The sequence below is a fragment of the Macaca fascicularis genome, chromosome 20 (assembly GCF_037993035.2).
Source record: "Macaca fascicularis isolate 582-1 chromosome 20, T2T-MFA8v1.1".
NCBI classification, from domain to species: domain Eukaryota; kingdom Metazoa; phylum Chordata; class Mammalia; order Primates; family Cercopithecidae; genus Macaca; species Macaca fascicularis.
In genome coordinates, this window is record NC_088394.1 from 26,254,283 (window position 1) to 26,376,178 (window position 121,896).

The following is a 121,896-nucleotide window of genomic DNA, read 5'->3' on the forward strand; positions in this document are numbered from 1 at the left end:
CATACACAGTATCTTCTTTAATCCTCATAAAAAGGTATTGTTATCCCTATTTTGCAGGTGAGGAAACTGAGGCTTAGAGAGATTAATCCAGTTGTTCAAGAGGCGGGGGTAGGGAGGGAGAAGGGGCAGGAAGGCAAGAGAAGGAGGGCAGAAAGGGGGCAGAAAGAAAAGGGGGACACAGGAGAGAAGGAAGGAATAAATAAATGCAGAAGTCAAAACAGAAAGCTAACACCGCCTGTTCTTCCAATCCCAAGAAGGAGTCTCCAATAACAATCTAATCAAATTGCATCTTAAAAATACCAGCATGTTCCAAATCAGGCCAGCCTTAGAGAACTGGAGAACTGCATACACACACACACACACACACACACACACACACACACACACACACACACGCTCCATAAAGGTTAAAACCATTACATCAAAATAAAACATATGGCCACCAAATCTGCATTTATTACATCTAATTGGAAGAGACACAGTCAAGTACATGAATATTTCAGCAGTTTCCAACTTGCAAATCACCATGCCAGGACCCAATTACTGGCTAATCGGCACATGCCCGGCTTTTGGTGCGCTGGACCGGAACGACACTCCATCCTTTCCCCACTGGCTGCAGTGTCTGGGTGGCCTCTGATTCTGAGTCACTTATCATTTGCTTCTGCCTTTAAATAGCACCCTATGAACAGAAAGACTTGAAAACCCTCCTTCTCACCAGGTTATAGCCTGGATTAGTGTTTGGGGGATACTAGCAACAAAGGCAAACTATTTGGTTCTAAATTCAAATACAAAAATCAGATCTTTTAATGTAATCTCTGACCTAATCAACGTTAATGTAAAGATTTTGGGCCGGGCATGGTGGCTCAAGCCTGTAATCCCAGCACTTTGGGAGGCCGAGACGGGCGGACCACGAGGTCAGGAGATCGAGACCATCCTGGCTAACACGGTGAAACCCTGTCTCTACTAAAAAATACAAAAAACTAGCCGGGCGAGGGGGCGGGCGCTTGTAGTCCCAGCTACTCGGGATGCTGAGGCAGGAGAATGGCGTGAACCCGGGAGGCAGAGCTTGCAGAGAGCTGAGATCCAGCCACTGCACTCCAGCCTGGGCGACAGAGCGAGACTCCGTCTCAAAAAAAAAAAAAAAAAGATTTTGGCGATGTTGTTTAAAGCCACAGGACATAGAGTGAATGAATGGGAATTAACAGAGATTGATTTTCTGGCCAATTCCCATGAAGGCCAGTGTTCCCATGCAGAGAACGAGATGAGAATACAAGAGCAGTATTTTCCAAAAACACTGGTCATTTGGCCCTTGGTTGATCATTTGGATTTTTGCCCGCAGGATTCTCACCATGTCTAAGTATCACCGAGCAAATCATGCACCTGATATTTTTCTTGGAACCAACTCCCTTTATGTTTATTTTTGGTAAATTTTGCATTATTATGTAAATATGAATTCAGTATCACTTGCCCTGTTTAGAAAGTATATTAGTGGCCAGGCACGGTGGCTCATGCCTGTAATCCCAGCACTTTGGGAGGCTGAGGAGGGCGGATACTTCAGGTCAGAAGTTCGAAACCAGCCTGGCCAACATGGCGAAACCCCGTCTCTACAAAAAGTACAAAAATTAGCCAGGTGTGGTAGCTCATGCATGTAGTCCCACATACATACGAGGCTGAGGTGGGAGGATCACTTAAGCACAGGAGGTGGAGGTTGCAGTGAGCTGAAATCTCACCACTGCACCCTAGCCTGGGCGACAGAGTGAGATCCTGTCAAAAGTATACATATATATTAGGAAAGTTTAGGCAATGCAACAAAACCACTGATCCCAGCCAGGTGAGGTGGCTCATAAATATAATCCCAACATTTGGGGAGGCTGCGGCGAGAGGGCTGCTTGAGACCAGGAGTTCGAGGATGCAGTGAGCTGTGGATCATACCACTTCACTCCAGCCTGGGCAACAGAGCAAGAGCCTGACTCTACGAAACAGTTTAAAAATTAGCAGAGCAGACCGGGTGCGGTGGCTCACGCCTGTAATCCCAGCACTTTGGGAGGCTGAAGCTGGCGAATCACGAGGTCAGGAGATCCAGACCATACTGGTTAACATGGTGAAACCCCGTCTCTACTAAAAATACAAAAAATTAGCTGGGTGTGGTGGCGGGTGCCTGTATTCCCAGCTACTTGGGAGGCTGAGGCAGGAGAATGGCACGAACCTGGGAGGCAGAAGTTGCAGTGAGCCGAGATCGCGCCACTGCACTCCAGCCTGGGCGACAGAGTGAGACTCCCTCTCAAAAAAAAAAATTAGCAGGGCATGGTGGTGCGTGCCTGTAGTCTCACCTACCTGGGAAGCTGAGGCAGGATTGCTTGAGTCCAGGAGTTCAAGGCTGCAGCAAGCTATAATCAAGCCGTGCACTCCAGCCTGGACAACAGAGTGAGACCCCAACTCTAAAAAATGAAATAAAAAATGATCCTAAAGGTTCAAACGTTTAACATAGCAAATATTGTGCATTCAACATGGGCTGACAGAAGGCTCTGCTTCACTCAGAGACTCGGACAAAGGAAGATGTCCTGAGACTGGGTAATCTATAATGAAAAGAGGTTTGATTGGCTAAGGTTCCACAGGATATACAGGAAGCATGACAACTTCTGGAGAGGCCTCAGGAAACTTTCAATCATGGTGGAAGGTGAAGGGGACACAGGCAGGCCATTTTTTTCTTTTTCTTTTTTTTTTATTTTGAGACAGAGTTTCACTCTGTCCCAGGCTGGAGTGCAATGGCACAATCTCGGCTCACTGCAACCGCTGCCTCCTGAGTTCAAGCTATTGTCTCAGCCTCCTAAGCAGCTGGGATTACAGGCACATGCCACCATGCCTGGCTAATTTTTGTATTTTTTTAGTAGAAACGGGGTTTCACTATGTTGGCCAGGCTGGTCTCAAACTCCTGACATCAAGTGATCCAACCACCTCAGCCTCCCAAAGTGCTGGGATTACAGGCATGAGCCACCATGCCTGGCCTGGAAACAGGCAGGTCTTCCATAGCCAGAGCAGGAGGAAGAGGCAGGGGGAGGTGCAACACCCTTTAAACAACCAGATCTCGTGAGAACTCTATCACGAGAACAGTACAAAGGGGGAAATCCGCCCCCATGAGCCAATCATCTCCCACCAGGCCTTACTTCCAGCATTGGGGATTACGACTTGACATGAGATTTGGGCTGGGACACAGACCCAAGCCATCAGGAGACAATGCCCTCTTGGCCTCCTTGGTCACTGAACATGAGATAACAGAGCTGGAGGGCCACTCACTGGCGTTTAAATCTTCCACCCAGAGGCCGGGCGCGGTGGCTCAAGCCTGTAATCCCAGCACTTTGGGAGGCCGAGACGGGCGGATCACAAGGTCAGGAGATCGAGACCAGCCTGGCTAACACGGTGAAACCCCGTCTCTACTAAAAAATACAAAAAAAAAAACTAGCCGGGCGCCGTGGCGGGCGCCTGTAGTCCCAACTACTTGGGAGGCTGAGGCAGGAGAATGGCGTGAACCCGGGAGGCGGAGCTTGCAGTGAGCTGAGATCCGGCCACTGCACTCCAGCCTGGGCGGCAGAGCTAGACTCCGTCTCAAAAAAAAAAAAAAATCTTCCACCCAGAGTCCATGGGCCAAGAATAGTCGTCACATGGCCCCGCCTAACTCCCAGGGGACTAGGAGATGTGGGGATGCACATGCATCCTGGGAAGTGGCAAGCATCTCTGCTGCAGAGTATAACTGCAAAAGCACATAATGCCATACGATTAAATTCCACCTAAGATGCTGTGCTGTAAGACTGCTCTGAGCCAGAACATTAAAAAAAGAAATTAGCAAGAGTTATAAACATGGTAAAGACATCTGTAGCACCAAGCTGAGACCTTCTCCTTGACTCTAGCAAAGGGATTAGGAGAGAATTGAAAACAAAATTACTTTCACAATGTGACTCAATGTTATTTAATGTACGTCCCTGTATCCACTAAAATTACCTGCAGGAAAAACTAAACCATGGAAACAAAGTCTCTGAGGCAAAACAGAAACCAGACAGGGAGGAAAGATGTGTTATGTAAAGTAAGAATTCTTAGGCGGATACAACATCACTGGTGTGACAGACGGTATTATCCAAAGATGACAACACCAATCTGTCCCATCTCACAAGCTCTTACAATGTGATAATGACAGGCCTCCTTCAAAAGGGAAGGAGCAGTCTGTGTCCTCTCCCCTTGATTCTGAGTGGGCCTGAGATTATGGCAGAAGATAACCCCATGACTTCCAAGGCAATGTTTTAAAAGGTCATATGCCCCAGGAGTAATGAACACACTTAACACCTAGATCTTGGTTTCTAATACCGTTCTCCAATAAAAGAAAAAAAAAAAAAAAGAAAAGAAAAATGGCTGATTCGAGGACTAGGGCAGGAAATATACGTGATGAGCCCGGAGCATATTGTAGCATCAAAATGTAAGGAAGTACACACATATGTGCACACACACACACCACAGGTGCCAATGTGAAGAAGCTTCCAATGGCCAAAGCTACAACAATTCAAACAACAAAATTAAAAGTCTTGGCTGGGCGCAGTGGCTCATGCCTATAATTCCAGCACTTTGGAAGGCCAAGGCAGGCAGATCACTTGAGGTCTGCAGCTCAAGACCAGCCCGGCCAACATGGTGAAACCCCATCTCTACTAAAAATATAAACATTAGCCAGGCATGATGGCACATGCCTGTAATCCCAGCTACTCTGGAGGCTGAGGCACAAGAATCACTTGAACCCAGGAGGCGGACGTTGCAGTGAGCTGAGATCACGCCACTGCACACCAGCCTGGGCAACAGAGCGAGGCTGTGTCTCAAAAAAAAAGAGAGTAGTCTTGGATTATAACCCAGAGTATAAAATAAATAACCATGAGTCAATATTGGCATTAATAAATGATTATATAAATAAATAAATGGGAAAGAGAATGGAGAAATCTTCCATGCTGAATAATGCCAAATAATTTTTTAGATGCCCCGCCCTCCACCCCTGAGGAGACTGAAAATAACATCGGTCAGGTGCAGTGGCTCACACCTGTAACCTCAGCACTTTGGGAGGCTGAGGCAGGAGGAATGCTTGAGCCCAGGAGTTGGGAGACCAGCCTGGGCAATATAGTAAGACTCTGTCTCTACTAAAAAAAAAATAAAAATTATGGCAGCTAAATGATGAGAACAGATGGATACATAGAGGGAAACAGCACACACTGGAGCCTATTGGAGGGAGGAAAGGGGGAGGAGGGAGAAGATCAGAAAAAATAACTAGTGAGTACTAAGCTTAATACCTGGGTGATGAAATAATCTGTACAACAAATCCCCATGACATATGTTTACATAACAAACCTGCATATCCCATACATGTACCCCTGAACTTAAAAGTTAAAAAGAATTTAATTAAAAATAAAATAATGTTTAAAAGATTAACATCCACAGTGGTAAGTCATGTTGATAGTATGGACCCTTTTCTCTTCTTTTTTTTTTTTTTTTGAGAGGGAGTCTCGCTCTGTTGCCTGGGCTGGAGTGCAGTGGGGCGATCTCAGCTCACTGCAACCTCTGCCTCCTGGCTTTGAGTGATTCTCCTGCCTCAGCCTCTTGAGTAGCTGGGATTACAGGTGCACGTCATCACATCTGGCTAATTTTTGTATTTTCAGTAGAGATGGGGTTTCACCGTGTCGGCCAGGCGAGTCTTGAACTCCTGGCCTCAAATGATCCGCCCACCTCGGCCTCCCAAAGTGCTGGGATTACAGGCACAAGCCACTGCAGCCAGCCAGATCGTATGTACCCTTGATATGATGTGATGAGAAGGGTACTTCACCCCAAAACCCATAACCCCAGCCTAAGCATTAGAACATCAGAAAAACCCTGCCAAGGGACATGCTACAAAATACCTGCCTAGTACTCAAGACTGTCAGGGTCGTGAAGACCAAGGAAAGCCTGAGAAACTCTCACTGCCAAGAGAAGTCTCAGGAGACACGGCCACCAAGGTACTGTGGTGTTCTGGATGGGATCCCAGAAGAGAGAAAGGACATGAGATAACAACTCAGGAAATCTGAATACAGTATGAGCTTTAGTTATAAAAATAAAAAGTATCAACATTGGTTCATTAATGGTGGGACATGCACTATACTAGATAAGATAGTAATCATAGGGAAAGCGGGATGCAGGATATATGGGAAATTTCTGTACTAGCTTTGTGATTTTTCTGTCAATCTAAATGTATTCTGAAATGAATTTTTGAATTTAAAAAAGTCATAGAGTCTGAAGCCATCCTGTTGAACAGACCATGCGGAGACAACACAGTGGAAACAGGGATGCCCGGCTGGGCGTGGTGGCTCACACCTGTAATCCCAACACATTGGGAGGCTGGGGATGGGAGGATCGCTTGAGCTCAGGAGTTCGAGACCAGCCTGGGCAACACAGCAAGACCTTGTCTTTACAAAAAAAAAAAAATTAATTAATTAGCTTGGCATGGTGGCTCATGTCTATAATCCCAGCTACTTGGGAGACTGAGGCAGGAGGATAGCTTGAACCCAGGAGTTTGAGACCAGCCTGGGCAACATGGAGAGACATCGTTTCTACAAAATAGAAAAAAAAAAAAAAATTAGTTAGGTGTAGTGGCATGGCCCTGTGGTCCCAGTTACTCAGGAGGCTAAGGTGAGAGGATCACTTGAGCCCAGGAAGTCGAGGCTGCAGTGAGCCTTGTTCACGCCACTGTACTCCAGCCTGGCAACAGAGTAAGACCTTGGAAAGGAGGGGAGGGGAGGGGAGGGGGGAGGGGAGGGGAGGGGGGAGGGGAGGGGAGGGGGGGAGGGGAGGGGAGGGGGGGAGGGGAGGGGAGGGGGGAGGGGAGGGGAGGGGAGGGGAGAGGAGCAAAGGCACAAGGACCTCCAGCTGTTCCAGCCCCCAGATATTTGAGTCTTCCCAGCCCAGGTGCCAGACATGTATGTGAGGGGGGCCTTTCAGATATCTTCAGCTTCTGGGCTTCTAGCTCCCGTGTTAACACCAAGTGGAACACAGACAAGCTGTCTCCACCAATCCCTGCTCACATTATAGATTTTTGCTCAAAATAAATGTTGTTTTAAGCCACAAATGTTGAGGTTGTTACTCAGCATTAGATACATGGGACAACGGGTCTGCAAACCGACTTCAGTGGTTGATGTGTGTTCTGCACTGACTTCTGCTACGTGCTGGGCACTGGCAACGCAAGATTCCTAGGATATGGTCCCTGCCCTTGAAGAACTCACATCCAAGTAAAAGAAATCAAGTGCCATGAGGGTGACGACAAACAATGACAATACTGGATTACAGGGATCAATACAGTACTTCAGAGATAGAGAACGAGTGGATGGCTCTAGGGGATCCTGAGGATACTGATGCCAGTGGTGCCCTGTTTGGAGCAGCCGCTGTGAAGATACTGGCTGCAATGGGGGAGAAGCAGCCAGGGCTGTGCCCTCCACAGAGCTGGTGGGAGCCAGGAACAGGCAGGGCTCCTGCCTGCCCCATTCTGAGATGGTGGGGTGAGAGCCCCGTGCTCTTCCGGCACCGCTGCAGCCGCCCAGCCACAACTCCAGACCAGGGCATCCCTAAGCTCTCAGGGGCCAGGGATGCCCCCACCACGACAGGCTCAGAAGTTCCTGCTCCCACTGTCTGGCCTGTGCCTGCTCCCGACACTCACTCCGATTTCAGAGCAAAGTTGTGGCCGAGCCTGGGGACTGTCACAACCCGGCCAGGTGTTGCACACTCGGGGCAGTGCTAACATACCAGCCTCCTGCCATTTCAGCCCCCTCCAGACTTTGGTCACTGACAAACATGGGAGGGAGGACAAGGGGCAGCTGAGGGCAGCTTGGCATGGGCCTGCAGGAGCCCCTTTGCATAAACAGCCTGGGCACCGTGGATGACATGTATTAAACAGATGGCAGCAGGAGGCAGACAGGCTCCTGGGCGGAAAGAGGTGGATCTCCAGTGAAGCTCCACCTTCAAGCCAGGGACAGGTCAGCCTGAAGCCTGGGGGCTGGGCTGTCAGTTCCAGGTGGAGTCTGCAGCCCAGAGTGAGAACTTACGGTGCTTTTCCTGGGCCCGTCCATGGGAGGAACACACTTCCTCCCTTCTGAAGCCCATTAAAAACCTCGGACTCAGCCAGATTCGTAGAGCTGTCAGGACAACCTGCCTGCGGATAGGCGCTACCCACTTTGGGTCTCCTGAGAGCTGTACTGTCGCTCAATAAAGCACCTCTTCGCCTTGCTCACCCTCCAGTTGTCCTCGTACCTCATTCTTCCTGGACGCAGGACAAGAACTCAGGACCCAGCAAATGGCAGGACTGAAAGAGCTATAAAACAAACAGGGTTGAAACATACCCCTGTGCTTGCCATATTTCGAGAGACAAGAAGGAGAGAAGAGCTGAAGCCCTTCAGGGAGCCCAGACCTAGGGGCTCCCTGAGACGGAGCTGTGACACCCTCTCTGGGGCTCTATGGCATCTCCAACCTCCCCGGCACCCCCTGTGTTCCCCTTGTCTAGATGCGGATGCCCACAGTTGAAGCCACTTGCAGTGTGTCAGACACAGCTGTAGGCTTGCACAGAGCCAAAGCCTGTGCCAGTGCCTGGAGCTGCCCATCCTACTATAGCAGCTGGTGTGCCCAGCTGTGCACAGTGGCCCGACCCCATGCTCGCTCACTCACACACCCCTGGCTGCTCCATGCCTGGCTCACCCTTGGCAGGCGTGGCGTCTGGGCTAGTAGCACAAGCCAAGTGCAGCCTGTCAGGCTGAGTCAGTGAAACAAGCCCAGCGGACCGCAGCAAAACTCGGGCAAAGGTGCTACCAGCCACAAAGGCTTCTGGCTAGAAAAGCAACACCTGAAGAATCTTGCAACAGTATGAGGAGACAGGAGGGACGATGAGCACTTATTGAGCACCTCCTATGTTACACTGTTCTTTATTTTTTCCAGACAGGATCTCACTTTGTCACTTTGTCACCCAAGCTGGAGTGCGGTGGCACCATCATAGCTCACCGCGGTCTCACACTCCTGGGCTCAAGTGATCACTCCCACCTCAGCCTCCTGAGTGGCTGGAACTACAGGTGCAAACCACTGTGCCTGGCCAATTTCTAAAATTTTTGTAGAGATGGAGTCTCACTGTGTTGTCGAGGCTGGTCTCAAATTCCCGAGCTCAGGCGATCCTCCTGCCTTGGCCTCCCAAAGTGCTGGAGCTATGGGTGTAACCCACTATGCCTGGCCTACCCTGTTCTAAATATGTTACAGCATTTGTGTGAATTAATCCCTCCAATTAACCCTATGATGTCGTTATTATAACTGTTTCAGAGATGAGGAAACTGAGGCACAGGGAAGTAAAGAGATTGCTCAGGGCCTCCCAAGTGGCAGAGATGGGATTTGAAAGTTGTGCTCTAAACGAACATGCCTTTCCCATCTATCAAATGAGGGTATCAGACAAGATGAACTCCGTGGCCCTTCCTGCCTTCAAGGCTTGTGTTCGGGACATATGTGGTTTTGCCTGCCTCACATCTGTTCTCCTGCTCCTAGTAACACCACCTCAATTTTTGTGAATGGTACTGCTCAACTTCCACTCTCAGTTAAGGATGGACACGTACTTGGCCTTGGCCAGTCACAGCATTGCAACAATCATGCACAGTGATTGGCTCAGGCATCTGCATGTGACATGCCAAGCAGTGGCAGTCTTCTCAGGGACTTTTGCTAGAACTCTCGGGAAAGAGGCACTCTGTTTCCTCTGGGGTTGCTAAGCAAACATGGGACTGCCAGGGGCCACCATAAGAAAAGATTCTACCTGGGAATAAGGTCGGTTCAGAAGAAAAGAGAGGCCAGGAGATGACGCAAGAGTGGCCAAGATGTGACAACTTCCTTAGCACCTAGATTCTGCCGTGCTCGAAGCCAGACCAGTCCTGAGATTTCCTGTCATATGAGCCAATAAATGTCTACTTTCTTCCTTAGAATAACTTGAGTTGGATTTCTGTAATTTAAAACCCAGTGATGTCTAACACAATTCAGTGATAATGACATGTACTAAGGTTTATGCTTTTGTATGTATTTTCCCTAGTAATGCTAATCTCCCAGAAGGCCTAAAGAGCACCTTTTAATCTTTGTACCTTCACTCCACCCCTAGCAGTGTCTAACAGTGCCTAGCACATGGGAGGGCTGTAAAAATACTTGTGGAATTGCACTGGTAGGCATCATTGATCACTTTAACCCCAGCTTATCTAGTTCCATCGCTAGACATAAGTCCTCTGAAGACCTGAGGGCACTTAGCATTGATCTGATTCCTACAGAACATGAGGCTCTAAGTAATCAACAGTCTAAGAAATCTACAGTTTTTTCAACCAGCCAGGAGTAGTCATAGGGAATGGACATGACATGATGGCAATGCAATGGTTCTTAAGAGCACAGGATTTTTTTTTTTTTTTTTTTTTTTTGAGACAGAGTCTCACTCTGCCACCCAGGCTGGTGTGCAGTAACACAATCTTGGCTCACTGCAACCTCCGTCTCCCGGGCTCAAGTGATTCTCATGCCTCAGCCTCCCAAGTAGCTGGAATTGCAGGTGCACGCCACCACACCCAGCTAATTTTTGTATTTTTAGTAGAGACGGGGTTTCTCCATGTTTGCCAGGCTGGTCTCGAACTCCGGACCTCAGTTGATCCACCCACCTTGGTCTCCCAAAGTGTGAGCACAGGCTTTTAAATCAGACATATTGGCTGGATGTGATGGCTCACATCTGTAATCCCAATAGTTGAGGAGGCCGAGGCAGGAGGATCACTTGAGCCCAGGAATTCAAGACAAGTCTGGGCAATATAGTGAGACCCCCATTTCTACTAACAATAAAAAATTAGCCAGGCATGGTGGTATGTGCATGCGGTCCCAGCTACTCTGGAGGGACCAGAGTAGGAGGCAGAAGGATTACTTGAGCCCAGGAGTTCAAGGCTGCAATGAGCCTTGATCGTGCCACTGCATTCCAGCCCCAAGTGAAAAAGTGAGACCCTGTCTCAAAAAAAAAAAAAAAAAAAAAAAAAAAGGGGCCAGGTACAGTGGTTCATGTCTGTAATTCCAGCATTCTGGGAGGCCAAGGTGGGTGGATCCCTTGAGACCAGGAGTTCAAGACCAGCCTGGCCAACATGGTGAAACCCCATCTCTACTAAAAATACAAACATTAGCAGGGCATGGCAGCAGGCACCTGTAATCCCAGCTACTTGGGAGGCTGAGGCAGGAGAATCGCTTGAACCCACTAGGCGGAGGCTGAAGTGAGCCAAGATCATGCCACTGCACTCCAGCCTGGGCGACAGCACAAGAGTCCATCTCAAAAAAAAAAAAGAGAAAAAGGAAAGAAATCTGACTCATCTGGGGCCATATCTTTTCCCACATCTTATCAGCTGTGTGACCTCAGTCAGGTTACTTATTTCCTGGGCTTCAGTGTCCTCCTCTTTAAAATGGAGCTGTTATTACCAAGATCTCCAGTACCCTGAGGACATAAAATGAGATGTTGTATTAATACATAAAGCACCCAAATCATGGTAAACACTCAAGAAATGGTGACTCTTTCTAGTGTTAAAAACAATCAGAGTCAATCAGAATGATGATGATAATTATCAAGGTCCCTTCAGTCCCCGTGGAAAACCAGCCAAGCTGTTTGTCTCTATGCACCCCTCCCACTATGAGGGCCTCTCCTGGTGGACACAGGATAGGACGGGACATATGCTCCACCCTTACTTCTGCTGCAGCCTCCACAGGATGAACACACCAGGTTGGATGCAGCTCCCAGAAACCTCCTGTAGTGGGGTCAGCAGGACAAAGAGGCAGCTGGGTAGCGCCCAGTGTCTTTCCAATAGTGTCCAACGTGGAGGGGACTAGAATGCTCTAGAATGCTGAGGACCAGGCACGGTGGCTCATACCTATAATCCCAGCACTTTGGCAGGCTGAGGTGGGAGGATCACTTGAACCCAGGAGTTGGAGGCTGCGGTGAGCTATGATTGCGCCACTGCACTCAGCCTGGGTGACAGAGCAAGACTCTATCTCTAAAATAAATAAATAAATACAATATTGAGGAGCAGAGGCCAGGCTGTTCCCTCTTGCTTTATGTTGCTATAAAAGAATACTAAGCAACTCCATCTTGGATGCTAATCTGCCATGTTGACTTCTGATTAATTCTAGTTCCAGGAAGGTCTCTGAGATTTCCAGTGTATCTATCGTTCCTTGTGTAAGAGCAGGTACTTACTATAAATCCTGTCCTTGTGTCATACAACCTTAACGTTAAGCATACTTCAGTTGTCCTGCACATCCCTTCCAAACCACTCCTCCCCTACAGTAATAAGCCCTGGGTCTAGGGGGTAACCGTGTGGGGATCCACCATCTTGACCTGCCGCTGCCCAAGACACAGACATGGCTTCTGTTCGTAAGTCCCTATTAAATGTTCCTTTCTAAGAAACTGGATTTGTCAGCCTCTTTCTTTGGCCTCTCAGCTTCCTGAGACTTTGGAGTAGGTTTTTATAGACCTGTCTACCACCAACACTGGGTAATTTATAAGGAAAAGAGGTTTCATTAGCTCATGGTTCTGCAGGCTGGGAAGTTCAAGGGCATGACCCTGGATTCTGGTGGGGGCTTTCAGGCCGCATCACAACACAGAGGAGAAGGTCAAAGAGGAAGGAGATACAATGGGAAGGGGGGAAACATGAAGAGTATCCTGACTTTAAAACAACCCACTCTTGTGAGAACTAATCCATTCCCAAGAGAACTAATCCAGTCTTGCCAGAGCAAGAACTCACTACCATAAAAACAGTATCAAGCCATTCATGAGGGATCCACCCCCATAACCCAAACACTTCTCACTAGGCCCCTTCCCAACACGGCCACACTGGGCATCAAATTTCAACATGAGCTCTGGGAACAAACCATATCCAAGCCATAGCACCCCTCAAGACAGCCCAGAGCTTTAAGCTTCCTCCCTGTATTCGTCTGTTCTCATGCTGCTATTAAAAACATACAGAGACTGGGTAATTTATAAAAGAAAGAGGTTTAATTGTCTCACAGTTCCACGTGGCTGGGGAGGCCTCACAATCATGGTGGAAGGCGAATGAGGAGCAAAGTCGCATCTTATACGGCGGCAGGCAAAAGAGCTTGTGCAGGGGAACTCCCATTTATAAAACCATCAGATCTCGTGAGACTTATTCACTACCATGAGAACAGTATGGAGAAAACCACTGCCATGACTCAGTTATCTCCACCTGGCCCCATCCTTGACATGTGGCAATTATTACAATTCAAGATGAGATTTGGTGGTGAAGACTCAGCCAAACCATATCACTCCCCCAACCTCACCCTGCCCTGCTCCAGTCCTGTCCAGGTTTTGAAAAGAATCCTGGTGAGCACTGGAGATACAAAAAGCACTGGGACAGGCCTGGAGGCTGCCAGACCTGAGTCTGGTGCTTACTGCCTATGGGGCAGTTTGCAGGGGCGTTGAGCAAGCCTATCTGTGTCCAGCCATCTCCCTGGCCTCCTGCCACGTGCCCGCTCCCAAGCCATCTTCCCCTTTGCAGTACTTGCCATGTTCTGCCAGCCCCTAATATTATTTCTCACTCCTCCTTATCTATTCTCAGGGGCGTTTTTTTCACGTTTTAACATCTGAAATTGGAATGCACCTTGCAGACAATTATGTCATGTCATGGCTATAGACTGGGTGGCCATTGTAACATAGTTGTCATTGCCTGAACATGTGCAAATTTGGTTGAAATTCCTCACGGAATAATGAAAACAGCAAGCCATCAATGCCTCCTTGGCATGGGAGAAAATGCTTCCCAGTCACCCCTTGTACCACCAGCAGGAGCATCCAGACTTTGGGGAGTTCTGTTCTCAGTCACCGCCACAGTCTCTGCTGCCTCCACCCCAGCAGACCAGCTGTTTTCTCTGCCTGGAACAATCTCCTCTCCATGGCGAGGTATCTGAATTACCCCCTTTCCAGTTATTTGTTGCTGTGCTGTCTTAAAATTTAACAGGATACAATAACCATTATCCTATGCTTGCAGACTGTAAGGGTTGGAAAATGGCACAGAGGAGATAGCTGGTCTCTGCTCTATGATGTCTAGGGCTCAGCTGGGAAGATGCATATGGCTCGGGGTTAGAACCTTCCAAAGGTTCATTCATGCAAGTGCCCGTCCCCTGGGCTGGGAAGACTCCTTACGACGTAGCGCCAGGCTCCTGAGTGCTCCAGCAAACAAATAGAAGCTGCACCGCTGTCTATGACCCAGCCTCAGAATACCCAGAGTGTCACCTCTGCCATACCCCACTCAAGCCTGCACTCGAAGGGAGGAGCATCAAAGCATTTGTGGTCATTTTTTAAAACTGCCACACCCTTCTTTACCTTTGATCTGAACCTGTGACATGTGCCTATGGTTCTCCACATGTCACCTAACATGATACACTCCTCACAGTTATTGCTATTTATTATTTCTTTTTTTTAGAGTCAGGGTCTTGCTCTTTTGCCCTGGCTGGAGTGCAGTGGCATGATCATAGCCCACTGCTCACTGCAGCCTCCCTTGAAGTTCTGGGCTCGAGCAATCCTCTCACCTCAGCCACTCAAGTAGCTAGAACTACAGGCATGCGCCACCACGCCCAGCTAATTTTTTGTTATTGTTGTTGAGACGGAGTTTCACTCTTGTTGCCCAGGCTGGAGTGCAGTGGCGCCATCTCCACTCACTGCAAATTCTGCCTCCCGGGTTCAGCGATTCTCGTGCCTCAGCCTCTCGAGTAGCTGTGATCACAGGCCTGCGCCATCATACCTGGCTAATTTTGTATTTTTAGTAGATATGGGGTTTCTCCATGTTGGTCAGGCTGGTCTCGAACTCCCAACCTCAGGTGATCTGCCCATCTCAGCTTCCCCCAAAGTGCTGGGATTACAGGTGTGAGCCACCATGCCTGGCCGAATTTTTGCTAGAGACAGGGTTTCATCATATTGGTCAGGCTGGTCTCAAATTCCTGACCTCAAGTGATCCACCAGCCTCAGCCTCCCAAAGTGCTGGGATTACAGGCATGAGCTACCATTGTCTGGCCTTTTTAAATTTTTTTATAGATACAGGGTCTTGCTATGTTGCCCAGGCTACTCTCGAAATCCTGGCCTCAAGCAATCCTCCTCCCTCGGCCTCCCACAGTGCTGAAATAACAGGTGTGAGTTGCTGCGCCTGATGTATTTATTAATATTACATCTTTAATTGTCTAGGACTGTGAGTTCCTAAAATCTAACTCAGATCATGTCACTCTTCTGTTCAAAACCCTCCAAGGGCTTCCCATTTCACCCATAGCAAAAGCCTAAGTCCTAACGACATCCAGCAAAGCCCTGCAAGAGTTGCCCCCAAGTTATCTCTCTGACGTCATCAGCTTCTACTCCCCAACTTTTGCTCCCCACCACCAACCACAACGACCTCTGTGCTCCTTCTTTAGATGCCCAGTACACCTGCTGTTTCCTGTGCCTGGAACTGTCTTCCCACACATGGCCCATATGACTTGCTCTCTCACCTCCTTCAGGTCGCAGCTCAGGTGTCACCTTATCAGAGAGGGTCTGAGCATTCCATGCAAACCAGTACCAGCAGCCCTCACCACACACACATATAGCACCTTTGTCCCCCCTCCCCTGCTTGAGTCATAATATATATAACAATGCATATAATTTTCTAATTTCCTGTTTCCCACCACTAGAACACGGGCAGGGATTTGTGTGTCTGTCCACTGCAAAAATCGCACCAAAACTTGACATCATCCTTCACCCATACCCAAGCCTTCTGAAATGTGACTTAAAGCCTCTCCCATCAAGTAATAGATTCTCTGTCAGCTGCCGTGACTCATTACTGTAATCCCAGGACTTTGGGAGACTGAGGCAGGTGGACCACTTGAAGCCAGGAGTTTGAGACCAGCCTGGGTAACACAGTGAGACCCCTCGACTTCTATGAAAAAAATTAAGTTAAAAACTGGCCAGGCTGGCCAGGCGCGGTGGCTCACACTTGTAAACCCGGCACTTTGGGAGGCCAAGGCAGGCGAATCGTGAGGTCAGGAGTTCGAGACCAGCCTGGCCAATACAGTGAAACCCCATCTCTACTAAAAATACAAAAATTAGCTGGGCGTGGTGATGTGCGCCTGTAATCCCAGCTACTGGGGAGGTTGAGGCAGGAGAATCACTTAAACAGGTTCTCAGGTACTGCTTCTGGATATTTCAATTCAGTGGTTCTGGAGTCAGGTCCAGCTACCAGCCAGCAGGCTGGCCAGGGTTTTGCATTTTCACTGGCTTTCCAGAAAACTCAGAGGGAGATGGCACCCACATTTTTGGAAATGTGGAGGTTGCACAGGAGCCAAGATTGTGCCACTGCACTCCAGCCTGGATGACAGAGCTAGACTCCATTTCAAAAAAAAAAAAAAAAAAAACTAGCTAGGCATGGTGGTATACATCTGTAGTCTCTGCTACTCGGAAGACTGGGCTGGGAGGATCACTTGAGCCCAGGAGGTTGAAGCTGCAGTGAGCTATGATCACACCACGATACTCCAGCCTGGGCGATAGGGTGAGACCCTGACTCTAAAAAAAGAAAAGAAAAAAGATAGTGGATTATCTTTCCTTAACTTTGGAATCTGACTAGTTTTGTGACTTTGGCCAATAGAATGCTACTGGATTTAGCCCACTGAAGTGATCTGTGCCACTTATGGGTTAAGAGGCTTGCAGTTCCTGCTCCCCCTCTTGGAAGCCACTGTCATGTGTACAAGCCCAATAGCTGACTGCTAGTCTAGTGGTCTCATTGCCCTAGCCAACAACTAGCTGATGCCAGCCATTGGAATGAGGCCACTCTCACATGAGCAAGCTCCACCAAGGTCAGCAGAGCCTGACCCAGACGAGCAAACTTCCCAGTCAGTCCACAGACTTTTGTTCTAAACTGTTGAGTTTTGGAATGGTTTGCTACATAGCATTATTTGTGGTAACAGACAACTGATACAAGCGCTTAGCCCAATGCCTGGCATGAAATATATGCTCAATAAATATTTACAGCACAAATGATTGAATAAATGAGAAAAAGAAAAACATGCACTTTATGGGGTTTTTTGTTTTGTTTTGTTTTGTTTTGAGACAAGGTTTCACCCTTGCCCAGGCTGGAGTGCAGCGGTGTGATCGTGGTTCACTATGGCTGCAACCTCCAAGGCTCAAGCCTCCGAAGTAGCTGGGACTATAGGCGTGCACTGCCACACGTGGCTACCTTCTCTGATTTCTAGTGAGACAAGGTCTTGCTATGTTGCCCAGGCTGGTCTAGAACTCCCGAGCTCAAGTGATCCTCCGCCTCAGCCTCCCAAAATGATGGGATTACAGGTATGAACCACCACTTCCAGCATCTTATTGGTCACTTAATAAATGATCAAGCACATCAAGCACCATGCTTGACAAATATTTGTTGAATTAGTGAGTAGAGAGTGACAGGTTCCTATTTTAGAGGTAGGTGTGGGCAAGCAAGATCTTTTGTCTTTTAAGGGCTTAAAAGAATGTCTCCTGGGGTGCGCTAGGGGAAGGTGGTAGTTTTGTAGTGTTTAGTCTATAAGGAAGCTAATGCTTGAGTCTGTCTTGACTGGGAGCTTTGGGCTGACTGTGGCCTGGATTGTGGCTCCACGTGAAGACACAAGGGAGGTCTGATGGAAAAGGGTCTTACAACAACAGCCAGAGGACCCAGCCCCAGCCATGAAGCTCTGGGCCTGAACTTTAGGTCAGCTTTATGCAGTTTCCAGAACCCTCTTCCATCCTTAGCTCCACTTCTCCAGGCATCAGCTACATTTCCAAAAACGTGGGTGCCATCTCCCTCTGAGTTTTCTGGAAAGTCAGTGAAAATGAGAAATCCTGGCCAGGCTGCTGGCTAGTAGCTGGACCTGACTCCAGAACTACTGAATCAAAATATCCAGGAGCAGTACCCAAGAACCTGTATTTTAAGAATTTCCACACTGCCCACAGGGGTCCTTGGACACAGAACCGGAAGGGCGACCTGTGCCATTACCAGTAGGTGAGCAGAGGGTTGGAATAAACAGATTCTGGGACAGACGGGGGAACAGGGAGTAGCTTGTGACATTTAACTGCCTTATCTAACCATCACTTCCTCCTGGGGAGGTCGGTTATCATACTGTGAAAGGAAAATAAATCTCAGGATCCCAAAATCACTAAGGCAAAGGGAAAAGTCAAGCTGGGAACGGCTTAGGGCAAACCGGCCTCCTGTTCTATTCCTAAAGAAGAAGGCTAGTAAGATAAAAAAGCTACATACCTCCTCACAATTTGTCCACAAGGGATTTTCTTATGGACTAAGGACAGACAGAACTCACAGTCATCCCTGTGCTCACGGAGATATATGCATATCTGATGGATTCTTTTGAAAAGGCTAATCAGAAACTCAAAAGAATGCAACAATTTGTCACTTATCCACCTATGACCTGGAAGACCCCTCCCTGCTTCGAGTTGTCCCGCCTTTCCAGACCAAACCAATGTACATCTCACACATGCTGATTGATGTCTCATGTCTCCCTAGAATGGATAAAACTAAGCTGTGCCCCAACCACCTTGGGCACATGTCATCAGGACCTCCTGACGCTGTGTCACAGGCCCGTCCTTAACTTTGGCAAAATAAACTTCCTAAATTGACTGAGGCTTGTCTCAGATATTTAGGGTTCACAATACTTATTTCATGAGGGTGATACAGAAGTTAAGAAGAAATCACTTAGGCAGATAGCCTTTTACGCTGTGAAAGACTTTTCTTTTTAATGAAAAGCAGCCCCAAATCATTTTCTAACAAAGAGCAGCCTGTAAAGTTGAGCTGCAGATATAGACAAGCAAGCTGGGAGCTTGCATGGGTGAATGAGGGCAGGAACTAACAACTAGACATTTTCAAGATGGTGGCTCCATCTTCCCTTCTCTGCCAGCCACAGGAGCAGACAAGATGGCGCTGATCAACTGGAAAGCCCATTTGCATAATAAGATTAGGGTGAGGTGATTAGCCTTCTGCGTGCACTATGTAAATGTCATACCTGATCGAACCAATCTATGAGCCCTATGTAAATCAGACACCACCTACTCAAACTGGACTATAAAATTTGCACATTTGCTGCCAGTCTTTTCCACTCAGACACCCCTTCCTCAATAGAGGAAGCTGTTTCTCTTTCTCTCCTCTTCTACCTATTAAACCTCCGCTCCCAGCCTCCTCATGTGTGTCCATGTCCTAAATTTTCCTGACTGCAACAATGAACCCCAGGGTATATATCCCAGACAACATAGCCTCTTCAGAGGTGGACACTGAGCCTCAGACAGAAAGTATCCTGGTCTGCCTGACTTTATGTCTGGGGCTTTTTGCTTCTACCCCAGGGGCACCCACTCAACAAAACACCTGGTATTTTGTTCTCAGTCTCCACACAAGGTCATTTTAGGCTTGCTAGCTCCCTGCTGAAGGTCACATGCTGAAATGAAATTGAAAGCACAGAGTAACTAAGTGAGCAGCCCTGCACCTGGAAAATTCAGGTGGCATCAGTGGAAGAGCCAAGACGTGGGAGGTTTTCATGTCTATTTTTAAGCAATTGAAGTAAATTAAATGTCTCTTTCACGGCCAAGATAAAAGTTGTTTGCAAGTTTGGAGCTTTGTTTGTATGTATATATTTTAAATAAATTTGATAATTAAGTCATGAATGTTCCCAGCACACTTGGATGTATTTAAATTACAGGCTTCGGATCAAATGGAGAAAAATCACAAATATGGGCCTAAATGATGCCTTTTTCTGTTCAATGCCTTTTGCAGCATTCAAATGGGTCTGTCAGCTTAATGGCCAATTCTAAGGCTGCTGGGAATGACAGGAGGCGGGGGGACTGGCAAAGAGACTACAGGAAGTGAAACCCTGTGGTGAAAAATTGTGGTTCTTTTAAGAAAATATTTCATCTGCGCCCGTAATTCATTTCAACAAGCCAGTTTTAAAAACACAGACAAGCTGGTAAAAGGGGTGTTTGTCTCTGCCTGACTGGCAGCACTCCATACTCACCATTAACAGCCAGTTCCTGAACACTGTGGCTTCTGGAATCAGGGGGTCCCAGAGTTGATTCTCCTTTGGCCCTTGCTGTGGTGCCTGTCTGGGCAAGTTGGAGATTCTAGTGCCCACCCTACTGTAGTCTCTGTAAAGTAACTGCCCATCTACTGTCAAAACAAATTCAGACCTAGTAAAGAGTGGCTTTTCCCATCCCTGTGTCCTGAATGGTACTGCCTAGGTTTTCTTCTAGGGTTTTTATGGTTTTAGGTCTTACATTTAAGTCTTTAATCCATCTTGAGTTAATTTCTGTATAAGGTGTAAGGAAGGGGTCCAGTTTCAGTTTTCTGCATATGGCTAGCCAGTTTTCCCAGCACCATTTATTAAATAGGGAATCCTTTCCCCATTGCTTGTTTCTGTCAAGTTTGTCAAAGACCAGATAGTTGTAGATGTGTGGTGTTATTGCTGAGGCCTCTGTTCTGTTCCATTGGTCTATATATCTGTTTTGGTACTAGTACCATGCTGTTTTGGTTACTGTAGCCTTGTAGTATAGTTTGAAGTCAGGTAGCATGCTGCCTCCATTTTGTTCTTTTTGCTCAGGATTGTCTTGGCTATGCAGGCTCTTTTTTGGTTCCATATGAAGTTTAAAATAGTTTTTTCCAATCCTGTGAAGAAAGTCAGTGGTAGCTTGATGGGGATAGCATTGAATCTAAAAATTACTTTGGGTAGTATGACCATTTTCATGATATTTATTCTTCCTATCCATGAGCATGGAATGTTCTTCCATTTGTTTGTGTCCTCTTTTATTTCCTTAGGCAGTGGTTTGTAGTTCTCCTTGAAGAGGTCCTTCACATCCCTTTTAAGTTCGATTCCTAGGTATTTTATTGAATGGGAGTTCACTCATGATTTGACTCTCTGTCTGTTATTGGTGTATAGGAATGCTTGTGATTTTTGTACATTCTACTATAAAGACACACACACACATATGTTTTTTGCAGCACTGTTTACAATAGCAAAGTCTTGGAACCAACCCAAATGCCCATCAATGATAGACTAGATAAAGAAAATGTGGCACATATGATGCATCATGGAACACCATGCAGCCATAAAAAAGGATGAGTTCATGTCCTTTATGAGGACATGGATGAAACTGGAAACCATAATTCTCAGCAAAGTAACACAAGAAGATAAAACCAAACACCCATGTTCTCACTCATAAGTGGGAGTTGAACAATGAGAACACATGGACACAGGGAGGGGAACATCACACACCGTGGCCTGTTGGGAAGTGGCGGGCTGGGGGAGGGATAGCATTAGGAGAAATACCTAATGTAAATGATGAGTTGATGGGTGTAACCAACATGGCACACCTATGCCTATGTAACAAACCTGCACGTTGTGCACATGTAACCCAGAACTTAAAGTATAATATATTAAAAAAAAAAAAAAAAGGGAAAGAAAAATCCTATTTGAAGGAAACAGAACAAACAAAAAAAAGAGTGACTTTTATTTGAAAGGATTATTGCAAGGGGCAGGAGGGAATATTATAATAGGGGGAGAGAGACTATTGCAAAAGAGAGTATGCTGTGGCCACAAGGGTTAGACCAAAAAGAGCTTTTCTTTTATAGGAAGGAGAAAACAGGGCTAGAAAGAACCTGGAAGTGGCGTGAAAGGGTGACATGATGGGTTAGTAGATCAGAGAATATATCAACCTGAGGCCAGCCTATTCTGAGGCTGGGCTGTCTGCTGGCTCAGGCCCAGGGTGAGCCAAAGTTCAGGGACCCACAGGAAGGAAAGAATCTTAACCAAAGTGGTTAACAAGCATTTTATAAGGATTAATTAGTGGGACAAGCAGTTCAGGTAATCAATTAGAAGACAATGAGAATCGGAGGGTCTGTGTCTTGTTCACCTGCTCTCACAGGTAAACAACGGGGCAGTGTCCTGCAGTAGAGTCTTATCTAAGTTCTATGGGGGAGGGCGGATTCTTTGCAGTAAACTTTTTTCCAGAACGTAAAAGGGTCAGAGCAATTCCTTTTATCTTTACTTTTTCCCAGGGACACAAGACTCAGGGAAAATTCAACATTGTCACTACTCAAGGGTGGTAACCTAGTGTAGCACATAACCATGAGGATTCTGAACCTGTGGCTGCTGGGTTCAAACACCAGCGTCTCAGTGAGCCTGGTGGGTTGGGAGATCTTTCTGTGCTTTACTTCTCCCTCCCTGATATGGTTTGGCTGTGTCCCCACCCAAATCTCATCTTGAATTGTAGCTCCCATAATTCCCACGTGTTGCGGAAGGACCCAGTGGGAGATAACTGAATGATGGAGGAGGTTCCCCCCATACTGTTCTCCTGGTAGTGAATAAGACTCACGAGATCTGATGGTTTTATAAGGGGTTTCTTTCGCACGCGTCCGTGTGAAGAGACCACCAAACAGGCTTTGTGTGAGCAACAAGGCTGTTTGTTTCACCTGGGTGCAGGTGGACTGAGTCCGAAAAAAGAGTCAGCGAAAGGAGATGGGGTGGGGCTGTTTTATAGAATTTGGGTAGGTAATGGAAAATTACAGTCAAAGGGGGTAGTTCTCTGACTGGCAGGGGCAAGGGTCACAAGTTGCTCAGTTGGGGAGCTTCTGAGCCAGGAGTAGGAATTTCACAAAGTAATGTCATCAGTTAAGGCAGGAACAGGCCATTTTCACTTCTTTTGTGATTCTTCAGTTATTTCAGGCCATCTGGATGTATACGTGCAGGCTTGGGCTCAGAGGCCTGACATTCCTGTCTTCTTATGTTAATAAGAAAAATAAAACAAAATAGTCGTAAAGTGTTGGGGCAGTGAAAATTTTGGGGGATGGTATGGAGAGATAATAGGCGACGTTTCTCGGGGCTGCTTCAAGTGGGATTAGGGGTGGTGTGGGAACCTAGAGTGGGAGAGATTAAGCTGAACGAAGATTTTGTGGTAAGGGGCGACATTGTGGGGTTGTTCAAAGGTGCATTTATCGTGTAGAATGATTAGAGATGGCCTGGATGCAGTTTTGTATGAATTGAGAAACTAAATGGAAGACACAAGGTCCAAATTAAGAAAAGGAGAAAAACAGACATTAAAGTACTAAGAATTGGGAGGACCCAGGACATCCAATTAGAGAGTGTTCAAGGGGGTTCAGCATAATTACTTGCTTGGTTGGTCAGTTTTGGGGCTCTATCCTTGACAGAGTCCATTTTTTATTTTTTAAGTTGGAGGCTGAGCTTGGTGAGGTGTGTTTTTAAAAGACCATTAGTTTGTTCTACCTTTCCTAAAGATTGAGGATGGTAAGGGGTATGAGGGTTTCACTGAAAACCAAGAGCCTGAGAAACTGCTTGGGTGATTTGACTAGTAAAGGCAGGTTCGTTATTGGACTGTATAGAGGTGGGAAGGCCAAACCAAGGAATTACGTCTGACAGAAGGGAAGAAATGATGGTGGTGGCCTTCTCAGACCCTGTGGGAAAGGCCATCCAGTGAAAGTGAGTGTCTACCCAGAGCAAGAGGTTTTTTAGTTTCCTGACTCGGGGCATGTGACTAAAGCCAATTTGCCAGTCCTGGGCAGGGGCAAATCCCTGAGCTCGATGTGTAGGGAAGGGAGGGGGCCTGAACAATCCCTGAAGAGTAGTAGAATAGCAGAGGGAACACTGAGAAGTGATTTCCTTGAGGATAGATTTCCACGATGGAAAGGAGAGATTCTAAGAGGTGGGCTAGCAGCTTGTAACCTACATGGAAGAGGTTATGAAATGACGACAGAATAGAGTGGGCCTGTGAGGATGGAAGTAGATATTTTCCTTGGTCCAAGAACTATTTGCCTTGTGTGGGAAGAGATTGATAGGTGGAAGTTTCATTGGGGGAGTAGGTGGGAATGACCTGCTGAGAAGGAGAAAAACTGCTGTGAGGGATAGAAGTTGGAGTGCTAGCTGCTTTTTTAGCTACCTTATCAACATAAGCGCTGCCCTGAGCGATGGGATCTGATGCCTTTTGATGGCCCTTGCAGTGAATGACTCCAGTTTCCTCTGGAAGTAAAGCAACCTTGAGAAGAGTTTTTATTAAAGAGGCATTAATGATGGAGGACCTTTATGTAGTGAGGAAACCTCTTTCTGCCCATGTAACAGCATGGTGGTGCAGGAGTATAAATATTGACACGTAGTCCTTTTGCAAGAGGGAGGGCTCAAATTAAGGCAATGAGTTTGGCTTGCTGAGAGGTAGTGGAAAGGGGCAGAAAGCATATGTGTCAGGTGTGAGGCATAAAGTAGATTTTGGAAGTTACGAAAGCTGTAGAGAGTGAGTTGAGCATAGTTTGTGATTTTGAGGGCCTCTAAAAGGATTAAGGCAGTGGCAGCCGCCACACACAGACATGAGGGCTAGGCTAAAACAGTAAGGTCAAGTTGTTTGGATAAAAAGGCCACAGGGGCCGGGCACGGTGGCTCAAGCCTGTAATCCCAGCACTTTGGGAGGCTGAGACGGGCGGATCACAAGGTCAGGAGATCAAGACCATCCCGGCTAACACGGTGAAACCCCGTCTTTACTAAAAAATACAAAAAACTAGCCGGGCGAGGTGGCGGGTGCCTGTAGTCCCAGCTACTCGGGAGGCTGAGACAGGAGAATGGTGTAAACCCTGGAGGCAGAGCTTGCAGTGAGCTGAGACCCGGCCACTGCACTCCAGCCTGGGAGACAGAGCGAGACTCCGTCTCAAAAAAAAAAAAAAAGGCCACAGGGCACGGTCCCAGACCTTATGTAAGAATTTCAACCACACAGCCCTGCACTTCAGCTGTGTGTAATGAAAAATGGGATAGGATGAGTCAGGGAGGGCTAGGGTGGGAGCAGTCTCTAAAGCTGTCTTCAAGGAACAGAAAGAGGAGTGGGGAAAGGATTTAGGATCTATGGGGTCAGCTAGGTTTCCTTTGGTGAGTTTACATAATGGTTTTGTTAGGATGGCAAAACCAGGTATCCAAAGGTGGAGTATCTAACCATGCCTAGGAAAGAAAGGAATTGTTGCTTTGTAGAAGGGGTTGGGGTTTGGGAGATTAGCCGGACACAATCAGCAGGGAAAGCACGTGTGTTTTCATGAAGAATTATGTCAAGATAGGTAACGGATGAGGAAGAAATTTAGGCTTGACTGAAGTAGTGGTGACTATCCATGAAGCCTTGCAGCAGTACAGCCCAGGTAATTTCCTGAGCCTGATGGGTGTCAGGGTCAGTCCAAGTGAAAGTGAAGAGAGGCTGGGATGAAGGGTGCAGAGGAATAGTAAAGAAAGCATGTTTGAGATCCGAACAGAATAATGTGTTATGGAGGGGTTGTGGATCTCAAACATGCCTCAGAGAGGTAGTGCAAGGGGGCAGAGCAGTAGCCTCAATGATAGATGTGGAAGATACTATAGCATAGCCTGCCTTTCCTGATGAGTGGCAATTAGGCCTGGTGAAACTGCCATCAATAAACCAAGGGTTATCAGGGTGAGGAACAGGAAATAAGGAAATATAGGGAAACTGGGTGAATGTCAGGTGGATCAGAGAGATACAGTCATGGGGGTCAGGTGTGGTATCACAAATAATGTGGGGGCCAGCCTAAAACAGTAAGGTCAAGTTGTTTGGAGAGAAAGGCTACAGGGCATGGTCCCAGCTCTTGTGTAAGAATTTTGACCACACAGCCTTGTACTTTGGCTGTGTGTAATGAAAAGAGTTGGGATGAGTTAGGGAGAGATAGTGTGGGAGCAGCTTCTAGGGCTGTTTTTAAGGAATGGAAAGAGGAGTGGCGAAAGGATTTAGGATCTATAGGGTCAGCTAGGTTTATCTAGAAGAGAATAATGGGTTGTGGAGGGAGGTATTGAGGATAGCAGAGTATATGGCTTTGGCACCACGGGGTGGATAGGCAAGACAATTTGGTTGATAAGGTGCAGATCCTGAACTAACCTGTAAGACTTGTCTGGTTTTCGGACAGGTAAAATGGGGGAACTGTAAGGAGAGTTTATAGGCTTCAAAAGGCCATGCTGTAACAGGCAAGTGATAACAGTCTTTAATCCTTTTAAAGCCTGCTGTGAGATGGGATACTGGCATTGAGCGGGGTAAGGGTGATTAGGTTTTAATGAGATGGTAAGGGGTGCATGATTGGTCACCAAGGAGGGAGTAGAGGTTTCCTATACTTGTGGATTAAGGTTGGGAGATACAAGGGGAGGACGTGAAGGAGGCTTTGAACTGGAGAATGTGCAGCAATAAGGTGTGGCTGTAGCCTAGGAATAGGCAGGGAAGCAGATAATTTAGTTAAAATGTCTCAACCTAATAAGGGACCTGGGCAGGTGAGGATAACTAAAAAGGAGTGCATAAAATAATATTGTCCAAGTTGGCACCAGAGTTGGGGAGTTTTAAGAGGTTTAGAAGGTTTAGAAGCCTGGACGTCAATACCCACACAGTCATGGAGGCAAGGGAAACAGGCCCTTGAAAAGAAGGTAATGTGGAGTGGGTAGCCTCCATATTGATTAAGCAGGCGACAGACTTACTCTCCACCGTAAAAGTTACCTAAAGTGTCTGTTGAAGGGGTGGCCTGCCCCTCCACACCTGTGGGCGTTTCTCATTAGGGGGAATGAGAGACTTGAGAAAAGAAATGAGACACAGAGACAAAGTACAGAGAAAGAAAAAGTGGGCCCGGGGGACCGGCGCTCAGCATACAGAGGACCCGCACCGGCACTGGTCTCTGAGTTCCCTCAGTATTTATTGATCATTATCTTTACCATCTTAGAAAAAGGGAAGTGACAGGATAATAGGATCATCATAGGGAGAAGGTCAGAAGTAAGACATATGAATAAAGAGCTCTGTGACATAAGTTTAAGGAAAAGTGCTGTGCCTTGATATGCATATGCAAACATCTCCATAAACCTTTTTAGTGCATAAAGAGCAGCATTGCGCTAGCAAGTCCCATCTTCAGCCCTAAGGCAGTTTTCTCCTTTCTCAGTAAACAGAACATACAATCGGGTTTTACACTGAGATGTTCCATTGCCCAGGGATGGGCAGGAGACAGATGCTTTTCTCTATCTCAACTGCCAAGAGGCCTTCTTTCCTCTTATACTAGTCCTCCTCAGCACAGACCCTTCACGGGTGTCAGACTGGGGGATGATCAGGTCTTTCCCTTCCCACAAGGCCATATTTCAGACTATCACATGGGGAGAAACCTTGGACCATACCTAGCTTTCCTAGGCAGAGGTCCCTGCGACCTTTGGCAGTGTATGTGTCCCTGGGTACTTGAGATTAAGAGAATGGTGATGACTTTTCACAAGCATACTGCCTTCAGGCACTTGTTTAACAAAGCACACCCTGCACAGCCCAAAATCCTTTAAACCTTGAGTCACCACACCACATGTCTCTTGCAAGAACAAGGCTGGGGGTAGGGTCCCAGATTAACAGCATCTCAAATACAGAACAAAATGGAGTCTCTTATGTCTCCTTCTTTCTATATAGACACAATAACAGTCTGATCTTTCTTTTCCCCACATCTGTGATGGTCCAGGAGGCTTCCGAGGCGATTGAGCAGCGTCAGTCTTCAGCCGCTAAACCAAGAAGATCTGGGAAGGAGTCAGTCCGAGAGCCTTGGGCTAGAGTTCCAGAGGCTCTGGGAGTGGCTGCTGGACGAGCTGGACAGTCTGATTTCCAGTGAGGTTTCGCACAGATGGGACACGACTTAGGAGGAATCCCGGGCTGTGGGCATTCCTTGGCCCAGTGGCCAGATTTCTGGCACTTGAAGCAAGATCCTGAGGGAGGCAGTGCTGTAGGAATGCCTGACTGCAGTGGCTTAGGCATTTTGAAGTTCTTGTGTACTGGAGGTGTGGCTAGGTTTTGTCTCACAGCAGAGGCAAGTAATTTTAACTCTTCTCTATTATTGTACACCTTGAAGGCAAGGTTAATTAAGTCCTGTTGTGGGGTTTGAGGGCCAGAATCTAATTTTTGGAGCTTTTTCTAATGTCAGGAGTGGGTTGGGTAATAAAATGTGTACTGAGAATATGACGGCCTTCTGGCCCTTCCGGGTCTAGGGCAATAAACCGTCCAAGGGTTGTTGCCAAATGGGCCATGAACTGGGTTGAGTTTTTATATTTGATGAAAAAGAGCCTAAACGCTAGCTGCTTTGGGAAAGGTCGGATAAAGAAAAAGGAGTATTAACCTTGGCTATGGCTTCAGCTCCACCTACCTTTTTAAGAGGAAATTGTTGGGCAGGTCAGGGAGGGCTAGCTGCATAACAAAACTGTAAGCCGGACCAGTTGTGAGGAGGGGATGTGATAAAAGGATTATAGGGTGGGGGAGCGGAGGCTGAGGAAGAACTGGGACCTGACTCGGCCAGGCAAGGAACAGCCTGGGGAGGAGAGGTCAGATGGGTCTGTAGAAAAGGAAGATTCAAAAGACTCAGCGCTTGGGGTGGAGACTGAAGGAACATACAGGAGAGAAAGAAGAAAGATTTGGGATGAGTCACACTGGAAGCAGAGACTAGGGAGGGACCAATGTGTAAAAGAATGCCTGGACATCAGGCACCTCAGACCTATTTGCCCATTTTTTGACAAAAATCATCCAGGTCTTGTAAAATGGAGAAATCAAAAGTGTCATTTTCTGGCTATTTAGAACCATTATAGAGCTTGTATTGGGGCCAAGCAGTGTTGCAGAAGAAAATAAGACGCTTGGTTTTAGGTCAGGTGAGAGTTGAAGAGGTTTTAAGTTTTTAAGAACATAGGCCAAAGGAGAAGATGGGGGAATGGAGGGCAAAAGGTTGCCCATAGTGAAGGAGATAAGTTTAAAGAGAAAGGTAGAGACACGGAGAAGGGGGTGGGTGAGCAGCCCTGGGCTGCAATGTGGGTGAGCAGCCAAAGCAGGTGTCCCCGCCATTGACTTGCCACCAAGGGAATGTGGGTGAATGACCAAGGCAGGCGTCCCCACGGTGATCAGACACGAATGGAGTGTGGGTGAATAATCAGGCAGGCGTCCCCGCAGTGATTAAACACCAAGGGAAGACTGTCTTCCCGAGTCCGTGATCGGAGCCGGAGTTTTGGGTCCATGGATAGAATGTGTCTCCTTTGCCTTTACTAGAGAGGAAAAAGAACTGGAATCGGAAGGACAGGGAGATTGAAGGGTAGCAAGAGAGGGAGATTGAAGGGTAGCAAGAAAGGCTGGAGAAGAGAGTGAAATTGGTGAGATGTTCCTTGGACTGGTTGGTCTGAGGACCTGAGGTCGTAGGTGGATCTCCTCACAGAGGAGAGGACGGGGGACCAGTCTCCCGAAGGAGTCCTTCTGACCCGGGTCTTCGGCACCAAATTTCACACATGTCCGTGTGAAGAGACCACCAAACAGGCTTTGTGTGAGCAACAAGGCTGTTTATTTCACCTGCGTGCAGGTGGACTGAGTACAAAAAGAGAGTCAGTGAAAGGAGATGGGGTGGGGCCATTTTATAGGATTTGGATAGGTAATGGAAAATTATAGTCAAAGGGGGTAGTTCTCTGGCCGGCAGGGGTGGGGGTCACAAGGTGCTCAGTGGGGGAGCTTCTGAGCCAGCAGAAGGAATTTCACGAGGTAATGTCATCAGTTAAGACAGGAACAGGTCATTTTCACTTCTTTTGTGATTCTTTAGTTACTTCAGACCATCTGGATGTATACACGCAGGCTTGGGCTCAGAGGACTGACAGTTTCCCTTTTCACTTGGTTCTCATCTTCTCTTGTGTTCCGCCATGTCAGACGTGCCTTTCACCTTCCACCATGATTGTGAGGCCTCCCCAGCCATGTGGAACTGTGAATCCATTAAACCCCTTTTTCTTTGTAAATTGCCCAGTTTCAGGTATGTCTTTGTATCAGCAGCGTGAAAGTGGATTAACATACTCCCTCAAATAGGGACGATCATGATCATTACAATAGCTACAATCTTAATATTTTTAAAGCACAGTACCTAGAATCCACTAATCTATGAACTGATCTTGAGCAAGCCTGTTTCCTACTCAGACCCCAAGCTCAGTATGAACATAACTTTCCATGCCTCTGTGCAATGCTGCAAAAGGCGGAGTCCATAGGAGAGTGTGCTCAAAACACAAAGTCCCAGTGACCCCGCACCACTCGACATCAAAGCAAACGTGGCAGGAGTGTGTCCTCTGGCCACTTGCCTTCTCACTCGAACAGACTGTGGATGTAGCACTTGCTCGTGGGTAATTGTGGATCTGACTTTCCAAAAGTACAAGTATGTGGCCACTTTAATCACTGAGCTTCAGTTTCGCTCTCTGTAAAATAGGGAGAACTAATAATCCTAGCTGCAGGGATTAAATGGTGGATGCAAACAGCCTTGTACGAAGTTGTTATCTGTGCAGAGGAAAAAGCGGGTGTCACTGGCATGGAAGGACCCGGAGGATACAGCCCAGCCTTTCTCTGTCTTGTCCATCCCCTGGTCTTTTAAACGCGAGTGGGGCGGGGCCACGGCATCGATCACTCGGCACTCCTCTAGGCACTGCGTCGTGATCAGACGAGCGGTGAGCGATCGATACTCCTATGCTAGCGTCTGACTCCTGGGGGGAGACAGCCGCGTCGTCGGACCAAAAGCAACGAGTAGTCGCCAGCCCAAAGGCGACTCGACACCGTCCCAGCTGAAGAGAGGTTAGTCTGAGCAACTCGAGAGCGGAGTCAGCTCCAGTTCCTCAGAAGTGGAGAGGCCGGGTTCAGAGGCATAGACCGCGCAGGCGTCATGTGAAGCAGCCAAGCCCGGCCTCGCGCGTGCGCCTTGGAAAGCCCGAGGCTTGCTCGAGTCGGCGCATGCGCTCTGAGCCGGCCTGCGCTGCTGGAGCGAGGGAAAGGCTCTGCGCGTGCGTAGTGCTCGTCTTCTGGCAGTGGTTTGGCGCATGCGTGAGGGCAGGCCCTTAAGGCCGGCTGCTGTGCGCTTTCGCGGTTCTAGGCGTCTAGTCGGTGTAGCCCTAGTGCGCCTGCGCGGATTGTATGCTCTGGTGTGTGTGTGTTCGCTGGTTTTGGGCAATCAGCCGCTGCCTCTGGGCTGCAAGGCCGGCTGGGAACGATTCAGCCGTCAGGTCCCAGATAAGAGCCGCGAGAAATGTAGCTCCGGGAAAGGCGCTGAGGAGGAAAGGGGGTCTGAGGCCTCGGGGGGCTCAAGGCTAATGCGGGGTACGTGGGACCCTGTAGGGCCTGGGTGTGTGGCTGCCCTAAGGAAAGGTGCTTGTAGCTCGGTAAGACTTAACGATGGGCATCGGTGCGTTTCCCAGCAACGGTAAGAATCGCCGTGCTCGGGAGGACACGGGAGCAAGCCCGGGGTCAGGAGGTGCGCGGGCGTTGGGGCCACACGGATGACCCAAACACAAGACTGTGTGCCCCTTCGTGAGCCAAAGGGATCCTTGTGCCATGAATAAAGCTCTCTGGAAAATTCCAAACTTCTCTGGGAAGTTTTACAAAGCTCTTGTTTTTGCACAAGTTTTGTGGAATACTGCCATAATAACATTGAAGAGATTAGAGAACTGGATTGCCTGTTCCAAGAAAGCCCGATGTAGGCTGACCTGTCCTGGAAGCCCCCTTTGAGAGGCTTTCTCATGACCAGCATGGTGCTCGCAGAGTGCCCACCCTGAGACCCTCTGCAAATCACAGTGAGGCTCTCGGAGAGGCCGTTCCACCCAGCCACCTTAAAGAATACTCAGGGAGGTGCTTTAGAGGAGTTGATGTTTAAAAATAATTTAAGGCTGGGCGCGGTGGCTCATGCCTGTAATCCCAACCCTTTGGGAGGCCGAGACAGGCCGGTCACTTCAGGTCAGGAGTTCACGAGACCAGCCTAGCCAACATGGCGCAACCCCGTCTCCACTAAAAATACAAAAATTAGCTGAGTGTGGTGGTGCACACCTGTAATCCCAGCTACTCGGGCGGCCGAGGCAGGAGAATTGCTTGAACCTAGGAAGCAGAGGTTGCAGTGAGCCGAGATTGGGGCACTGCATTCCAGCCAGGGTGAGAGGGGACTCCGTCTCAAAAAAAATAAAAATAATTTGAAAGAATCCTGGGATGGCAGGGCAGTGGTTTCCAAGAGGGATATATCCCGTAACCTACCAGGAACCCACTTTGCTAGTGTGCATAGTGAATTCTGTCTGGATGCTGAATTTATAAAGTCCAGGCCCGAGTCTTCAGACTGTTATATACAGGCTATACGTGGCTCCTTTTTGTTTAATACGGCCAACAAGAAGCCTTTTATAAGATTCATCTTAGTCTTGTTTATAAATCCAGGAGAAAAACCACTCTGAGAGGTTAGGACATGACAGCCTATATTCTGACCTTTGCAAGGTCATTTCATACACCAGCAGACAAGACTTTAAGGAGCATTTAGGGGCTGAATCAAGTCCACTCAAAAGCTGTTTTGTGCAACCCACGCTTGATCTTCCCCCGAAAGCTGTTCCAGGTGATGAGGCCAGTTCACAAACCAGGACATAAGACCACTCAAGCTGTTTCTATACCTGATCCCCCAGCCCCCCGCCAAAAAAAAAAAAAAAAGCCCTCCCTGGGCCGGGCATGCTGGCTCACGCCTGTAATCTGAACTTTGGGAGGCTGAGCCAGGCAGATCACCTGAGGTCAGGAGTTCAAGACCAGCCTGGGCAACATGGTGAACTCCCGTCGCCACTAAAAATAGAAAAATTAGCTGGGTGTGGTGGCAGGCGCCTGTAATCCCAGCTACTCAGGAGGCTGAGGCAGGGGAATCACTTGAACTCGGGAGGCAGAGGTTGCAGTGAGCCGAGATGGCACCATTGCACTCCAGCCTAGGTGACAGAGTGAGACTCTGTCTTTAAAAAAAAAAAAAAAAAAAAAAAAAAGCCTTCTCCAATCAACAAGAGGTCTTTGAAGGCCAATACCTGTTGAGCTCTGGGAGACTGACTTGTAAAGTGAAGATACGAGGCCACTCAGGCTTTTTCATATGGCCCACATTTGGGTTATGGTAGGTGTGAGTTTGCCTGGAATAACACCAGTTTTTTACTGATGCAGACATAAATATTAATAGCATCTTGGTCTGGATGACCCACGTACACCTGGCCACTAGAAGGCTATCTGTACAACTCCCAATAAACCCTTTTACGTGGAGCTCTTGAAGGCCAGTGTGTGGCACCACTCTCAAAGACTGCTTCACACATCTTTTTTCTTCTTGCAGATAACTGGCAAGTCACACATCTTATTCTCGACTCCCTTCTTTGGAAGCCTGTTTAGCCTTTTGTGTGTGTATTCTTTTTTTTTTTTTTTTTTTTTTTTTTTGGGAGGGACGGAGTCTTGCTCTGTCACCCAGGCTGGAGTGCAGTGGCTAGATCTCGGCTCACCCCAACCTCTGCCTCCCGGATTGAAGTAATTCTCCTACCTCAGCCTCCTGAGTAGCTGGGATTACAGGCGTGCACCAGCATGCCGGCTAATGTTTGTATTTTTAGTAGAGATGGGGTTTCACCATGTTGGCCAGGCTGGTCTGGAGCTCCTGACCTCAGATGATCCACCCTCCTTGGCCTCCCAAAGTGCTAGGATGACAGGCGTGAGCCACTGCACCTGGCCTTAATATTTAAGACTTTGTAAACAGCAATTCAATAAGGAGTTCTGGGAAGCCAATCAATAAAGCCAGGCCATAAGGCTACTCTGGCTGGTCCTTTCCTCTAGAAAATTGCTTGATACAACAAGAAGCCTTTTTATCAGACCAGTATGTGGGGAATGTCGGAAAGCTGATGAGCCTGGACCTGAGGCCATTCAGAAAGGCAGTGACCTGAGGCCCACACCTGACCTTCCCAGGAGGCGCGTCTCAAGTGGTTGGTGGTGTGAGGGCTGCTTCTCGCAGCCCATGAGGCCAGCGACCCTGGAAGATTGTTTTACACAGCTAACAAGAGAGTGTTTCCCCAGCCGGACCAAGACTCCTTCTGTAACGCCTTTTTGCATGGCTAACAGGAGCCAATGTGTCTGCTCCCTGCAGGGGTAGATGGACACAACAAAGAACACTTTCCTGTCACTATGAAGAAACCAGATCGATTTGTAAAACTAAGACAAAATCTGACTTCACTGGGTCCTCAGACAAGCCCCCATCTATAGAAAGGCCAGTTTTTAAAACAAGTTACAAGGGCCGGGCATGGTGGCTCACACCTGTAATCCCAGCACTTTGGGAGGCTGAGGTGGGCGGGTCACTTGTGGTCAGGAGTTCGAGACCAGCCTGGCCAACATGGCGAAACCCCATCTCTACTAAAAATACGAAAATTAGCCAGGCATGGTGGCAGTCGTGCCTGTGGTCCCAGCTCCTCAGAGGCTGAGGCAGGAGAATCACTTGAACCTGGGAGGCGGAGATTGCAGTGAGCTGAGATCGCATCACCGCACTCCAGACTGGGTGACAGAGCAAGACTCCATCTCAAAAAACCGTTTTGGAAAACTGTTTCCTGTACCAGGAGGTGGCTGTTTGATATGGCAACTCCATAAAAGGCCAAATTATGAGAGGTTTGGGGAAGTCTATGCAACCAGGCAGCAGACTCATACGGCCAGAATGCCACTTCACCATGCTGCCAACATAAGGCCTTGTAGGAAGCTATAGTTTTATTTTATTTTTTGAAACAGGGTCTCACTCGGTCACCCAGACGGGAGTGCAGAGGCACAAACACGGTTCACTTGTAGCCTTAAACTCCTGAGCTCAAGCAATCTTCCTGCTTCAGTCTCCAGAGTAGCTGGGGCTACAGGTGTGTGCCACCACAGCCAGCTAACTAAATTTTTAAATTTTTTTTAGAGACAGGTTCTCGAATTCTTGGGCTCAAGCAGTCCTCCTGTTTCAGACTCCCAAGTAGCTGGGATTATAGGTGCCCCGCTGGAGGGTAGTGTATAATATCAATCTTGAGGCCTTTGGGGAGGCCAGCAATCTGAAAAGTCATTTTGAAAACAAACTCATACAGCCATCCTGAACCTCTGTCTCTGGAACACCATTATGTATTGTCAACATAAGTACCTCTGAAGGCCTTTTGATAAGGCCATTCATGGAAGAACTCTGCATTAAAGAATAATAATCAGGCTATTTCATGTGGCCAAGAGGAGATTGTTTTGTACAGCCAACTCGCAGTATTAGGAAGCCATCTTTCCCAGGACGAGGCTGTGTCCATTGGCCTTCAACATGAGGTCTCCAAGGCCAAGTTGCAAAGTAGCAGATAGGCTGCCTTAGGAGGCAGTTTATGAAGACCAAATGTGAGGCCATCCTGGGAGGCCAGGTGACAAAGCAGCACACGGGGCCACTGGGCAAACCTGGCTACAAAGCCACACACGTGAGGCCACCTTGAGAAGCTGACTTTGTAAGGCTGATAGGCGCCCTGTGAGGGGCCATTTTATAAGGTCACTCTGAAACACCAGTTTATAAAGCCCGTAGTCTGCATTGCAGGGAACAGGTTTATAGCCCATTTGAAACCCTCTGGGAGGCCGTTTTCTAAGGTCGTCAAGAGACACGTTTACAAAGCTGGTGCGTAGAGCCCCAGTGGAAGCCAGTTTTATAGTAAGGCAATAAATGGTCTCCTGGGAGGCCTTTCCACCAGCCTTTATGAGAAGCCAGGATATGAGGCCCCTGAGGTCTTTTGGATGCTCAAGATGAGACTTCTCCATGTTGCTCTATAAGATTTATAGAAGACACACGGGATGAGGCCAGGGATGGGCCCATGTGGTGTCTTGTGCTGGCCTAGTGGATAAGTCCAGGCTGGAAATTGGACTGTGAAACTCTCCAAGAAGGCTGTGAATGAGGCCAGCACAAGCATTTTAGGAGGTTAGAGATAGAACCCACCCTGGCAGGCTGGGGCTCTCTGAGGCCTACCACACCCTGAACTTGCTAGGAAGAATGTTCATTGTGAACCAAGGACGGAAATGAACTCATTGTGAGCTCAGCCCTGTGGATACAAAGTCCAAAGAGCTCACCCTTGAGGGCAATGAGTGTTCTAGGCAGACACTGCCACTTACTCTGTAGATTTGGACAAATTGCTAAACCTCTGAAATCTCAGTTTATTCATCTGTAAAACTCCCATCGTAGGACTGCAAGGGACATGTTAATATATGTCAAGCATGCAGCATTGACATGGCACACAGGAGAGGGTGCTGAGATCGGCCGGAATTTAAGCCCTGCTTCTGCACAAATGATTGACCGTCGGCCTCGGGGCAAGTCACTTCATTTTTGTTTTTTTTAAATTTGAGACAGGATCTTGCTCTATCACCCAGGCTGGTGTCATGATCTCAGCTTACTGCAACCTTTGCCTCCAGGCTTAAGTGATCCTGCCACCTTCAGCCTCCCGAGTACCTGGGACCACAGGCATGTACCGCCATGCCCAGCAAATTTTTGTATTTTCTGTAGAGACGGGGTCTTGCCATGTTGGCCAGGCTGGTCTTGAACTCCTGAGCTCAAGCGATCCAATTGCCTTGGCCTCCCAAAGTGCTGGGATTACAGGCATGAGCCACCATACCAGCGTCCTTGAATACTTTTCAAAGTCTGGCACTCCCGAGTGCCTGCCATGAGGCAGACGCTGCTTTTAGGCTCTGGGGAAATGTAGAGGAATGAGCTACATTCTTGCCCTGGTGGGGCTGGCAGTGCAGTGGTGGATAGACACACATGTAAGCCTGTGTTTTCATACATCCTGACAAGTGCTGTAAGAGAAGCTCAAGGGCTGCAGGAACACAGCACACTGCTGGAGAATCTTGGTAGGCCTCACATAGGGGTATTTAAGATGGGCCTTCAAGGTTGAGTAGGAGTTTGCCAGGCAGCAGAGGGGTATGGGAGGCCTTGCAGACAAGGACAATACACGTTCCTTTCTGAACATTTATCCAGTGCTCACTGAGTACCAGGTGTTGCGACAGGCCCTGAAGATACAGCGGTGACCCCAGACAGATGGGGGCCCTCCCCTCCAGAGCTTCTGCCCAGCAGAGAAAACCACTGTTGAAAAATCCTCGCAGATGAGATGCGGGAAACTGCGGGAATGCGCAGGGGATCAGGTCTGTCCTGGTGTCTGACACTTGCTTCTCTCCACCTCCCCAGGCACGTGTCTGACTGAGCTGGCGGTGGCCTGATGGCTGGAGACCCCCACTGCCCCGCAGAGCCCCTGGCCAGAGAAGGCACTCTTTGGGAGGCCCTCAGGGCACTCCTGCCGCACACTAAAGAAGACCTGAAGTTGGACCTCGGGGAGAAAGTGGAGAGGAGCATGGTGACGTTGTTGCAGCGAGCCACTGAGTTCTTCTACGAGGGCAGGAGGGACGAGTGTCTGCAGACCAGCGAGGTGATCCTGGACTACTCCTGGGAGAAGCTCAACACGGGCACGTGGCGGGACGTAGACAAAGACTGGCGCCGGGTCTACGCCATCGGCTGCCTCCTGAAAGCCCTGTGTCTGTGCCAGGCACCTGAGGATGCCACCACTGTGGCCACGGCCCTGCGGGTCTGTGACATGGGCCTGCTGATGGGGACGGCCATCCTGGGGGACATTCTCCTTAAAGTCGCCGCCATCCTCCAGACACACCTCCCTGGAAAGAGGCCTGCCCACGGCTCCACCCCGGAGCAGCCCTGCACAAAGGTATGTGAGGGCGATTGCCGCAAGCACACTAGCCATCCAGCAATTCTGTTCTTCTAGAAATTCCGAGTCATCTCTCCCCCGGGGTGGGGACTCGTGGCCTGCAACCCCTCTGATGGAAAATAGCATCTCCATTGATTCTGAATTTCTGTTTGTTTTTCGAAGTAGGCTCCCGTTCTGTCGCCCAGGCTGGAGTGCAGTAGTGCGATCTCGGCTCACTGCAGCCTCCACTTCTTGGGCTCAAGCAATCCTTCTGCCTCAGCCTTGTTAGTAGCTGGAACTATGGCAGCATGGCAGCACACCCAGCTAATTGTTTTAGTTTTTTATTTATTTTTCATTTTTTGCAGCGATAGGGTCTCATTATGTTTCTCAGGTTAATCTGGAACTCCTGGCCTAAAGCGATCCCCCTGCCATGGCCCCCCGAAGCACTGAGATTACAGGTGTGAGCCACTGTGCTCAGCCCTCATTGATTTTTGAAATGGAACAGCTCCATTCATTTTCTCAAAAAAAAAAAAAAAGAAAGCTTTTTCCTTTTTTTTTCCTTTTTCTTTTTTTTTTGCAAAGGCAGTGCCCTTTCAGCAAAGAGGCAACAGAGAAGCTTCGTGGCTCCTGAGAACAGCTTACAGCGATTGTCTGGGTGAGAGCTGCAGCCAGCGGCGGCCCGTTTCTTTCAGCTTCTTCTTGGTGGGCTTGCTGAAGTCTCACCCAGCGAGGCGATACCTCCGGCTGCTGCTGTCTCTCTGCTCCTGGGTTTGGATGAGATACTGCAACTAGCTGATGTCTGTTTTGGGGATCAATCTCTCCCACCTCTTGGGTCTATATGCCTGTTCCAAAGAGCACCCCCAGGAACAGAGCACGGTTTACTCTGAAGGCTTCAGGTCCTGGTGCCCACACACAGGCCTCACTTACAACACCCCCAAGCAAGTCACTTAACCTCCTTTGAGCCTCGGTTTCCTTGTCTGTAGAGTGGCCGATAACTGACCCACAGAAAGAAATGACTAAGACTGTACTAGACACACAGTAGTGGAATTATGGGATGTTTCTGACATTTTTCTAAATGCTATGTTTTCAGAATTTCCTACAATACATATTATTATTATTATTGTTGTTATTTTTGAGACGGAGTCTCACTCTGTTGCCCAGGCTGGAGTGCAGTGGCACAATCTCAGCTCACTGCAACCTCCGCCTCCCAGGTTCAAGCGATTCTCCTGTCTCAGTCACCTAAGTAGCTGGGATTATAGGCGCCCACCACCATACCTGACACTTTTTGTATTTTTAATAGAGACAGGGTTTCACCGTGTTGGCTAGGCTTGTCTGGACCTCAGGTGATCCACCCACCTCAGCCTCCTAAAGTGCTGGGATTGCAGGGATGAGCCACAAATTATTTTTGTGTAAGAAAAATGCAAGTGATTGACACTAAACACACATGCATGTAACCAAAATAAAAGAAAATCCAATAAAGGGAGAAGAAACATTTTCAACAAATATGTCAGATAATGAATATCTCTATTATGTAAGGAATGGTACAAATCAATAGGGAAAAATTCTTGAGCCCCAGGAGGTAGAAGTCCAGGAACCTGAACAGACTGTTCACAAGAAGGAAATAGATCTGTTAAACAAATGTGCAGGAAAATGTTCAGCCTCACCTCTGGTTAAAAAAATGAGAGAGAGAGATGCAAATAGCAAAACAGCATGTCATCTTTGGCTCTTAAGTTAGCAAACAAGGCTTCATATGATACCCGGTGTTGCCAAGGGCACCATGTGGCCAAAGGCATGGTGTGTGGGTTACTCTTTATTTTGTTTCTTTTTTTTGCAGACAGGGTCTTGCCCAGTCACCCAAGCTGGAGTGCAGTGGCACAATCATAGCCCTCTGCAGGCCAGGCGTGGTGGCTCACGCCTATAATCTCAGCACTTTGGGAGGCCGAGGCTGGCAGATCACCTGAGGTCAGGAGTTCGAGACCAGCCTGGCCAACATGGTGAAACTTCATCTCTACTAAAAATACAAAAATTTGCCAGGCGTTCTGGCACACGCCTGTAATCCCAGCTACTCTGGAGGCTGAGGCAGGAGAATTGCTTGAACCCCTGAGCGGAGGTCGTAGTGAGCCGAGATCGTGCCACTGCACTCCAGCCTGGGCAACAGAGCAAGACTCGGTCTCAAAAAAAAAAAAAAAAAAAAACATAGCTCACTGCAGCCTTGACCTCCTAGGCTTCGGTGATTTCTCCCACTTCAGCTTCCTGAATGGCTGGGACTACAGGCGTGCACCACCATGCCCGGCTTTTTAAATTTTTTCTAGAGATAGAGGTTTCTGTGTTGCCCAGGCTGGTTTCAAACTCCCGGGCTCAAGCAGTCCTCCCACCTTGGTCTCCCAAAGTGCTGGGATTACAGGTATGAGCCACTGTGGCTGGCCATTTCCAGCAGGTTCACACCTGTGGACACTGAGGCTCTCAAGCAGCAAGTCACTTACTCAGGTCACCCAGTTGGGAGATGGTTAAGTAAATGATAGTGCAGCCACTCCTAAGAAACTGCAAGGACTGGGTGGCCACGTGGAAACTGCCTTTGATAAATGATTGGAGGGGAGAGGCAGGGCTGCTGCTTTATCGTTGCTGTTACCCCCAGTGGGTCAGAGATATTGTGTGTGTGTGTGTGTGTGTGTGTTTAAGATGGGAGAAGAACATGCAGGAATGAGAAGACCTTAAGATGTTGAAGTTGGAGATAGTAAGTTTTCCTTTATTGTAGAATTTCTGTGAAAGCAGTTTATAATGAAACAAACATTTTTAATGTTAAGAAGAAAAGCACCTTGATCTCATGAGGAGCAAATAGTAATAGCATCACTAATAAAAACAAACGTTGTCTATTATTGTTACTGGTACTCTTGACAGCTGAGCTCTCCTACCCCAACACAGGTTCCTGGTGGGATGCCTCCAATGTCGACTTCCTGAGGTGCTTGCTAATTTGTTCTGTTTTGATTTTAAACAGAAAGCAAAGACGGACTATGGTTCGATTCCAGATGTGAACTTAGAAAGAACAGTCCCCCGGCTGCACCGTCCGTCCCTCCAGCATTTCAGGGAGCAGTTTTTGGTTCCAGGGAGGCCCGTGATCCTGAAAGGCGTGGCTGACCACTGGCCGTGCATGCAGAAGTGGAGGTGGGTGGTCACTGAGGGAGGTGAGGTCCCTCTTCCCATTTTAGCGTTCCCCGGGGCTCCCTGAATTCCTCCCCTGACCATCCCCAGAGGAATGCAGCCTTGTAGATGCTTCACTAGCAGCCCTTGACTGATCGCCAAGGGGTTAAAAAAGAATGAAAAGGAAGGTGCTCTGAATTTATGCCGCAGGTGATGGGATTCTTACCTTCTACCTTCCTCGCCCTACGCGGTTTTTTAATGAGTCCCTAAGTGGCAGTCCTAGGATGTGTCTGTTACGCAGTTTTTGCAGGATCCCAGCAATTTCAGCCCATCTCAGGGCCCTGAGGCTAAGCACAGAAATAACCCAAGAGACAGCCCCTCTCTCTCTGAGGGATTCTGTGGTCTCTTGTGTTTGTTTCTAGTCCTTTGTCAGATTCATGATGGAGAGATCAGATCAGGCAGCGGGAGCGTGGCTGTCACGCGGAGGCCCTGCATGAGTTTGGAAATAAGGAGGCATCTCTCCAGGAAGGTAGATGGAGTCGGCCTGTTCTGTGGTTTAGCGGAGCGAATGGTACCCGCTGAGACATGTAGAGGACTTCCATTGCAGGAGCTCTCCTCACAGCAAGCCTTCAATGAAGCATTTTACTGTGTACCTGGCACTAGGACAGGTGTTGTCATCACCCCCATTCTGTAAATGGGAATCAAGGACTCAGAGAGGTTCAGTAACCTCCACAGATCCCCTGGCCTGTACCTGATGAGGCCTGGAATCAGTCCCAGGCTAGAGGGCAGAGCCCAGGGGACTTCCCTTCAGCACCCGCCGCACTGCCCACTATTTGTTCAAAGGCTTCTCAGCTTAGTGACAAAATGAGCAAAGAAAGAAGTGAGGAGACTGCTGGCAAGCAGGGAACCAGAGCAGCCCAGCCACCCAGACTTACTGGCCCTATCTGCAGAGCTCTGCAGCACTGCGTAGGAGCTGCACAGCCTTGAGCAGGCCCCGCCTCTCCGTGCCCGTTTCCTCATCAGTGAAGCTGGGGATGACAGTCCTCGTCTCTGCACATGAGATTTTCTGAGGATGAAAGGGGACCACATGCAAAGCACACTTAGTACTATGCCCAAAAAATATTAGCAGTGATGACGCCAATGTGTGTCTTTCTGCTAGTCTGGAGTATATCCAAGGGATCGCTGGCTGCCGAACCGTCCCGGTGGAAGTTGGTTCGAGGTACACAGACGAAGAATGGTCCCAGACACTCATGACGGTCAATGAGTTCATCAGCAAATACATTGTGAATGAGGTACATCATGGGGACTGCTTTCCCCTAATACTTGGAAGGGAGAGAGCATAGAACATTTAGGCAAATAACCCTCCGTGTGTTGCCGTGGGAGGTTTTGGAGGAGCCAGTCCCTAAGTCTGTGGTCAGAGGGATGACCACAGCGAGGAAGGCAGGCTGCTCGGCCAGCAGACATGAGGGATTCATGTCAGGTCCTTGTTAATGGGCAGGGGAGTATAATTCAGTGGGTTCCAAAAGTTGGACAGCTAAGTCAAGAGTATGTGTATTTAAAATTTTAATAGCGGCCAGGCGTGGTGGCTCACCCCTGTAATCCCAGCACTTTGGGAGGCTGAGGCAGGCGGATCGCTTGAGTACAGGAGTTCAAGACCAGCCTGGGAAACACAGTGAAACTCTGTCTCTATAAAAAATATAAAAATCAGCTGGATGTAGTGGTGCGTGCCTGTAATCCCAGCTACTGAAGAGGCTAAGGTGGGCAAATTGCTTGAGCCTGGGAGGCAGAGGTTACAGTGAGTCAAGATCAGGTCACTGCATTCCAGCTTGGACAACAGAAGCAGGCCCTGTCAAAATTAGGACAGGACAGGACAGGATAGGACAGCTTATTTTTCCCAAAAGTTAATCACTTATACTTTCACCAGCAATTAACACAAGTGTCCGTTTTCTTACATCTTTGCCTGCACTGTTTGTTGCCATTTTATGAAAATGCTTGCCAATCAGATGGGAGATCAGTGCTTTACAAACTGGGTACCCCAGTGCTGGAGAGGTTCTTTGAAGCTGCCCCAGGGCCTCTAAGTGTTGGAGAGGACCACTCAGGATGGAGTGGAAGGGTGGCGGGGCTGGGGCTGGGCCAGCTGGACAGCAGCAGCAGGAGGGCATCTGTCACGACTAACTGGGCTTTCTGTGTCGCCTCTGGTTTTCCCCGGTGGATTAGCCGAGGGACGTCGGCTACCTTGCTCAGCACCAGCTCTTTGACCAGGTAAGTCTGAGGCCACACTCCTCTGTCCGTCACCTTCTCACCTTCCCCTCTCCTCCCCTCCTGGGCTCAGTGCGGCTGGAGTAGTGGGTGTGAGTAGGAGGGAGGCAGCAGGTGAGGCTGGGAAGTCGACAAGACATGGGTGACAAGGAGCCATTTTCCTAAAGTGACAGGAAACACTGGGGGTCGCCAGTGCTCCGAGGATTGCAGGAGCGCTGTTCAGAGATGAAGGGAGCAGCTGTCGGACCGGGTGGCTGGCTGGGCTGTTGCTGTGGTGCAAGGAGAGGTGATGCTGGCAGGTGGAGCAGTTCAAGATAGGTGTGAACCGCCGGACCCAGGACGTGGGCGGATGTGTGGGTGTGGGAGGGAAGATCAGGGAAGACGCCCAGATTCAGGACCCCAAAACACTAAATAGATGGAGCTGGGGTACCCAGGAGGGACCTGGCTGTGGTGTCTGCCCGGAGTGCCCAGGGAGGCAGCACTTGGCAAGATTCAAGAATAGGGCCAGGCGCATGGGGTCAGGGCCACAGCCAGGGGTGGGCTGGGGTCGCACCTCTGCAGCCTTTGCAGTGGGGCCCTGGGATGCTGCTCAGCTGCTGTATCTACTGCTGAGGCCAGGGCTGCCTGACTCTATCTTGATGGGGCACCCAAGGACAGTAGGTTCTGTGCCAGGAGCCTTCATGCCGACATTAAAGGAGGCTGGCAGTTTCTCTTCCCCAAGCCTCCCTATTAGGACTTGTGCATGCTGCCTCCTGTCCATGTCACTTGCTCAGTGAGGGAAAGGGGGATTCTAATTGATCGGGTCCCTACTGTGTGATCCTGAGACCCGCCTTTCCCTGGACCCCAGTCATCCTGGGGGCATGGCCTCAGTGTGGGCCGGGGACCCTGGAAGCCACCCCCGACCCCAGTCATCCTGGGGGCATGGCCTCAGTGTGGGCCGGGGACCCTGGAAGCCACACTTTACCTTGGCTCCCTGTCCTGGAGCAGCTGTTTCATACTTTGTAGAACAGGAGGAGGTATATTTAGGAGTAGAAGGTCAAGTTCACAGTGACTTTCAAGATGAACCAGGACTTGAAAGACGTTTCGGGTAACGGAGGGCCGCCTGGGTGTTTACCTTGGGTCCCAGAGCTGAGTGTCCACCATGCTGTGAGAGGACTCTGGAGAAGTCCCAGCAGCCCATGCCCAGGTGTTGTCATGCCGTGTGGCAAGGACAGTTTTCTAGAACCTTCTCTACCTAAAGGATGCTCAGGGGCTCCTACCAAATTCTTGTCCCAGAACCTCTTACTGACTTTTCTCCCAGGGACCCCGTGTTCTAGAAGATTTTGGCCATCAGTTTAAGCCTGCCTCAATTATCAGTCCCATCTCAGGAGTGCTGATTCCCTTGGGGTCTGTGCGTCCTTGGCCAATGATTCCGATGACATGATCTGGTCAGCCAATCACCTTTCAGATATCCTGATGATGTCATCAGGGACCAATCATAGTTTCTGCTCAGATTCCACAGGGCCAGTTCTGGTCAGAAGCAGCAGTGTGGGGTGTTACCTTTGGGAGGAACCCCCAGCAGCCCTGGGAGGGACCTCAGCTTGCGAACTTGTACTTCAGTCCTAAGCAGCAGGCGCGGCTGCGTTTCTGCACAGCTGATTTGAGACAGGCTCTTAAAGGTCTGAATAGCAGTGTCTGGGACCAAGCTCCCTGCGGGGAGAACATTCCAGCTTTTCCCGGTACACACTGGTTTCTGAGCCAGCAGCCTGAAGTTACCGTCACTGCTCCTGAAGGAATGGTAGTGTCCACCAGCAGGTGCCTTCAGGCTGGGGAGCAGTGACTCTAAAAAGACCTGTGTCCCCTGGTAACCCTGTTTTCATGCCTCTCAAGCTTGAAAAATGTCGCCGGGTCCAACCAGGGTCCTGTGAAGAACCCTTGGGATCTTGGTGGCCTCGGGGGTGTGGGCTGGTGGCCTGCTCTGGTGGGTTCAACCCCAGAGGTAACTGAGGTGCCTGCTAAGGGTCTGGACAGGAAGTGGACTTAAAGTGGTGTGTTTTCACTCTGAGACCCTAGCTTTGTCTAAAGGAGGCCAGGGCCGTGTGCAGTGGCTTACACCTGTAGTCCCAGCACTTTGGGAGGCCAAGCAGGACTAGCCTGGACAACATAGCAAGACCCCATCTCTACAAAAATAAAATTAGCCGGGCACAGTGGCATGCTTCTGTGGTCCCAGCAACTCGGGAGGCTGAGGCAGGAGGATCACTTAAACCCTGCAGGTTGAGGCTACAGTGAGCTGTGATGGCACCACTGCACTCCAGACTGGGTGACAGAACAAGACTGTCTTTGAAAAAAAAAATTACAATAAATAAAGGAGCCCAGGCCACTGCAGCCCTGCCCCACCATGAACATCCGAGATCGCCTGACGTGTGGCATATGACTCTGTTGGAGGCCATGGGGAGCCACCCCACCCTTACTGCATCATATAAAGCTCAGAGCACAGACCCAGGCCCACACCTGTCTTTCTCATCAGGCAGTTTCAATGCCCAGTCTGTTGCTGCCAGGTATGGCAATAGATCCTCTGTGCCCACCCTGGCTTTTAAAACTAGGAAGGCGAGGGCCGGGTGCGGTGGCTCACGCCTGTAATCCCAGCACTTTGGGAGGCCGAGGTGGGTGGATCACTTAAGTCTAGGAGTTTGAGACCAGCCTATGCAACATGGCGAAACCGTCTCTACAAAAGTAAAAATAAAAAAAAAAAAATTAGCCAGGCGTGGTGCATGCTTGTAGTCCCAGCTACTAGGGAGGCTGAGGTGGGAGGATCACTTGAGCCCAGGAGGCAGAGGCTGCAGTGAGCTGAGATCACACCACAGCACTCCAGCCTGAGAAACAGCCAGACCCTGTCTCAAACACACACACACACACACACAATGGATACAGGTGTGTGTCTCTGATTCTTCGTTGGCCTCTGGGCTGTGGTGTCCCCGGCCGGATCCCCACCTCTCGTGTCTGCTCTGCCGCCCACAGATCCCGGAGTTGAAGCAGGACATCAGCATCCCCGACTACTGCAGCCTGGGTGATGGGGAGGAGGAGGAGATCACCATCAATGCCTGGTTTGGTCCCCAGGGAACCATCTCCCCCCTACATCAGGATCCCCAGCAGAACTTCCTAGTCCAGGTTGGAGCTGCAACTGGAATAGTGGCCTCCTATCTCCTCCTGGCCCAGGCACCTGGCCGGCCACATTCTCTGCCTTTGAACACCGGGCTCTTAAAAAGAAACAAGAAGCACTGAAGGGGATGAGGACAAAAATAGAAAACAAACCCACAGACGGCGCCAGGCCCGGCAAGGCCTCTCCAGTCGGCTGCTTCCAGAAGCGGCTGTCCTCCTGCGTGGGCCCCTCCCGAGATCCCTCACAGGGGAACCCTCGGGAGAGGGAGCGAGTGCTGGCGTGGCTGCCTGGTGCCTCTGCCCCTCCCCCGCCTGCCACTCATCTGATCCAGACCAGCTTCTTCCAAACAGGAGGCAGCAGGGGCGGGGGAGGAGTTTTCTCAGTCACTGGGAGGTTTTTTCCTGAGACCCAGGCAGAGGAGCAGATGGGTTTGCTACAAGGGGAGGCACCTCTGTCTACTGCTGTAAGACCACCTTGGTTTTCACAGGCAAAGAGAGGTTAGTAAAGGAGAACATTCTCCTACCCCGGCAGACCAGTCCAGAGAGGCGGCTCAGGAGTGGGCTAAGAGCCGGGCTTCGGGAGCCAGCCTGCCTGGCGTGGACAGCAGCCCTGCCACACCTCAGCTATGTGAGCTTGGGCAGCTCATTTAATCTCTCTGTGCCTCAGTTTCCTCACCTGCAAAATGGGAGTGAAGATAAACCACCTCAGAGAGGATTAAATCAGTTAACACACGTAAAGCACTTAAGTGGTGCCTGGCACAGACAAGTGCCTAATAATGGTGGGCTCCAAAATGTATTTGGAAGAAAAACATACCTTTAGGCCAAGTTTGGTGGTTCACACCTATAATCCCAGCACTTTGGGAGGCTGAGTCAGGAGGATCACTTGAGGCCAGGAGTTCAAGACCAGCCTGGGTAACGTAGTGAAACCCAATCTCTACCAAAAATAAAAATACAAAAATCAGCTGGGTGTGGTGGGGCACACCTGTAGTCCCAACTACTGGGGAGGCTGGGGCAGGAGGATCTCTGGAGGGAGGAGGTCGAGACTGCAGTGAGCCATGATCGCACCATGGCACTCCAGCCTGGATGACTGAGACCCAGTCTCTAAAAATTAAAACAGTAAGAAAAACATACACGTGGAACTGTAAGCATGTGTGGAAGGGAAGGGCAGGCTGGGCCCAGGGAGCAGCAGCATGCGGAAGGGGACAGAGGCCAGGGTGGGCGTGGGGCAGCAGCGGAGTGAGGCCACCAGCTGACGGTCAGGGTCTCTCTTCCCAGGTGATGGGGAGGAAGTACATCCGGCTGTATTCCCCGCAGGAGTCGGGGGCTCTGTACCCTCATGACACGCACCTTCTCCATAACACGAGCCAGGTGGGCACTGGGGGTCCGGGGTGACGTTGCAGGTTCTCCCCACTGCCCCGGAGATGATGACGTCCTTTGCTTTCTTCAGGTCGACGTGGAGAATCCTGACCTCGAGAAGTTCCCCGAGTTTGCCAAGGCCCCATTCCTGTCCTGCATCCTGTCTCCTGGAGAGATCCTGTTCATACCCGTGAAACACTGGCATTACGTGCGGGCTCTGGATTTGAGCTTCTCGGTCAGCTTCTGGTGGTCGTAGCCAGGCTAGGAGCTGAAAGGGCCGGACATGCAGACAGCACTCATCTGTTCACTGTGCCTCACCTGGTGCTGGGTCCTGGAATCAATAGAGATAAGCGGGACTGAACCTGTGTCCTGAAGAGCCTTCACTGCCCAGTGGCAGCCCTGGGGGGGCTGAGCTTCAGCACTGGGCGGGCACAGAGCGGGGGCTGCCCAGGAAGGAGCACACTCCAGGCCGGGGGTGCATGACAGAGGAAGGTGGGGAGAGCCCAGGAGGACCCTGCAGGCAGACAGCCTGCTTGGGGACGCCGGCATCAGAAAGCCTAACGTGTTTGGGAAACGGATGGGTCACACGGGCAGGGGTGAAACGTGGGCTCTGAGGTTGGCTATTCGACCCAGACCCGGCCGCGCTGTGTACCTGCTGCGTGACTTGGCCAGGATCCCCCGCTTCGTTGTGCCCACGTGGAAAAGAGGGCAAGGCCAGTCCTCACTGCAGAGGGCCGAGGAGGCAGTGCCGAGCCCCTGCTGCTGCATGAACCTTAGCCGCTGCCACTGATCCCAATTACTCTGATCCTTCTGCCCTTCCTTCCCTTAACTGGGCCTGCTGGACGCCACAGCCTGAATACTGGAGAGAGCTGGGCATTGCCCAGGTCACAGGAGAGAGTCCATAGGGGCCTGCTCAGGAGCCCAGACCCCTGCTGGGCAGTGGGAGCTTTCTGTCATCCTCGTGGCTAAAGGATAACCTACCTGCTGCAGTGAAGTGCAAAGGTCTTGCTGGATGACTTTGCACCCGCACTCATCCAGGAGCAGGCTCCCAAGTGAAGAAACCACTGAACCATCACCAGCCCCTGGAAGCCTCCCTCTAGCCACCTTCTAGTCACCATCCCCCAGAAGTAATGACTCTCAAACCGGTGGAAGGTTTGAGGCCGGGGGGACACCCAGGCTCCGTGCTTTCTGTAATTGTGTCTTGTTTGTGTGCACGCAGGTTTGTTTTATGTTTTGGCCATTAACACTTTCCCCAGCCCTCTGTTTTTTGTTTTTTAAACTAAATAGAGATGGGATCTTGCTATGTTGCCCAGGCTGGTCTTGAACTCCTGGGCTTAAGCGATCCTCTCACCTTGGCCTACCAAAGTGCTGGGGTTACAGGTATGAGCCACCATGCCAGCCTTGGCTTCTTTCTTCCCCCCTTCCAAGACAGGCCTGGGGAAAAGAGCCCCGGGGGTTCAGCTGCCATCCTGCCAGCACCTTGACCACTGGCTCAGCTGCTTGGCTTTTAGCTAAAAATCAAGCCGCCTCTGGTTGGCCAGGGGGTAGCTACCCTGGGGTAACTAGAAGGGGGATGGGAAGGTGGCCACGGGCAGCTGGGACTCTAGTTCCTGATGCCCTCTGTACCCAGGCCAAGGAATTTGACCTTTATTGGGTAGGTCCTGGGGTTCTCGGCCTTTGAGCAGACACCAGCAGCATCTGCACTCTGGAAAGCTGGCTATTGGCAGGGAGAGGCCGTGGCACTTACTCATCCTGGGAGTGGCTGCTGAGGGGCCGTGGGTCTGCCAGGGACTGACACACACAACAGCTATCTGGAAGTGGAGTCCACTTGGCTCCGTGGGCAGCTGCTTGCAAGGACATTGTTTATTCCCTGCCATTGTTAATAGTCAATTACCTAATCTTTCATAGGAAGAATTTACACCAGATGTCAACACCCCTGAAAGTAGGGAGGCATAAAACAGGGACGCCCCATGACTAGGTTCACCATTAGTGAGGAGCGGTGGCTCCCGGCCCGCATGTGTAACTCACACCCCTTCCCCAGCGGAGGGACAGGCGGGTTGTGGCCTCAGCTCCCAGTGGCCCAGCCGCTCCATCCGCTCCAGCTGGCAGGCCCCATGGCCCATCTGTAGCGTAGTGTGACAGAAAGCTGGGCACGGGAGGCCACGTTCAGTAACGTATGGTATCCTGGCCAGGAGGCTTCCAGCAAATGTCCCTTGTCAGATGAGGAACGGGAAAAGGGGAAATGGCCCTGCCCTGTGGGTGAGGTTCCAGCGTTCCTACGAATCCCAGTCTGAGGGTGACTTCAGCCCTCTGAGGAAGGTGGACTCTGAAGCCAGCTTGGAACCCAAGCGCCGAACAGTTGGTCACAGACCAAGGAGAGGCACGTGCACGAGCCCCTGCCTGAGATGTGGCCACAGCAGTCAGGACACTGATACTGCCATCACAGACACAGGACACAGCTAGCAGGCCTGTCACTGACCAGATGAGGCCCCTGCCCTCATGGTATTTTAACATAATGGCGTCAGGCTGGGGTGCGGGGGGGGAAATAAGGACATGGGAATACAAGAAGACAGTGTCACGCCGTGATTAGTGCCATGAAAGCAACAGAGCAGGGTGACAGGGTGGAAAATGGCAGCCAGGGATGGACTGGTGGGGCCAGAGTTTTTTGATAGTTGACATTTGAAGAGCAAGAGCTTGACTAGGAATCCAGAATCGGCCATGAGACTTGAGGCCCAGCTCGTGACAGCAGGTACAGCAGCCCTGAGACAGGAAAGCCCCAGTCTGGGGACAGGGGAGGTAGGAGTCAGGGCGGCTGGGGCAGAGAGGGGGGATGGTAGGAAGGGGGATATCAAGGCCATGGGGCCTGGGGGACCAGCAGGGGAAGGCACTGGGGGGCTCAGCCTGGGAGGGACAGGTCTGCAGCCGCTGTGCAGACAAGGGCCTACAAGGGGACCCTGGGAAGCAGGCCAGTCCGTAATTCCTGAGTGATAAGGTCGGGGCACCGGCGGGGGAGCATGGCAGTGAAAGAGAAGGCTGGCGGGGTAATAAAGGCTTTGAATGCCAGGCCAGTGTCTGGAACTCACAAGGGTTTTGGGTGAGTGCCAGTGTGTTGTGGGATGTTCACATCAGTGTCATCATGGAGGTGTTGGAGGCAGGAGAGACGAGCAGCAGGGGGGCCGGTGTCCCCAATGGTGAAGTGCCCAGAGGCTTCCGGAGTCCCCAGCCAGGACTGACTCGAGCACAGAGAATGAACGCCCAGAACCACGGGACAACTGGGTCAGTCATGAGCTGCCCTGGCCCCTCCTGAAGGCGGTATTTGCTGGTTGGCTTTTTGCCTCCTGGCGTCCATCTTCCCTTCTTCCAGAACGGCACACTGATTGCACTCTGGAGAATGACCTCTGCCCCAGGGACGCGGTCCTGGAAGGTCTGTACAGTCCTCCCTGGACTGGCACCTTGAGGGCACGTCGGGAGGAGCGTAGACAGGCTGGAGCTGACCCCCTGTGGCAGCAGCACCCACTGTCACAGAATTGTCTTGACATCCATGACCCTTATTCCAAGGTCTGCCATTCTAGACTGGTCTTGCCTTCCTGTCCTTTCTGCAAGCCACCTCATACGTTTCCAAAAAGCCCCTGTTCTGGTGAGGCCAGCTGGGGCTGGCACTGGCTGAACACACTGGGCTTACCAATGGGCGTGTCTGTGCCCACTGACGAAGGGCTGGACTGGGTCCCCGGCTGCCTCACTGAGGGGAAGGTGGGCTTGAGGGCTCAGGAGCCCAGACTTGGTTCTGGGAGGGTGAGCCTCCCACCAGCAGGGGTCATTGGTTCACTGAGCCTCGGATACCTGCTCTACCCTGGGTTGATGGCGGTGAACAAAGGGGGACGTTCCTGCCTGCAGCGGGGGAGGCGAGCCACCAATTCAGTGTCCAGGTTCACTCCCCGCTGCCTCTGAGGCTATTGAAGATGCAATCACACCTTCAATTTGCTTAGGGAAAGGTCCCTGCTCCCTCAGCCATGTGGCCTGAGAGGGACGGCCCCACCCCTGTCTTCGGGGTGGGTGTGATTTTCCAATGCCAGTCGGATCATCGTGTCCCCACCTCGCAGGTGTCCGTGTGGGAGCTATGGGCCATGAGGATGCTTGCAAGGGTGTGGGAGCCGAGTGAGAGCCTCCCTCTTCCTCCCGATCCCGGGCATGATGTGTGAGGCCCAGAGCATGGCAGCTATTTTGCTACCATGAAGAAAGCTGGATTTCTGGGAAACCACCTCGTAGGCCCCAAGCATGCAGCCAGCCCAGTGAATGTGCAGTAGACACAGAAATACGGCTGTGTGGTGACCTCGCTGGAGCCCCTAGACCAGGCCTCTCAAGTCCCCTGTGGCCAAGTCCTTCCTTGTTTCAGCCAGTCTGAGTTGGCTTTTCTCAGACTGAAGCATCCTGACTGATGCTGGGGTTCAAGAGAGGCATGAAGATGGGGACTTAACAAGTATGAGGAGGGAGGAAGCGCAGGGAGCGAGGGGCTGACCAGTGCCAAAGGGCGACCGGGTGCTAGCCAGGAAACAAAGCCGGACACCAGAGGGGAGGGTGCGCAGGCCCAGGGCGCTCTGTGCAGAGGCTCCCGAGCTGACGAAGGAAGCACTGCACCCTGAGCAGTGGGTGGGGGGAGGCGGTGACGGACGAGCAGGGGCCTCACCAGGGGCCACAGCCCTGCTGCAGCAGTGGGGGCGTCCAGGGGTCTTCCACAGGGAGCATGGAGGCAGGGTGTGGGCCGGGGCTGGCGCTCAGCCTGAGGCAGCAGCGGCAGGGCCGGAGGGCTACTGGCAGCTGGGCTGGACAGGATCTGGTGACAGTGGGATGCAGGAGGGTCAGGGAGAGGAAGCATTGAGGCTGACTCCCGGTCCCGGCTGGGGCTGCTGGATGGCGGGGCTGCCGGGCACCCACAGGGAACAGAGGGTCCAGGGAGGGAGAGCACGTGTCCCGCCCAAACGCCCAGCCTCAGCCCATTCAGGCCAGTGGCACCTTGGGCCAGGGGAGAGTCCAGACTGGGGAGTTGGGGAGGCCAAGGTTCACACATCCAGGTGTGGGCCAGCCCAATCCTGCTGGGACAGCTGGTCACAGCTGGGACTGGAGGCAAGGCTGCCCTGAGCAAGGACAGTGAGCTGTCCTGAGCCGTTGCTGGGGGCTCTGCTGGTTTCACCTGCTGGAGCCCAAACCCAGGGGTTCTGAGTGATGACCGAACTCCAGGAAAGAAGGCAAGGCCACGACACAGAGCCTCACACACAGGCTCGAGAACACAGACAGGGGCTGCAGCAACTTCCAGGACAGTTTATTCCAAAGCTGTGGACAGTCCACATTAACAAGAAAGAGGTGACTCGCATGGAACCTGAAACACGGACGCCTCTCTTCCAAGAAGGGCTGCGGCGATCAGGCCACCCAAGGCAGCCAGTCCCTCAGCAGAGCACGACGGCTAATGCTGCCTGGACCGCAGGGACTTTTTGTTCGATTTTGAGATACCAGCCTCCCTCTGCTTCTCAGGGTCGAAGACTTCTGTAGGCAGAAAAGGCAGGAAAGACAGTGAACGGAGGGGCTGGCAGCACAGGAGCACCAGCTCGAGCCAGCAGCTACGTCTCCTGTGCCAAGGACTCTGTCCTAGGTCTACACCATTCTTCACTGCCAACCCTCCCCAGCCCGTGAGGCAGAGTTAGCCCCAATTCAGAGAGGAACACACTGAGGGAGCTGCGGACATGGCTGTCACATCCCCCTCCTGAGAGGGCTGCCAGAGAGGGAGCCTTGTCTAGACAAAATGCTCATAAGCGTTGGAATTTCTGCTGGGTTCTAGAAAGTCCTCTGGAACGGTGCACGCAGCTCAGCCTTTACTTCCTGCGGTGGCTGCTTCTAGGATTCAGGCTGCTAATGCGGACCCCCACGCACCCTGGAGCCTTTCAGGGCCCTGCCTCCAAGGGCTTCCCCAGCACCAGGCCCTGCATCCTGCTGGCCCAGCCCTTCCCATGAGCACCTCAGGGCCCACGCACCTGGGATCTCGTGGGGCCAGTAGTCGTTGCAGTGGGGGCAGCGCGGTTCGGCGTTTGACTGGAAGTACTTGGCCACGCAGGGTAAGTGCATCCTGATCCCACAGGTTTCGCAGCTTTGACCCTGAAACAAGAAAGGCCAATGACGGCAGAGCTGGTGCACACCTCTGTGTTCTGCAAACCTCCGGGGAAGCCACAAGGAAAATGGGCAGCTGGTGGCATCGGGTTATCTTCCAGTCCCCAGATTAATACTGAAAATCCCAAACGCCTTAGTGCAGGGGAGTCTTTTGTTTGCTTGTTTGTTGCAGTGGGTTTTACCAAACAATTCTGAACACATGAACGCAGTGACAGAAGCCGAGGGCTGGCAAGCTCCCGCACTCAGATCCTGCAGGTGGCATGTGGACAGCCACAGCTTTTCAGAAGCTTATTTGCTGATGTGGATCAAAAGCTTTCAAAAAAAAATTGCACTTTGTCCCAGAAACCCCGCCCAAGGAAATAATCACCATGTGCCCAAGGATACAGGTGTACGAGGCCCATGAGAGCAATTGCAATTACAAACAGCTACAGCTGCAAAACGACAGAAACTGAAAGACACATCAGTGTCCACGCTGGTTCAGTGGTTGCAAAGCCCTGCAAACTGGAGTAGACCACTGCGGAAAGCAGCAATTGATAGAGACACTCCGCCAAATACTCTGCCACAAAACTGCCAAAATAATGCAGGTTGCACAGAACACTCAACCTTCCTGAGAAGAATAAAGTAAGCGAGAGCCCTTGGACCCCAGCAGCAGAACCAGGGAGGAGAGAGGCAGTGCGTCCCTGCAGGCCACCGTGGGGAGGCATCCTCTGACACGTCCTGGGAGATGGCCTCCAGGAGCTCTTGTGGGAGGAGGCGCCGGCAGTGCAGGAGGGCTGGGTCCAGAGCCAGGATTCGGGAAGTACCTGTGCAGAGCCCCAGGAGCTGAGGGCCCGGCAATGAGCTCCCATGCCCTGCCCAGCGGGTACCTGGATGAGGAGGCTGTGACAGATATTACAGATCTTCACCGCGTCGGGGTACGTCTCCCGGATGTATTGCTCCATTTCCAGGATGGCCCGGCCATGCAGGGTGAACTCCCCTTCCTTCTGCAGGGACACACGGGAGGTGGCCACCCTCAGCCAGGCCCTCTCCCCATTCACTACCTCTGTTCCCTCTGTGATCCCACAGCCCTGTGCTCAGGAAGACACAAGGGTCTAGGCACCTTTGCACCAACCCCAGACAACGGGCATCAGCCACGTCCCCCTGGCAGAGCCTCAGCAAGGGAAACTGAGGCAAAGGCCCAAAAGGCATGGAGGCACAGCTCCCCGACACCGCCCTTTTCTCAGCACCTGTTGTGCCTTCAGACGTGACTGCTCTGTCTGCACAGCAGCCCCGAGCGAGGAAGTCACAGCCCTCCTGCAGATGAGGACGCTGAGGCCCACAAGGGGTCAGTCTCCCCAGGGCACAAACCCGAGCACCCACTGCTTCCATCCGCCACCCATCCCACTCCCAAAAAGCAGCATCCCCGGTGCCTCCCAGCATTTCTGCCTCCAACTGCAGTAGGGACCCTCAGAGATCATTTCCGGCCACATCACTTTACAGACGGAGCTGGAAGGAGTCTGGAGAGGGCAGACGGGCCCCATCACACCAGGGGCAGTGGAGCCTCCAACGGAAGCCAGGCCTCCTGGTTCCCACGCCAGGGTGCGGTCACCCATCATGCATCCTGAACACCCTGGGAGAACCAGGAAGCACATGAAGAACACAGCTCCCCAGGCGGACCCGCCTGCCAGGTCACAGGAGAGAGGCAGCACTGAGGGAGACCCAAGGGAGGCAAATGACACGGACCCAGGACACGGACCCATGCAGGCTGATTCCAGTTTCTCCACAGTCAGCTCATGCATCGGACGTGAACCGCGCCAGGAGATGGCGTCACTGAAGCCTGCGAGTCACTCGAGTGCTCAGCTGCCTTTCCTGTTATTTTCTAATTTTTACAAGCAAGAGCTGTCACTCCCGTTTTTGTTTTTTGGTTTTTTGGTTTTTTTTTTTTTGAGATGGAGTTTTGCTCTTGTTGCCCAGGGTGGAGTGCAATGGCATGATCTTGGCTCAATGCAACTTCCGTGTTCTGGGTTCAAGCAATTCTTCTGCCTCAGCCTCCAGAGTAGCTGGGATTACAGGTGTGTGCCACCACCGGCTAATTTTGTATTTTTAGTAGAGATGGGGTTTTGCCATGTTGACCAGGCTGGTCTTGAACTCCCGACCTCAGGTGATCCACCCACCTTGGTCTTCCAAAGTGCTGGGACTGCAGGCATGAGCCACCGTACCCGGCCCACTCCTGTTTCTGACAGGTAGAGCCCCCCCACCCCATTCCTGCCTCCATCCCCAGAGTGCAGTGTGGAGGGGGTGTGCTTGCATAACCTGGGCTTGCAGTGCATTCACTCTGGAACACCAGTAGAGGGGCTGGGTGAGCACAGGAAGGGAGGCAGGGTAGAGGCATGGGGTTGGGGCAGGGACAGCCGCTGCGGGAGCAGTGGAGGGAGGCCAGGGTACCAGGTGCTTATGCCCTGCACGGCGGCTGTTGGTGCACAGGGGCTTTGTGTTCTCCAAGTGCTGTGGGCAATGGGAGGATGTGACCAGCCCTCAGGCCGTCCTCAGTCCTCGGTCCTCGGTCCCATGGCTGTTACCTTCCCCAAAACTCCCAAATCCATCATGGTACCCCACCTCCCTGGCTACCACCCACTTCCACCCTCCCCTCCAGATCCATCACGGCACCTCACATCCCCGGTCACTGCTGCCTTCCACCCTCCTCCAGATCCATCACGGCACCCCACCTCCCCAGCCTCCACCCTCTTCCACCCTCCCCTGTTCCTGCAGCTCTCTGAGCCCACTCTCCTCCAGCAATGTGCTTGCTACAAAACAAGCCTGGCCCTGTCACTCCCACCTCACCCCCGCCCGAGGGCTTCCCACCACCCTTAGGTCCAAGAGCCAAGCCCCTAATGCATGTATCTCCCGGGTTGCCCTCGTCTGCTCTCCCCAGCAATCTTTGTGCTCAGATGGCCCTGGCCTTAGCTTCTTGAGCATACTCACTGGCCACAGGGCCATTGCTGGGCTGATGATCCTCCCACCCCAGGATCCAGGCAACTCCCACACAGCCTTCAGCTTGAGTGTCACTTACTCAGCAGCTGAGGGCCAGTTCCTCTGGGACAGCTGTCATAAAGCCATGTTTCCTTTCCATCTGTACCTGGACTGCAGTGGGATGACCGTCTCACTGCTCTTGGGCTCTCCCTCCAGACCACGGCCCCGTGGGAGTGGCCACCAGCTCTGGTTTCGCTCACTCCAGTGTCCGCAGCACCTGCTGTGGGGCCCAGCACTTGGCAGGCCCACAGGAAGATGAAGTAGACCTTGCACTGATCCCAGAGGAGTGCCTCACACTGTGAGCAAGTTCAAGCTTAGACTGAGGCAGGAGGTGCATTTATTTTTATTATTTTTTTTAATTTACTTATTTTTGAGACAGTTTCACTCTTGTTGCCCAGGCTGGAGTGCAATGGCACAATCTCAGCTCACTGCAACCTTTGCCTCCAGGGTTCAAGTGATTCTACTGCCTCAGCCTCCCGAGTAGCTGGGATTACAGGTGCCCGCCACCACACCCAGCTAATTTTTTATATTTTTAGTAGAGACAGGGTTTCACCATGTCGGCCAGGCTGGTCTCAAACTCCTGACTTCAAGTGATCTACCTGCCTCAGCCTCCCAAAGTGCTGGAATTACAGGTGTGAGCCACTGTGCCCAGCCAAGCTGCATTTACTGAACACCTACTATGCACCTGAAACTGCACCCAAGGCTCACCATTCATGACCCACTCAGTCCTCTGCGGGCCCATCAGGGAAGGGGTAGGAGGGGTGCCCTAGCCCTCAGAGAAGACGAGAGCCCAGGCAATCTCCCAGGCACCTCGCCACGACACTTGGAAGTCAGGACCTCTTGTAGGAAGCAGTCCTGGGGTGTATGGAGGTGCGTCCATCAGCAGACGTCCAGCTCCCATGAGCCGCGCTTGCTCTCAGAAGCCTCTCTGCTGACCCCAACCACCCACCACCCCTGGGCCTTCTCCTGGACCGGCAGCTGCCTCAGCACCTCCATGCTGAGCCAGTCTCGCACAGGACTGGCTGTCTAGGAGTGACATGTCCTTGGGGTGATATGCCCACCTGGAAGGGCCTTGGCAGTGGACCCCTGGCTGTTTCTGTGGGAAGCCCTGTGTCTGAGAAGCCAAGGATCAGACGCTGACGTGTGGTCTCTCTGATCGAGGTGCTGCCCTAGGAAGACCTGTCCTGGGTACATGAGCACCCCACCCCTGTTCTCAGCGGTTCCTCCAGAGTGCCGCAGACCTCAGGGCAACCCTTACCAGGCCATGTAGGTCAGAGAGCACTGGACCCTCACAGAAACCTGGAGCTGGCAGTGTCTCCATCCTGCAGATGAGGAAACAGTCTCTGCAACAAGAAGCTGCTTGCCACAGGCGGCAGAGGAACCTGGAGGAGTCTCACTACGCAGCCCTTGCCACTCCTCAGGGCCCCAGCAGGCCAGGCAGTCAACAAGAAGCCTCTCCAGGGCGACTGCCCAGCACCAGTGCTGAGGGCCCCCGGCTACTTCTGCAGCGCTCCTGCAGGTGGCAGCTCCCGGATCCTCTATCCACCCTCCCTCGAGCTCAGAGGCGCCCTGCAGAAGGCGGTGCCAGCACTGCCACCGAACTGAGAAAGGCACAGAGTACAAGCGCCTGCAGCCACAGCTCACCCCCACAGACTCCAAGGGCGGTGCCTCTCCTATCCACCACAGCCCTCTCCAGACACCAAGGGCAGACAAAGGGCAAGTCAAATCATAAAGCTGGGGGCACGCCCTGCAAGCCATGCACAATGGTGGTGGCGTGTGCTAGGCACGCATGCTCTTGGGTGCAAAGCAGGCTGCAAAGTGTCGTGAAATGGAATGTTGGGGCACTTGGCTCTAGGGGCTGGGATAACAGGTGACTTCAGTGGGTTTCTTTATGCATCTTGACATGTTGTAATCCTCCTATAATGAACAGGTATTTCCTGTAACATTTTTTGTAAGTTTTAAACTCTGTTCCTCTGTAACCTCATCCACCCGTTCAGTCATCCAATCAGCAAGCATTTATTGAGCGCCTGAGGTGCCACGCACTAGATTCTGCAATGGGAATCAGCCATGAAGAGGTCATAACCCTTGCCCTTAAGAAACTTGGCCCATGGCTGGGCACAGTGGCTCACACCTGTAATCCCAGCACTTTGGGAGGCCAAGATAGGCAGATCACCTGAGGTCAGGAGTTCGAGACTAGCCTTGTCAATATGGAGAAACCCCGTCTCTATTAAAAATACAAAAATTAGCCAGGCATGGTGGCACATGCTTGTAATCCCAGCTATTTGGGAGGCTGAGGCAGGAAAATCACTTGAAGCAGGAGGTGGAGGTTGCAGTGAGCCGAGATTGTACCATTGCACTCCAGCCTGGGCAACAAGAGCGAAACTCCATCTCAAAAAAAAAAAAAAAAAAAAACTTGGCCCTAAGAGGGGCTGCACCACAAGCGAGAATGGTCAGTTATAACCTCAGCAGACCCTAGAACATTCTCTAGTACCAAATACAGCCCGGAGGGCAAGAAAAACTGTGACAAAGCCATTGATGGGAGCTGCAGTCCCCAAACTGGGGCCTGAACTCGGCCCTGCCACTCTCAGGGTGTCCGATGTCATCCAGACCCCTGAGCTGTTGTCCGATGTCATCCAGACCCCTGAGCTGTCAGCTAAAAACTAAGCTATGGAGCCACTGCAGGACAGCAGGCAGCCTCCGAGACAGGACATATGGGAATGTGCCCAGCAGATCCTGCACTCACCAGGAGCTCCCAGCCCTGACCTCACCCCTGTGACCTCTGCCCTCACCCCGTGACCTCTCCACCCTTTCTTCCCATCAGGTACCCCAGGAACTGAATTTGGGTCAGGTTCCTGGTACAGGCCCACCCTACACAGAAATTAGTAACTCAGAACACAGACTTCCCCAATCCGGAGGCAAGCCTTCCTGAACAGGAAGTGGAGAGTCGCTGCAGCCACAAGCAGCAGCCTCTGGCCACAAGTCCGACCACCAAGTGAGGAAGCGGGAACCCGACGTGAGCGCGTCCTCAACACACACGGGCACGAGCATCTGGGAGGGCACAGCAATGGTCAACTCAGCAAACACTACGCTGTTGAAAACAGGGGTGCCTTTTGTGGAAAAAGAACTGAAACATTTGTTCTGCTCCATTCAGCAGGACTAGACGTGGGGGCGGGGCAGCATCTAGAAACTGGAGCTGCAGTGGGGCCTGTCCCAGACGTCACAGCTCCTTTCCTAAAGCTTGTCTGTGCCTCTTCTAAGTACTGACCCTGAGGAACTCACTGCTGACAAAAACAACAGTGGTAACGTCGCCAATTCCTCTGCTGCCTCCCCCGCGAGCCAGCCAGCGCAGCACGGAGCACGTTACTGTGAGGTCCCATTCCTGCTCCTGACACACCCAGCCCCAAAGGGGAAACGACAACTTCCCTCTTACAGGGAACCTGAGGTCACCTGGCTCAGGGTTCAGACCCGGGTCAGACATCACAGCCACACTCTCAGCCACGGAACTGCCTCTGCCTTGCAGTCTGTGGGCTAGAGGCTTGGTCCCGGGGCCCAAATCCCGGGTGCAGCTCCTGGCTCTGCCATTCTGGCTGTGGCATCCTCAACACATCATGTGGGTGAACAGGGAGTGGGAGGCAGGAGAGGTGAGGCCCAGATCCTCCCCATGGGGTCACTGCTGGAATGCGTGAAAGCAGATAAGGGATCTGAGAAGGCTGGGCTCCACAGACATCAGTTGGCTAGAAATACGATTTTGGAGACAAAACTGCTATTCACTCAAAAGAGTGAGCCGGACTGGAAAACCATGAGACAGTACCTCAATTAGCCACTTGTTTTGGACAAACTTCTGCAGCACCTGCTCCGCTTCCTTCTTCCTCATCTTCTTGCCTTTAAGTTGATCAACCAGGTTCAAAATGTTTGTGGAAGACGCAAAGCCAGTTTCTGAGTCAATAATTAGTTCCAGCTGGAAGAAAGAGCAGGTACCATGCTTCTCTATTAAAATGGCAAAAATAACTTTTAAATGGTAATACTAAGTCTGGCAGGGGTGCAGTAAGGCCACTCGGATCACAGGCAGAACTGCACACTGGCACGGTATTCGGGGAAAACAATGTAATACGCATCAAGAGTCAGGACTGTGCTCAGTTCTTTTGACTCAGAGGTCACTTCGATAACATCCTCCCAAATAAATCATCTTAATGTCCCCAAATCAGTAAGGGTCACCTTGCCTCACAGCTGGCCTCAGAGGCAGCGAGAGACAGACACGGCAGGCAGGAACCTCTGGAGAAGACAGGTTCCTGCACACGCAGATGTGTGCTCAGCTCAGCACCTGCTCCTCAACCCTGGCAGCTAATAAACCCCAGGAGAAGACCTCAAAGGAATGATTCCAACACCTGGTTCTCAGAGATTCAGATTCGACAGATCCCAAGTGGGGCTGAAATGTCTGAATTCTTTCTCACCTCTGCAGTTATGTAGGCCTGAGAACCACTCTTAGCCATATGTTTGACCAGAGGGCCGAGCAAGTAGCTCTGAAGCCTGGTAGAGCAATGCCGCTCAAATGTGCACATGCAAATGATTCAGCGGGCACCTGGCAAAAATGCAGATTCGGACTCAGCAGTGTAGGGTAGGGACTGGGACTGGGCCTTTCTAACAAGCTCCCAGGTGATGCCGCTGCTGCTGCTGCCTTTCCCAGATGGCACTTACAGCAGCCAGGTAGGAACGCCTGTTACTACCAGTGAGGCCCTGCTCTTGCCCATCCAGCTGGGGCTCACACCTGGCCCAGCACTTCCTTCCCAGGCAGCCATGGGGGCCCCTGACAGCTGTGAATTCCAGATGGGTAGACAGTGATATCTCCCTGCAAAGCCTTTCCTCAGACAGCAGTGGTGGCCCACGTCCCCCCAGTGATCCTTGAAGACTGCAGTTGCCACTTCTAACGACTGAGACAGAACTTTCCCATAAGAAGCCCAGCCAATGGGCGACGGGGATTACTCTACTTACAGCCTTTCTAAACAGATCCAGTTCATTCTCTGCAAAATCCGTAGCCATTTTGGAAATTGAAGTTGTAGCAAGATTCACCTAAGAAATAAGTCAGCGCAACAGTCAGGCTGTGCCCTTCGCGTGTTGGTTAACGTGTCACTGGCTCTCCCTCCCTCCCCTCCTCCGTCTCTGGCCAGTCACTGAGCTCCTGTATCCAGGCACTGCGAGCCGCAGGATGGATCTGTAACCAGGCATATACTACAGACTTTATTCTTTAGCTCAGTCAACATGCTAGACCCTCAGAAGTTTCAGAACTCCAGAGGGTGTGCAGTATTTTCCAAACTCAGATAAATTTGGGAGATTTGTCTACATGTTAATGGAGCTTCAAATGCAAAAGGCACTGAGAAGTCCGACAGCAAGGAAATCTGCTTTGCCGTGTCTGGCCAGCATTTCCATAGTTCTTTGCCTGTGTAATGTTTTGGAAACCCTGGACTAGAGTGCTCCTTTCTGAGTGTGAGCCTGGCTGGGAGCAGCCAGATGTCCTCTGACCAGCCCGAGGTGTCTCCTAGCCAGGGATGGGGCATGTCAGCTTCCCACTCCTGTGTTTCACCCTGATCCCTACCTGTGAGAGTAAATCTGAAAACCACTGAAGACCCCACGTGGGTCGCAATCCTTGACACTCCTACACACTGTTTCTTTTCATCGCTTCTATGTCTTATTCTAAGTAAAAAACCGTTTCTCCCTTTATTCCTAATATTCCATACATTTGGAGTGACTTCTTTACAAAGAACTGTCCAAAAGAGAAATCAAACCAAAGCAAACACGGGCTGCCTGGGCCCTGTTCCAGCTCCTCAAAAACGCCACTAGAGGGCTCTGCTGGGCACTCACCAACGCATAAATGGGTCTCCCGTCATCTTCCGTGACTCCTCTCTTTATCTCAATATACAAGGACTCCAAGACACTGTTAATGTTGTTGATGAAGTCCTCCAACTTATCTACAGTGGCATTGCCTGGAAATAAACAGACCAAAAAAGGGGTGTGATGGGGAGCCTCATCAAAAAAACGTAGCTTGCTTGAATAATTCCATCCCATCTCAACACAGGGGACAGCAACCCCAGACACGGGCGGAGGCTGCAGCCTCTTGGGTGAATGCCAGTGCCGTGTGGCTTCTTTCTTCCTGGAGTACTTGGAAGACAAACAGACAACAGATGGAGGGCGTTGTGAGGCAGGAGGGCCGGGGAGATGCTATCTGCAACCACGGAGGCTGCCGCGGGCTTCCTGTCTTTGCTCGCTGCCTCCCGATGAGAGTCTGGATCAGCACCTTCAGTGTATCACTCAATGACGTGCTCAGAACGTGCACTAAGCTCCCGCTGCACGCACATCCCATCCCATCTCAGCCCTTCTACCTCGTCCCCAGTGCCCCGCGAGAGGCCTCTGTCCCTTTGCATCCCCACACGTCTTAGGTGGAGCTTTATTCCTTTCTTTTTTTATTCAGTGTCCACTCATCCTCACTTACATGCCAGGCTTGTGCTAGGTCCTGGGCTGGAACAGTAAGAATAACAACAACCGGGGTGAGAAGGGCGGCTTGCAGCAAGCCCTCAGCATGGAGAGGCCCTGTCCCGGGCACCCTTTGTCATCATGAATCCACCCTCCAGCAGCTCTCTGGGCACAGGGAAAGAGGCTGAGACGCAGAGAGGTGAACTGACTCACCCAGAGTTGTACCACAAGGCCGGGGCTTTGACCTCTCTGTCACCCACCTCCCCTGGCCCTGCCAGCAGGACGTTCACAGCCCAGGGGCCACCATCCAGGTCCATCAGTCTGAGGAGGGGGCACCCACAGTATGGCCGGGGGCTCAGCTGAATGGACACTGATCAGCCAGGGAAGGAAGGAGGGCAGAGAGGCTGCGGTGGGGAAGGGAGCCAGATCACACAGGGCCTGTGGCCGAGGACAGCAGGGCCTTTCTCCTGCGGCACCAGGAAGCCTCTGAGCACTGGAAGCAGTGGAAGGACATGTCCAGCGCTGTGTACCTTTCATGCTGTGAGACAGTCATGTCTTTTGAGACAGTCTCACTCTCGCCCAGGCCGGAGTGCAGTAGCGCAATCTTGGCTCACTGCAACCTCCACCTCTGGGTTCAAGCAATTCACTTGCCTTAGCCTCCCGAGGAGTTGAGATTACAGGCGCCCACCACCACGCTCAGCTAGTTTTTGTATTTTCAGTAGAGATGGGGTTTTACCATGTTGGCTAGGCTGGTATCGAGCTCCTGACCTCAGGTGATCCGCCCACCTCGGCCTCCCAAAATGCTGGGATTACAGGAATGAGCTTGTGCTGCGAAACTTTTTAAAGCAAGAGTATGTATTACTGTTTTCACTGTTTTTATGTATTAAAATAAATAATTTCAAAAGATTCATGCCTTAGAAAATCATTTTGGAAAAAAAAACTGCAAGAAACAACAGACAATCTGATACATTTCGTGTGAAACAAAAACAGAACCAATGAAATGGTCCCATAGGAAAAGGCCCAGCAGGTTGCCCACTGGACTGACGACCAAGGCCATTGCCAGGAAGGGACTAAATGGGGGTCATCACAGCGCCCTCACGCTGTGTGTCTATGTTTGATTTCTTATAGACAGAGGCATTTCTAAGCTACCCATACAACTCAAGATCCATAAAGTTAAAAAAAAAAAAAAAAAACAGCAGATCACGCTGGTGAAAATGGAGGACAGGGCCGTGTGAAAGAGTCAAGGACAACCCAGGCCAGTGAGCTCTATCAGAGGATCAGACTGTGGGGGCCCAGAAAAGCCGAGAACAAAGCCCAGGGCAGTGACACTAACGCGCCATGCTCAGCGAGGAGCTAACCTTCCATTTAAGTAAAGTTTTTAAAAGGCAGTTTAAATTAAAAAGTAGTCATAATAAGTGGGTGGAACATGGACATGGTGCAATCGTAACATGAGACAATGGCATCTGGCCTCGGTGGCTGGAGAGCAGGCATCAGGAGGGAGGCATGGCCTGACTTCCTGCCTCCACGCCTCTGCTCACGGGTCCCTCCTTTCTGAAAAGCTCTCCCTCCACTGCTGCAGCCACCTCGGATGGCCTGTTTTTCCAGGAAATGTTCTCTTCTGCCCCCGGTGCTGTCTTCCTCTTCCACACCACGCAAGGCAGCTCTTCGCTGGCGTGGGAGCCAAGCTGTTCCGTACCTGCCTGTGCCGGTGACTTGGGCAGACACGCTTTTCCACCCCCAAGGGCAGCCAGTGCTGGGGAGCTCAGACGCAAGGGGCCCAGACACCAAAAAGCCTTGCTCAGTGCAGAGTGAGTGACAGGAGCCCTGTCCACCCAGTGTGACACCGGGGCAAGTCCCACCTCCCTCTGAAAGTGACAACTCACATTTTCCACTAACGAGGCCCCTCCTGGGTGTCACTGAGAACAATGTGCCCTGTGGGCAGATGAGAGGCATTCTGATCTACTGGACTTTCCAGACACCCCATTGCGGGGAGGCAGCCAGCAGCCCTCTCTGCCCTTCCCCTCTCCCCACTGCCTCTGGTTTGGCGTCCGGCCTCATTTTTCAGAAACCATGAATGTTTTGCTGTATTTTTATCTGACCAACCACTTCCTCCTACTGTACTCGCTCACTGCAGACACCAGCCACCGCCTGGGCGCTCCCATTCTCTCCGCTATCGCCCTCTCCTTCCTTCCACACGCTTCCTGCATCAGGGTCGTGTCCACGATCTCCATCACTGACCCTGTAACTGTTTCTCATGGAGGCCCCACGCCCTTGCAGCGCCTCTTAATTGTGACCTGAGAAGAAACTTCTCTTACGCTCAGCAAACCCCTCAACTGACTCCTTTTGGCAGCAACAGAGGCGGTGTGGTGCCATGGGACTGGCAGCAGGGTGTGGGCTCCAGCCCGTCCTGCCCTCCCGCTCTGTGGGGCCCTGTGTGAGTCTCTCCCCGACTTCTCATCTCTAACAGCCACACACGGTCTCACCTCCAGCCTCACACATGTCCAGAACCCTCTTCCCTCCCGCCTCTCCACCACTACCCCTGGCTGGACCCCAGCCTCCTGGTCCTCTGGCAGCCTGCTGTACAGGCCTTCCCCAACCAGATGAGCTGCACTTCCCAGCTCTGTCCTCCCACGGCTCCAGCACTTCCTTCCTCATCACACGGTGCTCCAGCTGCTGTGTCCGGCCACCCTGAAACAGGAGTCAGCTGGTGACGCCTGCCAGCCCAGCAGCCATGTCCCTCCCTAATGAGACCTTCGCCTTTTTTCTTTCTTTTTTTTTTTAGAATTGTCTTTCTCTTACATTTGCGGTTTTGGTGAGAGAATAATTCCAGGTACAATATTCAGGGAACCAGAAAGCAGAAAGCTGAAGGGACCAGAGATTAGGGCAGCCAGGAGTAGACAGAGAACCCACACCAGCCAGACACTTTCGCAATCTGAGCAAGGGACAAAAGGAAGCTTGGAGGTGGCTCCAGCCTAGACACTATAGAGGGCCAGCTGCTCTGGCCATGCAGTGGTGCCATGCTTCCTGCCCGTCCCCGACTGTGCACCTGGCCACCAATGAATCCTACGTGTCCCTCCCCCAACAGCATCTCGACACATTCCTTTTTTTTTTTTTTTTTTGAGATGGAGTGTCACTCCATCGCCCAGGCTGGAGTGCAATGGCGCAATCTCAGCTCACTGCAACCTCCACCTCCCAGGTTCAAGTGATCCTCCTGCCTCAGCCTCCCCAGGCACTAGGACTACAGGTGTTTCACCACCACAGCTGGCTAATTTTTTGTATTTTCAGTAGAGATGGGATTTCACTGTGTTGGTCGGGCTGGTCTCAAACTCCTGACCTCAAGTGATCTGCCCACCTCAGCCTCCCAAAGTGCTGGGATTACAGGCGTGAGCCACCACGCCCAGCCCCGACACATTCCTTTCTCAGAACTGGGGTCTCTTGCTTGCTCCCAAGACCCTTACGATGCCCACTAAGTGCTAAGGTGGCACCAGATCGCTGCTTCCCAGCCTCAGGTCTTCAGGACAGCTAATGTCCACAGCTCTGCCCCTGCTCTCTCCTCTGATCCTGGAGCCCTGGTGGAGAAGCTACAGTTTGCTAATCTGTAGGGATACACTGGGCTAAAGGCATGTCTGAGGATCCTTTTGACCTCAATATTCTACAAGCCCATGGTCATGATAAAGAGTGTGGGATAAAGTCCATATCGTGGGATTCTGAGACAGCTACTTTCAGTCTTAGAAATACCACTTTGAGGACTTAGGAGTTAATAATACACTACTTTATTGCGGCACTATTCACAATAGCACAGACTTGGAATCAACCCAAATGTCCCTCAGTGGCAGACTGGATTAAGAAAATGTGGCACATATACACCATGGAATACTATGCAGCCATAAAAAAGGATGAGTTTGTGTCCTTTGTAGGGACATGGATGCAGCTGGAAACCATCATTCTTAGCAAACTATCACAAGAACAGAAAACCAAACACTGCATGTTCTCACTCATAGGTGGGAACTGAACAATGAGATCACTCGGACTCGGGAAGGGGAACATCACACACCGGGGCCTATCATGGGGAGGGGGAGGGGGGAGGGATGGCATTGGGAGTTATACCTGATGTAAATGACGAGTTGATGGGTGCAGCACACCAACACGGCACAAGTATACATATGTAACAAACCTGCACGTTATGCACATGTACCCTAGAACCTAAAGTATAATAATAAAAAATAAATAAAAAAATAAAAATAAAAATAAAAAAATACCACTCCTTTTCAGAATCTGGAACCAACTGAAGAAAAAGGCACACCCTTCAGTAAATATCGAAACATCAGGTTTTCTGTAGGTAGGGCCGGATCAGAGGCTGGTTCTCTGCACACCACCAACCTCCAGTCAGTGATATGGGAGGCCCAGCTACGAGGACAGAGGAACGAGGCCCTGGCCCTACCACAGATGTCTCCTCTACAGGGAAAGAGAAACCGAAGCCAGGACAACCAGCACCATGTTTGGATCAAGCAAGCTGAACCTCTAAACCTCTAAACACAGCACCACCTGTGTTTTGTCTACTCGGAAGAGGCAGGGTGTGTCTGGATTTCTTAAGGGCTGTAGTAAAGTAGTTCGTGTTAGGCTAAAATCAAGGGGCCTGCAAATGTGTGACTGTAATTCACCTTATTATGTGCCAGCACTATGCATTCGCATGGTTCATTTCATCATGACAATAACAGTAACTCCATAAGGTGCATCACTAATATCATCTGTATATATAGGAGGCTTGGAGAGGTTAACAACTTGCTCATAGTTTCTGTAACTTGGAATGAAATGGAGCCCAGGCTTGCCCGACCCCAGATCCTAAGCTGCCAGGCACTAAGCCACATGGGCTCCGCAGAGCAAGCCTGAGGACATCCTGTATATCAGACCCCACCGTCATCTCGTCTACACCCTCCTGCACCTGCCCTGTGCTTCAGAGTCACCGAGAGAGACTGGGCCAACAGGGAAGGATGGAAGGCATCTGGGTACCTGATTAAGACCCCAGAGGTGGTACCCAAAGAGGAGCTGCTCACAGAGGAGAGGCATCGGATCGGCCCGGCCTGGCCCAGCCCAGCATCCATCATCCCCTCAGCCCAGCCCAGGCCAGCCCAGCACCCATCATCCCCTCGACCCAGCCCAACACATCATCCATCATACCCCCGGCCCAGCCCTGAGCACTGGGCCAGGTCCGGGGTTCGGGGACAGCATGCAAGGCAGCAGGAGCAGCTAAGGAAAGGCAAAGACCGTGGAGCGGACAGAGCCACTCTTCCTTTAGCAGGAAATGCCTGTCAGTGGTGGCAATTGAAAATGGGCCTCCAGGCAAGTGACAAGCACTGAACAAAACAGGACACTTCTCCCCTAAGAAGGAGGGTTGGCTCAAGTCATCTTGAGAGATTACTTTTTGAACTAATTCTGTACACATTTTCTCCTTTTCTTTTAAAATTAAATTTTAAGGCCAGGTGTGGTGGCTTACACCTGTAATCCCAGTACTTTGGAAGGCCAAGGCAGGAGGATCACTTGAGGCCAGGAGTTCAAGACAAGCCTGAGCAATGGATCAAGAGCAATGGATCAAGAACTCATCTCTACAAAAAACAATGTAAAACTCAGCCAGGCATGGTGGCATGTGGCTGTAGTCCCAGCTACTTGGGAGGCTGAAGTAGGAGGACAGCTTGAGCCCAGGAGTTGGAGATTGAAATGAGCTATCATCGCATCACTGCATTCTAGCCTGGGTGACAGAGCCAGGCCACCTCTCAAAAAACAAAAGAAATGATGTAAGTTAAATTGGAATGAACGTTACCAATGAGCCTCTTCTTGCTGTATCAGGGTCCCTGCTTCCCAGAGGCTACTAGAACCTAGGATTCACTGTGCGCTTGGGCAGCAGGAAATTGGGAAGTCTACTGCCCTGACCTCTGACCAACAAATAGTTTTGTTCTAAACTAGGCACTAAAAATACAAAATGTTATTTTTAGGCAGAGGAAATAACAGCAAAAAATAAGACTCCAAGGGCCCAAGCCACTGTGAGTCAACTTGCCCTGCGACAGCCCTCCGGACAGAGAGGGCGGACGGGTGGTCCTGCTAGCACGGCACTGAGGACAGGGCAGGGCAGGGCAGGGCAGGGCAGGCCCTGGATGAGACGGGAGTGCTGGAGTGGAGCTGACCCAAGAGAGCAGACCCTGGGCTGGGAGGAAGGAAGGGCTGACCGGCAGGACACGGGGCTGGGGAGGTTTGGGAGGGGCCACGGGATTTCACCTCTCAGCCTGTAGCTCTCATCTTTCCCCCAACAGCCTGGGGGAAAAGATTCTCTGGACCTTCAGGTACGCAGATGCAAAGATGAGAACTGCCACGGGCACTTCTGAGCACAGCCACTGAACAATGCTGGGAAGAGCAGGGTGGAAGGAGAGTGGCTGGTCTGTGGTAGATCACTTAGAGACAAAGTATCCTCTCCATGGGTGCACCAGCGCATTCACTACACGCCGCAGCGCGGCTCCCCACCTCTCAGCAGACCCTCAGTGACCGCCGCAGAGGCAAGCCAGAAAGGATCGCTGCTTCTCTTTCTCAGAGGTCAGAGAGATGAACGACACACTTAAGACGGGACAGGAAGTGACAAAGTCCAGACCAGAAACCCGATGTCTGGCCATTAGCTGGATGCAATCACGGAAGGATGTGGGCATTCATCAGAAAAAAATTCTTACATATATATGCAATGATGTTGAGAATACTTCAAAATAACGTGGGTAAGCAGGTACAAACATAAATAAAACAAGATCCGTCCTGCGTTCATCATCTGAACTGGGTGACGGCACACAGGACTTCACTGTGTCAGTCTCTCCACTTTTCTGTTTCACTTTTTCCATAATAAAATGTTTAAAAAATACTTCAGTGCTCAGCAATCATATAACTTGACTCCTTGACCCTCAGGAATCTCAATTTAAAGAGAAAAATGAGTGTCCTGTGACAAGGGAGATTAGCTCAGGGCTCCGACAGTAGAGAAGGAACAGGATTTTAGTAACGTGTGGTTTTAAAGCCTATTGTTCTGAGACCTGTACACAGAGTTCTTTTCTTCTTAAACTCAAGAAGTTTACTACAATCAGAGAGTCTGCTCTTTAGCCTCACTCAAATGACAGAGCATAAAACTTACTTTATGTTACTGGGCACAGTACTTGCATCCCAGCTGCACGCATTTATGGTCCTAAAACCTATGCTACCACGTGATGGGGACATCCACTTGCTGTCCCTATCTACGCAGCATCTATGGGACATTCCCCAGGCTGGAGGTCTATTGGTCAGGACTCCCAATGGCAATAAAGCAGTGTCCACTGGTTTATCACAGTAAAGTTCTGGATCATAATGGGAATTGTCATGAGAAACACAAACTACTATATATTTTGCTACTGACGCTGTTTATACACATTTCATCTTAATCCCACCCACTGAAAACAGGTGGTCCATCTATCCTTGAGATGAGTGGCGGCTCTGACACCTTCTGTGGCGCCCTGGTCCCCACCCCTACCCATGCAGGAGCCCTCGCAGAGTTGATACAGGGGCTCTGCAGGGGACAGGAGAGGAGGCTTCCTGGTCACCCCAGCCCCTGAAACCAGTGCAGCTCTTCCTGAGCCCTGCTGGGTAAGCTTCCTCCTGCTCAGATTGCACTGAGCAAAGTGAAAATGGACAAATCCGATGCCTACAGAGGCAGGCAGGAAGCACAGCTGCAGACAGCTCTGGGCACAGCAGGGAGCTGGCGGCACACATTCTACCAAAGAAGGCAGCACTGCCCTGCTTCAGCCGAGTGCCCGAGCTTTGGGTGTTTACACAGAATCTCCTGGCGGTTGTCTTCTGTTTAACCTGGTAATTCTTAAAAAGTACAAACACTGTAGTGCAAACAAACAATGCCGATAAGTTATATGCCACTGACAGTTCACCATCTCCCAATTCCGCTGTGGGCGGGAAACCCGCTGCCATGAGACACAGTGACTAATGAGGCCACTCTGTTCCCTGACCCGCCAGATAAGCAGTTACTATTTCTCACACAGGCTGGACTGTGAGCAGCTCAAAGGAATGGACCGTGTTACTCCCATTCTTCTGAGAGACTGAACATACAGACGGCCAATGGGCTGCAGCCAATGGCCAGACCACGTATAAAAGCAGAACTCCAACCCAAAATCTACAGCAACCTGCCCAGAAAGCCAGCCCACCACCTCCAAGTGAGAACTGTAGGAAGCCAGGCCAGTCCCCCAGCAACCAGTCCAGAAGCCAAAACTAACCCACAATCATGGCCCAAAAGGACCAGCGCAGGATCAGTAACTGATACTACCCTAATTGATTTTATTTTGTATTTTAGAGATGGGGTCTTGCTCTGTCATCTAGGCTGGAGAGCAGTGGTGCAATCACACAGCTCACTACAGCCTCGAACTCCTGGGTTCAAGTGATCCCCCCACCTCAGTCTCCCCAGTATCTGGGACTACAAGCATAAGCCGCTATGCTCAGCTAACTTTGTTTTTTCTGGAGACCCTGAAGTCTCGTAATGTTGCCCAGGCTGGTCTCAAACTCCTAGCCTCAAGTGATCCTCCTGCCTCAGCCTCCCAAATAGCTAGGACTACAGGCATGTATCACCACACTTGGCAACTTCCCTAATTTTTATTCCTGTTTCTAAGAGACAACAAACCAGAGAAAGCAGCACACACTTCTAACCAATCACATAGGACGCCCCGCTTCTGGTTAGCTGTCTCCACCTTGCCCTGGCCAGCAGCCTCCACTCCCCACTCCTCTGCCTTCCTGGAGTCTCTGCCAAACCCAAGTGGAGGCTGCCTCCCTTGCTGGAGCAAGCTCTAAATAAGTAGCCGCTGCCTGTTCTGCTGCCTGGTCTCCGCTTATGTTCACACTTTATCTGTGGAGGACTCAATTTGGTGCCCATTCTGGGCTAAGCAGGGACTAAGAAGTGGCCGGTATGAAGGCGGCCAACCGGAGTCACTCTGACAGGCACACGCCCTTCCCTTTCCCCACTCACTACAGCCCAAAGCAGACAACAGCCTCCAGCATTCTCCCGGTGTCCCCTCTAGCCTTCTCCATCTGTCTGTCCTCCACATGCAGCTGAGTGGAGCCAGATCCCGGCACTCAGCCTGGAAGCTGCCTGGGGCTCCATCCCTTGACCTATGTTCCCACCTGCTTTTCTGTCCCCCGTTCCCCCACACCAAGCTCCTCCCCATCTCAGCCCCTTCACTCATGCTGCCTTCCCCTTGGAAAGCGTCTCCCGCAGATCTCTGCAGGGCTGCCCCTCATCACCCGAGCATGGCCACACATGGCAGCTCCAGAGAAAGGTCTGAGCAGACGCCCTAGCCAAAGCCACACCTCAGGCCCGCTATCCCGAGGGACTCAATGCTTCCTTCCAGCAGTTAGCACCCCAAACTACCGCACTGTCTGCCTCCGAGTTGCTGTCTTTCTCTTTCTAAGCAGAATGCCAGCCCACTAAAGGCTGGGATCTGCTCATCCTACTCACCACAGCACCCCAACATGCAGCTGATACTCAAGATGTATCCGTCAACGAACCAAGGAAGATGTGTGGTACCAGTGGTGAGCATGCTTTCTGAATTTTCTAGGAAAACCCCAACAATAGAATTCAGCCCTGTGGTCTATATGGTAATTCCTCTCACACTATCCTACCAGCACCACGGGTCTTCTGATAGTCACCCCCACCACCCACCCACTCCCAGCAACTGGGATTAGATGGCAAGTCAAGGGGCAGAAAAGGAAGGAAGAGGCAGTGGCAAGCATGAAGTGAACGGGTGCCCGCAAGTACTCTGTGCCAGGCACTGAACACACATCCCCTTGCTGAATCCTCACGACTCTTCCGTGAGATGAATGTGATGTCCCTTATAACACAGAAAGCTGAGACTCAGCAAAGTAAAAGAACTTTCCCCGGGTGCTGGAAGAAACAGGACTTGAATTCATGCCTTTGAAAAACGGCTTCCCTGTTCCAGCCAGCGGGGTCTGTGGTAATCCCACTGAATCCATTCCCAGTACTGCCACGCGTCAGCACATAATCTCTCTCATGTCCGGGATCCAGTTCAAAATGCATTCCCAAACACATGACATGTGCGCTTAGGGGAGCGTGGAGCACACAGAAATCCTGGCTCAGCACCTCCATGCCGGCCTGAAAGGGCTGTGGTGGAGCCGTCCAGCCTGGACTCCCATGCTGCAGACATGAGGAACGGGCAGGACTTGGACACATCTAGGCCAGTAAGAGCCAGAGACACAAAAGCAACATCAATTTTCTTGTGGTTACAGAGCTTCTTGAACCCAAAGATTCCTGCCTAAGCACTTAATAACTGCCGGCTGTCAATTCTGTATGTTGAGAAATTCATCGAGGCACACATTTGATGTTACTTTTCACACTCATTTTTTGCCACGTTGCAGTTATGATCCCAGACTTTATCTCCCTTGATTAACCAAAAGGCAGACCGGCTCTGACAGCGGTAAGCTGATTAACTGTTCATCATGGCCAAAGGGGAGAACTAGAAATGAAATCACTAAAAATAGAAGGAAAATGTACTTGGAGCCAGCTTCTAATTATGACCGAGTCTTTCTTGGAAAGAGAAGGTGCTTACAAATAGGACTACAAATGGATGGAATACTGAACCAAAATGTCAACATCGCTGATTCGCCATCAACGCACGTAGCCTGATGATGTACAGGAGGCCAGCATTAGACAACAAAGCAGGCACAGGCGTGTAAATCAGTGCACTGGGAACAAATCCGGGAGGAAGGCAGATAAGAGGGTTGACAAAAACAGAAAATCTTTATCAAACCCCAGCGTGACTATGATACTTGATTCACTCATCTAGTTTTGACACATGTATTTCAGCTACCTGGTTTTTGCCCAAACATCAAATGATTGACTATGCTCACTGAAGTATTTCTAAATCTAAATTTTTAAATCTAAAACTTTAGACATTTTTACCTAACTTGTCCTTAAAACAATAGATAATTTAAACCCTCATAAAAATTAACATAAAACATAATAACAGAGCATAATTAGTTCTAAAATGTTAGTGCTGGAGAGTATAGAACTGTACCTCATAGCAATCTGGCTACCATAAAACAAGAATGAATTTGGGAAGTATTTAAAAACTAATAGTAAAAATGGGATGAAGAATGGGATTATTTTTTGAAATAGGGTCTTGCTCTGTCACCCAGCTGGACAGCACGGGCACGATCTTGGCTCACTGCCACCTCTGCCTCCCGGGCTCAAGCAATCCTCCCACCTCAGCCTCTGAGTAGCTGTCATTACAGGCTCATGCCACCAGACCCAACTAATTTTTTTTATTTTATGTAGATACAGTGTTTCGCCATGTTGCCCAGGTTTGTCTCAAACTCCTTGAGCTTGAGTGATCTGCCTGCTGTGGCCTCCCAAACTGCTGGAATTACAGGCATGAGCTACTGCACGGGGCCAAGAATGAGATATTTACCTTGTCTCCAAGTACCTCCCTGCAATATACTTATTAATCACACAGAAAAAGAGTAATTGTACACTGGAGAAACTGGCTGACCCCATCAGCACCGTAGCCAACCTGGTAGGATGCAGAGAGAACACAACACCACTTCCATACTATATCTGCAAAATTAAAAGGCATAACTTAGATCTAATTAGGAGGAAGCTCCAGACAAACCTAAGCTGAGGAACATTCTACAAACAGCACATGTGACTACTGAGCACTTAAAATCGGGCCAGTCTAAACTAAGTGTAAAATACATATTGGATTGCAAATACATATTTCCGTCACCCCCAATATGGTTTGGCTGTGTCTCCACCCAAATCTCATCTTGAATTGTAGTTCCCATAATCCAAACATGTCGTGGGAGGGGCCTGGTGGGAGGTAATTGAATCATGGGGGCAGTTATCCTCATGCTGTTCTTGTGACAGTAAGTGAGTTCTCAAGAGATCTGACAGTTTTATAAGGGGCTTTTCCCCTTTTGCTCGGCACTTCTCCTTCCTGCCTGCCACCATGTGAAGAAAGATGTGTTTGCTTCCCCTTCCACCATGATTGTAACTTTCCTGAGGCCTCCCAGCCATGCTGAACTGTGAGTCAGTTAAACTTATTTCCTTTATAAATTACTCAGCCTCCGGTATGTCTTTATTAGCAGCACGAGAATGGACTAATACACTCACCAAGGTTCCTTGTGCCTCTTTGTAATCCCTCTCATCTACCCATCCTATCCCTCCTCTATGCCATCCCATGCAACCACTGAACCATCCTGTCATTACAGTCAGGTACGCATTGTCTAGAATTTCACATAAATGACTTCATATGACCGGGCACGGTGACTCACGCCTGTAATCCTAGCACTTTAGGAGGCCGAGGCGGGCAGATCATGAGGTGAAGGGATCAAGACCATCCTGGCTAACACGCTGAAACCCCGTCTCTACTAGAAATACAAAAAAATTAGCCAGACGTGGTGGCACGCACCTGTAGTCCCAGCTACTCGGGAGGCTGAGGCAGGAGAATCGCTTGAACCCAGGAGGCGGAGGTTGCAGTGAGCGGAGATTGCACCACTGCACTCCAGCCTGGGTGACAGAGCGAGACTCTGTCTCAAAAAAAAAAAAAGAATTGCTTCATTCACCTAGCTTCTTCCACTGAGCAAAATCATTCTGAGATTCATCCATATTCTAGCATGTAGCAATAGCTCACTTACTTTTATTGCTAAGTAGTCTGGATTTATCGCAGTCTGTTCATCTGTTCACCTGGACAATTAGGTGTTCACATCTGGGGCCATTACAAATAAAGATACTCTATCTCTGCACAAGCATTTGTGCAGGCAAATAGCCTCATATCTCTTGAGTAAATGCCTAAGAGAGGAATGGCTGAATCATAGGAAATTGCCACACTGTTTTCCTAAATGGCTGTCCCATTTTACATTCCCAACAGTAGTATATGAGAGTTCCAGTTCCTCCACATTCTCACCAATACTTGCCTTGCAGAGTCTTTTTCATTTTAGCCATTTGAATACACATGCAGTGGTAGCTCACTGCGGTTTTAGTTTGCTTTTTTTAATTTTTTTTTTGAGACGCAGTCTCGCTCTGTCCCCAGGCTGGAGTGCAATGGCGTGATCTCAGCTCACTGCAAGCTCCGCGTCCCGGGTTCAAACGATTCTCCTGCCTCAGCCTCCCAAGTAGCTGGGACTACAGGCGCCCGCCACCTCGCCCGGCTAAATGTTGTATTTTTAGTAGAGACGGGGTTTTCACCCTGTTAGCCAGGATGGTCTCAATCTTCTGACCTCATGATCTGCCCGCCTCGGCCTCCCAAAGTGCTGGGATTACAGGTGTGAGCCACCGCGCCCGGCCTGCATTTTTTAAATGTCTAATGATGCTGAGCATCTGTTCATGTGCTCATTTGCCATCTGTACAACTGATCTGCAGTGTTCAAATCTTTTGCACATTTCTTATTGGGTCGTATGTTTTTTCTTTTCTTTTTCTTTTTTTGAGACAGGATCTCCCTGTCACCCAAGCTGAAGTGCAGTGGCACAATCTCAGGTCACTCCAACCAATGCCTCCCAGGCTCAAGCCACCCTCCCACATCAGCCTCCCAAGTAGCTGAAACTACAGGAGCACGCCACCACGCCTGGCTAATTTTGGTATTTTTTTGTAGAGACGGAGTTTTGCCATGTTGCCCAGGCTGGTCTCAAACTCCTGAGCTCAAGCAATCCACCCGCTTCAGCCTCCCAGAGTGCTGGGATTACAGGTGTGAGCCACCACGCCCAGCCGGGTTGAATGTTTTCTTATTGCTGAGCTCTGAGAATTCTCTATATATTCTGAATTCAAGTCACTCATTAAATATATTATTTGCAAATATTTTCTCTTAGTATTTTGCTTGTCTTTTCAGTCTCTAAAGAGTATTTTTTAATGTAAATTTTTAACTGTGAAGTCCAATGTATCGATTCATTCTCTTATGGAGGACGCTTTTGGTGTTGGAACGAAGAAATCTTGAACTAATCACGGTCACAGAGGTTTTCTCTTATGTTTTCTTCTGGAAGTTTTAGAGTTTCAGGTTTTACATGTAGGTCTATGACTCATTTTGAGATAATTTTTGTACTTGGTGCAAAGTATGCCCTGCAGTTCATTTTCTGATTATGGATATCCAATTATTTCAGTACTCATTTTGGCAAAGACTATTTCCACTAAATTACCTTTGCATTTCTGTCAAAAATCAGCTGTCCACCTATGTATGGGTCTGTATCTAGCTCTCTATTTTTTCCCTTCATCTGTTTGTCCATCATTACGTTACTACCACACTGTCTTGATACGACAGTCATACAGTAAGTCTTGATCTCAGGCAGGGTTCCTCTCCAAGTTTGATTGTCTTTTTCAAAGTAGTTTTGGCTCTTCTAGGTCCTTTATATTTCCACGTGAATTTCAGAATCAGCTTGTTAATTTTTATAAAAAGCCTTGCTGGGATCTAACTGGGATTTATTTGAATCTATAGATCAATTTGGGGAGAATTGATACCTTAACAGTACTGAATTTCCCAGCCCATGAACATGCTAAGTCTTTCCATTTATTTAAATCTCCTTTGAATTCTCTCAACAATGTTTTGTAGTTTTCAGTGTACGGGTCTAACACATTTTTGCCAGATCTATTCCTAAGCATTTCTTATTTTTAATGTTATTATAAATGATGCTATTTTTACATTTCAATTTCTGATTATCCATTGCCAGCATATAGAAAAACAATTGGTATTTGGATATTGATCTTGTATCCTACAACTTTACTAAACTCACTTAGTAGTTCTAGAAGATTTTTTTGTAGATTCCATCAGATTTTCTACGCAGATAATCACGTTGTCTGTGAACTGACAGCTTTACTGTATCGTCCTTTCCAATCCAGCTACCTTTTGTTTCTTTTTCTTGCCTGAGTATAGTAGCTAGAACGAAAGTGGTGAGAAGAGACGTTCTTGTGTTGCTCCTGAGATTAGGGGAAAAGTATTCAGTCTTTCGCCATTAAGAGTGATGTTAGCTGTAGGTTTTACAGAGATCCCCCTTATCAGGTTAAGGAAGTTCCCTTCTTTTCTCACTTTGCTGAGGGTATTGTTTTTATTTTTTTTATTATTATTTTTTAAACTCTGTGTAGAGGGCCGGGCGTGGTGGCTCATGCCTGTAATCCCAGCACTTTGAGAAGCCAAGCCAGAGAGATCACTTGAGGCCAGGAGTTCAAGACTAGCCTGGCCAACATGGTGAAACCCCACCTCTACTAAAAACACAAAAATACGTCAGGCGTGGTGGCACATGCCTGTAATCCCAGCTACTTGGGAGGCAGAGGCGGGAGAACTGCTTAAACTTGCCAGGAGGCAGAGGTTGTAGCAAGCTGAGATCGCACCACTGCACTCCAGCCTGGGAGGTTTTTTTGAGACTCTGTCTCAAAAGTAAAACAAAATAATAAAATAAATAAAATTTATTTTATTTTATTTTATTTTATTTTATTTTATTTTTTTGAGACGGAGTTTCGCTCTTGTTGCCCAGGCTGGAGTGCAATGGCGCAATCTCGGCTCACTGCAATCTGTGCCTCCCAGGTTCAAGCGATTCTCCTGCCTCAGCCTCCCGAGCAGCTGGGATTACAGGCATACACCATCACACCTGGCTAATTTTATATTTTTATTAGAGACGTGGTTCCTCCATGTTGGTCAGGCTGGTCTCGAACTCCTGACCTCAGCTGATCCGCCTGCCTCAGGCTCCTAAAGTGCTGGGATTACAGGCATGAGCCACCGTGCCCTGCCTTAATTTTAATTTTTTTAAAAAATAAATATAAATAAAACTCTGTAGAATTCAGACTCCTCACTTGTGCTCTAAGCCTATTTACCCTGTTTATCCCCTGCTACTTAGGATCCCTTAGCTTCCTATAAAAAACTTTCTGCTACATCACACCAGGGCAGACATGAGATTTTGTCAAATGCTTCTTCTGTACCCATTGAGATAAGCACAAGATTTTTCTTTTTTGGCTTAATATGGTGAATTACACTGAGTTTCAAATATTAATACTAAATCAACCCTACAAAATCAGGATAAACCCTACTTGGTTATGTTGTACTATCCTTTGTAAACACTGTTAGATTAGATTTGCCACAATTGGGTTTAGCATGTTAACATCTATGCTCATGAGGAGTCTTGACTGGGGTTTTCCTTCCTCACAATGTCTTTGGTTTTGGTATCAGAATCATGCAGGTCTCATAGAATTAGTTGTAACATATTCTCTTCAATTTTACAGAAAAGTTTGAGTTTTGGTGTGAGTTCTTCCTTAAATGTTTGGGCCGGGCACTATTCCCAGCTCTGTGAATAGCTGGCATTGTTTTCTCTAATCCTTCAACTAGTTCTCTCCCTGGCCTTAAGAAGTTTTCTTGCTCATCAGTTCTCAGCGGGATCCTTGAGTGGAGGGGCATTTTGGACATCTCAAGTTTTCTCTCGTGCACCTCTAATCTACCTTATACTCCCTTGTAAGTACTCTGTCCTGCAACCTCTACCTGCCTCAGTCTCCCTGAACTCTCATCTCCATCTCCTCAACGCAGGGAGGCTGCCTAGCTCTGCCTGGGTTTCCCCTGTGCCATGGCCTAGAAACTTTCTAAAGGCACTGAGCTGGGGCAGCTGTACTGCTCACTCCCACTATCGCTTGTGGCAGAAGAAAGTGAGTTGGTCTTTCCCCCCGGTTCCTGGTACAGAACTTCTAAAACCCTTAGAATTCCCTGAGTCATATGGGTGATAGAAGCATCTTTTGTTCTAATGAGGCAACTCTTGGCAGGCCCCTAGGATGGGGGCTGGTCACCAGAATGACCAAGCCTCAATCAAAAACATGGAACTTTCGGCCCCATTCCCCAATATCTGGGGAGAAGAGAGGGACTAGAGATGGAAGCACTCGTCAACAGCCAGTGACTGACCAATCATGCCTGTGTAAAGAAACCTCCATAGAAACCCCAGAATGGCCAGGCGCGGTGGCTAAATATTTCAAATCATTTCTAATGGTGTACTCACAATTTTGTGGGATGATTTTTCTTAGAGTGTGCCAAATTCAATAACCAACAGGCCCCATTCAACCTGAAACTGGGCTGCGTGCGGTGGCTCACCCCTGTAATCCCAACATTTTGGGAGGCTGAACTATAATCCCAACATTTTGGGAGGCTGAAGCAGGATGATCACTTGAGCCTAGGTGTTCCAGACCAGCCTAGGCAACAGAAGAAGATCCCTGTCTCTACAAATAATTTAAAAATTAGCTCAGTGTGGTGGCTCATGCCTGTAATCCCAGCACTTTGGGAGGTGGAGGCGGGCATATTGCCTGAGGTCAGGAGTTCGAGACCAGCCTGGCCAACATGGTAAAACCCCGTCTCTATTAAAAATACAAAAATTAGCTGGGTGTGGTGGCAGGCGCCTGTAATCCCAGCTACTCGGGAGGCTGAGGCAGGAGAATCGCTTGAACCCGGGAGGCAGAGATTGCAGTGAGCCGAAACCGTGCCACTGCACTCCAGCCTGGACGACAAGAGCGAAACTCCGTCTCAAAAAAAAAAAAAAGAAAAGAAAAAAGAAACCCCGGAACAACAGGATTTGGAGAGTTTCCGGTTATTAAACACACGGAGGCGCTGAGACGGTGGTGCACCTAGAGAGGGCACGGAAACTCCATGCCACCCCCACCTCCCACAGCTAGCCCTATGATCTCTCCTGTGTGGCTGTTCCTGAGTTGCAGCCTTTATAAAAAACCACGTAAGTAAAAATGTAAGTAAAGTGTTTTCCTGAGTTCTATGAATCATTCTAGAAAAATTATCAAACCCGAAGAGGGAGTTATGGGAACCCCTGATGTATAGCCATTGGTCAGAAGTACAGGTAGCCTGGGACTTAAAACTAGTGTCTTAAATTGGGTCAGTCTTGTGACACCGAGCCCTTTAACTTGTGGGATCTGATGCTAACTCCAGGCAGATAGTGTCAGAATTCAACTGAATCGTTGAATGCCCAGTTGTTATCTAGAGAACTGGAGAAGTAGTGTTAGAAAAGATACCACATCAAGTGTCAAGAGAAGAAGAAACCATCATTGCCCATCTCTCAAAAGATCACTGTCCTTCACTGACCAATGTCCGGTGTTTTACATTTTGTCCATTTTTGAATTGTTTCAGGCAAGAAGGTGTATTGAGCCCTGTTGCTCCATACTGGCCAAAAGTGGAAAACCTCAAACCCAAGCCTTCTCCACCACCCACAAGGCCTCCTGTGCCTACTTCTATCAAGGAGGCCTACATTGGAATCATCTGACCCCTTGTCTGTATGACTCATGAGAGCCACGGTAAAATACAAATTTAATCTCTGAGTCACCAGTCCCTAGCACAGAGGCCTGGCTCACTTGAGATTCTAGGGAAGTTTTGCTGGTTGAATGAATGTATGTGTGGATGCAAGCCCTGGCTCAAAAAATCTAAGGTCCTCTATGAACACAGGTCCCCAGTGCCATTCTGAAAGGCTCGACCCAAGGTCTGCACTGAACTTGAGAACAAAATCTAAACTCTTCACTAGCCAAGAGAATTGAGGACTTTGTTTCCCCTTAATGACAGTAAGAAGAGAACCCAAACCAAAGCCCAGAATAAGAAGTGCTTTGATAAACTGGACAAACACCCTGGGAAACGGCAATTAGAATAACTTGCAATTTCAATCACTCCTTTGTTTCATAATTTTCCTAGAAGCTAAATATTTTTCTAGTTGGTACAAGGGGACTTTCCTGGCCATCTCTTCAAAAGATAGGAAATTAATAATATTGGGTCTTGCGAGTATTCACTTAAGTTTAGATAATTTCTGTCATTTCTTGTTTAAAATCTCCCTAATAACAAGAACATGCAGTAACAAGTTTTTTGGCATTTTTCTTAAATGAGGATAAGAGAAAACAGATTGTTCTACCCTGTTCACCCTGGCCATGACCATATCTAGGTGCAAAGAAATGGTATATAGTGTGAAGAATAAATCAATTCCTAGACACATTCTACAGGACTTTCCTAAATTAGATCATAACAATTTTAAAGGTCAAATAAAGGCAAAAACACTTTCAGTCTGAGTACCAAGGCATCATGTGGCTCCTCGCAGTGAGCTGTGAAACTTCCCCACCAACATTAAAGTTTACAGCCAAGACTCACGGGAGAAAAAAAGAGAAAAAGACTAAATTGTCATGTAAATAAGAGATTCAGGATTAACACAAGCATTCTTTTTTTTTTTTTTTTTTTTTTTTGAGATAAGGGCTCACTGTGTTGCCCAGGCTGAAGTGCAGTGGTACAATCTCAGCTCACTGCAACCCCCACCTCCCCTGCTCAAGCGATCCTCCTGCCTCAGCTTCCTGGGTAGCTAGGACCAGAGGTGTGTGCCAGCACACCTGGCTAACTTTTTGTATTTTTGGTAGAGACTGGGTTTCACCATGTTGCTCAGGCTGAAGACAAGTGTTCTTATGGCTATCTCTGGAGGATATTGAGGGGTAGGTTTAAAGTCCGACCATGCTTTTTTTTTTTTTTGGATACACGGTTTCGCTGTGTTGCCCAGGCTAGAGTGCAGTGGCACGATCTCAGCTCACTGCAGCATCTGCCTCCTGGATAAAAGTGATTCTCCTGCCTCAGCCTCCCAAGTAGCTGGGACTACAGGCATGCACCACCACACCCGGCTACTTTTTGTATTTTTAGTAGAGATGGGGTGTCACCATGTTGACCAGGCTGGTCTTGAACTCCTGACCTCAGGTGACCCATCCCCCTCAGCCTCCCAAAGTGCTAGGATTTCAGGTGTGAGCCACCACACCCGGCCGCTACCATGCTTTTTAAAGAGCAAGAGAAACTAGCTTAACAGGTATAACATCCCCTTTCAATAGAAAAGTCTCTCACCAAAGATCCTTCTCTGCCGGTGCAACTGCGGCACATCTACTTTCACCACGGGGATGGTTCTCAAACTTAGCACTGTCTATCTCACTCTCTGCTTTGAATACTTCAAGAGGTCCACACTGTCCGCAGAAGTAAAAAACCATTACTATGGTGTACAGGGTTCTTCACGATCTGCAAACCTACACACGAAAAGAATGTATTCTCTTCCCACACATCATATATTCTTGTCTAGGGATTCCCAGGATAAGTTATCAGTAGGTCAATTAGGTTTGGATACACAGAATTAAACACAGTTCAACAGGCTAACCTGTTCCTGGCATTACTGAGCTCCCAGAATTCCCCATGGAACACCTCCATGGACCAGTGCTCTGGAGAACGTAGATGCTACTCTCCAGGCACTTCAAACTGCTTCTTCTCTGTCTAATACACCACCTTTTTTTCTCCTTCCTTTGCACACCTTGAAAGAATATTTGTTTCTGTTCTGTCTCCCCCTTCTTACTCCCACTCACCACTCACCTCTCTGGGATCAGGCTTTGAACTCTAACAGGCTGCAGAAACTGCAGTGCTCCGAATGTGGCACCTACCTTTTCTCGTGTCTCTTCACATTCTGAAAAGTACAAAATGATGTTCATCACTTATGAAAGCATTTGCACGCAAAGGCAAAAAAGTGGCCGGGAAGAAGATGTAATGCGCTCATGAGGTGCTTGCCTTCGGAGACAGGAGGGACACCTTTTCTGGTGTCCCTTCGCCCTGTCACATCTTACTGCAAGGAGCTACAGGATGCCTGAGGACTAAGAATGAAAGCATCTTTTTGCCTTTTTTGTGTGTCCCTTTGCCTGTGTACTTGGTCCCTGTCTTTCTCACACCTCTTGGCTTGGCTCACTTCTATGTCATTTTTTCTATTTTTCTTTTGAAAATTAAAAATACAGAGAGAAAGGCAGAATAAAAACCAAAGGCCTGCATTCCCATTCATCAGAGGTGACAACCATGAGACCACACTAATTAATGTCATGTTGTTGGGCTAATAATGTCACGTTGGCTTCAAGACTTTTCTTTTTAATAAAAGAACATAACAGGATAAAAGTGAAGGTCCTGTGATCGCTGCTGACAGCCCACTCCCACTCTGCTTCTCCTCACAAGCACCTCACAAGTGTCCTGCGTCTTCTTCCGGTCCACTTTTATGCCTTTACATGCAAATACATTCATAACCAATGAAAAATCATTTTGTACTTCACAAAAAAACAACATAATCACATCATACAATAAGCATAACTCACCACCTTTGTCACTGCATAAAATCTAATCAGTAAGATCTACCCATACTGGCAGGCAACTCAACAGTATCTGCCAATACTAATTCAACTGATCTATCAACACTGATTCTACTGCTTCTTCCGCCGTCTCCAGTTACTAAGAACTTAGCACCAGGCCCTGTCTCCAAGGGCTTATTTGCCCCTCCCAGTGGCCCCGTAAGATGCCCCAAATGCCTTCAGCTGACACAGGGCAGGGACACACTCTCCAGGTCTGGCCCAGTCTAAGGCTGTGCCCTTAAGTGTTATGCTAAGCTGCCCCATTTTTTTGTTTTATAATTTGTTTTCTTTTTTTAAATAAAAAAATAGAAAATAATTTTTTTTATTTAAATAAAAAAATATTTTTTAAACAAAAAAAAAATCTCGCTACATTACCCAGGCTGGTCCCAAACTCCTGGCCTCAAGCAATCCTCCCACCTTGATTCCCAGAGTGCGGGGATAACGATGTGAGCCACTGCACTCGGCCAAGCTGCCCTGTGTCCATCAATAGCCCACCAGGCACTGTCTCTGTGCCAGGTGTCTTGTATATATCATGTCTCTCAATTCCCTGAACCACGCACTTACTTACGTGTTAAGTACAATTACTATCCCCACTTTAGAGACACAGAAACTGAGACTGGGGCAGGTCCTGGAGGCTTGGTGTGAACCACAACTATACAGCTTTAGACTCCAAGTTTTTATCCACAGAGCTAAATGTCAGGTTTACTTCGAAAAAAAAAAAAAAAAAATGGAAGATGGGCCTGTGTAAGACTGTGAAGAGGCTTGAATGCTCAGCTCAGGAGTACCGGTTAACAAGTTACATGGTATTGTACCTATGTCACTGGTCCCTGATCAACACAGCACCAGAGCGCCCTGGGAACAGGGAAACGGTACTCACGGTCATGGACCTTGTAGCAGTGTCTCTGCAAGCGCTTCACGTCCCATTCCTCTAGCACGCCATGGGTCATCAGCAACTGGAGGAAGCGCCGGTGGACATCTGTCATGACGCCCATTCTCCTTGTGCTACCCTGCATGTGGGAACGAACTGAAAAGGAAGTAAATCACACTAGTCATCCCCAAGCACATCAGAAGCAATGTCCTGGGTCTTGTACTAATTTACATTAACGAATATAAATTTGCTATCATTTTAAAGTCATTCTTCATGCTGATTACTACAAAGGTGAGAAGAAGAACACGAGTCACAGCAAATCAGGACTGGGCGGTGATAAGAGGTGTGGATTCTGCAGCTAGAATGCCGGGATTCAGGGCCTGGCTCTCCCACTTACTTACTAGGCATGTGAAATTGAGCAAATTAGTCCCCACGGTGCTTCGGTTTCTGATCTGTAAAGTGGGAATAATGATAGAAATGTTCTCTGCAGAATTGCTATGAAGATTAGATGGGTTAATACATGTAATAGCCTGATAAAATAGTAAGCACTAAATAAGTGTGAGCTATTTTTACTATTAGGCAATTCTGGGTCTAACCCTTGGCTGAGCCTTTTACCAGATCTATGGCCTTGGAGAAATTTAGCAGAGGACCCGTTTTTTCACCATAAAATTATAATCAAATTCACTACTGAGAGAACTGCTAATAAACACTTAATAAATGTTAGTTTCCTCAAATCACTAATAAAACAACTATCATGGTAGGACTTCAGGCTATTTTTTAAATCTCCTGCTTGCTAATAAAATGGGATCTTTCCGCAAGCCACAAAGATCACAGCTAATAAAAGTTTTCCACAAGCCCTGATCAAAACGCTGGCTACCGCCATGGAGCACGCACTGCAGGGGCTAAGAATGTGGATTTGGAACTAAACAGGAAGCACTGAGACCAGAAAGTCCCAGACCTGCCCGATCCTAAGAATTTCCTAATGTGTATATTAACAATACAGATTCCCAAACCCTTTCCTGGATGTTCTGACTGCAGTGGGTCCTGGAATCCTGAGGTGTTTACATTCATTTTAGGTGATACCATGATCTGACAAGAAGTTCACCGGTGCCTTGGGCAAATACAGCACGCAAACATTTTTAGCTAACAATGCTCAGCCTCCCTAAGGCCCGGTCTTTTCATCTCCAAAACAGGGAAACTAGTAGCTATCTTAAAGGCAGAGGAAGCCTAAATGAATCACAACTACCAAAGGCTTGCCAAGCACCTGGCACATAAGAGATACACAAAACTGCTAATTACTGTTCTTTTGTTCTTTTGTTCTTTTTTTAAATCTGAGATGAAGTCTCGCTCTGTTGCCCAGGCTGGAGTGCAGTGGCATGATCTCGGCTCACTACAACCTCTGCCTCCCGGGTTCCAGTGATTCTCCTGCCTCAGCCTCCCAAGTAGCTGGCACTACAGGCGCCCACCACCGTGCCTGGCTAATTTTCGTATTTTTAGTAGAGACAAGTTTCACCATGTTGGCCAGGCTGGTCTCGAACTCCTGACCTCAGGCGATCCACCTGCCTCAGCCTCTCAAAGGGCTGGGATGACAGGTATGAGCCACAGGGCCTGGCCAGTGCTGTTCTTTAACAGTATCCTCAACTGGACCTCAGGGCTGGGAAAATGCACCATCTCATAACCAGTTCCTTCAACTGCCTGCTAGAAAAACATCCTCCATCTCACCAAATCTGCACCTCAACAAAGCCCACATTAGACTCATCCTCTCCTGCCACCTCCTTAGCCCCTTTCCTCTCCTAAGTCCTTTTCTTTGCAAATCATCTGGTGTGGACGGTGCAGTCCACACAATCATACCACACACCTGCGCATCAAACTCTGGTCCTCCTCTCCCTAAACCTCAAATCCAGCCAGTCATCAACTTTATTTCCTATCACTAGGGCCATTCCATGTCGATGTACTTGGCACCCCTGTATTTGCCAGTGGTTGCTCTGGGCACAGGGATAGAATGTGCCAGGCTAAAAAAATGGACTTGTATCCTGCAAACAAAGGATCTCTACAAACTAAGGGTCTCAAAGCAGGAAAACAGCGTTGCCTAGCTGTGTTTTAGGAAGATTATCCCCTTTGGCATCATGGAGGTGTAGAGGAAAGAAATGGGAGGCAAAGAGTCCAGAAAGCAGTCTCCTGAAGGGATCCTATGAAAGGGGATGAGGTATCACTGAGGCTTGGTAGTGGGGACAAATGATTTGAATCACGGCCATCGTGATCCCATCAAATCTCAAGCAGAATAAACTCTAAAATACCCACCTAGGTACATCCTAGTAAAAGAACATAATACCAGAGATTAAACGCAATCAAGGAAAAAGATGACTTCTAAAGAGCAACAAGTAGACGGCCGGCTGCTATCACAATGGCAACAATGGAAGCCGGTCACAGTGGAAACACATCTTCTATGCCGGGAGGGGTGTCTCAACAGAGAATTCTACAACCAGCTAAAGACTGAGGGTAAGACAAAAACATTTCCAAACAACGAAAAACTGAAAGAGCAAGTCACCAGCAGATGCTCCCTAAGGAAATTCCAAAGCATATAGTTCAGGCAGGAAGAAAGAAAGGGATACATGCTGGAAGGTCTAAAATGCAGGGTAGAATCAAGAGCAAAAAAAGTTGGTAAATATGTGGTTAAATCCAAGTTAACTGTATAAAACAGTAAAAATCAGAAGAAATGCTTCTATCTTTTAAAAAAGTTTTTAATACCACAGTAAAAAGAATGAGGTTTTTAAAAAACTACATACACAAAAATAATAACATAAATGGGAGGTGAGCTATCACTGGGATTAGTGTCCTAATAGCCTTGTGATGGTCAGGAGTAGAATCTGGACATTAATAAATTTTACACTTGCATTTTACAATTTCTAGAGTAACAACTTTTAAAAAAACAAATAATGTATATAATTTCCAAATGGTAAAGAGGAATAATGTAATGAGAAAAAATGATCACTTAACCCTAAAGGTGGCAACAAAGGAAAGGAAAAACCAGGATAGGAAAAACAAACACACACAAAAAAAGTAAGTCAGGAGAAATAATCCAACTAGATTAGTAATAACAATGAATAAAAATAGACTAAATGTTCCAGCTTACACCAGATTTAAAACCTTATCAAATTAATAATGAATAAAATCTACCTCTATAAGAGTTCCTTATAGGCTGGGCACAGTGAGCCGAGGAGTTCAAAACCAGCTTGAGCAACATGGCAAAACCCCATCTCTACAAAAAATGCAAAAATCAGCCAGGCATGGTGGCACACCTCCATATTCCCAGCTATTTAGGAGGCTGAGGTGGGAAGATTGCTTGAGCCAGGGAGGTCAAGGCTGCAGTGAACCGTGATCACACCACTGCACTCCAGGCTGGGCAACAGCGTGAGACCTTGTCTCAAAAAAAAAAAAGGTTGAGGGCGCTGGTCATGGTGGCTCACACCTATAATCCTAGCACTCTGAGAGGCCAAGGCAGGTGAATCACTTGAGGTCAGGAGGTGGAGACCAGCCTGGCCAACATGGTGAAACCCCGTCTCTACTAAAAATACAAAAATTAGCCAGGTGTGGTGGCACGTGCCGATAGTCCCAGCTACTCAGGAGGCCCAGGCTTGAGAATCGCTGGAACGCGGCAGGCAGAGGTTGCAGGGAGCTGAGATGGTGCCACTGCACTCCAGCCTGGGCGACAAAGCAAGACTCAGTCTCAAAAAACAAAACAAAACAAAAACAACAACAACAACAAAAAGAAGCTATAAAAAGAACTGCAAATTAAATCCAAAGAAAGGTAAAATAAGAAAATAATAAGGCCGGGAGCGGTGGCTCACGCCTGTAATCCCAGCACTTTGGAAGGCAGAGGCGGGTGGATCACGAGGTCAGGAGATCAAGACCATCCCGGCTAACCCGTTCCTACTAAAAATACAAAAAACTAGCCGGGCGAGGTGGCAGGCGCCTGTAGTCCCAGCTACTCCGGAGGCTGAGGCGTGAGAACGGCGTCAACCCGGGAGGCGGAGCTTGCAGTGAGCTGAGATCGCGCCACTGCACTCCAGCCTGGGCAACAGTCTCAAAAAAAAAAAAAAAAAAAGAAAAAAAGAAAATAATAAAGGGCAGAAATTAATAAAGACTGAAAATAAGCATATATCTAAGGTCAACAAAACCAAAATTATTCTTTGAAAAAACATTAAAAAAGTGAAAAACTACCAACAAGATTTTGCAAGAGCTAAAACTTATAAACAATATTTGAAAAAAAAGGGAAATTAACTGCAGATGAGACAAATATCTGCAATTAAGATACTTAAAAATATCATTAATAATTTATAATAATTAACCTGAAATTTAACTATGTAAAAAGTCATAGGAAATTTATTCAAAACTAATGAATGAATCGTCTGAAAACCTAAACACTCCTATAACCATTAACGACATTTTATAGAAAATCCATCTTCTCACAAAGAAAACTTCAGGTCCCAATGACTTTATCAAGAAGTTCTACCAAACATTCTAAAAATAAATCATTTCAAATGTTACACAATCTCAGAGCCAGAAAAAAAGCAAACCCTCCCCAGCCCATCTGATAAGGCTAACCTAATTTGGCCCTGAAACCTAACAAGGATTTCAAAAGAAAGGAAAATTACAAGCCAGTATCTTTTATGAACACAGCTGCAGTATGTCCTAAGCAAAATGCTAACAAACTTAATCCAGATATGTAAAAGGCACGACATATCATCACTTAGGTTTATTCCAGTAATGGTTTAACATCTAAAAATCAATCAATGTGAGTCACCATATTAATAAAGAAAAAAGCATTTTAAAATTCACACAGGGCGGAGCGCGGTGGCTCACGCCTGTAATCGCAGCACTTTGGGAGGCCGTGCCGGGCAGATCACCTGAGGTTAGCAGCTAAGAGGCTAGCCTGGCCAACATGGTGAAACCCCGTCACTACCAAAAATATAAAAATTAGTTGGGCATGGTGGTGCGCGCCTGTAATCCCAGTTACTCAGGAAGCTGAGGCAGGAGAATCACTGGAACCTGGAAGGCAGAGGTTGCAGTGAGCCAAGATCATGCCATTGGACTCCAGCCTGAGCAACAGAGTGAGACTCCATCTCAAAAATAAATAAATAAATAAATAATCACAATGGAACCAAAACAGAGCCTGAACAGCCGAAGCAATCCTAAGCAAAAAGAACAAAGCTGGAGGCATCACGTTACCTAACTTCAAACTATACTACAGGGCTAAACAGCATGGTGCTGGTAGAAAAACAGGCACATACACCAACAGAACAGAATAGAGAGCCCAAAAATAAGGCCACACACCTACGACCACCTGATCCTTGACAAAGATGACAAAAACAAGCAATGGGGAAAAGTCTCCCTATTCAATAAATGGTGCTGGGATAAGTGGCTAGCCATATGTGAAGACTGAGGCTGGACCCCATCCTTACAGCACATACAGGAATCAACTCAAGATGGATTAAATACTTAAATGTAAGACCTAAAACTACAAAATGCCTGGAAGACAACCTAGGCAATACCATCCTGGACATAGAACCGGCAAAGATCTCAGGACAAAGACACCAAAAGCAATCACAACAAAAGCAGAAATTGACAAGTGGGATCTCATTACACATACGAGCTTCTGCACAGCAAAAGAAGCTATCAACCGAGTAAACAGACAACCTACAAAATGGGAGAAAATATTTGCAAACTATTTACAAGAGAAAATCAACCCCATTAAAAACTGGGCAAAGGACATGAACGGACACTTTTCAAAAGAAGACATACATGCAGCCAACAAGCATATGAAAAAAAAGCTCAGTATCACTGATCGTTAGAGAAATGCAAATCAAAACCACACTGAGATCTCACATCAATCAGAATGGCTATTATCAAAATGTCAAAAAATAACAGATGCTGGCAAGGTTGCAGAGAAAAGGGAAACTTATACACTGTTGGTGGGAGTGTAAATTGTTAAGAAAGCAGTGTGGCGATTCCTCAAAGAGCTAAAAGGAGAACTACCATTTGACCCAACAACCCCATTGCTGGGTATATAGCAGAGGAATAGAAATATTCTACCATAAAGACACATGCACGGGAATGTTCACTGCAGCCCTATTCACAGAAGCAAAGACACGGAATCAACCTAAATGCCCATCAATCACAGACTGGATAAAGAAAATGTGGTCCATATACACCATGGAACACGACATAGCCATAAGGAAGAATGAGATGATGTCTTTTGCGGGAACATGGATGAAACTGGAGACTATTATCCTCTGCAAGCTAACACAGGAAGAGAAAACCAAATACCACATGTTCTCATTTATAAGTGGGAGTTAAATGATGAAAACTTATGAACACAAAGAAGGAAACAACAGACACTGGGGTCTATTTGAGGGTGGAGGGTGAGAGGAGGAGGAAGGGCAGAAAATATAACTATTGGGTATTGAGCTTAATTCCTGGGTGATTAAAAAAGCTGTACAACAAACTCCTATGATGTGAGTTTACCTGTCTAATAAACCTTCATATGTACTGCCAAACCTAAGTTTTTTTTAAAAAGCATATGATCATCTTAATGATGCAGAATATACAATTGATAAAATTCAACATGTATCTACACCAAAAACAAATTTGGAATCGAAGACAACATTTTATCTACTAAGTGACATCTACAAAAAAACCTGCAGCAAACATCATAGGGAAAAATGAAATGTTGACAGCAATCACTTTAAAAACTAAATTGACCCAATGCAATTGAATCAATGCAATTGCAATCAAAATCCCAACAGGCTTTGTGTACCTGTGTGTGTGATTTGACAAGATGATTCTGAAAATTTACATAGAAAACACAAAGGCAAAACAGCAAAGACATTCCTGGGAGAAGATAAAGGCAGGAGGACTTGTCCTACCAGCTATAAAGACTTCTCATAGTGGCTGGGCGCGGTGGCTCATGCCTGTAATCCCAACACATTGGGAGGCTGACGTGGGCAGACTGCATGAGCCCAGAGTTCAACACCAGTCTGGGCAATATGGTGAAACCCTGTCTCTACTAAAAATTAAAATTAAAAAAACATTTGCTGGGCATGATGGTACATGCCTGTAGTCCCAGGTACCTGTGATATTGAGGTGGGAGGACTGCTTCAGCTCGAGATGTCGAGGCTACAGTGAGTCATGATTGTACCACTGCACTCCAGCCAGGGTGACAGAGTGAGACCCTGTCTAAAAACACACCAAAACAAAAAAAAAGCACTTCTTATAAAGCTAGAGTAACGAGTCAAGTGTGGTAATGGTACAGAGACAGACAAATAAGACCAATCAATGGAACAGAACAGAGAATTCAGAAACGGAAAGGTACATGTACATGGATACTTGATGGTGGAGGGAAGCAAACTTTCCAATAAAAGGTGTCAGGAAAACTTGTTATCCATATGTGAAAAAAATGAGTAAAATTTGATTCTTACCTCACACTATACACAAACATCAATTCTGAAGGGATAAGGTCATAATAAGGAAAAATACTATAAGACTTTTAGACAATATACAGAATATATTTATCACCTGAGGGTAGGGAAAGATTTCTTTTTTTTTTTTTTTTTTTTTTTGAGATGGAGTCTCGCTCTGTCACCCAGGCTGGAGTGCAGTGGCCGGATCTCAGCTCACTGCAAGCTCCGCCTCCCGGGTTCCCGCCATTCTCCTGCCTCAGCCTCCCGAGTAGCTGGGACTACAGGCGCCTGCCACCTCGCCCGGCTAAGTTTTTTTTTGTATTTTTAGTAGAGACAGGGTTTCACCGTGTTAGCCAGGATGGTCTCGATCTCCTGACCTCGTGATCCACCCGTCTCGGCCTCCCAAAGTGCTGGGATTACAGGCTTGAGCCACCGCGCCCGGCCGGGAAAGATTTCTTTAAGAGATACAAAAATTACAGGTGATACAGGAATATACTGATAAATTTGACTTTTGTTAAAGTTAAGGGCCTGTCTTCACCAAAAATACCAGAAAGGTGGGGGTTAGGGGATACAACTGGAGGGTATTTAAAACAAACATAAGCTACATAATACAAAAGATTCATATTCAGACTATATAAGGAATTCCTACAAATCAGCATGGGAAAGGCAACTGTGAAAGAGGAATGGGCAACAGAAATTTTACAAAAAGAGGATGCATAAATGATGAATAAATACAGAAAAAAGATGCTCAATCTCAATGTTATCAGATAAATGATTATTAAAACCACAGTGAAGGAATGTCTTAGCCAACACCAGATAGGCAAAAATTTTAAAAGAATGTCTGAGGCTTAGGCTGAAACTTTCATCTGTTTTTCATCAGTTGCAGGAAGAGTATAAATTCTTTTTTTTTTTTCTTTGAGACAGGGTCTCATTCTGTTGCCCAGACTGGAATGAAATGACACAGTCATAGCTCACCGCAGCCTTGACCTTGTGGGCTCAGTCGATCCTCTGATCTCAGACCCCCCTCGAAGCTGTGACTACAGGCACACACCACCATGCCCAGCTAATTTTTGTATTTTTTGTAGAGATGGGGTCTCACCTGTTGCCCCAGCTGGTCTCATACTACTGGACTCAAGTGATCCACCCAACTTGGCCTACCAAAGTGCTGGGATTACAGGTGTGAGCCACCACACCACGCTGAGTATAAATTACTGTAACCATTTCAGATAACAGTTGATATTACTAGCAAATTTGCATATCCCCAGAAATCTATTAGGTATATACCTTACAGAAACTTCCACTTTTGCTCTAGGAAATATGTTTCTACAGAAGCACCGTGTAGTAACAAAAGTCTGGCAACAGTATAAATGACTACCAACTGAAGAACTACATTAAAACAATGTAATTATCTCATAGAATTCAAATCAGCAATGAAGATAAAGTAGAGCTCCTCACATCAACACACATGCTTCTCAAAAAGATAACGTTAAGTGCAAGAAGCAAGTCACACAAAATATATTTTAGGATCCTATCATATAAAATCGAACTCAGCAAAAGCATACATTATATTCATTAGAGATACGAACATACATCGCAAAAACTACAAAGCAAAACAAAGGAACAAGTAACACAATATTCAGAGTGGTAGTTATCTTTGAGGAGGGAAGAAAGGATTCAGTGGGGGGTTTGGGGATCTGAAAATGTCTATTTCTTAACTTGGTGGCAGGTACATGAGCGTTCATTTCATTTTTGTCCTTCAAACTTATACTTCCACACAATTGTATAGGTATGTTACATACAATGTTTTTAAATGTGATGGGCCGGGCATGGTGATTCACACCTGTAATCTCAATACTTTGGGAGGTCAAGGTGGGGGGACTGCTTGAGACCAGGACTTTAGGACCAGCCTAGGCAACATAGCAAGATCCACTCTCCACAAAAAAAAAAAAAAAGTAACATGAATATGTTAAATAACAGCCAAAATAAATGTAAATGAGAATGAGAACAAGATACGATTGAATGCTATGATTTGGTGGAAAAGGGGCGGGAAAGTAGGAGTGGAAGAAAGACAACCATAAGTTTGTTTATGCATATTGTATCCCTTGTCTCTATGAGAAGAGACTGTGGAGAGAATGGTGGGATTAGCCATAGACATACATGTATCACCTACTTAAATAATTCTATTTTATACAAAAATTAGCCAGGCATGGTGGTGCACGCCTGTAATCCCAGCTGCTCAGGAGGCTGAGGCAGGAGAATCGCTTGAACCCAGGAGCTGGAGGTTGCAGTGAGCCAAGATCGCGCCACTGCACTCCAGCCTGGGTGACAGGGTGAGACTCCATCACAAAAAAAAATATATATATATATATATATATTTGTATTAATTAAAAGTTTATTGGCTTTAAATGTACATCAGTAAATTTTTAAATGCTAAGAATTTATGATAAAAGAATACCGAACCAAAACATCAAAGAAAATAGAGGCTCAGCAGCATGATTTCAATATATTTTCCTGGATAAACATTTATTTTTTTTAAGTCTATGCCTTTTTATTTAAGAACAAAAACTCCCTAAATTCAACGTTTAGAATTGAATTTTTTTTTTTAACTAAGCCCAGAAAAATGGGGCTCATAAAATAAAGGCACAATGTGGGCAGCAAAAGAAAAAAGGAGAAAAAATGGGAGAAAAATTGGTTTTAATCCCATGTATAACATATTGTCTTGTTTTGTTTTTGTTTTAGACAATTTAAGGCAGAATTATCTCTCTGCAACCCTGCAGATAAATCCTAGTATTTTAGCTTTAAGTTTCAAGAGTTCAGATATACAGATAAACCAACTAAAGAAAACCTTTTCTAAGGCTTTGAAGCATTATATAAATCTTTAAAATTCCTATCACCCACATTTTAAGAAATACATCTATACTTTTAATTAATTAATGCATTTAATTCATTTAATAATAAATTTATTTAAATTTAATAATTTTGAAATATAAATGTTTGTGGAATAAGTAAATCTCAGTCATACCATTCGTGCAGGTGCTAACACAATTCTTGTGCTTCACATGCACGACATCATTTAACCCCAACCAGCACCTTATGAGCAAAGGATCACTGACCCCATCTTACAGATGAGGAAACTGAGACTAAAAGGGCACAAGGTGACACACAAGAGTTGGTGGCAGAGAGAGACGTGACCATACAACAGCACGGTTCCTGTTCTCAAAGACACTCTCTTATCCAGCGAGAGTGAGAAAAGTGAGTGAACAGAACAGCTACAATCCAGGTCCCTCATCTGCAACCCTCAAATCTAAAAAGGTATGAATACTAGTGGATGATCGGACGCAGGGGAAAAAAAAAGTCTGAATACCAAAACTTGTTTCTTACGTTGGAGAACTTGACCTGACTTAAGGTGGGGCTATCCATGGTTATTTATCCCAACAGTGTAAATATATGCATATCTTTTTTTTTTTTCAGACGGAGTTTCGCTCTTGTTGCCCCAACTGGAGTGAAGTGGCGCGATCCTGACTCACTACAACCTTCGCCTCCCTCGTTCAAGTGATTCTCCTGCCTCAGCCTCCCGCCTCAGCCTCCCGAGTAGCTGGTAGTACAGGCACGCGCCACCACGCCCGGCTAATTTTTTGTATTTTTAGTACAGGCGGGGTTTCACCATGTTAGCCAGGCTGGTCTGGAACTCCGGACCTCAGGTGATTCGCCCGCCTCAGCCTCCCAAAGTGCTGGGATTACAGGCCTGAGCCACCGCGACCCGGTCAATATAATATATGCATATCTTCATATCTTTAGCTGTGGAAAGGGTCGTGTATTTGATTGCAAGCCGCTGCTCCAGCCCCCACTGAGGGTGAAACCTAACATAGAACATACGCACTTTACCTTTCCAAAGTCCGAGAAATCCTCGATTTTAAACGCATCTGGCCTCGGGGCTGTAACACAAGCGGCTGCGGACTTGTACAAAGTGAGAAACTCCGTACACAAAAACAGAGGGGAGCACGGAGGGCGGCGGGACAGACAGGGTGGTCGGCGAAGGCTGTGTTTTCCATAGATGTAATCACAGTTTGAATCGAATTTTATATTTTGCTTTTTCACCTATTACGATGAAAAGTATCCTTACCTGTTAAATCGTAATTACGATTAAAAATATTTTTCACTAAATAGTACGATTTTTAGATGTCTTTGTGTGTGTTGTGGGAGGAGATCCCAGTCCGCTGCCTTCTGCGGCCCCTCTCTGGGCCTCAGTTTCCCCATCAAGAAGGGGGAGCCCCAAGACCCCCGTCCCCGAGTTCCACAGCCCACGAGGATAGACCACGGGGCCAGACCCCACTGCCTGTCTCGCCCACCCCACCTTCCGTCCTCCCCTCGCCTTCCTCGAAGTCCCTCTTCTTTCCCCTCTACCCCCTAGCGCGCCGCGTTACCCACCAGGGTGCCCAAGCGCAACCCGCGCTGCGCTAGCGGATACGGTCGCAAGGCGGACTCTTCTTCCTTTGGGGCGGGGCGAACGCGAACGCGGCGTTCCCGTTGGTGGCCTGCAAACGATTCGCCCGTCCGTTGGGTGACGCACTTCCGGCTTTCCGTTTGCGCCGTTTCCCTAGTGTTTCCGCCTCGTGGGTTAGATCCCAATTACTGCGCCGCTCTCCATCCTTAATAATGGGAAGGGGCTTCCACTTGTCGCCCTCCGCCTCCTGCACCTCAGTGACTTCCCTGACCAAGGAGGAAGAATCGGCGCGCAGCCCGTGCTTCCCCCACTGGCCACGATTCCGCCGGCACAATGTAGTGCCCTGCCCCGGGCCTCAGTTTCCCCATCTGTGGAACTGACAGTGTGGCCTCGTCGTCAAAAATGTGGACTCTGGCCGGGCGCGGTGGCTCATGCCTGTAGGCCCAGCACTTTGGGAGACCAAGGCGGGCCGATCACTTGAGTTCAGGAGTTCGAGACCAACTTTGCCAACATGGTGAAACCCCCGTCACTACTAAAAGTACAAAAATTAGCTGGGCGTGGTGGTGTGTGCCTGTAATCCCAGCTACTCGGGAGGCTGAGGCAGGAGAATTGCTTGAACCCGAGAGGCAGAGGTTGCAGTAAGCCAGATTGCATCACAGCACTCGAGCCTGGGTGACAGAGCAAGACTTAGTCTCATAAAAAACAAAAGAAAAATGTGGACTCTGTGGTCATACAGCCTGAGCTAGAATCCTGGCTCTGCCACTTACTAGTTGGCAGAAGCTTGGGCAAGTCATTGAGCCTCAGTTTCCTCTTCCATTAAATGGGGATATTAGTCCTTGCAAAATAGTGTTGGTGAGATTTAGGTGCTTAGCATAGCCACTGAAAAGTGTCACATGGGAGTGCTGATTAAATGTTAACTATTATCTTACCTAGGGATTGTGAGAAAGCAAGTGAAATTACTCTTGGAAGTGAATAGACTGTTTTGAATCTTCAAGGCATTAATTTTCCAAACGTTTGTATACTATCCCTAGTCTGAGAGCTAGGGATGCAGCCTAGCAAGGGAAACAGGTAACTAATATAGAACAGCGGTACCTGCAAATGTCTGTCTCTGTGAGGATAACTCAAATACAGGCTTGGTCACTCACCACCCCTGTGATCTTGGACAACCTTTTTTTTTTTTTTTTTTTGAGACGGAGTCTCGCTCTGACCCCCAGGCTGTAATGCAGTGGCGCCATCTCGGCTCACTGCAAGCTCCGCCTCCCGGGCACACGCCATTCTCCTGCCTCAGCCTCCCAAGTAGCTGGGACTACGGGCGCCCACCACCACGCCTGGCTAATTTTTGTATTTTTAGTAGAGATGGGGTTTCACCGTGTTAGCCAGAATGGTCTCCATCTCCTGACCTCGTGATCCGCCCGCCTCGGCTTCCCAAAGTGCTGGGATTACAGGCGTGAGCCACCGCGCCCGGCCTGATGTTGGACAACTTCTTAACCTCTCTGGGCTTCAGTTTCATCTGCCAAGTGGGAAAGCAGTAGTGTGTGGTGATTAAAACCTCGAGCTTTGGAGCTGGATGGTCAACATAGAATCCTGGGCCTTAAACTCAGTATCTCCAAGACACAGGACAAAGTATAGTAAGCCATCCCTGTTTATAGGTTCCCCATCTACGGATGGATAATATTTGTGGAGGAAAAACAATAAAAATAACAATACAAAAATAAAAATAATACAAATTCTGAAAGCAATACAGCATAGCAACTACTTATATAGCATTTACATTGTATTAAGTAGTGTAAGTAATTTAAAGATGACTTTCAATATACTGGAGGATTTGCGTAGGTTATATGCAAATATTCTGCCATTTTGTATGCGCCCAGTGGGTTCTCCTTGCCTGCTGCCTAGACAGAAGCAATTTATCAAGACAGGAGAATTGCAATAGAGAAAGTTTAATTCACACAGAGCTGGCTGAACAGGAGATCACAGTTTTATTATTACTCAAATCAGTCTCCCCGGAAATTCAGGGTTTTCGAGGATAATTTGGTGGGTAGGGGACTGGGGATTAGGGAGTGTTGATTGGTCGGATTAGAGAGGAAAGGAGTCAAAGCTGTCCTCTTGCACTGAGTCAGTTCCTGGGTTAGGGCCAAAGTACCAGGTGAGCCAGATTACAGGGCTGGGTGGTGTCAGCTGATGCGTTAGAACACAGGTTCTACAAAATATCTCAAGCACTGATTTTAGGTTTTAGAACAGTGATGTTACTCCCAGAAGCGATTTGGGGTGGGTCAGAATCTTGCAGCCTCCAGCTTGCGTGACCTCCTAAACCATAATTTCTAATCTTTTAGCTAATTTGTTAGTCTACAAAGGCAGACCCGTCCCTAGGCAAGAAGGGGATTTGTTTTGGGAAAGGACTATTATTGCCTTTGTTTCAAAGTTAAACTATGAACTAAGTTCTTTCCAACATTAATTCAACCTATGCCCAGGAATGATCAAGGACAGCTTGGAAGTTAGAAGCAAGATGGAGTCAGGCCAGATCTCTTTCACTATCAGAATTTTCTCAGTTATGCCTTTTACCAAGGTAGTTTTGATTTTATATAAGGGACTTGAGCATCGAAAATTCTGGTATCCATGGGGACTGAGGTACCAATCCCTCACAGATACTAAGGGATGACTGAACTCAAGTTCTCAGCCTCAGTTTGCTCATCTATAAAGCAGGTTTAATAATAGCACTTTGTTGATAGTGTTATTCTGAAGATTAAAGGAAGAGAAGATGTAAACTACTTAGAAGAGTGTCTGTGGCACATTGTAAGCCCTCAATAAGTGTGAACTAACACCACTAATAAGTACTTTATAAACTGCCCAACAGGTAGTCAAATAAGTGGGGAAATAAAGCCCTAAGGAGTAACATTTGTGTTTTGTTTGCCCTACACGGTTTTGTGAAATTTTCTATTGATTATCAATATTTAAACTTGGGGTTTTTGATCTTTGACTGGGCACGGTGGCTCATTCCTGTAATCCCAACACTTTGGGAGGCCAAGCTGGGAGGATGGCTTGAGCTCAGGAGTTTGAGATCAGCCATGGCCAACATGGTGAGGCCCCATCTCTCCAAAAAAAAAAAAAAAAAATTTTATATATATATATATGTGTGTGTGTGTGTGTGTGTGTATATAGGTATGTATATTTGTGTATATGTGTATATATATACATGTGTATATTTGTGTGTGTATATATATATACACACACAAAAAAAAAATTAGCCAGGCATGGTGGCGATTGCCTGTAGTCCCAGCTACTCAGGAGGCTGAGGTGGGAGGACAGCTTGAGCCAAGGAGGAAGAGGTTGCAGTGAGCTGAGATTGCATCACTGCACTCCAGCCTGTGTGACACAGCCAGACTCTGTCTCAAAAATAAATAAACTTGGGATATTTCACATAAAACCCTACTGTAGCTGACTACTCTGGAAAAGTGGGAAAGTCTGACGACAATGGGCCAGCCTTCCCCCTTGGCAACACTCATTCAGAGCTTGAGAGAGACTGTCCCTTTTTGTGAAGCATGTGCTTCCCTGGTGTGTGGAGAGATAAAAGAATAGAAGACTCTGGGAACACGGGTATTTCAAGATCAAAGGATCAAGAATAAAAGGTAGAAAGAAAAGAAAGATTCAAGACTGAGGGGGTTGGTCTTTCACTTGAAGACCATAGAAGTGATGGAAGACCAGGAAGAAATAGGAAGAAATGAGAGGTTTGTGTTTTAGAAAAAGAACTTGGGTGTATCTATTCTTTTCAAACATTACTGGAACATTTACAAAAATTGATTACTGGCCACAAAGGAAGCTTCAAGAAATTCTCAAGAATCTATAGGCGACATTCATGAGCCACATGCTGTGAAAGTGGCATCAGAGGCACAAAGGAAGAGAGACTTGTGAAGGAGGGTGTGGTCAGAATCGTCAGTGCTCTGGAGAGGTCAAGAAAGATGCGCCACTGATTTAGAATTTGATGGCCAACAAAGGCCGTCTTACTAGAGAGGGGAGGAAGCCGGATCCAACTCCGAGAGTGAAGAGCGGAAGTTGCGGAAGTGGAGAGGGAATGCTGACTGCTCTTTTGGGAAGCATGGCTTCGGAAGGGAAGACTTGAAGACTCAGGAGCAGAGATAATAATACATAAAATAGAAACAGGCAGCCGGGTGCAGTGGCTCACGTCTATAATCCCAGAACTTTGGGAGGCCGAGGTGAGTGGATCATGAGGTCAGGAGTTCGAGACCAGCCTGGACAATATGGTGACACCCTGTCTCTACTAAAAATACAAAAATTAGCTGGGCGTGGTGGCGCATGCCTGTAGTCCCAGCTACTTGGGAGGCTGAGGCAGAAGATTCGCTTGAACCCGGAAGGCAAAGGTTGCTGTGAGCTGAGATCGAGCCACTGCACTCCAGCCTGGGCGACAAAGCGAGACTCCATCTCAAAAAAAAAAAAAATAAAGGAGTTTGAGACTAGCCTGGCCAACATAGTGAGACCCCATCTCTACTAAAAATACAAAAAATTAGCCGTGTGTGGTGGCACACACCGGTAGTCCCAGCTATTCCGGACGCTGAGGCAGGAGAATTCCTTGAACCGGGGAGGCAGAGATTGCAGTGAGCTGAGACTGTGCCACTGCACTCCAGCCTGGGCGACAGAGCAAGACTCTGTCTTAAGAAAAAAACAAAAACAGAGAGACAGAAAGGGATGGAGTCAACGGTATATGGAGACAGGATTACTGTTAACCTAGAGGAAAAGAAACACCTCTGAAACAGCGGGAAAAGAGGTGAAAGTGGCTAAATAAAAGCTCACTCCTGATGCTTTCCGTTTTCTCCATAAAGTAGCAAACAGTATCATTCTGTGGCTGAAGAGGGCCTGGTGTGGTGGCTCACACCTATAATCCCAGCACTTTGGGAGGCTGAGGTGGGAGGATTGCTTGAAGTCAGGAGTTCAAGACCAGCCTGGGCAACACAGCAAGACCTCATCTCTACAAAAAAAAAAATTAAAAATTAGCTGAGTGTGGTGGCATGTGTCTGCAGTCCCAGCTACTTGGGAGGCTGAGGTGGGAGGATGGCTTGAGCATGGGAGGTGGAGCCCAGGAAGTTGAGGCTGCAGTTGAGGTCAAGGTTGAGGGTTGGTGCCGCTGCACACCAGCCTATCCCAAAAAAGGTCAGGAGGTGCTGAGAAGATGCTAAGGGATTTAAGGGGAATGGGTCAAAAGGTTTGGAAGAGATGCTGACAACAATGCAGAGATGAGCTCCTAGCTGAGGTTGAAACCAGAAATGTGTAGAGATGACAGTCGGTTATCTGATTCCTCCCTCAACACTCCCATCCATATCCTGGGGGCTTCAGAGCAGAAGCTCAGCTTAGATTCATACTGAAGTCGGCCTTAGCTGGGCGTCTGCAACTGATTCATAGAAGTGGGCGTTAGCTGGGGATAAGCGACTGATTCATAGAAGGCCAAATGGTGGGAGAATGCTACTGTCAAGTGATCCACTGTGGATCTGGCAAAAATAAAAAGAAGGGAAAATGCTGACCAATTAAAATGGAAGCAGTACAGCAAGCAGAGGCCTCTGTGAGATGAATCTCGTTCAGCACGAACAAGTAGTGAATAAGAATTGAAGTTCACCATGCAGAGTGGTCCCCCACGGGGTGACAGTCCTGCCTCAGTATGACTCAGAGGACGGCCCATTCCCTAGTGGGCTCTGTGAGTATTTATTAGAGCCTTTGAAGCCAGACTTTGGACTCTCTGTTCCTGGACAGCTGTGATAGTTCAAACTTCTCAAAACTGACCCTAAAATGCATGACAGCTATGAGTCCGTAAATTTGTTGGACAGAAGGCGGGGTGGCCAAGGCCTTGGCTAGAGAGGAAGCTTCGGGAAATAATATGCTGAGGGCGTTGGTCTTTCACTCGAAGACCACAGAAGCTTATGAAAAGTAAGTGATGAGATCAGGCTTGTATTTTAGAAAAAAAAAACTTTGGTATATCTATTCTTTACAGACATTGACAATGTACTGGGCCACAAAGGAAGCTTCAATGAATTCCAAAGAATCTATAGACCACATTCATGAACCGCAATGCGGTAAAATTAAACATCAACAACAAAAAGAGAGACAAAAAGGTGTAGATACAATACACCTTAAATTAGTAACTGCAGTTGCTTCTGAGGAAGGGGCCAGGAAGTCAGAATGAACTTTTTTTTTTTTTTTAACCAGGTACATCTATTACTTATGAATTTTTAAAAATTAAAAACTGGGTAGACACAGTGGCTCACGCCTGTAACCCCTGCACTTTGGGAGGCCGAGGAAGGCGGATCACCTGAGGTCAGGAGTTTGAGACCAGCCTGGACAACATGATGAAACCCCATCTCTACTAAAAACATTGTTAAAAATCAGCCAGGCGTGGTGGTGGGCGCCTGTAATCCCAGCTACTCAGGAGGCTGAGGCAGGAGAATTCCTTGAACCCGGGAGGTGGAGGTTGCAGTGAGCCAAGATCGCGCCACTGCACTCCAACCTGGGCAACAAGAGCGAAGCTCTGTCTCAAAAAAATAAAAATTAAAAAAAATTAAAAATTATAAGCCTACATTTGAGTTTTATTAAGTGAGGGGTTGAGTACAGGACCACGTACACAGGTATTATATTTTTTATACCTTTTTATATGTTGAAAGATTTTATCATACATTTTTAGGAGAAAAAGAACACATGTTTAGAAACGGAAAACATTCAGATTAAAAAGAAAACCAACATGGAAATTATAAAATATTTGGAAATAAATGACAATGAAAACCTGACATAACAAAACATGTGGGATCCAACTCAATAATTAGCTGGGCACAGGGCTCACGCTTGTAATCCCAGCACTTTGGGAGCCTGAGGTGGGCGGATCACCTGAGGTCAGGAGTTCGAAACCAGCCTCGCTAACATGGCGAAACCCCATCTCTACTAAAAATACAAAACTTAGCCAGGCATGGTGGTGGACGCCTACAGTCCCAGGTACTTGGGAGGCTGAGGCAGGAGAGCGGAGGCTGCAGTGAGCTGAGATCATGCCACTGCACTCCAGCCTGGGGGACAGAGCAAGACTCCATCTCAAAACAATAATAATGATAATTAGAGGAGGACTTATAGCTTTAAGTATACTTCTTACAAAATAAAAAACATAAAGGAGCCAATTGTTAAAAGGTAGAAAAATAACAACTACAGAAGCTCAGAGAAAGCAGAAGGAAGGAAATAAGAATGAAAAAGCAGAAATGAGTAAAACAAAGAACAAAAGAAAATGAAGTTGATTATAGAAGCCAAAAGCTGGTGTTCTCTTAATGACTAATAAAATAGAAAAACTTCATGTAAGATTGATCAAGAAAATGGTACAAACAATATGATAAATGGCAAACTGAACATACCAGCTAGAGTAAAAATTTTAGAAAGCACAAAAGTATACCACAAACTTTATGCCAATACATTTGAAAAATTATAAAAAAGGTAATTTTTAACAAAAATAACAATTACAAAACTTGACCCAAGAAGGAAAGTATTTAGTTGGTGCAAAAGCAATTGAGGTTTTTGTCATTAAAAGTAATAATCACTAATGAAATTGAACTAGAAGTATAGGATATGCTTCACCTTCTAAGATGTCTGGAACAAGAAAGTTTTACTGGAGTGATCAGCACACACAAAAAGACTATATTATGCAAAATTCACTGGAATACAAACAAGATAGAGAAAGCTATTCAACACATTCTATGAGACTAGTTTAATTTTGACACCAAAAAGAGAACAGCAAAATTAAAGAAAATGTCAGGCTCATCTTTATCACAAATATGTATTGAAAAAAATTCAGTCTACCAGTGTATCAAAAGAATATCTCTTCCAAAAGAGAAAATTCACATGGCTAAAAAATATGTGGGGACCAGCTGCAATAGCTCACGCCTGTAATCCCAGGACTTTGGGAGGCCAAGGCGGGAGGATCATTTGAGGTCAGGAGTTTGAGACAAGCCTGGCCAACATGGGGAAACCTCATCTCCACCAAAAATAAAAAAATTAGGTGGGTGTGGTGGCATCCACTTGTAGTCCCAACTACTTGGGAGGCTGAGGCAGGAGAATCGCTTGAACCCAGGAGGCAGAGCTTGCAGTGAGCTGAGATTGAGTCACTGCACTCCAGCATGGACAACAGAGCAAGACTCCAGCTCAAAAAGATGAATAAATAGAAATAAAATTAAAATATTCCAGATAAACCACAAGATCTTTATTCTCTTCTCCCATCCCAATCTTCCTTTCCCCTTCCTAGAGGCCCTCTAGTTTGAGTTTTATAATAATCTTTTCAATCCTTAAATAGAAAATAGTTTTATATGCATCTGCTTATCTATTGGCAAATTAAAATATTGCCATTTTGCAATGCTCCAAATTTGCATAAATGGTAATCTTGCTGTATCATCTTTATATCTTGCTTTTCCCCCACTCTGTCTATGCTTTCAGGATTCATTCATGTAGACACTTGTGAGTTAATTCATTCCTTTTCATGTTATATGACTGTCCATGGTACATGACTCTTTTGCTTTTTGATTTCCTTATTAATGGCTCTTTAGGACGTTTCATTTTCTCCTACCACATTGTTGCGGCGAATCTCAAGCACACAAGGGAGATTTTCTTCAGTTCAATTCCTAGAAGTGGAATTGCTAGATAAGCTTTTTCAACTTCAATAACAGCAAATAGCTCTCCAGAGGGGCTATATACAACATTTATAACCCCACCATATACGTACAAGAGTACTGGTCTCTCTTTACCCTTGACCACATTCTGTCATTCCTTATAGGGGAAAAGATGGTTTGGGGGCAGCTCCCACCTCAGCCTCCAAAAGTGGTGGGATTATAGGTGTGAGCCACCACTACCAGCCTGGAGTATTCTAATTTTAAACTAAAATAATAAAACTATGTATTCATATAGCAATGAATTTAAGGATTGAAAAGATTTGAAAATTGAATTTTTCAAATATTGGCTTTTAAAAGGGGATAAAGTCAAACATGCCAAAATGTTAGCAGAGGTTAATGCTGGACGGTAGAAAAATGGACAACTGTCATTTTTTTCACTTTTACTTTTCTGTATTTAGAAACAAATTTCTGATAGGAAGAGTGAAAATATGAAAAAAGAAGTAAAAGCGTATTTTTGAAAAGTACATGGCAATGAATGGAGACGAGGATGGGGACTAGAGACCAGGTTTTCCACAGCCCAAGTCAAGCCCTTTTCAAAGTCGTTTTCATCAGCATCTGTATACTACATCATTTTTGTTTCTTTTTTTCTAAAGCTCAGCGGTGTGATAAATACATAATTTTTGAATTCATGAAATTTTAAGTTCAAGCCAGGTGCAGTGGCTCATGCCTGTAATCCCAGCACTCTGGGAGGCCAAGGCAGTTGGATCACGTGAGGCCAGGAGTTTGAGAACAGCCTGGGTGAAACCCCATTTCTACTAAAAATACAAAAATACAAAAAAGAAAAAAAAATAGCCAGTCATGGTGGCACGTGCCTATAATCCCAGCTACTCAGGAAGCTGAGGCGGGAGAATTGCTTGAACCCAGAAGGCAGAGGTTGCAGTGAGCTGAGATGGTGCCACTGCACTCCAGCCTGGGCGACAGAGTGAGACTCTGCCTCAAAAGAAAAAGAGAAAAGAAAAGAAAGGAAATTTTAAGTTCGATCTAGTAGAGGCGATGCGCATAAGTTGGTTGGGAAAAAAAGGAAAATGATCACCCTCTACGCATCACTCTTCTTAAAAGGAATGGTGACAGCTCCCAGAGGTCAACTTTAAAAATGATCAATAGGCCAGGCACGGTGGCTCACGCCTGTAATCCCAGCACTTTGGGAGTCCGAGGCGGGCAGATGATGAGGTCAGGAGATTGAGACCATCCTGGCTAACACTGTGAAACCCCATCTCTACTAAAAATACAAAATATTAGCCAGGCGTGGTGGCAGGCGGCGCCTGTAGTCCTAGCTATTCAGGAGGCTGAGGCAGGAGAATCACTTGAACCCAGGAGGCGGAGGTTGCAGTGAGCTGAGATCGCACCACTGCACTCCAGCCTGGGAGACAGAGCGAGACTCCGTCTCAAAAAAACAAAAATAAAAAATAAAAATAAAACCGATTACTAAACTTAAAGGCAGCGGAAAGCTCAGAGGCTAAATTGAGAAATATGCACATTGCCAGAGGCATTGTAGACGGTTCAGTCTCTCCACAGGACAATTTTGCTGTTCTCATTAAGAAGCCAGACATGTCTGTGTTCTTTGACCCAGCAGTTCCACTTCTGGGAATCTATCTGGGGAAATAATCAGAGATGCTCACAAAAGGTAATGTACAAGAAGTGCATGAGATACTTAATTATCTTAGGGGAAGAAAGAAACAACTTAAATGTCTCCCAATGTTATAAAAGAGAATGGTTGGCGTGAGTAACAATTCTGTGGAATCCTATGTACCCTCAAAATCATGTTTTCAAAGAATACTTAATGTCAGAAAAAAATAATTCAGGATATTTTAAGAGAGAAAACTAAAAGAACACACACCAGAATATTAACAGTGCCTATAAACTGTTTTTATTATTTTCTTATATTTTCCAACTATTCTCCAAGAGTATGTCTTATTTTATAATCATAAGAGACACTATTTTTCAGAATAACTCAGTCTGTGTGATCATTAAGATTTTAGATTTAAGGAAATAGAGAATATATATAATAGTCTACATAGATATGATTGGGATATAGTTATAGCCATAATTACCCAGCATCATCTGAGAATTGTTATATGTAAGATTTTTAAATTTTTATTATTATTTTTGATACAGGGTCTTGCTCTGTCACCCAGGCTGGAGCACAGTGGCATGATCAAGGCCCACTGCAGCCTCAACCTCACAGACTCAAACAAACTTCCTGCCTCATCCTCCTGAGTAGCTGGGACCACAGGCATAAGCCACCATGTCTGGCTTTTTTTTTTTTTTTTTTTTTAATTTTTAGTACAGGTGGGATTTTGCTATGTTACCCAGGCTGGTCTCAAACTCCTGGGCTAAAGTGATCCTCCTGCCTTGGCCTCCCAAAGTGCTGGGATTACAGGTGTGAGCCACCACATCTGGCCCAGAATTGTTTCACATAACTAGAATATTCCTTCAATCACCAACATTTTTAAAAGATCTTTTTCTATTTTTCTATATTAATTATTCAAAATTATATCTCTCTGCCATCTGAAGCACATGATGACCTTTCTTGATGAGTACAAGGTATCTCTGATGGCTGGGCACGGTGGCTCACGCCTGTAATCCCAGCACTTTGGGAGGCCTAGGTGAGCGGATCATTTGCTGTCAGGAGTTTGAGACCAGCCTGGCCAACACGGGGAAACCCCATCTCTACTAAAAGTACAAAAATTGGCTGGACGTGGTGGCGCGTGCTTGTAGTACCAGCTATTGGGAAGGCCGAGGCAGGAGAATTACTTGGACCCAGGAGGCAGAGGTTGCAGTGAGCTGAGATTGCGCCACTGCACTCCAGCCTGGGCAACAGAGTGAGACTCCATCTCAAAGATATCTTGAGGACAGTGACTACTCTAGGGCTTTTTGCCTTTGCAAGACATACCCCAAGACAGTGGTGAATTTTTCATTCTAGGGTCAGCTTTTCATGTTATTTCCATCTCTTCCCCTCCGTCGGGCTACCAGAAGTCCTCAGCACTTATAATTCCCTTCTTCTAATGTCCTCTAACCTGAGCAAACACATAGCCAGTCTCGTTAGAAAAAGTGGCCAAAAATTAAAACTAAATCTCAGTAAAGCACAGAAGTTTTAGTGTGTAGAACTTGTTATGCTTGTTCTTGCTTTACAGACTTCTGTTTCCCCTGTGTCTGTGTTCTTGACTCTTTTTCTAAATAGATAGTGAAGCTACCAGAGACGTGATTTCCAGATAAGATACAAGGTAACAGTGATTTCCTAATCGACTTTTAAAGAGAACTGATCAAAGGCTGAACTCAGGGCAAGCTCATCAAAACCCCCAACTCAAGCTTTTGGAGAGTTCTTGAATTGTGTTGGCTGTTCTGATCCCACGGGGAGTTTTATGCACTTGTTCTTTCAGCAGCCTCAGTATCCCCTGGGAACTTGAGACATCTAAGGAGTTGACTGAGGCCCCTCCCTGACATACTGAAGCAGAATGTGCGTTTTAGCAAGATCTGCACGTGAATTTTGAGCATGTGAATGTTTGAGAAGCCCTGATCTGTAACACATTTAGATTCTTTCGTATACCCCACACCATGTGCTCTTAAAGATTTATTCCAACAGTAACATTTCTCTTTCCCTCTCTGCCTCTCTCTTTCTCTCACTGGGAGCAGGTTGTAAGTTGTTTCCACTTTGCATGTGTTTCATTTTCTCTTTTTGTTTTGAGACAGGGTTTCACTGTGCCATCCAAGCTGGTATACACTGCCGAATACTTATAAGGCCCTTGATACTATTTGATGGGATGAATGCAAAAATTGAATTTAAAAAATGAATTTTTTTGGCCAGGTGCGGTGGCTCACGCCTGTAATCCCAGCACTTTGGGAGGCCGAGGCGAGTGGATCACCTGAGGTCAGGAGTTCGAGACCAGCCTGACCAACAAGGTGAAACCCCGTCTCTACTAAAAATACAAAAATTAGCTGGGCATGGTGGCAGGTGCCTGTAATCCCAGCTACTCGGGAGGCTGAGACAGAAGAATTGCTTGAACCCAGGAGGTGGAGTTACAGTGAGCCGAGATCACGCCACTGCACTCCAGCCTGGGCAATAGGGCGAGACCCCATCTCAAAAAAAAAAAAAATGAATTTTTTGAAGAGATAGGGTCTCACTCTGTCATCCATGCTGGAGTACAGTGGTGTGATCTTAGATTACTGTAACCTGAAATTCCCCGGGCACAAGTGATCCTCTTGCCTCAGCCTCCCAAGTATCTGGGAGTACAGGTGCACACCACCACACCCAGCTAATTTTGTATTTCTTGTAGAGATTGGATCTCACTTTGCTACCTAGGCAGGTCTCAAACTCCTGGCCTCAAGTGATCCTCCCTCCTCAGCCTCCCAAAGTGCTGGGATTACAGGTGTGAGCACCCAACCAGTGTGTTTCTTTTTAAATGGACAAAAGTGGAGAATTTCATCCTGTCTATGGTTCTTCTTTATTAGTCTACCAGCTCCTTTGAGTCCCCCTTTTTATGATTTGGAAATTATTTATTCCTTTGGGAGCAATAAACAAATAGTTCCAAATTGCTGCTGCTCCTTTTGTCTTCAATAAGAGGTAGACACTAGGATTAGGGATGGTGGTTGGAGGATGAAAAAGTAAAAACCCTGCATAGAGTGTCTGTTGCAAATAAAGAGCTTGGTGAATATGGTTGCTGTTCTGATGTTTCCAAAGTGTTTTACTCTTTGTCATTTAATAAGATTTTTTGAAGTTATGACTATAATTTGATAGAAACATATAGATACTATATATATGCCACCGTGATCATAAAAATAGAGATGCAATCACATTTTTAAATCTCTTTTAATTAAAACTCACTTGAGGCCAGGCATGGTGGCTCACGCCTGTAATCCCAGCACTTTGGGAGGCCGAGGTGGGCAGATAACCTGAGGTCAGGAGTTAGAGACCAGCCTGGCCAACACAGAGAAACTCCATCTCTGCTAAAAATACAAAAATTAGCCGGTCGTGGTGGCACATGCCTGTAATCCCAGCTACTCGGGAGGCTGAGGCAAGAGAAACACTTGAACCCAGGAGGCAGTAGTTGCAGTGAACCAAGATTGCGCGACTGCACTCCAGCCTGGGCTACAGAGCAAGACTCTGTCTCAACAAAAAAAAAAAAAAAAAAAAAAGGGAAAAGAAAAAAAGAAACCTCACTTGAAAATGGATTAGAAAACCACAGTTGAAAAGGGAGTAACTAGTTGACTCACCACATTTTTCATTTTCAGTCAGGCATAGTGGCTCACGTCTATAATCCCAGCACTTTGGGAGACTGGAGTTTGAGGCCAGGAGTTTGAGACCAGCCTGGGCAACACAGAAAGACCCCATCTCTACAGAAAACTTAAAAATTAGCTAGGTATGGTGGTGGTACACACTGATGAAGACCTACAAAGCCCTTGATACTATTTGATAGGATGAATGCAAACATTTAATTTAAAAAATGAATTCAATTCCTGCAGTCCCAGCTACTGGGAGGCTAAGGTGGGAGGATCACTTGAGTCTAGAAGTTCAAGGTTGAAGTGAGCTATGATCACACCACTGCACTCCAGCCTGGATGACAAAGAGAGACCCTGTCTCTAAAAACAAAACAAAAATTTCATATTTATTCAGTTTTTACATTCATCCTAACAAATCTTATCAAGAAAGTGTTCAGCAGTGTGGTGAGATTCAAAGATGAATCTCCATAGTCCTTAGGTCAGGTTGCTCTCAGCTGGTAAGAAAAAATAAGATGAATGCACATTAGTAAGTGTAATCAACAAAGGAATTGCTGGCCGGTTGGAATGACTCATGCGTGTAATCCCAGCACTTTGAGAGACTGAGGCAGGAGGATCGCTTGAGCCTAGGAGTTCGAGATCAGCCTGGGCAACATGGTGAAACCCTGTGTCTACTAAAAATACCAAAATTAGCCATGTGTGGTGGCACACGCCTGTGGTTCCAGCTACTGGGGAGGCTGAGGTGGGAGTATTGCTTGAGCCACTGTAGAGTTCAAGGCTGCAGTGAGCCATAGATTGTGCCACTACACTCAGCCTGGGTGACAGAGTGAGACCCTGTCTCAAAAATATAAAAAAAAGAAAAAGAAAAAGAAAGAACGAATGAAAGAAAGAGAGAAAAAGAAAGAAAAGAGAGAAAGAAAGAAAAGAAAGAGAGAAAGAAAGAAGGAAAGAAAAGAAAGAAAGAAAAGAAAGAAGAAAGAAAGAAAAAAAGAAAGAAAGAAAGAAAGAAAGAAAGAAAGAAAGAAAGAAAGAAAGAAAGAAAGAAAGAAAGAAAGAAAGAAAGAAAGAAAGAGGAAGGAAGGAAGGAAGGAAGGAAGGAAGGAAGGAAGGAAGGAAGGAAAGAAAGAAAGAAATTGCTAAGTGCTGTTAGTTTATCAATTAAGCTGGTTTAGGTACAAGAAACTGATGTGATAATTTAAGCAAAAAAGTTTATTGGAAGGGTAGGAGGGTATTGGGGTATATTATTCAGGACAGGCTAGGTCATGCTGCTATCACACACATTTCCAAAATTATTATTTCTAGGTCATGCAATCTACCACATTTGGATCAGCAGGAGGCTCTGCCCTCCTCTCACTCAGACTAACGGAGGTTCCACCGTCTATCTGGTGGCTGCAGCCCTGAAACATGGAGCCTTATTGGTGTGACCATGGCAGGGGAAGAAAGAGGCTGGGGGTTTGCACAGGGGGTTTTTACTGCCTCAGCCTGAAAGTGACATGTGTCCTTTCTACTCTAGGATCACTGGTCAGAACTAGTCACGAGATCTTCCCTAACTGCCAGAACGCTGGGAAATGAAAAGGAACAATGGAATCCTTGGCGAGCATTACTGTCTCTGCTCCAGGGTGGCTCGTAGACTCAAATGAAAATGCTGGAGCCTCAGATCTGGGACTGAATGTGGACCAGAGAACTTGGGAGACCTTGCCAGCAGCAGCGGATGGAGGTCTGGTCAGGCTGTCATCCATTTTCAGCTATCTGTCACCCTCTCAGGATTTGCACTGGAGAAAGAGTGAGAGGAGAGAGAGAACAACTGATTGGCCCAGGCAGGTTCTATGTCCCACTCAAAACACGTTAGTGGACAACTTGATTGACATTCGAGTTGCACTAAAAGGTGGTGGGGGGAGTTCATCCAAACAAAATTGGGGGGCTGTTACAACAAGAGAGGGAGGGTGGGTGCATTGTGAGCAAAAGCACACACTTGCTGCAGAGCTGGTCCAAATACCCACTCTTCAGAGTTGACATCATCTGGAAGGTTTGTAGAAGTGGGGGCTTTCCAGATTAGCTTTGAAGGATGGGATAACTGATGCAGAGGAAAGGTAATGCAGGCTGAGAGGCCCGTGTAAGCAAAGTGAAGCTGCAGAAGAGTGCAATAATTTGCAAGAAAGAGAAGGCTGGCTGGGTGCAGCGGCTCACACCTGTAGTCCCAGCACTGTGGGAGGCCAAGGTGGGAGGATCCCTTGAGCCCAGGAGTGTGAGACCAGCCTGAGCAACGCAAGGAGATTCCATATCTACGAAAAATTTAAAAATTAGCCAGGCATGGTGGTGCATGCCTATAGTCCTAGCTACTCGGGAGGCTGATGTGGAAGGATTACCTAAGCCTTGGGAGGCTGAGGCTGCAGTGAGCCATGATTTTGCCACCACACTCCAACCTGGGCAACAGAGTGAGACCCTGTCTCAAAAAAAAAAAAAAAAAAAAAAAGAAAGAGAAGGCTATTGAGATTGAACAGAGGATATGATTCGCAGTTACATTTTCCCAGCTCATCTTTGCTTCCCATGGTGTCAACTCAGGGGATGCAAATGGTTGGAATGGCTCAAACTACATCATGAGATTAGAGCCTGGTCCTCCATGTTGACTGAGAGTCTCAGTTCTCCTCCACGTGGCCTCTCCTTGAGGTCAGCTTACATTTCCTCAAAACGTGGCGGCCTCAGGGCAGTTGGGTTTCTTGTGCGCTGGCTCAGGGCTCCTGAGAGGATAAAATCAGAATATCTTGTTCTTCGTCAGACTTGGGCCCAGACTAGCACAGCATCATTATCTTTTTATTCTGTGAGTTAACGTATTTCAGAGGACCAGTGCCAATTCAGAGTGGAGAGGGCTGCATAAGAACACGAATACTGGGAGGTGGCTTCATTTGGGGCCATCTTTGGAGACCAGCTACAGTGCATGATGTAACTGCCCTGAATTCCCAAGCTCCTATCCCCAGCTCCAGCATAAGGTAGGTAAGAAGTGACTGGCAGCATAAGTGGGTCATGTTGGAGGAAAGATAAGTCTGGAGCTGAGCTTTCCAGGTGTTCGGTGCCACAGATGAAAATGATGGTGCTAGGGAGGAGGTAGAGCAGGAGGTCTTTCTCTTCATGGGCCTCTTCCCAGATTTCCCCTGTGTATCTTGTTGACTGAAACTGAATCACATCAGCACCTCTTACTGCAAGGAAGCCTGGGCAAGTCAGAATCTGTGAAAGGGAAGTGGGATTGTTATTTCTGGCCTAAGTCAACCCTGATTCATTCTCCAGGCATGTGTGGGCTATCGCAGCTTGAATTAATCAGGACGGAAGAAGAGACGCGATGATACCGGCCAGTGATCCGTGGTGGGAGGTCAGTACAAACCTACCCCAAAGGCTGGAGAAGCTGAGAGGCTGAAGAAAGAGGCTGATAAACCCAGTTTCTCCAAGGAAAAATTTTGTTGTTGTCGTTGGTGTTGTTTTTAGAGGCAGGGGCTTACTCCATCACCCAGGCTAGAGTGAAGTGATGTGATCGTAACTCACTACAGCTTTAACCTCCTGGACTCAAGCAATCCTCCCACTTCAGCCTCCCGAGTAGCTGGGACTACAAGTCACACACCACCACACCTGGCTAATGTTTTTTAATGTTTTGTAGAAACAGTCTCACTATGTTGTCCATGTTGGCCTCAAAGCCCTGGGTTCAAGTGATCCTCCTACCATGGTCCCCCAAAGTGTTGGGATTACAGGCTTGAGCCATGGTTCCTAGAAAGAAGCATTTAACTGGGACTTGCGAACGAGAAGTCTCGTATCCAGTGGCTTAGAAATAGTGGACCCCATGGGCTGCTACCTCCCAGACCCCAAGACCAGGGCTTATATAGCATAGGGAAGTTGCCTAAGGGCAGGATTTATGATTAGCATGTGTTCATGATAACATCAAGGTTGTTTTGACCTAAGGGCTGGCTTTCCAGTAAGTAGAAATCTTAGAGGCATTCCTGGAACTGGGGTGAATCTTAAGTCAACATGGTGAATCAGCATCCAAAATGGAGTTGCTTTCGCCTCACGGTAGGCGACATACAGAGGATGCCATGAGCAACAAAAAACAGGGAAAGCAGCTGGGAGGATGTAGCTTTACTTCAGGTGAGAGGAGGGTGGGGGCTGGACCAGGGCAGAAGCAGTGAGGAGTGGGAAATAAGCCAGATGTGAAAATAAACACAGAAGTGGAGGGTACAGCATGGAATACTATGCAGCCATAAAAAAGAATGAAATCGCCAGGTGTGGTGGCTCACGCCTGTAATCCCAGCACTTTGGGAGGCTGAGGCGGGCAGATCACAAGGTCAAGAGATCGAGACCATCCTGGCTACCACAGTGAAACCCCGTCACTACTAAAAATACAAAAAAAGAATGAGCCAGGCGTGGTGGCAGGTGCCTGTAGTCCCAGCTACTCGGGAGGCTGAGGCAGGAGAATGGCGCGAACCCAGGAGGCAGAGCTTGCAGTGAGCCAAGATCGCACCACTGCACTCAAGCCTGGGGGACAGAGTGAGACTCTGTCTCAAAAAAAAAAAAAAAAAATGAAATGAAATCATGTCCTTCAAAGCAACGTGGATGCAGCTGGAGACTATTATCCTCAGTGAATTAACACAGGGACAGAAAACCAAATACTACATGTCCTTGCTTATAAGTGGGAGGTAAACACTGAACACACATGGTCATAAATATGGGAACAATAGACACAAGGGACTACTAGAGGAAGGAGAATGGGAGGGGGCGAAGGTTGATACACTTCCTATTGGGTACTATGCTCAGTACCTGGATAATAGGGTCATTTGTACCCCAAACCTCAGTGACACACAATTTACCCATGTGACAAGCCTGAACAGCTACCCTTGAAACCTAAAAGCTGGAAAATAAAAAAAGAGGCAGGGTGCATAGCCCATGGCTGCTTGTGACTGTCTTTCATAAGCAAGAATGGGAAAGAGAGACAGACAGACAGAGAGGGAAGTCAACAATGACAGCATCATTTGCAGCTTGCTTAATTGGATGGTGACACCATCCAAGCACAGAAGGAGAAGTTAGCTCGGCGAGAGACAATGACTTTGTCCTAGGCATTCTGAGGGCAAGGGGTGTGAGAGAACATGCTCAAGGTATGGGTCATGAAACACGAGGGCGTGGGGACAGGTCGGGGGGCTCACGTCTGGAATCCCAGCACTTTGGGAGGCTGAGGCAGACGGATCACATGAGGTCAGGAGTTCAAGACTAGCCTGGCCAACATGGCAAAACCCCGTCTCTACTAAAAATACAAAAATTAGCTGGATGTTGTGGCACACGCCTGTAATCCCGGCTACTTGGGAGGCTGAGGCAGAAGAATCGCTTGAACCCAGGAGGTGGAGGTTGCAGTGAGCCAAGTTCGCATCACTGCACTTCAACCTGGGTGACACAGTGAGACCACCTTGTCTCCTAAGTAAATAAATAAATAAGTGAATAAATAAATAAATAAAATGCTAGGGCATGGGAGACTTTAAACAACCAATGCAGAGCTGTAGTCAACGCCATGCTATGGGCTGGGTGCAGTGGCTCATGCCTGTAACCGCAGCACATTGGGAGGCCAAGGTGGGAGGATTGCTTGAACCCAAGGAGTTCAAGAATAACCTGGGCAACATAGGGAGACCACATCTCTAAAAACAAAATAAAACCAAAACAAAATCACCATGCTATGGAATGATGTGTCTGCTTGTGCCCAGGTCTGGAAGAATGCACACCCAGTGCTCATAGAGGTTCCATCTGGGAAATCAGATTGGACAGGGCCAGAATAGATCCAGGGGAAACATTCACTGAATATATATACTTATGTATTGTGGAAGCTTTGATGGTGGTCATGTACCAAGAAGGGAAAAAGTAAGTTTATAAATGAGCAGAACCAGAAGGAGAACGCTAGAGGAAAAAGGAGATGACGTGAATGATTATATTTAGAGGGTAGGATGAGAAGTGAGAGGAGGTGATGAGAGAGGTGAGGAGGAACCAGGCGGGTGGGTATGGAATCTTGGAAATCAACAGAAGAGGGCATTTCATGAAGAATGAACAGCTGCAGAGAGAAAAAGATTGCATGAGAACTGGGAAAAGAAACGCTTTGTGTTTGGTGACATTGTCATAGTTGACCCTAGAAAGCATGGTTTGAGTAGAGTGGTCCAAAAGAGAAGGATACTGGAAGGAGCAGATCAGTACCAGAGATGAACTATGGTCATATATAAAGAAATGTGATGACATAAGGAAAGAGAGCACTCACTGGGGTCGAGAAATGATATTTCTTGGCTCTGAGAGAGTGATCATATCCTTAAATTTTTTTTTTTTTCGAGACAGAGTCTCACTCTGGCACCCAGGCTGGAGTGCAATGGTGCCATCTCGGCTCGCTGCAACCTCTGCCTCCTGGGTTCAAGCGATTTTCGTGCTCAGCCTCCTGAGTAGTTGGGACTAGGCACCTGCCACCATGCCTGGATAATTTTTGTACTTTTAGTGGAGACGGGGTTTCACCATGTTGGCCAGGCTGGTCTTGAACTCCTGACCTCAAATGATCTGCCCACTTCAGCCTCCCAAAGTGTTGGGATTACAGGCGTGAGTCGTTGCACTCAGCCTTAAAATGTATATTGACACCACTCCTCACTTCTAGCTTGTTTTTGACCTGCAAACCAAGAAGTAAGCATTACATCAACCTGTACAAGGTGCACATCAGTGATTCCTGCAACATCCTGCATCATGATGGGACCGGTAGTTGATGTGGTAAAAATATGTTGTGCATTTGTCTTTCCCACGAAATTTTTTCTAGCCACAAAATTAACCAGAAATAAGAGAAGCATAGCCCCATCCCCCCTTTTCTCAGCAACACAGAGAAGCAATGTCTCCAACACAAGAGAATGAATAACCTGCCAAAAACTAAGTTAGAAATACTGATGAAACCAGGTTAGATGATATGCCGTGGTTTCTCTGCTATCCCACAGCAGATTGAAATCATGTTACAATTTGATGACGGGGTGTCCTAGAGCAAATGAACAAGGCTGTGCCAGCAGAAGTGAAGCCTGAGGATTTGGGGTCATTCACTTGTGAATGATTCCTCTCTCCCTGTCTTCTTTCTCTTCCTTTTGTGCTGTATTTTTTTCACGTACTCACTCTCTTTTCCACAGATAGACTGCGGAACTGCCCATGAGGCCAAGCACCTATTAGTAGACCAAGAAGCATCATCCATCCGTGACCTAAGCTGGCAGCCAGCTATTGTTCTCATCTGAGTCTGGGAGTTCAGGATTTCTATCCGGACCCGGCTACTTTCTTTCGACAGTTACCCACTGTAAATTTCCGAATACTTTCAGCTGCTAATCCTGGTGTACCCAATTAAAAATGCCTTTCCTAATAAAGGCATTTCAGATAGAATTTAGCAAAGTGTTCCAAGGTAGGAGTTTCCAGGGCTGGGGCAGAAACTCAATGATCTTATAAAGGCTCCTGCTCTGACATCTTCAGCATGTTGGCTTTTACCCTTGGCTCTGTCCTCATGGTTGCAAGATGGCTGTCAGAACTCCAAGTATTTCCTCCCTCCAAGACAATGTCCAAAAATCTCTATCTCTCCTTTTTTTTGTTTTTTTTTTTGAGATGGAGTCTCGCTCTGTCGCCCAGGCTGGAGTGCTGTGGCCGGATCTCAGCTCACTGCAAGCTCCGCCTCCCGGGTTCACGCCATTCTCCTGCCTCAGTCTCCCAAGTAGCTGGGACTACAGGCGCCCGCCACCTCGCCCGGCTAGTTTTTTGTATCTTTTAGTAGAGATGGGGTTTCACCGTGTTAGCCAGGATGGTCTCGATCTCCTGACCTCGTGATCCGCCCGTCTCGGCCTCCCAAAGTGCTGGGATTACAGGCTTGAGCCACCGCGCCCAGCCTATCTCTCCCTTTTTATCAGAGAGGAAAATCTTTCCCAGAAGCCTCCTGCGCACTTTTATTCAAGCTCCACTGCCCAAGATTGGGTCACCGACCAGTGCCCAGCTGTAAGGAGACTGGGGAGGTGAGTACCTAGGATTTTCGGTCTCTACAGTGGAAAAAAGGAGCTGGAATGACTACCTGGTAGGCAACCAAACATCCACTATAAGTAACAGTGATGGAAATAAAAAGCGATAATGACAGCTAACATGAATTATACTATTAATACTTGTTAGACGTTGTTCTAAAGGGTTAACAGGAATTGGCTTAGTTCATCTCAAAAATACTACTGACGAGATCCGTATTATTGCAGTCCTCATTTTACAGGCAAGGAAACAGGCTCAGAGAGGCTTTAAAAACTTGCCTCCACCCCTGCCCCGCCCCCTGCCAAAAAAAAAAAAAAAAGAAAAAACTTGTCCGCGGACCCCAGACCTCCGGTTAGAAAGCCCGCACTTGGCCTTTTGGAGACCGAGGGGCAATATATACCTGTAACTCCAATATATAAATCGGAGGTAATAGGGATCCCTTTTTCCCTGACAGCAATTGTCTTGGATGCAGGAAACGGCTCCCGATTTTACTAATACATGAAGTTGAGCCTAGCGCTGTGTCTCCGGAGACAAGGCTGGTGAGAAAGTTAATCTCTGTCATTACGGGGAACCCTCCCTACCCAGAGAGTGGAGTGGAAATCCAGGGTCTGGTCTAGTCCTAACTGTTGAGGGGGGCCCTGAGACTTTCATCCATCCTGGTGACTTCCAGAAGGTTGATTGTCCTCTGCTCTCTCCCCAAGCTGACTTCCTGTTGCAGAACTTGGGATTCTTTTGTGTGTGTGTGTGTGTGTGTGTGATGGAATCTTGCTCTGTTGCCCAGGCTGGAAGGCAGTAGTGTGATCATATTAAATAGCTTCAATGACATCTCCAACTCCTAGACTCAAGGGATCGTCCCGCCTCTGCCTCCCGAGTAGCTGGCCTACGGGCATGGACCACCACACCCAGTGACTTGTTTGTTTTCTTATTATTGAGTTTTGAAAGTTGTTTATAAATTCTGGATACAAGGCTTGTTTTCGATAGGTAATTCGCAAATATTTTCTCGGTCCGCAGTTTCTCTTTTTTATTTTCTTAATGGTGTGATTCGATGATCAGAAGTGTTACGTTTTGATGAAGAGCAACTTGTCAATTTTATTCTTTTATGAGTCATGCTTTTGGTAGCATATCTACATAAACGTTTTTATTCGTCTGTTTATTGTCTGTATTTATTTTGAGACAGGGGCTCACTCTGTCACTCAGGCTGGAGTGCAGCAGTGCTACCACAATTCCCTGCAGCCTCAACTTCCCAGGTTCAATCAATCCTCCTACCTCAGGCTCCCAAGTAACTGAGACCACAGGCACGTGCCACCACGCCCAGCTAATTTTTTTGTGTTTTTCGAAGAGACAGAATTTCACTATGTTGTCCCCAAGCTGGTCTCAAGATCCTGGGCTCAAGCGATCCACCAGCCTCGGCCTCCCAAAGTGTTAGGCTTACAGGCATAAGCCACCTCGCCCGGCCAATATTAACACTGTTAAACACCTTTATTAAGATATAATTCATAAACCATACGATTCACCCATGTAAAGTTACAATTCAATGGCTTTCATGTTCAAATGCCTGTGCTGGGATGAACACTTCAGCATGCACGTCACCAACTACAAGAGCTCGCCTTTTGTCCATAACTTTTTAAATGTAAAATTTACATGTAATGAAATTCACAGATCTTAAGTATATCATTTGATGAGTTTTGACAAAATTCATTCACCTGTGCAATGCAACTCTCTATCAAAATATAGAATCATCAAAATATAGAATAATCCAGCCGGGCATGGTGGCTCACGCCTGTAATCCCAGCACTTTGGGAGGCCGAGGCAGGTGGATCACAAGGTCAGGAGATCAACACCATCCTGGCTAACACGGGGAAACCCCGTCTCTACTAAAAATACAAAAAAATTAGCCGGGCGTGGTGGCAGACACCTGTAGTCCCAGCTACTCGGGAGGCTGAGGCAGGAGAATGGTGTGAACCCGGGAGGCAGAGCTTACAGTGAACTGAGATCGCGCCACTGCACTCCAGCCTAGGCGATAGAGCAAGACTCCATCTCAAAAAAAAAAAAAGGATATATATATATATATATATATATACACACACACACACTTATATATAAAACAATCCCTGTGCTGGGATTACAGGAGTGAGTCACTACACCCAGCAAATTTATTCCTTTGCATTTGATTCTGTGTATTCACAGATTTGTACAGTATCACCACAATCAGTTTTCAAACATTTTCATGCTCCCAAGGAGAAACCCCAGATGCCTTAACTGTCAGTGTCTCATCCTCCCATTCCCACCCTCCAAATCCCGACAAACAACCCCATCTACTTTCTGTCTGTATAGATTTGCCTATTGCGAACATTTCATATGAATAGAATCGTACCATTTGCGACCCTTCGTGTCGTCACTTAGCATTATGTTTCCAAGGTTCATCCACATCCCAGCATGCATCAGTATTTCATTTCCCTTTATTGCCAAATAATATCCCTTGTGTAGACACACCACATTTTATGTACCCATTATTAGTTGATGAATATTTGGGTCATACGAGTGGTTGATGAACATTTGGGTCATACGAGTCGTTGTGTGGATATATGTTTTCACTTCCCTCAGTTATACACCTGGGAATGAAATTGCTGGGTCATATGGTGACTGTATGTTCAAGCATTTGGGAACTCCTAGGCTGTTTTCCAAAGGGGCGGCACCACTTTGCATTTTCACCATCAGTGTGTGAGGTTTCTAATTTCTCAACATCCCCACCCACACTTGTTATTATCTGATGACAGCCATTTTAGTGCGTGTAAAGTAGCACCTCACTGTGGTTTTGATTTGCTTTTCCTCATGATGTTGAGCTCCTTTTTAAATTTGAGACAGGGTCACTCTCTTACCTAGGCTAAAGTATAATGGCACGA

General features: G+C 47.9%; 2 protein-coding genes and 2 long non-coding RNA genes across 24 annotated transcripts; 2 read left to right on the forward strand and 2 right to left on the reverse strand.

The window, feature by feature from the left end:
- Nucleotides 1–30,531: 30,531 nt before the first annotated feature.
- Nucleotides 30,532–50,526, forward strand: KDM8 (lysine demethylase 8). Of its 9 annotated transcripts, none has more exons than XR_012428736.1 (8): nt 30,532–30,673; nt 37,065–37,593; nt 40,568–40,734; nt 41,133–42,002; nt 42,928–42,972; nt 45,967–46,116; nt 47,383–47,475; nt 47,555–48,770. XR_012428736.1 is itself a non-coding variant. In XM_005591505.5 (8 exons), exons 2-8 carry the CDS (start codon nt 37,096–37,098, stop codon nt 47,717–47,719), a joined length of 1,251 nt encoding a protein of 416 aa, XP_005591562.1. In that variant the 5' UTR covers nt 30,532–30,673; nt 37,065–37,095; the 3' UTR covers nt 47,720–50,526. The 9 variants fall into 9 exon arrangements, 7 of the variants coding, with proteins under 7 accessions (XP_005591562.1, XP_005591567.1, XP_005591566.1 ...); XR_012428735.1 differs by having other exon boundaries at nt 41,870–42,002; nt 45,967–46,605; XM_005591505.5 differs by having other exon boundaries at nt 41,870–42,002; nt 47,555–50,526.
- Nucleotides 45,897–48,430, reverse strand: LOC141409250 (uncharacterized). The gene is made up of 2 exons (XR_012428738.1): nt 48,116–48,430; nt 45,897–47,794 (listed from the first exon to the last, which is right to left on the reverse strand). It is a non-coding gene; the product is annotated as an uncharacterized lncRNA (long non-coding RNA).
- Nucleotides 50,527–52,759: 2,233 nt separating the features above from the next.
- Nucleotides 52,760–97,109, reverse strand: NSMCE1 (NSE1 homolog, SMC5-SMC6 complex component). 13 transcript variants are annotated; one of them, XM_074026814.1, is made up of 11 exons: nt 96,500–97,109; nt 85,556–85,606; nt 85,164–85,310; nt 83,561–83,583; nt 82,980–83,095; nt 62,485–62,606; nt 61,618–61,695; nt 60,440–60,586; nt 54,486–54,602; nt 53,487–53,607; nt 52,760–53,001 (listed from the first exon to the last, which is right to left on the reverse strand). In XM_074026814.1, the coding sequence occupies exons 7-11, from the start codon at nt 61,663–61,665 to the stop codon at nt 52,922–52,924; spliced, it is 513 nt and encodes a 170-aa protein (XP_073882915.1). In that variant the 5' UTR covers nt 61,666–61,695; nt 62,485–62,606; nt 82,980–83,095; nt 83,561–83,583; nt 85,164–85,310; nt 85,556–85,606; nt 96,500–97,109; the 3' UTR covers nt 52,760–52,921. The 13 variants fall into 13 exon arrangements, with proteins under 13 accessions (XP_073882915.1, XP_073882916.1, XP_073882917.1 ...); XM_074026815.1 differs by lacking the exon at nt 85,556–85,606 and having other exon boundaries at nt 97,043–97,109; XM_074026816.1 differs by lacking the exons at nt 82,980–83,095; nt 85,556–85,606 and having other exon boundaries at nt 97,043–97,109.
- LOC123570585 (uncharacterized) lies at nt 96,542–118,355 on the forward strand. Its single transcript, XR_006694858.3, has 5 exons — nt 96,542–96,581; nt 109,135–109,234; nt 114,251–114,332; nt 116,698–116,851; nt 118,132–118,355. It is a non-coding gene; the product is annotated as an uncharacterized lncRNA (long non-coding RNA).
- Nucleotides 118,356–121,896: the final 3,541 nt, after the last annotated feature.

Coding starts and splice junctions, on each gene's coding strand:
- KDM8 (XM_005591505.5), top strand. CDS start 37,096: ATGGCTGGAGACCCCCACTGCCCCGCAGAGCCCCTGGCCAGAGAAGGC. Junction 37,594..40,567: donor CGGAGCAGCCCTGCACAAAG/GTATGTGAGGGC, acceptor GATTTTAAACAG/AAAGCAAAGACGGACTATGG. Junction 40,735..41,869: donor CCGTGCATGCAGAAGTGGAG/GTGGGTGGTCAC, acceptor TCTTTCTGCTAG/TCTGGAGTATATCCAAGGGA.
- NSMCE1 (XM_005591511.4), bottom strand. Junction 54,603..60,439: donor AAAACAAGTGGCTAATTGAG/GTACTGTCTCAT, acceptor GTGTCCCTGCAG/AAGGAAGGGGAGTTCACCCT. Junction 53,608..54,485: donor GTCACAGCCTCCTCATCCAG/GTACCCGCTGGG, acceptor TTCTTGTTTCAG/GGTCAAAGCTGCGAAACCTG.